The 127,712-nt window shown below is 39.2% G+C and overlaps 6 protein-coding genes and 1 pseudogene across 9 annotated transcripts; 5 read left to right on the top strand and 2 right to left on the bottom strand.

Moving 5' to 3' along the window:
* The first annotated feature begins 3,631 nt into the window (after nt 1–3,631).
* PPTC7 (protein phosphatase targeting COQ7) lies at nt 3,632–42,531 on the top strand. The gene is made up of 6 exons (XM_065903866.1): nt 3,632–4,139; nt 27,283–27,462; nt 32,384–32,582; nt 35,746–35,869; nt 37,304–37,433; nt 38,749–42,531. Exons 1-6 carry the CDS (start codon nt 3,911–3,913, stop codon nt 38,805–38,807), a joined length of 921 nt encoding a protein of 306 aa, XP_065759938.1. The 5' UTR covers nt 3,632–3,910; the 3' UTR covers nt 38,808–42,531.
* Nucleotides 42,532–51,818: 9,287 nt separating this feature from the next.
* Nucleotides 51,819–70,206, bottom strand: RAD9B (RAD9 checkpoint clamp component B). The gene is made up of 10 exons (XM_065905020.1): nt 70,029–70,206; nt 67,936–68,006; nt 66,397–66,546; nt 66,073–66,187; nt 59,917–60,016; nt 57,523–57,629; nt 54,161–54,267; nt 54,008–54,072; nt 53,334–53,456; nt 51,819–52,144 (listed from the first exon to the last, which is right to left on the bottom strand). The coding sequence occupies exons 1-10, from the start codon at nt 70,063–70,065 to the stop codon at nt 51,853–51,855; spliced, it is 1,167 nt and encodes a 388-aa protein (XP_065761092.1). The 5' UTR covers nt 70,066–70,206; the 3' UTR covers nt 51,819–51,852.
* LOC136146222 (U4 spliceosomal RNA) lies at nt 69,460–69,580 on the top strand (annotated as a pseudogene).
* A 42-nt stretch (nt 70,207–70,248) lies between the features above and the next one.
* Nucleotides 70,249–77,829, top strand: VPS29 (VPS29 retromer complex component). Of its 2 annotated transcripts, none has more exons than XM_065905027.1 (4): nt 70,249–70,355; nt 74,931–75,122; nt 76,852–77,087; nt 77,329–77,829. In XM_065905027.1, the coding sequence occupies exons 1-4, from the start codon at nt 70,353–70,355 to the stop codon at nt 77,444–77,446; spliced, it is 549 nt and encodes a 182-aa protein (XP_065761099.1). In that variant the 5' UTR covers nt 70,249–70,352; the 3' UTR covers nt 77,447–77,829. The 2 variants fall into 2 exon arrangements, with proteins under 2 accessions (XP_065761099.1, XP_065761097.1); XM_065905025.1 differs by having other exon boundaries at nt 70,266–70,367.
* Nucleotides 77,830–79,052: 1,223 nt separating this feature from the next.
* Nucleotides 79,053–87,428, bottom strand: FAM216A (family with sequence similarity 216 member A). Of its 2 annotated transcripts, none has more exons than XM_065905024.1 (7): nt 87,030–87,428; nt 85,561–85,595; nt 82,714–82,829; nt 81,948–82,077; nt 81,687–81,867; nt 80,731–80,813; nt 79,053–79,392 (listed from the first exon to the last, which is right to left on the bottom strand). In XM_065905024.1, exons 1-7 carry the CDS (start codon nt 87,119–87,121, stop codon nt 79,274–79,276), a joined length of 756 nt encoding a protein of 251 aa, XP_065761096.1. In that variant the 5' UTR covers nt 87,122–87,428; the 3' UTR covers nt 79,053–79,273. The 2 variants fall into 2 exon arrangements, with proteins under 2 accessions (XP_065761096.1, XP_065761095.1); XM_065905023.1 differs by having other exon boundaries at nt 85,555–85,595; nt 87,030–87,427.
* A 305-nt stretch (nt 87,429–87,733) lies between these two features.
* GPN3 (GPN-loop GTPase 3) lies at nt 87,734–102,132 on the top strand. Of its 2 annotated transcripts, none has more exons than XM_065905021.1 (8): nt 87,734–87,904; nt 91,684–91,792; nt 96,219–96,386; nt 97,399–97,523; nt 98,241–98,356; nt 98,490–98,586; nt 100,413–100,541; nt 101,516–102,132. In XM_065905021.1, exons 1-8 carry the CDS (start codon nt 87,857–87,859, stop codon nt 101,576–101,578), a joined length of 855 nt encoding a protein of 284 aa, XP_065761093.1. In that variant the 5' UTR covers nt 87,734–87,856; the 3' UTR covers nt 101,579–102,132. The 2 variants fall into 2 exon arrangements, with proteins under 2 accessions (XP_065761093.1, XP_065761094.1); XM_065905022.1 differs by having other exon boundaries at nt 87,767–87,864.
* Nucleotides 102,133–105,595: 3,463 nt separating this feature from the next.
* On the top strand, nt 105,596–116,983 carry ARPC3 (actin related protein 2/3 complex subunit 3). Its single transcript, XM_065903864.1, has 7 exons — nt 105,596–105,700; nt 108,328–108,427; nt 111,272–111,348; nt 114,907–114,975; nt 115,771–115,897; nt 116,253–116,347; nt 116,825–116,983. The coding sequence occupies exons 1-7, from the start codon at nt 105,695–105,697 to the stop codon at nt 116,885–116,887; spliced, it is 537 nt and encodes a 178-aa protein (XP_065759936.1). The 5' UTR covers nt 105,596–105,694; the 3' UTR covers nt 116,888–116,983.
* The last annotated feature ends 10,729 nt before the right edge of the window (nt 116,984–127,712 follow it).

Below are 127,712 nucleotides of genomic sequence, written 5' to 3' on the forward strand. Positions count from 1 at the left end.
TCCAAGCAAGAATACTGGAGTGGATTGCCATTTCCTCCTCCAGGGGATCTTCCTGACCCAGGAACTGAACCTGTGTCTCCTGCGTCTCCTGCATTGGCAGGCAGATTCTTTACCACTGAGCCACCAGGGAAGTCCCTGGCCATGCTGGCCTCTCACAAACGTCACTTCTCCATAAAGTGCCCTGACTATTCTTCCATCCCAATAGCTCCTCTTTCTCCTCCTTACATGCCTTTATTTCAACTGATGGTGCTTATTTTCTCTATAATTTACTTAATTTTAACCCTCTTTGTCAATACTATAACTGCTATGAAGGCATCAGTGTTTTTTTTTTTTTTTTTTTTTCATCAGTGTTTTTAAATTCTTAACACAGAGCCTCAGACTTAACAAGTGCTTCCCAAATATTTGTTCACTTGTAAGGCATTGGTATAACTCAGTGGTTCTGAACTAGAGGCAATTTTGCCCCCTAGGGGCATTTGCCAATGTCTGGAGACATTTTTGGTTGCCCCAACTAGGGGTGAGTGCGCTATTAGCATCTAGTAGGTTCAGATCAGGGATGCTGCTAAACACCCTTCATTGTGTAAGACAGCCCCCTCCCACAAAGAATTATGTGGCCTCCAAATGTCAATAGTACCAAGGTTGAGAAACCTTGCCATAAACTAATTAATTCTCTTTTTGAATAGGTTAGCAAAAAGAAATCAGAGATCAGTGTACCAGTCTGGCAAAAAATCTCATTAGGGAATTCATGCCTTTCCCCCCCCCCCCCCACTTTCTATTTTTAGGAGCTGGGGGTGACTCCAGTGTAAAGCTCTTTCCTAATGCCACAGAGGTGCCCTGGGAACACAGATGGTATTTTCACCACTTGCTCGCTTCTGAGAGTGACAACTGACCTCCCAGGAATCCTTGAAGTGCTAGGAATGTAACTCTGTTAAGGAAGAAAACTCTTAGGGCTTTTAAAGTCTAGCAAAATGTCACAAGTAAATTGTGCTCCCAGGGAGAGCAGGGGAAAGTGTGGTGTTTTTTTTTTTTTTTTTTTCTCCCCAAGTACCCTCTCCTGGCTTCCCCACTATAGTGAGACTTTTCAGAACTGGCTCTGAAATAAATGATTCAAGGGAACCTGAGGCCCTGTCTCTTCTTCTTTCCAAAAAGAGCAAAGGAGCTTTGAGAAAGGATTCTGTTCACATTGTGCTCCTTTGCAGGAAACTCAAGGCACTGGTATCATTTAACTGTGAAAACAGGAGCCCCAACAGAGCAGAGGTTACCCGGCATCAGAGTTACATCTTATGCTCTTGCTTATCTCATCCAACTGGTTCCTGTGAATGTCATGGAAATGAGGTAATATATGTCCTGAAAATGAAAAGGTAGTAGTAGCCTGAGGGAGTTTGACAAGGCAAGGAATAAGGGTTGACATGCTATTTTAAAAAGTTTGTCCTTGGGGTAGAATTACCTGACATCCTGGCTGGGATTTGGTGGTGGTATGTGCTTAAAAGAACAACCTTTAGCATGGCTGGCACAGACATAAATGCCAAGCTGAGGATCCACAAGTTTCCACCCCCTTCTTCTGGGCACTCTCTAATTCTTGTGGGCCATAAAAAGATAGCAAGGTGTGACTGCATGTCTAGAATCACTCTATCTTTTATCCGGTAAATGAATCTTTTTTTGTCTACACATTTGACAAAAGACCACTCATTGTGTGAAGTGGTTTGTTCAGTCCAGTTTTGATGAAAACCCTTAAGGACAGAAACATATAGCGTACTTAGCACACCGTGAACCACAGAAGTATTTAATGATGACAGTAATTGGGATAACGGAATGTGCTTTGAGTGGATGGTTGGCAGGTCTTTAGATATACTTAAAAAGGTGTAAAAGAGATTCATTCGTAGAATGAGACAGGAATCCCCAGAGGAACCATAGTTCTGTCAAAAAGCTGGAAAAGGACCAATGCTTCTGGGTGACAGCAAAACTATTTCAGATTAGATCATCTGCATCAAATCTATTTTCTTTTATTTCTGAATCCATTCATTTAATCATTCCCTTATTTGACAAATGCTATATTTTATTATTAATATGTATGGTTCCTATTCAATTATCACTTTTATTCAATATTTATATAAATTGTATCAGTTGTAATAATATAGTGGCAAATGATCCTTGCCTTTAGGGTGCTTAGGATCTAGTGAAATATGCATTCATTCATACATTTAAGTGTTTATCATGTGCCCATATGTTCTGGGGATACACCAAGAAAGAACACAGGACACTCAAGAAATGGAATTAGATTCAAGTGGATGGAAGGGGACTTCCCATGGTGGTCCAGTGGTTAAGACTCCATGCTTCCACTGCAGGGGGGTATGGGTTCAATCCCTGGTGGGGGAGCTAAGGTCCTATTCACTGTGAAGTGCAGTCAAAAAAGTATATATATATATATAATAAAAATAAACACATGGTGGGTGGAAGAAAGAGCAAAAGCAAAGGCCTTGACGCACCTGTGAACATGGCCACAGTCCAGTTAGTGAAGGGGGCACAGCACCAAGGACAGTGGAAAGGTATGCAAGGACTAGATTATGTACAGTCCCACCAATATGGTATGTAATTTGAATATACATTCACATACACATACAAACCTATTACACATATTTGGTGAGCTAATCTTTCCATTAGATTACAAACTCCCCATGAAATTTACTTTTCAACCTAAATTTCAGAAGGTTACTTAGTCAAAATCTGGAGAAGGCTACTGTGATGTTTGTTAGGGATAGGCTGAAAGCTTAAAAAAAAGTAGGGGAGCGGCCTGTCTGGCCAAGGGTTGTCCTTTCCATGAGAAGAGGTGGCAGCTGTGGGAGGAGAGAGGCAGGGCTGTCATTTTTGCAAGTCTTTGGCGCCCAAGTCAGAGGTGGGGAGAAGACCTGCTTAGCCGGGTAGATCTTCAAGAAAATTCAGATTTGAGGCAAAGAAATTTGGGGCCTAGAATTTTTTTGTTCCTCACTTGGCAGGATCATCTGAAAGTCTGAAACACTTCTGTATGACTTCTGTATGTCTGCAGTGGTTGTGCCTGAATCGCCATCATTATTCTCGAATTTTTCTAAACATTATGCAAAACGGTTCTTTCCAAACAGATTACGGTCCCTAAACCCTTCCAATATACAAATGTTGGAGGTGTCACTAGATTTGTGTACTTCCGTTTAATATATGTGTTATAGAAAAATCATACGTGACCCGATTAATTTTTTCCAGGTTTTTTTGTTTGTTTGTTTTAAGGAATAGTGGCGTTTTCTCTTCACTGAAAGCAGGGGAGAAAACTTTCAAACAACCCACTTGTAATTCTCCGTATTTTTTTTTTTTTTTTATGGGACAGTTTATATAATTCTCCGTATTTTAACTTCGGTCTCGCGTCTGGGAACTCCTCCTAGGTCCTTGAAGCTAGGCAGTGAATTAAAAGAAGCGACTACAACCTTCGGACTACAACTCCTAGGAGACATTGTGACCACATCCTCTGCGCAAGCTCGACCTCTGTGACTACAGAGGGCACCGAGCCGAGGAGGCGGGGCTTGGGCCTAAGCCGCGGACCATGGGCGGGGCTAGAGGCGTGGTCATAAGGGGGGCGGTGCTGCCGGCGCGGCCCGGAACACGCTAGTGGAGCGGAAGATGGCGGCGGCAGCGGTGGCTGCAGCCGGGACCCTAGTCGGGCTGAGGCGGAGGAGCCGCCGGTTCTGACCTCGCTCTGGCTCCAGTGCGCGCGGCGGAGCGTGTGCGAGGCCCCGCGCGTCGGGCAAGGGCGGCGGCGGTAACTGCGCGCCGCCTTGAGGAGCGTCCCGGCGGCGGCTCGGCTGCGGCTGAGGAGAGAGCCGGCTCCGGGCCTCCGCGTCCTCCTGTTCCCCGGGCCCCCCGCCTCCTCGGGGGGGCGGCGGCGGCGATGTTCTCGGTCCTCTCATACGGGCGACTGGTGGCCCGCGCCGTGCTCGGCGGCCTCTCGCAGACCGACCCCAGGGCCGGAGGCGGCGGCGGCGGCGGCGGTGACTACGGTCTGGTGACGGCCGGCTGCGGCTTCGGCAAGGACTTCCGTAAGGGCCTCCTCAAGAAGGGCGCTTGCTATGGGGACGACGCGTGCTTCGTAGCCCGGCACCGCTCAGCAGACGTGCTCGGTGAGTGCCCGGCCGGGTCCCCCCTCCCAAAGCCCCGGATCCGCCTCCTGGGGACTCCGCTTCTCGGGGCTTTTCCAGCTCCTCCGGGCGGTAAGAGGAGCCAATGAGCCAGTAGTAGTAGCTCATTTGTACGGAGCGCTTACTAGGTGCCAGGCGCCGTGCCAAGCGCTTGAAGGTGCGTTTTTCCACTTGATCAACCCCCATTTTAGAGTTGAGGAAACTGAGGCGCTGAGCGGTGGAGCCACATGCTCAAGGTCACACACCCTGAGAATGTGACCAGTTTGTCCGAGTCCGGAACCGCACTGTTAGTCACTTGGCAGGGCCAGCCCCAGACGACCTCGTCCCCTCCCCCGGCGACACCTGCAGGCTCCGAACCTCGCTCTCATTCTCTCGCTCCCTTCCTCCTCCCTCTGCGTGCCCTGCGGATCCCTGCTTCTTCGAGCTCCTGACGCCTCGGCCCGGCTATGGGTTGCGGGCTCCCGAGCAGACTGGCTGTCGTAAGCCCCACACAGCTCAGCCTCATTCTTTCGTCGTCTCGATCCAAGACCAGATCTCCATCCTTGTCTGAGTCTCGCAGCAGAGGCCGCTGGCCTGGTAAAAAAAAATCACTCGCAGTGCATTCTTCCAAACTGATCTTGACCACTTGAGGTCACTTAGGGTGGAAGAGAGTCTCCTTGACCCAAAATAGAATGGTCAAACCCTCTTCTTCACTGCGGCCAAGAAAGCCTTGAGAATTGGTTAAAGCCATTTCAGGCCACAGGTGCTTTGGAGGGCCTAGTCCAGTTACATCTTAGGGGTTGGGAGTCTAGAGTTAGAGCTTGCAGAAATGGCTATATAGAATTCAGAAGCAATCAGAAACTTTACCATCATGCATGTCTTTGGAAACAGTGCATACGCCATAGACTCCTATGCCATTTAAATCTCTCTTAATAAGTAGAGCACTTCCTGTGAAATTGAAGGACACGTTGTCATTGAACTCAAATTCAAATGTCTCTCTGTTTTCACTTCTCAGGTGAGATTGAGTATTTTGACTACTTTAAATTGCATATACTGAGCCAAAGCTTGGCATTGGAACACAGGGTCTTGTAATTTTATGATAAGAATTACTTTTTAATTTAGTCTCAGAATAAGTCTATTATCTTTGCTTTTACTTATGTACTATGTATGAGATGCACTAGAAAAGTTGCTTTTAGTTTAATTTATGAAAGACTAAAGTAGGTAGGTTGAAAAAATCGTTTAGTGTTTAGGCAAAGACTCCTTAGAAGGGAACTTGCAAGTTAAAAAAAAAAAATTTTTTATTGGATTATAGTTGATTTATAATGTTGTGTTAGTTTCTGCTGTACAAAAGTGAATCAGATGTACATATACATATATCCACTTGTTTCTAGATTCTTTTCCCATATAGGTCATTACAGAGTACTGAGTAGAGTTCCCTGGGGGAACTTGAAAATTGAAGTTGTACAAATCCACTCTACAGTCAGCTCGACCCTGACTAAAGGTTTATTTATTTATTTTTGATTGTGCTGGGTCTTCCTTGCTGCACGCAGGCTTTCTCTAGTTGCCACAGGCAGGGGCTTCTCTTGTTGAGCATGTACTCTAGGCATACTGGCTTCAGTAGTTGAGGTGCATGGACTCGGTAGTTGTGATGCAGAGGCTTACTTAGTTGCTCGGTGGCATGTGGGATCTTCCTGAACGAAGGATTGAACCCATGTCTTCTGCATTGGCAGGCAGATTCTTAAGCACTGGACCATCAGGGAAGCCCCTGATATCTTTTTTTTTTTAAAGGTCTGTCAGTGGTTCTTTTTTCATTACAATCGAGGCACTTCACAGTTAAAATCTTGTGACCTGTACTGCTTTTTCAAGTTGCTATTATAGTGCAATAGGATAGAGGATATTGAGCCACTAAGGTTCCCCCTTAAAAATCTGCTATGTGCTGGCTTATGTGAAAGATCTGTGATTTGATTAATTATTCAGGGGATAGTTTAATATGTCAGATGCCTGTGCTGAAATTTGAAGTTTTTTGAAGGCTACCTTCTTAATGGAGTGGGGTATTTATAAGGTTATGTGAAACTTTGGTCAAACCCATTTTGAAAAATGTGTAAACATACCATCCTGACCGAAACCCAGCCTGGTTAGGTGCTCAGCTTTACCACTCTGTGATCTGCGGTTTTGGGCAAGAACCTCTCAGGTCATTTTCCTCCTCTAGACTAGAGGATGAGGGAAGTGGACTACCTGATCCTCAAAAACTTCTGAGAAGCATATATTTTTGTTTTGAAAAGATAGCACTCTTTGTTATTTTTCATCTCAAATAGTGGACATTACTTCCCTTTCTTTTCGCATGGGCACCTTCAGTAGATATGCTGTTTTATATCTGGCGCTGAAACCAGTGGTTCTTAACTTTGCTTGATTCACAGCCTCTTGGTTCACTGTCCACAGGCTGTCTCCCTCCAGAAATGTGCATAGAGACAAAATTTTGCATAGGCCTTTGGAGACTTCGGGCTTCCCTTGTAGCTCAGTTGGTAAAATCTGCCTGCAGTGCAGGAGACTCGGGTTTGATCCCTGGGTTGGGAAGATCCCCTGGAGAAGGAAATGGCAACCCACTCCAGTATTCTTGCCTGGAAAATCTCATGGACAGAGGAGCCTGGTGGACTGCTGTCCATGGGGTCGCAAAGAGTCGGACCTGAATGAGCGAATAACACTAACACTTGGAGACTTCAGAGACCCCATGAAGTAGATGGAATCCACTTATGGGCCGCCTAGAGGTCCACCTAGAGGTCCTTGGGTGGTACCAGATTAAGAACTACAGCTCTGTACCCCTCTTGAAAGGAATGTTCCTAGACATACCAGACAGATAGATGTATGGCTTATGTGAACTAGGAATGGTCTTTGGCCATATTTGACAAAGAGCTGTTTTGTGTCCGACTTGTATTGTATGCAATACAAGAGAATTGTATGCAAATCCGGGAATACAGGTTCTCTAGGACTGTCTTCTGTTGGAGTTCTTCCAGAGAGCCATCTTGAGAGCCAGCTACTACTACTTGCGAGTTGGCCTCATTTGATCTTTGGTTTCCACAAACCAATTCATATGATGGTGACTTCTTTTAGTGACATCATCCCATTATAGGCAGATCTGGTTATCTCTTGCTGTGGAAGAGGTAATGTGTCTCAGTGAGTTTTTAATACTGCTTTTTACTCTGTAAGTTGGAGTTGTAAACTGAATTGCATTAAAGGCTATGTTGAGGGAGTTCCCTGGTGGCCTCGTGGTTCGGACTCGGTGCTTTCACTGCTGAGGCCCAGGTTTGATGGCGGCTCAGTCAATAAAGAATCTGCCTGCAGTGTGGGAGACATGGGTTTGATCCCTGGATTGGGAAGATCCCCTGGAGAGGAAGATGGCAACCCACTTCAGTGTTCTTGCCTGGAGAATTCCATGGACAGAGGAGCCTGGAGGGCTACAGTCCGTGGGGTCCCAAAGAGTCGGACACAACTGAGTGACCAAGCACAGCACACCACAAGGGAACTGAGATCCCACACGCTGCATGGAGCAGCCAAAAAAAAGAGGCTGTGTTGAATAATGTCATGTTGAACCTCGGTGCTTTGAACTTTCTAGTTCTATAGATAATTAGTTTTCTTTGGGTTGACGCTATTTATTGCTAAGTTATCTGCAACTCACTGTGGTCATCTAGGACTCTTTGGAATGAAAGCTGTTTATTTCTTTTTGTATTAGAAAGAGAAAGCTGCTTTATTTCTTTAATTTAGAATTGATCTGTCCTGTTAGTCATGCAGTGACTAAAAGTAATTGCTGCTTTACAACATTTTTGTAGAGTCCCACTGGATTTCTTTTAGGAAAAACCAACTATGGTGGGTGTGGTGAGACATAGGAACCACTCCTATCCCCTGGAAAATTGGCAAAGGTGCTTTCTCTTTATTAGATTCAACAGGAGTAAACCAGTACCAGCAGGAGCTATGTGCACTTTTCTTTTTCCTTCTTCCCTGTGACTAATACTGGGTTCTCTTGTTACTCTATATGGCGTGGTTGTCTAAGTACATAAAAATATGGGAGCTGCCTAGTGTGTAATTGCTGGGCCTCTTACAGCCCTAAGCTACTTAACAATAGAATCAAAGACTGTTGAGGGTTGTAAGATTTAGAAACCTTGGAATCCAGTTCTTTCATTTTACTGAAGAGAAGACAAGTCTGCAGAGGGTCAAATGACTTTGCCAAGGTTACTCCACTAGGAGTAACCCCACAAAGTTCTTTGCCAATGTTAATGGTAGAATTAGGACTAGCACCAAGATTCCCTGTTCCATCCAGTCCTCTTTTACACCACTGGTTAAGCGTTCTTGACAAGATAAGTGAGTTCAGAACTGGTCTGTCTTCTGGTACCGTTAAATCATTCTGGTAATGCTTTTTCACTTAAGGGTGTGTATGTGTGTATGTACTTATTTACTCATTCTATGACTCATAATTAAAATGCAGCAAAAACTCCTCTGCATACTAAACCACAGTTTATTGAAAAAAAGATAGCATGGTGTATGCCATCTAAGTTCTGGCTTTGAGTTGAGTTGTAAAGTAATTCTTGTAAAACTGGACGATGTTTATTTAAGCTTGATTAACTTGAAACCTTAAACAGAAATAAAAGTCTAGCCTCTAGATAAAATTTTGATTGTGGCCAGGAATTTGAAATATTTCTGTGAGTTATGCCAGTCTTAAAAGTAGTTTGTCTTGGAACTTCCTGGCAGTCACACTTCCATTGCACAGGGCACAGAGTTTGATACCTACCTAGTCAGGGAACTAGGATCCCGTAAAATTACTCAGCATGACCAAAAAAAAAATATTTTTTTATATAAAAAGTAGTTATCTTAAAGTATGAGGATTACATGAACAATATAAAGATCAATATTTTATTTAGGAAGTGAATTGGTTAGGTACAATTTGATGTTTTCCAACAGTCATAGTAATTTTTATATACTTGATCAAAAAGCTCTATATCTGAAAGTGAGTTGCCCTTTTAACAAAGTACTAGTCACTTTGGAGGAGTGTGTATGTGTGCTAATTTCAGCCTTCCAAGAAGCCCTCTTTTGAATTTCCCTTATCTAGATTTCAAGCTGTGTCAGGAAACCTGTCTCATCATTTATATAGTCGTAATTTTCTGAAAGTCAGAATTCAACCTGATCTACCTGTCAACATTCAGCCGACATGACCCTGACTGAAATTTTTTTTTTTTTTAATATACAATTCACCTGCCGTGACATTCACCATTTAAAGTGAAAAGTTCAGTAACACAACATTCATAAGGTTGTGCAACCACTGCCACTAACTAGTTCCAGAACATATTCATCACTCTGTAAGAAAACCCCTAACGATTAGTCACTTCCCAACTCCCCTCCCTCAGCCCCTGGCAGCCGAAAGTAGATTCTGACACTACAGATGTGTCTATTTTGGGCATTTCAGGTAAATGAAATCATGTAGTACGTGGTCTTTGGTGTCTGACTTTTTTCACTCATAAGATTTTTAAGATTTACCCATATTAGAACTTCCTGGCAGTCCAGTGGTTAGGACTTCGCCTTCCAATGCAGAAGATGCCAGTTTAGGCCCTGGTCAGGGAGCCAAGGTCCCACATGCCTTACGGCCCAAAAGAACCAAAATATAAAACAGAAGCGGTACTATGAGATTTATTTACACTGTAGTGTATATTCCTTTTTATGGCTGAATGCTATTCTGATATGGGTATGCCACATTTAAAAAATCTGTTAATGGACATTGTGTTGTTTCCACTTTTGGGCTGTTGTGAATAGAGCTGCTATGACACATTCATGTATAGGTTTTTTTGTAAACATATTTTCTATTCTCTTGGGTGTATACCAAGAAATGAAATTGCTAGTCATATTATAACTCTGTAACTGTGAGCAACATAGTTGTCTTTATATATCTATTTTATATCATTCTAATATAATTATTACTAGAGGGGGAATATTTTTTAAATGTCAGCAATCAGATATATAAGTTCTGAGATCAGTCAGTACTTTATATATGCTGGATTTCATAGTAATCTATTTGCTTTCGAGAGAAAATTGTGGAATGTTTAAGGAAGTATGAGAGTTGTTGGCTCAGTAAAGGAGCCTTCCAGTACTCGTAGAAACAGCAGGGTTTAAGAAGCTGCTGACAAAAAAATAGCCACTGACTAGTTGCTCTTCAACTCTTCATGGTATTCTCTCATTCTGTAATAGATAGATTATAGTGTTAAGGGATAGAGGAATTTTACTGTTTGTTTCTTAAATCCTATTCACTGATATTTTTCTCATTTTGCTACATAGGTGTATTGTACTTTTCATAAGGTATAAGGCATATTATTTTTAAAGTCATTTTCTCATTTGTTATACTGTCAGAGAGAGCTACTTTTCTTTTAGTCAGTCTTTAATCTAGGAATTCTCGAGCTTAGGTTTTAAATTTTCCTAACTTCCAGCTTCTCTCTCTGTTTGTTAATAATCTCCTTAAAGGAATCTGGATGAATTTTTTTTTTAATAGAGCAAGTAATTGCATTTTAAATGCATGACTGTTAATACTTTTTAGAAAATCTACTTTTGTTAAAAGGTTTTAAATTGTAGCAGAAGGTAAGAGGTGGATATTAGCTGGTTGTGCTGTGGGTGTTTTCTGGGGGGAGAGGAGTTGAGGGAACCTGGATTAGAGGAGGCCTTTCCTGAACTTTAGCTCTGCTTTCTGAAACTGACCAATACATGACCTGAATGGTTGCAACAGTGTCCAAACGGAGTTTGTACTCCTGTGACTCAAGAACCACTGCACCAGGTCAGAGTATTTGACCTACAACCATGTCCTTTGAATAAACGCTTATGTCAAGTTCAAACTAAATGTCAAATTCATTTTATAAAGGTCCCTGTGCCTTTTAGAGAGGCCTTAACTGGGACTTTAAGTCAGAATTTTCAGGAAAATGCTTTGGAAAAGTAAGTTGACAGTTTGTTCTGTCTAAAGAAGTTTTACTTTTCTTTCAGTTGAAGAATGGTGTGCTTTCTAAGTTTGCCTTTCAAAGCTAGTGTTAACTTTTGGTCTCATTTTAAGAACTGGTTACCTATATCCTAATTTTTTGTCATTTGTATTAAATTCAGTGATCTGTCTTGTTTGAGGGTTGTCAAATATTTTAAAAATCTGGTAGTTTTCTATCTCTCTGAGATCTAAAAGCATTTGTTTCCTGTTATTAAACAGTTCACACAGTTCACAGAATTGCATCATAAATCAAAACATTTTTTGCAAAAACTGACACACTGCAGAAGGCATTGGGCTGATAACACACACTTACTGATTTAAATTTGAGTTGACAAGTGGCACCGATCTTCTAGTTTAAAATTTTAAAGAAGATGCTAAATACTTTTGAATGGGATCCCAAACTGGATTTTAGGGGAATGCTGGGGGGGGGGGGCATTGGAGGAGCAGAAACTTTTCTTTAAAGAGTGAAGATACTCATTCTGTTTTCTCCTAAGCCTTTGTTCAATATATCTGACACAAAATATGGTTCAACTTACCAGTGGTTTATTCAGTGCTTTAGATTTTACAGTGTATTTTTATGTTTTACCTTATTTAATCTTTTTACTATGAGATATTTGCTCTTAGCTCTGCTTAATCTGTATCTGTTTCCTCATCTATAAAGTTGACTCATCAGTAAGGTTAGCACAGCTAGTATCAGAGCTGGGACTTGAACCTAAGTTTTCTCTTTCGAACCTAGTGCTTTTAAATAAATGATTTTGTTTTGTGCTTATAAAAAGTAACACATGTTTACAAAAGCACAGTATGAAATACTTGTAACTTATAACTCAGTTACAGGCAGTGTGGTTTCCTCTAACTTTTGTATATATACAATTGTATGTATACAAATTAACAAGTAAGACCAGGTTACTATATATTCTGCTCTGTAATGTTATTAATAAGTAATGTAACTTGAGCATATTTCCATGCTAATAATCGTAGGTATCATATTTTACTGCATATATAGCCCATGAAGTCCTCTATTTTTAGTTATTTAGATTATTTCCAATTTTCTGTTACAAGTAACACTAGAGTAAATATCTCTACATTTGAATATTTCCTTAGGATAAATTCTTTGAAGAGGAGTTCCTGAGTCTAAGGCTGTGAACTTTTGAAAGGCTTCTGATTTAAATAGTAGTGTAGGTCACTCCAAAAAAGTTATACAAATTCATACCTTTCCATTTGTTGTGAAATAACTCTCATCAGTAAGCTTATTGTTGGAACCTCCCTGGTGGTACAGTGGATGGGAATTTGTCTGCCAATACAAGTGACACAGGTTCGATCCCTGGTCTGGGAAGATACCACGTGCTGCGGAGCATCTAAGTGCCTGTGCCACAGCCACTGAGCTCGAGCTCTAGAGCCCTCAAACTACAATTACTGAGCCCCTGTGTCAAAACTACTGAAGCCCGAGTGCCTAGAGCTGGTGCTCTGCAACATGAGAAGTCTGCACACTGCAACTAGAGTAGCCCCCGCTCACAGCAACTAGAGAAAATCTGTTTTGCAAAGCAACAAAGACCCAGAGCAACACAAATAAATAAGTAAAAATTTAAAAAAAAAAAAAAAATATATATATATATATATATAAGCTTATTGTTGATCTTGAGTCTGTCACATTTAACAATTTATGAATTTACTAGATTCTTAAACAGTTGTTTTTGAGGTGAATAAGTTTGTAGCTGGTGAATAGTTCTAGAATTGATTGAATTGTTGGTATGAATCCCACGGACTACAAAATGACTGCAAAAACTTTGCCAGAGACTCCAAAAGTGACTTACTACAAAGAGTGCTTTCTGTTTAGGGACTGAGTACTATTTTGACTCAAACCAGTTCCAACACATTTTTGCACTGATTTTTCTTTTACTCATTTCTTTTTGCTCATTCCCTCATGATGAGGTAACTTCTTTCTTTTTGTACGACTGTGACTGTACATTTTGATCTTTCAAGGATGCTGTCTCCAGTAGGTTTTTGACTTATCAAAGTAGTCTGTGCTGTCATTTGAGGTAGATGCAAAAGGTTAGCTATGCTGAATGAAGCAAACAAAGAGTGCTTCTGTTTTTACATCAGTGTTTGGGCAGCAGTTTTGGATTAGAAAATAGATTTGAGCTATTTACACAAGAAAACTGTTCATGGCCTCTAGGTTGAATGCTAATTGGCAATATGGTCATCAGTGTTGCTATGAACTGAGAAAGTATAAACAGATATTTTATGAATATTGTTTTTAAAAATCCACTTAATTCTTGAGAAGCCACATTCATCTTAGTTTTCTTGTTCATGTACACTGAATTCACTGAACAATTAATGGTCTTTGGTGTGTTTCGTGAATAAATTCTACACTTATATATTAAATCATTTACAGATCATCTGAATTCAGTGAAGCCAGTTAATCTGTAGCTATCTTTTATCAGAATTTCAAATTGAAAAATGGTTGGCCTTCCTTTTTGTCAGTGGCTTAAAGGAGAAAAAACTTCCCCAAGATTCTAGTCAGGTGGTTAAAACTGAAGTAAAAGGACATGGGACATAGTTTTTACTCTCTAAATCATTATTGAAATTCTTTGAAAACATACATGAGTTGGTATACTAATGGGAAAGGATAAATTGAAAAGCATGCAATGGAATGTTTGCTTCTAAACTAGTTCATACAGTAAATGTAATATTCTTTCCAGATGGCACTAGTGGTAAAGAACCTACCTGCCATTTCAGGAGACATAAGAGATATGAGTTCCATCCCTGGGTTGGGAAGATCCCCTGGAGGACATGGCAACCCACTCTGGTATTCTTGCCTGGAGAATCAATCCTATGGACAGAGGAGCCTGGAGGGCTACCATCCATAGGGTTGCAAAGAGTTGGACATGGCTCAAGTGACTTTGTACATGCCTGTTAACTTTTATAGAGTTTCTAAAACAGGCTCCCTTGTCTTGCATTGTGACTTAGAATCTTAGAAAAAGGAACTCTGCAGAGAATTTGTTCTCCTGCTCTTTATTTCACGGATGAGAAAACTAAAGTTTAGAGAAGTTGTTTGGTCAGTGTCCTACAGCCAGTTAGTGGCAAAGAATGCTGGGAGCTGTGTCATCTCCAAGACTCCTTTTCAAGTGTCTTTCCATTCAGGCTTAGTTTAACATTCGGTGAGAGGAGGGCCCAACACCTTGTGCAACTCTAGGATGAGGTAATGGGCTCATTTCCTCTCTCTCTTTTTTTGTAATTTTCCTTGGAATAAAGTTGATTTACAGTGTCATTTTAGGTGTACAGCAAAGTGTATCAGTTATATCTATATCCATTCTTTCTTTAGATTCTTTTCTCATGTAGGCCATTACAGAGTTTTGAGTAGAGTTCCCTGTGCTTTACAGTAAGTTCTTATTAAGTTCTTACTAGTTCTCTATTTTAGTAGTGTATATGTCAATCCCAGTCTCCCAATTTATCCCTCTCCCCCACCCCCAAAGCATTAATTCTCTTTTTGAAGTGCTCAGGTGAAAGTTGGTATATTAGAATGTTGGTATTCTAACTTACCAGTACAGTCAACTGAATTCATTGTTTACTGGTTGTTTCCTGTTAGTCCCTGGCAGATGCTGTGGAGAAGACCCAAGAACAAAACAGATTTCGGCTCTGAAGTTTCATAGTCCCATGGAGAAGTTCACATATGCACAGGAACAGTATAAAAGAATGCATACATGTTAGGAGATGTGGAAACATGGAGTTGGACTTCCAGAGATCAGTTTTTCAATAAACTGAGCGAAGTGAGGGAATTGGTAAGGCTCTCCAGATTGAATGATCAGCAGAGGCACAGAAGACTTCCCAAATACAGCTGTTCTGAGGCTACAGAGTAGTCTGGGCTGGCAAGGTGGAGATGGAAGGATGACTGAGAATTGATGTTAAGCAGATTAAGACCAAGTTGTCAAAGGTCACAGTTGCCATGCTGGGTGTTTTGTTTTTCGGTTTTGGTAGAAAGCGATAGAAGATGTTTTTGCTTTTGTTGTTTTGGGTTTAGTTTGATTGTTTTTGAAGAAACAGCACATTTGGATGGTACAAAATGCAGAAGGTATTGAAAATTCAAAAGTATGCAATACAGTAAAGTTTCCCTCTCACCTTTCCTTGTCTCCTAGCTGCAGGAGTTCCTCTCCCAGAAGAAACCAGTGATATCAGTTTCTTATATATTCTTCTAGAGAATGTTCTTAGAAATACAAGTAAATAAGTGTATATACATGGAAGGTATTTGACATGAAATATAATATGGACATAGCAATCTTGTTTTTAAAAAAAAGGTATAGAGGATATAATGAGAGATCAGAAGGCAAAAGACCAATTAGGAAGCTCCTGAAACGGTCTGAGCTAGAATGGGGTTTAACTAGGGACACTGGGAAATAGCTGGGCTTCAGGCACAATGCAGACATAGAATCAACAGGACTTAATGATAATTGGACAAAGAGGGTGAAGGAGAAAGAGAAATTAGAGTTGATTTTGAGGTTTTACTTTTAGAAGCTTCTTTAGGGTTTCAAGCCTGGAAGTGTGACTGGGTTTGGCTGCCTGTAATTGGGTTAGGAAATGCAAGAGAGGAGTCAGCTTTGGAAATTGAAAACGGAATTGATTGGTAGAAGAGGCATTTCAGAGGCACAGTCATTTGGCTTGGGCATGCATGTGTCCGTCTGGTCTTTATGGAGTCCTTAGTGTGCGGAAGAAGCTGAGTCTTGTTAGAATCTTCTGTGTAGTTTGGATTTTTATACTTTGTTACAAGGCCCAGGCTTACCCTGGGCCTACTGGCTCCATAGGTGGGGTTTGGGTTCCACAGATCATCTCAGGGTGCAGCAGGAATTCAGAACTGTTGTGCCAGGAACCCCGCTAGCACTCGGGGGTTGAAGATGTTATCAGTATGAGAAAGTCTCAGCCCTGAAGGGGGTCACAATAAGGACAGGAAAGTTATGATAGAGATGTTGCTTACCATAGTAAGCTCAGGGGATCATTAGGTCCACTAACATCTATGTGTTAGTAGTTGTTATTAGATTCCCCATTTAAAACAATAAATTTCGAAGTGTGAACCTCGGCACATTGTAGGCAGCAGGCGCTTAAGAGATATTTGTTAAATAAGGTTACTTCAGAGTCATTTCTGGAAAAAGAAAGCTAGTTTATTTCCTCAAGATGCAGGTGAATCTTTTTTTCTTTGTGTATTTTTTGGAGACAAATATAGATTTGTTCCTTGGTGCTTGAAAATGTTGCTGTTAAATGTTTAATGTAATATTGAATGGTGGTGGATGTGTGAGTGGGAAAGCTGAATGGACCACTCATCTTTTAGATATTATTCATGAATGGGAATTGTCTTTTGATTGAAACCATAGTCCAGTGTTTGTCAAGCTTGCAGCCAACACTGATCAAAGAACTCTTTTTTTTCTGATCGTTGCAGAGTCTATATACACAGTCTCTAACTTGGCCTTTTTAAAGAGAGGCATAACACTTATTTACTGCGTGTTGACCATGAGCTGAGCATTGTAATGAGGCAGTCTTTACACCATTATCCCTGTTCCCTCACACCAGGACTTGATGTTCATGAGTTGATTCCCATTTACTGGTGAAGATAATGAGGCTCAAAGTGCTACCCAGGGTGCCCTTAGTACACCTCATCCGAGTCCTAGAGCTGGAATTTGAACCGAGATCTGACTCCAAAGCCTGTGCCCTTGCCCAGTATGTTTATAATGACTTTGAAGCCAAAAATGATCACTTAAAACTTTGTTTAAGGGATTCCCTGGTGGCTCAGGTGGTAAAGCATCTGCCTGCAATGTGGGAGACCCAGGTTCAATCCCTGGATCGGGAAGATCCTCTGTAGAAGGAAATGGCAACCCACTCGAGCTCTTGCCTGGAAAATTCCATGGACAGAGGAGCCTGGTAGGCTACAGTCCATGGGGTTGCAGAGTCGGACCCGTGTTTTACTGAGATAATCTTAGCTGGTTCTAAGTACCTTTTTTTTTTTTAAATCGCTCAGTCGTGTCTGACTCTCTGCGATCCCATGAACTGTACAGTCCATGGAATTCTCCAGGCCAGAATACTGGAGTGGGTAGCCTTTCCTTTCTGCAGGGGTTCTTCCCAACCCAGGGATCAAACCCAGGTCTCCCACATTGCAGGCAGATTCTTTACCAGCTGAGCCACAAGGGAAGCCCTTTATTGTTAAGTTGCTCAGTCATGTCCAACTCTCTGTGACCCCATGGACTGCAGCACTCCAGGCTTCCCTGACTTTCACCGTCTCCCAGAGTTTGCTTAAACTCAAATCCATTGAGTGGATGATGCCATCCATCCATCTCATCCCCTGTCGCTCCCTTCTCCTGCTCTCAATCTTTCCCAGCATCTGAGTCTTTTCCAATGAGTTGGCTCTTCGTATCAGGTGACCAAAGTATTGGAGCTTCAGCTTCAGTCTCCAGTGAATGTTCAAGGTTGATTTCCTTTAAGATTGACTTGTTTGATCTTCTTGCTATCCAAGGGACTCTCAAAAGTCTTCTCCAGCACCACAGTTTGAAATCATCAGTTAGTTATAACTATTCCTAGGCTAATAATTGAGCAAAGCCCCCTGATTAAAACAGAAAAAGACCTCAGTGAGCCTTGATAAACTGTCTGTAAGCCTCTGCAAATTTGGTGGCCTCTGGCCAAGCCCTTTGCTTCTGAGGGACCTCCCAGATGCCTTAACTCCTACAGTGCATTGTTTGGCTAATTGCTGGGTAGAGTTTCGTGGTAGGGGGATGATAGGTGTTTACCTGAAGGTGAGACTTCTCTGCTCTTAGAGCTGTAACCTCACCTTTATTACTTGTACTTTATCCATATTAGTAAAAATCACAGGGAACTGTCTGAAATGCCTCTCTCCTCAGCCTCCTCTTGCACAACTTGTATTTTCATCTTTCTAGGCTCAAATCAGACACCTCTCCATGAATGCTTTGCTGATTTCTTCAGCTGGATGTAATCTAATCTTTCTTAGTTTTGGTTTTAGTGGTGCATATTTTGTTTTATTATAGCCGTTTATCTTAAGCCTCTCAACCCTACTCCCCCCATCACAGCACTTGATTTTAAGTTCCTCTGGGCAGGAAATCTTTTACTGTATGTAAATCCCTTTGGCTCCCTTTCACCACAATGTTTTACATATAGGAAATACTCAATAAAATGTTGAATAGCTTTAATATTTAATGTAAGTGTAAAATGCAGTTCTCACTGAATTTGTATAGTTTATCATTTCTCCCTTAAAGGTAACGTGTACTCAATTACTGAAAAAAATGGGAAAGTATGGAAAATAAAAAGAAGAAAAAAAATTACTTGTTTTGCCACCTGAAGGTCATTACTTAATTGAACAATATATTGTTTTCAACAATATATTGAAAACATAACTAGTATTCAGAAATTAAGGGTCAGTTCCTCATTTGGCAGCCTTAATCTAAAGAATTGTTTTCACTTGTTAATTAAAAGAAAAGCATTTGTTGCCAGGGTTGCATCTGACTTGTCCTCTCCCAGAGGGTGGTATTTTGGTAAAAAACAGCTGTTATAGAGGGGTCAAGAAAGTAGGGGGTAAAATAGTATCCTCTTTGGGTGTTGTTGTTTAGTTCCTAAGTCATTCTGATTTTTTGCAACCCCGTGGACTGTAGCCCACAGGCTTCTCTGTCCTTGGGATTTCCCAGGCAAAAGCAGTGGAGTGGGTTGCCACTTCCTTCTCCAGGGAATCTTCCTAACCCAGGGATTGAACCCCGTCTCCTGCATTGGCAGACACGTTCTTTACCACTGAGCCACCAGAGAAGCCCTATGGCTTAATTGTTATGAATATTAGGTTAACCTTTAAGACCAAAATTCTAGATCTAATCTTATAAATAGAAGGAAAGTTTTTCTGTTAACTTAAAGGGCCAGTACAGGCACACATCAGATGGCTGGACTTTCATCGCTGTTACTTTCTTATTTAAACGTTAAATTATTAGGCATTGTGTAACATTTCCTAATATCTAGAAATGGAAAATCCTCAGTTTTAATAGAAGCCATTAATTCTGTGACACAGTAAGGGCCCTTTGTCTCCTGTTCATAACTTAAGATCAGTGTGACACCCCACACCCAGATGATTGTCTCTGGCTTCCTCCTGCCCAAAAAGCATTGCCAACAGCATTTAGCATTTGATTAAGATACTACTGCGGCTCAGAAAAGAGTTGAAGTGACCTTTATCTGTGACTTCACCCTCAACTTTTAAGATACCCAAGGTCCTCAGCCACAGTTAAGTCCAAACACATCATTCCACGTTAAATATTTGGTATTTAAACAGAAGAGGTAAAGGAAGTTAGAGGAAGGAACATTTTTTCTTTTAAAAAGGTTGACTTTGAGTTTCTTTGCCTTCACCCTGTCATTTCCTAATCATCTTCTGGAGATTACAATCTCTAATGAATTATTCTGGACAACAGGTGTAAATGTATATATGTATGTGTGTGCATTTTAATTTGATTAATTATTGAGTAATTTCGTGTTTACTGAGCTAGAAAGGAATAGCTATTTTCTTTAGAATTCTAAAACATAAAATAGATCATTTATTCCTACTTTGAGTCCATTTTTGAACTTTGTTAACTGTTCTAGACTGTACTATTTCTTTAGGACAGTTTGAGTTTTGCTGACAGGTTCCCTTTTCACACATTTTATCACAGGGTTTGAACCATTCTTTCTTCCATCCTTTCAGTTTTATTGCCTCAGCTTTGAGTTAGCTGTTTTACTTAGAGATCTTGAGTTCTTGACGTAGACTTGGTATCTGGAGAATTCAAAGATGCATGTTTCATCGTGACTAATGCATAGTGGTTACTTTGGGAAAACCTTGCAAAGGGAATATATCACTTGCTTGTTAAAGCAGGAAGGACATCATAATCTATATAATTTCACCTCTAGGGAACTGAAAGGAGTTCTAGTCAAAGCAAATTGTACTTTTCTGAATAAATCAACTCTTAAATACATTTTCCCAGTAATCCTTCTTTTTGTTCCCTTCGGGATAATTATTTGTAGATACATTTCACAGTCCTGAATCACAAGGGAGTGTTTTTAATGCCCAAATAGTTGAGGCTTCAGGATTGTTGATACAAGTGTGATCTGTTCCTTTTGCTAGAAAGTGAGTTTATACTCTGTTTTCATTTTTCTCTAGTTACACTGCTTCAGGTTGTGATGTCTTTCCACAAATAATGTTGGCTCTGAGAACACTAGATTTCGTATTTGAAGAAGACACTCAGCATCTGAAAAGAAGCCAGCTGTAGCACTGCAATAGATACTGCCTAACCAGTTCCTCATTAGATGAGCACTCACTGCAGAAAGAGTAAAAGCAGATATCCTTATCTGTTGGGTACAGAGGGGTCTCCTGCTGCTTTTATTATTCAACTCTTGTGATCCAGCCAGATGCTTACTCAAGTTTCTCCTCTTGAGTTTCAGTTCACTGTCAAGTACCCATTCTAGTAGATAGGAGGTGTGTTTCACTGATGGAGAAACAATCCCTGTAGAAGGAAACAATCCCTGTAGAACTGTCTTGCTTCACTAGAGAGTATGAGGTTCAATGTAAAAGGCCTCGAGATCATCAAAGATGCAAGGAATAAAACTCTTATTACCTTTGGGTACTACCTAGTATTTGAAATTCTGTCAGAGCTATTGTTGGATAAAAACAAATGACCAATTTTTCTTCACTGATTTTTATATTAAAATTGAAACTTAGTATTTATTTTGGAGGCATCACTTTCTTCTAGAAAGTGTCTTATAACTAATCGCATGTCGATCTGAAGATGAGTATAGTAGGAAGAGTTTAAGAAGAATGGCAGCCTCGTGCTGATTGCTGATAATGGATAATGATGGAGAAACTTGGGCTGGTGGTGGTCACTTAGTTCAAAATCTTTTTCAAGGTGAGCCTTTTACAACTACAGTTAGGTGGCTGTATGCAGTTGGAAAGAGGATTTTTAAGCTTCCACCGTTTTAGCTTACTTACCAAATATTTTTTTCCCTTGAACTTGTGGCTTAGAATAAAGGTAAAATTTTGAGTTAATAAAAAGCTAAGTGATTTTTTTTTTCAAGTACAGCAGAGTTTTGTTTTTATGTGGTTATAACCATAGGCAAAGACAAAAATTTGTTCAGTTTAAAAAGTGAAAATTGTCTGTTACTTTAAGAGTTTTCTTCCTGTAAAAAGATGCATTTAAACAGTGGGAGGTATACCAGAGAGGTATATCTCCTTTCTTTTAAGCCTACTGTAGAAAAGCAGTCTATGGAAAACTTAGCAAAATATTTTATAAAAATCATAAATATAAATATTATCTAGTTGCCTATTTCCCACTTTATAAAACTCAACATTTCCCATTGTAAGTGGTGTAACTAAAGGAATGTTCTGTGCCCTATCATTGTTTCCTCTCAGCCTTTTGCTCAGCTCTTTCAGATACGTAACCATTATCTTAATCTAATTATGGTTTTAATTGGCTCTTAGGTTAAAGCAAACACTTCAACTAGACATGGGCTGACAGAATGTTATTAATGGAGACATAAGATGATTACAGTGAGTTAAAGGAAATAACTTCTGTATTCTGTTCACATTCTTTATCTTGGCATTCAAAGCCTTTCCGTCCACCTTTTCAGCTTCACTAAAGAAATTATTGGTATATCATTCTGACAAATTGGGTTTCTTAGCTGTTCCTTAAACTTAATCAGTTATATCTGATTTTGTAATTTGATGCCTAGAATAAGAATGCAATTCACAAATAAGCTATTTGGCGAGGAATTCTTATTCCTAGGGCTTCCCTGGAGGCTCAGATGGGAAAAAAAAAAATCTGCTTGCAATGTGGGAGACCTGGATTCGATCCCTGGGTTTGGGAAGATGCCCTGGAGAAGGGAATGGCTATCCACTCCAGTATTCTTGCCTGGAGAATTCCATGACAGTGGGCAAAGAGTCTGACATGACTGAGTGACTAACATTTCATTTCATTTCTTATTCCTAAGATAAAATTCCCCTTAACTCCTTAAACTTTTTGCTCTATTCTCCCTGAGCATCCATGGGGTCAGTCCTAGACCTTTGTCAAAGATCTGGCCCTGATTGCCTTCCTAGCTGCAGAATCTAAGGTCCCAACTTCATACAGAACATGTCCACAAAAATACTCCACTGGTGCCTGAAAAATCAGCCTTCTTGAGACAGAAGTCAGTATCTTCTAAAGGCATTTTTACCCCCTGCTAACTGGGGAATCATCTAATCAATACTCATCCCTGAAATCCAGAAATCAGCACTCATACCAATTGATACAAAACATACAGTTTATACAAAAATTGATGCAGAGCCCTGTTGTCTTTATGTTCTTTGTATTTCCAGTGATTGTCTGTTCTACTTTTCCCATTACCTTTAACCTAAAATCTCACAGCTGATGCCTGACTTCTTACCTCTCTTAACCTGTTCTCTCCACTGCTCTCAAGATTACTTTTCTAAAATATAGGTTGGATTTTACACTTCTGCCCCAAAACTTTTGATATTTTCTATTGTCGAGAGCAGCGTTCTTCAGTAGAAATACACTGTAAACTATATATGTAATCTTAAATTTTCTAGTAGCCACATTTAAAAAAGTAAAATGAAATGGATGATGTTAATTTCAATTACTATGTTTTATTTAACCCAGTATGTCTGAAATATATGTTCAGCATGAAACTAAGACATTTTACAGTTTTGGGGGTACTAGGTTTTTGGAATCCAGAGTGTATTTTACATTTAACAGCTCGTCTCAATCCAAACTAGCTACATTTCAAACTAAATGACCACATATGGATGGTGGCGCCCATATTGGACAGCACAGATCTATAGCATAAAACTTAAAGTTCTTGGACTGCAATTTTGGGCCCACTACAACTTTAGCTCCTGTCCTGCATACTTCAACTTCTCTGCCACTCACCCAGGCCCCAGCAGCACCTCATTTGCTGTTGTTTTCCTTTAGTTACCCTTCCCTGCCTGTGGGAATCTGACTTACCTTCCAGGGCCAGATCTGAATGCTACTTCCTAGTAAAAGCTTGCTCCACTGTCATTGCCCCATAAGCATCAACCACTTGCTTTTGACTCTTCAGTAGCAGCATTTGTGGGAGCCGTTTGTCTAGTTCTGTGAGTGAGTGGTCTAGCTGCCCACTAGAAGGTGAGCTTCCCAGAGGCAGGGTGCACCTCCCTCAACCTTTGTTTCCTACCGTTCACTGTAGCTGTTTGCTCCTAGGGATATTCTTATCCTTTGTTGCTTGGTATCTTCGAGATTAAAGCAGTCTCTCTTTTAACAGTTGTTTGCTTCAATGAAATTTCCTTTTATAGATGGATCAGTTCCACTATTTAGTTGGAAGTGTTCTCTCTTTGTGGATTGAAGCTTTTGCTTATGCAAGAGAGGAAATACTCATTTTCTTGTAGAAATAACTGCCTAATATGAATAAACTAGGTTTCAAATGTAGGTTACTCTGGTTTTATCCTGGTTCTAAATCCCAAATGCAACTCTTTCTGTTATATAACTTGTTCTGCATAAGTAAACTTTGTATGTGTACTAAGACTTTTCCCCCAAAGATTTATTGAAAAGTTTACATGCTTTTTGAATCCCCTTTTCCCCTAACAAGATTTGCAAATGGAGTTTTGCCTGGGTTCTTTTTCCCATATAAAAGCAAACAGGTGCCTGAAAGGTTATGCTCTATTCTGGGAGAAATCTGATTAATGTTGAGGGGCTGTGCCAGGTCAGACTCTGTAACCTGTTGACAGATTGTTTAGTGAGTGCCAGGATCAACTCTCAACATTATCTCAGGTTTTAATGGTTTTCTTCTGAAGGGCATTTGTAGATGAAACCAGTTTGTATTTAAAGTTAATTGTGGCTCTCAGATCAGAGACTGGTTAAAAAGAAACTCTTTCCTCGAGCAAACAGTGGTTTGAAAAGAATGAATGATTCATCAGATGGAATTGCAAGGACTATAATTGCATTCTATGTTTTAACACAAATTATTGCATTTAAATCGTGGTAAAAATCTTACCCCCGGTGAAGTAAGAATTCCTCAAAAGAAGCTCCCACTAAACTTTTGTAAGAATTTCTAGATAGCCTTACAACAGCCTGAAAAAAATAGCGATACTTCTCACTGGGAGGGTAGACGTCAGCCATCCCTGAAGCTTCTCTTTCCGCCTTCCGCACCCCATAAGTCTACCTGTGAGTCCTTTTGTTTCACTGGATCCCAAATCCCTGCACTCTGACTGCACTGCCACTGTTTCCTAACTGAACCACTGAGACTGTCTCTGGACTCATCCCGTTACTGCTTTTGCTCTCCACATGGCAGGCAGAAGGATCTTTTTTCTTATCATTATTACTGTTTAAATTTTATATAATGGAAAATTTCAAGTATACATCAGAGTAGAAGGATGAGTGTATCTCTCATTCAACTTCAGTTATCCGTTCATGGTCAGTCTTATTTCATCTACTCTTCTGTCACACACACACACCCCACTAATAATTTGAAACAAATCACAGACATATCTAATCAACTAATTTGTATTTGCCCTAAAGTGAAATTTTGCCTTGTGACTTCCCTGGCAGCTAGTGGTTAAGGCTTCGTGCTTCGCATGAGTTCGATCCCTGGTTGGGATTGAAACTTAGCACAAAGCATGGCCAAAGGGGGAGGAGAAAACTTGAAATTTGCCTGTTGGTTGGTCATAAGAGATGGGAAGGTTTCTGCCGCAAAGTGATGTTATTTGTCAACCTCTTTACTGTCTTCCAGCTCTTCTTCCTCTTATTTTTTCAGGATGTGTTTCACTTATGTTTATTAAGTGCCATTACCAGAGAAACAGTTTAATGTGTTCAATTTATGTTAAGTCAGTTTTTCAGAGATGCATATATAAGCACCTTGCTACTTTTGTACCAGATATGTTCTTTGAAGTGTGTAAGTTGAACATACAAAAAATATACATTTGGCCATTTACACTTCAGAAACAAGCTCATAGAAAAAGAAACGAGGTTTGTGGTTACCAGAGGCAGAAATGGGTGAGGGGTAATTGAATGAGGACAATCAGAAGGTACAAACTTCCAGTTATATTAAATAGTAGGAATATAGTGTACAATTTAAATTATATGATAAATATAATTAACACTGCTGTATGTTATATATGAAAGGTGTTAAAAGAGCAAATCTTAAGAGTTTTCATCACAAGGAAAAAAATTTATTTTTCAATTTTATATATATATATATATATATATATGAGATAATGGGCTTCCCAGATGGCTCAGTGGGTAAGGAATCTGCCTGCAGTGCAGGAGACACAGGAGATGTTGGTTCAGTCCCTGGGTTGGGAAGATCCCCTGGAGAAGGGAATAACTACCCACGCCAGTATTCTTGCCTGGAGAATCCCATGGACCGAGGAGCCTGGCCGGTTACAGTCTGTGGGGTTGCAAAGAGTCGGACACGACTGAGCACAAGGCACCCTGGCACATGAGATGATGGATGCTCACTGAGCTTACTATGAAGTCACTTCATGTGGTATGAAAGTCAGGTCATTATACTGTACACCTTAAACTTTTATAGTACTATAGGACAATAATATCCCAATAAAACTGGAAGAAAAAATTAAATGTGTATATAAGGAGGGTGTTGCATGCTCAGAAAGCCTTAGCAATTATAAATTCCCTAATATTTTTGTTAATAAAATCAATACATGCTCATTATAAAAATAAAATTTAAATAATACAGACTAGTGTGAGGTAAAAAGCTTAACTTTCCCATTTGTTCACAGATCACTTTCAGTCTTTTATTTCAAAAGCAACTATAGATCATTCCAGATATATAATGATCATTATAATGATATATAATGATTATTATAGATCATTCCAGAAAAGTTCATTTATTTATGTTCACTTAAAACCTTAATAATATATATATCTGACTTTCAGTTTGAATTTTAGTTTAGTTTGAATAGCAAACAATTTCAGTTTGTTTGAAATTAGATAGAAATCAATTTTAATGTTGAACAACTAGCTTGATATTGCAAGGGACTGAGTAGGAGATGGTATGTTGACTTTGATATCTGATTTTTCTTGAGCACTAGTTTCCTCATGATAAAGGAGTCTTAGGCAGACTGAAATCATCAAGAGCTATGTGGACCCATGAAAACCTCTATACCAGTGCTGTCCAATAGAAATATAATGTGAGCCACATGTGTCATTTAAAATTTCCTAGTGTTCACATTAATTAAAAATAAACTTTAAATTTGACATTAATTTTCATAATGTATTCTGTTTACATATTATATCCAAAATATTACTTCAACATTAATAATATAAAAATTAATGAGATATTTTACTCCTTTTTTCATGCTAATAAGTTTTCAAAAAGTCCAGTGTGTGTTTTATACTTAGAGCATTTCTCAGTTTGCATCAGTCAATCCCATGTCTAGTGCTTACTAGCCACGCACGGTAGTGGCAGTTATTGCTGGGCAGTGTGGCCACGTACAGGATAGTGGTTGTCTCTGAGGGAGGAGCAAAGAGGGTAGGATATATTCTTAATTTTGTTCTCTCTTTCATAATTATTGACCAATATTTGAAGTTAAAAGTTTGCTGCCTTTGGTATTTTTCATGATGGCCAACTGTGGCTCAGTTGTATTCTCACTAGCATCAGCACTTTTTAAGAAAATCAGTTTTCATTCTTATAAAATACAACGAAGATTAATAACACAACTACTTATGTACAAAGATGAAAATCCTGCTGAAAACAACCTTTTGGCTGGGAGGCAATGCCACCCTGTGGTGGCTCATGTGTTTATTCATCAATGTGTGAAAGATCAGATTCTAAGCAGAGAATGTGGCTTAGGAGTATTAGTGTATAATACGTTAAACCTGACTGCTTTTTATTCTGAATTTCACGGTAAATTTATCTGCTGCTGCTGCTGCTGCTAAGTCGCTTCAGTCGTGTCTGAGACTGTGCGACCCCATAGACGGCAGCCCACCAGGCTCCCCCGTCCCTGGGATTCTCCAGGCAAGAACACTGGAGTGGGTTGCCATTGCCTTCTCCGAAATTTATGTACTAGCATGTAATAAAATTAGTAATAGGAAGATGGGGTAAGAATTCCTGAGACGTTGATTAGGACTATTTTTTGAATGTAAAAAAAATTTTTTTTTTTTTAAGGGGTTGCAGATGGTGTAGGAGGATGGAGAGACTATGGTGTTGATCCTTCTCAGTTCTCAGGGACTTTAATGCGAACATGTGAACGGTTAGTAAAAGAAGGACGGTTTGTCCCGAGTAATCCCATTGGAATCCTCACCACAAGCTACTGTGAGTTGCTGCAAAATAAAGTACCTTTGCTTGGTAAGTACATATCCCATGTGTTTTCCTCTCTAAAGAACCCCCCCCCCCCTGGTGGTTCAGACAGTAAAGAAATCTGCCTGCAATGCTGGAGACCCAGATTTGATCTCTGGGTTGGGAAGATCCTCTGGAGAAGGCAATGGCTGTCCACTCCAGTATTCCTGACAGAGAATCCCATGGACACAGGAGCCTGGTGGGCTTGCAAAGAGTCAGACACAACCGAGCAACTAACATTTAAAGAAGCCCAGGAGATGGTTAACAACAAAACCAAGAAAATCACTTACCGGCCCAGCTGTTTATCTGAGGCTCTTCCTGTTAAACAGTTTGATGGAGAAGCTATAGGCTACACCAGAATACTTAATACTGCTTGAGATAAGTACAGCCACTTTGGAAAACAGTTTAGAATTAAAGAATAAAGTTAAACATGAATAGATGATATGCCCCAAAAGTTCAACTTCTGGGTCTTTACCTCGAACTAGAGAAGCTCTTGCACATCAAGAGATGGGTACAAGAATGTTCATAGTAACCTCATTTATAATAGCAGAAAACTGGGAACAACTTGAAAGTCATTTATCGGAGTAAAATGCATTTTGAAACAGAATGAGTTAAGGTTGCATGCAGTAGTTAGGAACTTGTTGAGAAAGACGACTTTGCAGAATACCACCCACCAGTCTGAGTCCATAAATTTCAAATTCAGAAACATAAAACCGTATCGTTTAGGGGTTCTAAAATATAAAAGAAGAAAGAAAAGCAAGTGATTGTATAATTGGGTTAGTGATTCTCTCCCAGGGAGAAAGAAAGGGGATTGAGGTCCCACATGTAAAGCTCAGCTGATTACTTGTGGGGAGTTCAGGTTGCAGATAGACTGCCCAGTTGCTCACAGTTAGCAGTTAGATTTGTCTGTATAGACCCCTGTTAATCTTGTATTGGAAAATACACAAATACATAGTGTTTGTTTATATGGCATGCCAATGAAGCATCCTTTGGCCAAGTTTCTCCATTTGTTTGTTAAATGGTTTCTTGGGCACTTACCCAGCCTTCTAAGCAGGCTTTCAGAAAGGGTTTTATTAAGTTTCTGCTAATTGCCAGCATCTTTCTGGTTACTAGAAGGCCCCTCCCAGTCACCAGGTACATTTAAAATCGGCCTTCTCTTTTCAGTGTTAATGGAGATCTCCATTTTTGTAGAATTTTACCTTCAATTTGAAACCTTTGTAAGAAGGGGTTGTTTCCATCATGCTTCTGTCTTCTCTGTGCTGTGATTAACCTGCTTGTTCTCCTTCTAACTGAAGAGAAATCTTGTCTTGAGGTTTCAATATACTACTTTATCTTAATCTGCTATTTTGGACTTGCAATCTTGAACTTCCCTGGTATCTCAAAACATCCTAGATTCTATTTCTAGCACCTCTCTGTCAACTTGCCATATGACTTTAGGCAAACCCCCTAACCTCTGACCCCCTTATATCATGTTAACTAGATAAATCTTTTTTTGTGAAAAGCAGTGACTTAAAGCTTCTTACAGTACTCAGAAACGTCTTAAGGGAAAATAAGACACATTGCAGGGTACCACCTAACAGAGTCTGTAGACACGATACCAGGGGCCTGGCTCCTATACACTCCTGTCAGTCTTCTGCCAGCACCACTCCAACCCCAACCCTGCAGTGCATGTACTAAATTATCCTGACTTGGAATAAACTGTTAACAACCTGTAACAACTATCCTCATTTTGTGCTTTGAAAGCTTTGCTTTTTGCTGAGTTTTTTCCTTATAACTGCTTTTCCCCCTATTCACCTTCATGCAACTGGAGATCTTAGTAGAATAAGTTTAAGGACATAAAAGGTGTTTTTACATTGAATGTTATAATTAACCACTTTCTCCTAAAAGACACTTTGAAATATTCCTTTGTTACTATGTTTGACAACATACATACTTCTCTCTTACCTTATCTACATATCTCTAAGCTGTTTGTAACTAAAACCAAAGCATATTTTGGCAAAGGTGGGCTGCTGAGTTTTACTGAACCTCAGCTGTAATTGTAATTAATAACTTTATAAAATTAGGTAATCTTTTAAGAAAAATCTTACAACTTTGAAAAAGCACAATTCCAGTATAAAGGGCGAGCTGATAGCTGTAACCACTTACTTCTTGAGAATTTCTAGCTGCTTTTAGATTTTGATTGGCATCACAGGCTTATTGTTGACATATATTATTTCCTCAGAAACCCTTAAGTGGATTTAGGCCTTATGAAACCAACATATCTTAAGAATTTGAAGGGTTAATCCTTGTAAGGTTATCCCTGTCTTCCTTTGCTGCCCAAAATGCTTAGCTGTAATTTACAGAGTAAGGGCCATTTTATCATGAGGGATATGCTTGGGGACCTGTCTGGATTGCTCATCTGAATATTCAGCATGGTTCTTAGCACTCTTTTCTTAGACTGTCAGGGCCGGAGCCGCTGTACTCATCAGTAATTTGAAGAGGCCCAGATGATTGTGTAAGGCCCGGCTTCCCCTCGTTTGCACTGCTTTGCATGTTAAAGCTCTGTCTATCACTCATTTTGATTCTAACCATTTTGATTCTAACACAGCAGGTGACTGCCACAAGGGTAGCAAAATGATAGCCTAGGTTTGTCAGTGAGTAATAATGAGTCAACATGAGTCCTTCCTGCAACATCATCTTCAGGACTGTGCTTCTCATCTGTTATTTTTTTGTTCTCAGTTGAATTAATCCCATCAGCTTTCAGAAGATCTTTTGTGTGGTGGTTCTGCTAATGATGTAAATGATTGGATTTTTTGTGCATTGGGTTAGGAAGGAAGAGTAATTGGTGACTTTAGCACTAATGTAAGCTATAGAACAGGTTCTCAGACAGCATGACCAGTTAGTTACAATACCTCTGTTTTTCTTTTCTTTGACATTTGTAGGGATTAGATAATTTAGCATGAATGTGTCAGGTTTATACCCATGCATATACTGTAGATAAGAAGGAAACAGAATTTCTGAACATTAGAGTGACACAAATGCTTATATTAAGTATTTCTAAATTGTTACACATTTTCATTAAGGAAACAGTAACAAAAATTTAAATTACTTATAACCCATTAAGAAACTGTTAATTTTTTACTGATTATGCTTTCTGACCTTTTTTCTTTGTGCATAGAACAATAGTAACAGGAACATACTGTGTGCTCACAGTAGCCCCAATGAAGTAGATTTGTAGGTACTTTGATTCCCTGTTTTGTTAGGAAGAAACTGAGGGCTAGAGAGAATAAGTGGTTTGCCCACGGCCACATCACATGGCTAGAAGATGATAGAGCACTGGGATTTAACATAGCTGGTTCCACACAGCTGTGGTTTATTTTCTTCTTTTTGCCCTTTGTAATTTTAGCAGGTTAGCTTTTGCCTACATATTATGCTTTTTAAAAAAAGATTACAGTAAATATCAGTGTTTCTGATGTACAGTTCGTTACATTTGGTATCACTTTTTAAAGGTATCTTTAATACAAGCTTATAATCTACTTGTTTCACTTAACTTAGCTTTCATTTTCAAATATATTTCTCTCACACAGTGTTAGTTGCTGTCAAATAGCCAGCTAAGACTTATTATTTGTTGCAAGTCTTTGACATGATTTAACTCATTTTATCTTACAACTCTCTGAGGTAAGTTACTCTCTGAGGTAGTTACTGTTATCCCTGTTTTTATAGATGAGGAAACTAAGGCACAGACAGGTTACATAATTCGTCCCAAGTCACACAGCTAGTAAGTGGCAGGGCTAGCGTTAAGATGCAGGCAGGCTGTCTCTAGAGGCTATATTCCTACGTATTATGTGATCGTGCATAGCCTTCCATTGTATGGATGAGCTGTAATTTATGTAACCAACCCCTTACTTTTAGATGTTGAGGTTGTTTCCAGTTCTTTGTGATCTTATACAGTGTTTTGTACTTAAGTCTCGTTTGCATCTCTATTTTCTTATCATAAATCTTCACAAATGGAATTGCTAGGTCAAAGGATATGTACATTTTCCAGGGCAGTATTGCCCTTCAGAAAGACTTATTTAAGTTTTACTCTCATCACCACGGAATGAGAGTGACCATGTTCCCTATACTAGTGAAGTGATCATTAAAAATATATATATATTTACAGACCATTTACATGGTTGTTGAACTGCTTATTTTTTCAGTTTTGCCATTTTCTGTAGGTATAGGTTGAAATTTTAGCATTTGAAAGCAACCTCACTAACTGTATTACTAACTTCAGGCTGAGAAAGGTCCTATGAGCTTTGTGCTACAAACGTACACAGAAGCTTTTGCTTGGAATGTTCCCTCTAAATGTTAGTAGTTTCTGTAAAGTGAACAGGTTGATTCCCCACCCATGAAACTTGGTCTTGTTACTCCATAGTGAGTCTGCAATAAAAGTTTTTCATAACCTAAACAGATGGAAATCCCGTTAAAAATTGAAGTTATGTGCCCTGTCTTAAATGTTAGTGAATTTCACAGGGAAGGCTTTCTGCCAGTGACTAATGAAAAATGTCATGGAAACGTGACATTCTCATTTTGGCATTTAAGTATTAAAACTTAATATCTCGACAACATCCTTTTGAAAATTTGGCATAGCTTATATAGCACTATTTAAATGAAATAATGTGGTTAAATACCAGCCATTTTTATTTTTTCTTATCTCCACAAGTGGAAGAATCCAGATCATCCGCGGCCCACTTTGTATGTGTAGTATAAATCCATTTTTCTCTCCCCATCGTGTTGATCATGATCAGGTTACTACTGACATGGGTATGGAGCCGTAACTAAGAAAGGGCCTATTTAGGCAAAGGAGGTGCACGTTATGGTATGTTGCTCCTCGGGATGATATGATAAAAATGTGTATGCAGAGACAGTCTGGGAAGAGAAAATAAATGGACATTGTTTTTGTTTCTAGGTAGCAGTACTGCCTGCATCGTGGTGCTGGACAGAACTAGCCACCGCTTACACACAGCAAACCTGGGTGACTCAGGCTTTCTGGTTGTCAGGGGTGGGGAAGTTGTGCACCGATCAGATGAGCAGCAGCATTACTTCAACACTCCATTCCAGCTATCAATCGCGCCCCCCGAAGCCGAGGGAGTTGTTTTGAGTGACAGGTAATCTCCCCTTTCTCACCAACAGGTTCCCTCCCATTCCCCTTAACTAGGCTGTTGGAGATGGGCATTTTTCATTCTCACATGAGAAGAGAAGACACATTGGAGACCTTTTAGTCTGACATCGAAAGATATTCTGCTTGAACTTGATTTCCAGCCAAGTTGAACTCTGATAAACACCTAGTATTTTGACCTGACTGTGAAAATATATTTCAAGCTTATAGAATATCAGTTTTTCATACCAAGACCACATGGTACATACAGTTGTATTTGTTAAGTAGTGCTGGAGAAATGAGTCATTGTTCATGTGTGCCATCCCATATACAAGATTTTGCATATGTTATTAGGGAAGAATGCAAATAGACATCTGCTTTATTTATCAGAATAACTTCCTGATTCTCAGAGCTGCCTATAATGTGCATCAAATGGAACTTGCAGTGCTTGCGGAACTTGTCAGGCAAAGTTAACTTGCAGGAAATGGACTTAAAGGTGGTCTTGGGAATGTTCTCTGATGGTGCTCTTGAGATGTGTGCTTTTTTTTCTTCCAACACCTTCTCAGTTCATTTTAAACTGTCAAGACCTTTTCAGGACAATCAGTACTTTTTGAATCAACTTTTATAGTTTATCTTTTCTCAGCTCAGAGTACAAAGTAATACTAAGACAGTCTCAGATTTCACTGCCTTTAACAACCTTATAGGGTTTGACACAAACATTGTTGGCAATTCATAAATGTGGTAAAATGGGTAATGAACCTGTTATAAAAGTAGAAGCATCCTAGCAAATACAGATTATCTCTACTTAATAGTTCTTATTAAGCCAAATCTTAGGTCCAAACTAAGGTAAAATGATGATTACTGCCATCTTTTAACTAGAATGAGCATATTATATAAGTGCTCCATATTACCCATCTAAAGTCTATTGCTGACTCCTGCAGAGAGGGAAGCATTTTTTTTTACTTTCAGAGTAAGGCAGATTACCATAATTGGAAGAAAATTTGATTATAGGCCCTTCTTCAGTTGGCTGTAATAGCACATCGATATTAGTCACATTGGAGTGAGGCAAACTTAGAACCCCCAGACCTTGGTAAATGTCAAGTTCAGCTAACAGTTTTTGGAGAAACAGTGTTTTTAATTTTCCTTTATTTGATCCTTGTTGTTTTGGCTTCCAGTGCTAGAGCGGCCCTGAGGTACCTCAGACGCTATCTTTGGGCCAGTTTGGTCAGGGCAGCACTTGGCCTGTCCTGCCAGTGAGGTGGAGGTTGCTTCCCCTGGAGCCCAGAGACAGTTTGCTAGCATGTGATTGCAGCTCGTGTTTCAGTGCAGTCAAAAGTTTCCAGCAGCACAGTATGTTCAATCAAAATGGGCAAAACTGCAGCTGGCGGAACACCAAGCTCATGGGTGGGAGTGTTGGGAGAAGAGGACGAACTGTCCAATGGCAGCGAGTCTCTCACAGGCAGCATAGCAAAAGACACTCCTGGGGAAAGAAAAACCTCAGCATAAAATAGAGCTTCAGTGCCAACCTGGTCATTAATCTAAACTTCTAGAGTCTGATTCGTTTCCAAAGACTGAGCAAATGTGAAATGTCTTGTATTGTTTCTCTTTATTCCATGGAAGAAATCGACCTGGTTTCTACCAATTTACAGTCTGTTTTAGTGTGTCTCTTTTTTTTTTCCTCTTGGCTGCTTGTTATCTCCTTTGTTATCAGTCTCTCATCTATAAAATACTATTTTAACCTTAACTTACAAATTTCCTTTAATAGCTGTTTTGACAACAGCTATTGTTGTTGTCAAAACAGCTATGTTATTGTATAAATGTGTAAGTGAAAGCTAGTTTGTTCCTTGTCAGAAGCCCCTTAAAGAACTTTTAGGTGTGGTGCTGCTTTCCTCAGTCAACATTAGACAAACTAGAAATTTTCTTAGTGTAAATCCCCAGCAGCCATGGGTAGGCTGTTGGTTTTTATGTTTTCCCTTTACAAATTTTATAACACGTCACTTAAACAATTCAGGTTTTTTTTTTCGTTCTGGCCCCTCCATTCTGAGTCAGTGTATGACTTTGTTCCTGGCTCTTGTTCCCTAATTACACCTGAAGGCAGATTATCAGATAGCTCATCTTTCCCTCACCTTGGAGGCCTGGAAGTGGTAGAGCTGGCCTTTCAAAATGGCTGAGAACCAGTCTCTAAGGGGGCCATGAACTCTTTGATTTCATATTATCTTCTCTTTTCCTCCCCACCTGGGCTTCTGTTTTCTTCAGGTAAGTCTCCCCTCTATCTTTTTAAAACAGTTTTACACAGATGTAATGAAAAATCTACCACCTGTCCTCAGAGGCAGCCAGTTATTTCTTTGAATCCTTCCAGATTTATTCTCTGCATGTAGAAGCGCCTATATATATAGATCTTTCTTTCTCACACACACAGTACCTTGTTCTTTTCATTAACAATATTGAGTCTTTACCCAAATTGGAGGGTTAGTTACTGTGATTCTTCATTCATTAACTATTTCTTAAAGATGTATTGTGTGCCAGGAGCCCTTATAAATAAGTAACCTGTGCATGATGAGAACTTTGTAAGCCCTGAGAGACACAGTCTTTACTCTGCCAGAGTAAGGGTGATTTATTAATACTGATTTGGTGTTACTAGTAATATACCAGTAATTACTAGTATTATAGTAAGAAATACCATTGTAGATATTTCACATGAATTAATTCTTATGGGACTTGCATATGCTCCTCCATAGTGCTCAGTTATTCCACTAGAACACAGCCTCCAAATTCAAGCCTGCAGGGAAACTGATGAGTGGAAAGTGAGTAAGAGAGGATGGAATTTGGCACTAATGAATTAGGAAACAAAGACTCATTTCCACTAGGATTCTAGAGGCGTTTTAGTGTCTGACTCAGAAAAGAACCCTTCTGCCTTTTAAAGCACATGTGACTAATCATCAAACTCAGTTTTACTTGATAGTTTTTGTTCAGCTTTTGAAAGATTTTATCAGAGTTTTCAGTTAATTTTTTTCAAGGTTAGGAATTTCAGAATAGTGGTTTTTATTATAGACTGATGCTATAAATTAGTTTTCCTTAAAGCCTCATTATATTGTAGCATCGTCCCCATTGGAAACTTAACAGTATCTCTGAAGGGCTCTGCTAACTTTGCCCCTACCCTGTCCTTGTCACAGCCCCGACGCCGCTGATAGCACATCTTTTGATGTCCAGTTAGGGGACATTATCCTGACAGCGACAGATGGACTCTTTGACAACATGCCTGACTATATGATCCTTCAGGAGCTAAAAAAGTTAAAGGTAATTAACTCAAAGGTGGGCCTTTAGGAAACAGTGACCCTCCCTGGGCAGCCAAGTTTTTTTATTAATACAATTGCATAAGCTCTTTTTGTAGTTTTGGAAAGGACTATTTTGTGAATTTAGGAAAATGAAAATGGTTCTGATCTTATTCTAAACAGTTGTAGACATAAATATTCACAATTGGAAAACCTGAGGAAAAAAGAGGCTTCTCATCCAAGCCTCTCTTTAGTAGGGTGGTAAAGGTAGGGAAAACCCTGATGGGAGATTTCTTGCTTGTGTTTTTAATTGTGTTTTAATGGTATTTAATGGTGTTGGTTGCTGGTTATCTTTTTCATTTTTTAGTCTCATAACAAACCCAGCAGGTGTTGAGGCTGGGAAAGATAGGAAATCATACCAGAGCCAGCCAAGGCAGCAGCAGAGGGTAGCAGGCAGCTAGGGGCCTTGATGTGATCTGAGCTGTTACCAGTAACAAAACAGTTCAGACTTGGCCCATACAGTGAGTGGAAGGAAGTGAAAACCAGTCTGCATATTCTCCTGGCTTTGTAAAGTACTGATTCGGGGCTGGGGGGGCGGGGGGGGGGGTGTTTGATCTTTTCTCGTGTTTTTACTACTAACCAGTATGACCTTAAGTTTGCTAAACTTTCTTAGTAGTGTTTTTCTCACCTGTAAAATAGGGGTGGGATGGTTCAGAGACCCTCTTTTTAGGGCTGTGGTGAGGATGAACCAAGACCATGCACTAGAAATCCTCAACAGCATGCTTTGTCTGTGGAGCTTAGGAAAGGTCGGGTGCGGACACCTGCGGGCACTGTGCCATGTATGTGACAGAGTGAGAGGCAGACATGACCCATTCCCTGACCTGGGGCTTACATTCTAGTGGAGGAAGACAGAATACAGAGAAAGAAAGAATAGAAATAGTGTTGTTGCTAAATAAAAAGAAGAAAAATAAAGCATGGAGAAGAAATAGAGAGGGCTTTTCAGTGGGGCAACTGGCAGCATTTACTTGGAGAGCAAGCACTCTGCGCTTGGCCAGGGGTGTGTTCCCAAGCAGGGAGACTTGAGGTCATCCTAAAATGCTATCAAAATCCGCCCCTTCAGTCCCATCCCATTTTAGCAAGAATGCCTTCAGAATTTAAAATGGCGGAGGTGGTGGAGATACGAAAATTCAAACTTCAGGACCCAAGGCCATCCTCACAAAGAACTTTCTCATTGATGTCCTAGGCAGACAGCACTGGTGATCTCGTTCATTTTAGTCAAGGTATTATGTTCCAGTGTCTTCTCTAACTGGAATAAAAACATAAATGGTGGAAACTATGATTAGATAATTATTACTGTCTTAAAAAGTGATGTTTAAAAAAAAAAAAGTGATGTTTACTTGCGTGTAGAAATCATGTGAGGCATTTTGGTAAAAATATCTCCCTCATATTTTCGTATTAGAATTCAAATTATGAGAGTATACAACAGACAGCAAGAAGCATTGCTGAGCAAGCTCATGAGCTGGCCTATGACCCAAATTATATGTCACCTTTTGCACAGTTTGCATGTGACAACGGATTGAATGTGAGAGGTAAGCATTCTTTGGGAAGTTCATAAGGACTAATAGGGGACATAGGGGATGGGAGCATTGTGGGCTGTGTGTGAGGCCAGCTGCTGCACTGGGGTGAGACTACTGAGGGGTCCTCTCCCAGCTGTGAGCCTGTGGCTTTGAACAAGGTCAGCAGGCACGGACACTGGAGGACAGCAAGTGCATGTTCCCTACAGAGGTGCCCTTCAGAATTGCACTTCATTGGCTGCAGAGGCAGGTGGAACCTGAAGCCCTTTATCGCCGCCAGTGCTCTGCTTGGACCCAAGCCCAGAAAACCTCCGAGCTCTGCCTGGAGGGCCTGGACATTCCTAATGGTTTAAACATTCTGCCCTTCACAAGTCTGACATTTCACTTCTCCCTTCCTCTGGCTTTGTGGGACTCATTCACAGTGTTTGCCTATTAAATTGCTACAGCAAGTTTTTTTTAAATTAATTTTTATTAATTCTAATTAATTGCTTTACAGTGTTATGTTAGTTTCTGTCGTACAGCAGTGAAGCAGCCATATGTCCCCTTTTTGGGATTTCCTTCCTATTTAGGTCACCACAGCGCTGAGTAGAGTTCCCCAGTGCTGTGCGGTAGGTTCTCATTAGTTATCTGTTTTATGCATAGCAGTATGTATACGTCAATCCCAGTCTCCCAGTTCATCCCACCTGCCTCTGTAGGATGTTTTGAAAAGGGAAGACTCTCCTTGCCTAGAGTCTTCCTATCTACTGAGCAATGTGTAACTTTGGGAGCAGGCCAGTAGCTCAGCTTTGAACTTGGATAACATGTTGGTGCTGGCAAATCCGCACTTACAGAGTTGGTCAGTTTCTTGCAGGTATATTATTATGACATGCAAAGCATTTCTTAGCTGTCCGGGAAATACTAAATAGAAAAAAAGCACATGCCATAGCAGTTTGCCAGATTAGACTAAAAGACTATCAGCTAGTTTCAAAACATTGGGTATGTTTGTCCAAATTAGGATTATGGGGGTGGAACATAGAACTTTCTTGTCAGGCAGAATAAATCTTAGCAACGTTTTGTCTTTATTATGATTGCTATACACAGAGGATGTGGTGGTGGCCATTTTAACAAAGCTCCTATTGTAAAGGAGCAGAGAGGATTTTTTTTTTTAAGCTTCAGTTAAATTAGATGTAATTTCTTGATTTTTTAAACTATTTATTGATTTTTTTCCCCCTTTTTTTCTACTAGAGTATATTGACAAACCTGTTTGTCTCCTAGTACTTACTTATTTAGGCTTACATTTTTTTCTTTTTTCCTTTTAAAATGTATGAATACATTTTCATTTTCATTGTAGGTGGAAAACCAGATGACATCACCGTCCTTCTCTCAATAGTGGCTGAGTATACAGACTGACTCGCCTGGGTGTCGACTCCTGCCTCCCCTTTCATCGTCCCAAGTTCTCCCCTGCCGCGTGTGCTGATCCTGCTGGCAGGACCACGTTTCTTTGCCTCTGATCTCAATGGCCAGTGATGTAAACCTTTTGCCTGTCTTTTTGAGATCCTTGTTGAGAACCACTACTGTCATTCTACTGCTCATATCTGCCAGCAACATTTGAAGAAAATCAGATCTGAAGATTGGCCTTCACATTGTCCTTTCCATGATGGGATGGATGTTTTCAAAGCCAAAATGACTATTACTTTTCAAAAACGGTTGAAGTATTGAAAATGAGTAATATTGGTAAAGTGAATTCAAAATTACAGTGTGTAAAAGGGATTTTAAAAGTCTGACACAAATTGTATGTTATGATACATCTACTAGAAACATACTCATCAAATGATGCATTACACGTGTACTATACAGTCTGTGTTATGATCGAGTGTGGCTTTATGTTTTCATTATAAACTCCTGTTTTTCAGGGGGTTATAATTTTGCTCTAAAACATTGCTCTGGATTATAAAATCTTGATCCTGGGAGCTTTTTTTTTTTTTTGCAGGTTGAAAGAAAAATTCAGTTTAGTTCTATGGATGCAAATGTTTCATGGTTTTTAAAAGATGCTTAATTGTGCTCCTGTGATGGAAGTTTCAGCATTTTATTGCATATCACAGGCTGGTGGCTTATTTGCAGGAGGGGTTGGGGAGACTCCTTACCAAAATTTTTTAATGGAATATTATTCAAGGTTATAAAATTCCTCAAGGCTTAGGTATTTAATGTTGCAGCTGAAATTCCTCCCAGCTGTCTGGTATGATGCCCCCATGTGAGAGCTCTAGGCCCACAGGCCTGAAGGGTTGAGAATGGACAGCTCTAACTTTGAATTTTGTTGGCCTATCAGGTCATGCTACCCCTCATGTCTTAGACCTGTCATTAGTAGCCCTGCTTTCTGTAGAGCATGTCCCAGATTCAGGGAGTCCATGTGAAGGAGCACCATGGGCAGTGGCACAGGAGTCCCCGAGGAAGATGTCTAGTGATGATCTGACATTTGCATCTGCCCTCCACAGAAATTTAGGGGTTTCCAAATCAAGCTTAATGTTTACAGTTTCCAAATAGCCATCTTGCAGTGTATAGTTTCCCTATAAAATTACCCCGTATTCAGTTTTTCCATTATCTGCAAGCTCAAAGTTATTTTTAAGGTTTGTGTACAAGTTGACTGCTGTAAAGATATATATTTTGGGGTCAGTTTTTTTCCTTCATTAACTTGGTGGTAGAAAAATATATATACTTAGAAATCCTTAAATTAAAGCCATGTTTTATATATAAGTCAGGTAACATTGGTGTATAGATAAGAATGCAATTAAACCTGATGAGAATCTACTTGAGGAGAACGTAGAAAGTCTCTTTCTCTAAAGGAGATACTTACTCCCTGGTTTATTGCATTAAAACTTATGTTTGAGGTTACCTCAACTTGTTTTAAAAAGATTTTGTTTTGTGAATTTGTACTGTATATTTGAGTAACTGTCAAGCTTGTTTTATTTAAAATTGTTTAACATGTACCATGTACATGTCATTACTATATTCAATGCATCATGCTTGTAACAGGCATTTCATTTATAATAAGAATGAGTTATTCATTTGTAAGCCGTTCAGTAATTTATCTACTATTCCTAAATTGGCATAATGTTTAGATACCTATTTTGAATCACCTTTAATTACTTGTCAGAATGCCTTAACTACCCTAACTTGACAAAACAGAATTCTTTGGTAAAGGAGATCGGGGGGTGGGGTAGGGAGTGGAGAGAGACTGTTCAAATAATGAGAACCCATCATGCTGTGATAATACACAGACAGGTGAGTGGCAAGTGGCAGGGTATTTATTTTGCACAAACTATTTGCAGTCTTTCTGTATTTAAAAAGTAAAGAAAGTTGCATCCAGAAAGGTTTTGTTGGAAGGAATACATTTACACTTGGACTGACAACTTCAGTTCTTTTGTTGGGTTTTTATTTCTGGTCAGAAGCATGGAGCCTTATGATCCAGGTATATGTTGTATTAATTTTCCATTGCATACATTTAATTCCTGGTAAGAGCATTGCTGGTCAAGTCACTGGCTTTTCTCTGCACTCATCTAAACTCATCAAACACCGTCTTCATAAAGGTAGATTGATGGCATTTTACACAACTCATTTAATCAACTTAGTATTTTTTGAGAAATGATCGTTAGAAATTGACGACGTGTTTCAGTGATGTTGAAAACAGTGGGACAAGAATTGAGTTTCACAGGGGAACTGACTTTGGACCTGGCCTGTAGATTAGGGACGCAAAATATTTTCTGTTTTCCCCTCCCTGCCCTTTTTGTGTTATGCACTTAATTTTATGACTTTGGGGGTCTGTTGGAGTGCTGTTTAACAACTCTCCTACTCTCAATGGTCAGAGGCTGTGTAGGTACCCATACTGGAATTGTCCAGGCCACAGGACCCAAGTCTTTGTGGGGTGTGCCTGACATATACCACTTGGTGGGTCTGATTCTAAACTTGATATGTTAATTGTACTTTAAATCAAGCAGTATAAACACACATTTGCCTCGTGTAGTGGACTTTTATAACAAAAGAGAATTTGGATTTCTAATTTACAAATGGCAAATTATTTATCCCTCTCTGGATGCACCAAAGACCAGTAAAGTTTATAGCTTTTCCATCTATATTTATAAAGCAATACTGTATTATAAAAATCAATATTTTTATCACATGCTTGAAATTTTTATTTTGTTCTGTTTTAAAGTGTGCACTCTAAACATATCAGAACCTTGTTTCTTCCTGTGAACTTAGGCTGCCTGCGCACAAAAAAAAAAAAAAAAAAAAACCGAATGGAGAGTCCATAGGCTCTTAAAACTGAAAGAAGAAATGAGGTTGAGAGAACAAGTTCTTTGTCCTGAATTGCTGTACTGGCTTGACATGGTTGATGGGTACTAAATCACAAAAGAATCCATTCCAGTTGTGCATGTCTGGGGGTTGGGCTGTGACTAGATTTAGAAAATAGACTTCAAGCTTTGCATGGTGGGCAGGTATCTTACCCCGTCAGTTGCATTTGTTCTGGGTAGAACAGTAGCCTTCAGTACCACCTTCAGTACCACATCAAGTAACAAGGCAGGAATTGTGGGAATTCACTGAGTCAGTTTTGAGCATTTTGGAGATTATAAACAAGATTGGCTAGAACTGTAAATGTTTGTACTTTTGATTAAGTTCATGGTTCCTTGTCACCTTATACCAGCTATCTTTGGTAGAAGCTACAGCATCCAATGTTCCCGGAAACTATCACATTTGTGCATTTAACAAATTTTGCAATAGCAAAAAAACCAAAATCTGCTTATAAAACATTTGGAACACAAAACATCTGGATTCTACTTGTTTAAAAAAAAAAATTATTTGCAAAATTGGGCTTCTTAGTTAAAAATCAGCAGTTGTCCATGTCAAAATTTTAACTGTAAGCAGGTAGTTTGTGGCAAAGATGGCTAAACAATGAAGCAAGTCTGAATTTGTGTATACTAATGAGCTGCTCTTTTCTGTTGAGACTATCATTATTTGTCTTATTACCCAAGAGGCAATGACCTGAATTGGATGTCTGAAGTATAACTTATGCAGGAATAGTTCTGTAAATACATTTAAATAAACTGTAAAGATATTTAATAAATAATAGTATTTATACTAATTTGTGTACTCCGTTTAATTTGAGTAGTAACAAGACACAGGCCCTTGACATTGAGTTTGTTGGTCTCTATCAGGTCATTTCCAAGCCTCTCAGTGTAGCAGTGACTCCATAACTTTGTGGCTATTGTTTCTGTCTTTCACTAGTTTATCCCTAAGGCTCTTTTTCACCAGCTGATTTACTGCATCACTTTAGCTTCCTCAAAAATGAATCAAAATGGATTTAAATATTGAATGTGACATATAGCTGTTCTCCCAGCTGGGAAAACTTTTCCATCTTTCTTTTAAATGGTATGTGAAGTCACACACAAATCTGGTGTCATTTAAATTTAGCATTCTGTATCCAATTCTAAAATCCAAATTATATACAACTTGACAGTGTAACTATCTTTTACAGATCAGTGCTGAATCTAGGTGATCACTGATGATGGTGCCTTCCCAGGCTAAACCGCCCTGACCCATTTCAGTGAGTCAGAAACTTCATCCTCAGCGAGGAGACCTACACTTACCCTTGGATATAATATCCTCTGGGTAGTCATCCGCATTTGTAAGGAGTATGTGTAATTCATTGTTAATCATCAGTGTAAACAAAAGATACATAAATCTTTAGCCTACAATGTGGAATTATGTGGGCATTGCCAGTTTCCACAAAAAGCTTCATGAAAGCCCATTTTCATTCACTGAGGAACATATCGGGATAAACTTGAGTTTTTAGTAGGTTATTGTGGGTAGTTCTGACTCATCACCAAGCTACATGAGCCAGATTCATTCTGGTTTTAGTTAGAACTCTGTTCACAGTTCTAAAGTTTAGTAATCCACTCAGCCACCTTTGTTTTGTTAATCCTCACAAAATCTAAAGCACAATTGCTTGCCAGTTAATATTTCCTTGTGATTTGATGGTTTCACAGACTTAACAATAAGGTGTTACAGAAGTCTAGTTTGTCAGGTTATAACTGACTATAAACAGGTTTGGGGGGGGAGAGGCATACATCATAAGATGTTACATAACAATGTTATTGTGTCAGATTGTTTAGCTTGTGCCGGTAAGAAGCTAATTCTTAAAGAGGCAAAGAACAGAGACATTAATCTTCCCCCTCATTCCACTCCAGACCCAGGCTTTCTTGGCAGTGGAGGCTGCTGTTCTATGTCAGCTAATACAGAAATAATTTTTTGGCATCCCTTCCATTCTTTTCTGCATCACACTGCAAAATTTTTTAATCACATCATTTAAATTCTTAACAAAATATAAGCAATGGAGAAAAAGTTGGGTTTTTTGCCTTTTTTTTTTTTTTTTGCAATGTTGGGTTGGTTTCTGCCATATGACAATGTGAATCAGCGATAACCATACATCCCCTCCTTCTGGGCCTCCCCTCACCCCATCCCTCCAGGCCATCACAGAGCACGAGACTGGGCTCCCTATGCTATACGGCAGCCTCTCATCAGCTATCCATCTTACACCTGATAGTGCATATATGCTGATGCTGCTTTCTCCATTCATCTCACTCTCTTCTTCCCCTGCTGTGTAAAAGTTATGATCTTACATAAGAAAAGACTGCAGAACGTTCTAATCTGTCAGCATCAAAGCTCAAATACTTGAAATCAAATACAAAAGATACCTGAACTTTACAAGCCATTCTGATGCACTCGAAATGGCTGCTACTGAAAGTTTAAATAACTATAAAACTGGCAAAGAAAATGCTAAAAACTCTTGTAAAGAAACACTACATTGAATTCTTTTTTTTTTTTTTTGGCCACACCATGCAGCTTGTTGAACCTTAGGTCCCAGAGATCAAACCCTTGCCCCCTGAACGGAAACTCAGAGTCCTAACCACCGCACTGCCAGGGAATTCCCTGAACTGAAGAAAATTCTAATGAGCTTTTTCCCAACACAAAAAATTTTTCTGCCTCCCACGTAGCATAATAGATTTAAAGCAAGTTACATTTATTGACAAGTAGTTACTGCTAGATATGGTGGTTGTACAAGATGATGTTTAGATAACCAGTAGCCCATTCTCCAGGAAGCCCAAGACAGTATCTTCATAGATTTAAATGTGAAAATGTGTTTTCAGTACAAGTGAACCAGTAAATGGGCAAGGGGGCGAGCTCAGCCATCATTGTTAGAATGTGGAGAAACTGCCATTATTCATGTCCTCTTCATTGTCACTTGCTGTTGCCAGACTCTGAAAAGGGAGGCTGAAGGGTTCTTGTTGATCAGAAGAAACTGCTGCAAAGAACATGCAAGAGAACTGGAGGAAGGGGGGAGGGAAGTAGCTTGTTTATTCAAAGAAAGTTAGTGCTGATCAAATACCCCTCTTCAGAAACTCAGCCACTGTGGCCTCACATTAGCTGATGGTTCGTGAGACACCCAGAACCTTCACGAGTGGCCCAAAACATCCAAAAGTAAAACCCGTCCCTGGACTCCAGGGGCACACAGTTTGGGATCAGTGATCTGTTTCTGACTACCCTGCCCGAGCCATTGAAACCAACACCAGGGCTGTGGGAGACAGATGAACAGAGACTGCTGGCTATCCTCCTCCACTTGATCCATCCTCTCCCCTTTCCCTCCTGCTGTGACAAAAGCTAGTCCTGACCAGAGTCAGTCCTTCCCTCCCTGTCTCTGACTCCCAGCCCCTTCCATGCCTCTCCTCTACTGGATAGGAACACCAGCATTTAAAAATAATCAGATGTCTCATTAAAATAAATAGCCTCATCCACATCCTCCCTCCATCTTAATCTCTGCTGTAGAACTCTACACTGGCTTTCTCTATTTTCTCATTCTCCTACTCTTAGGTCCTATCTAAAAAAGCTCCTGACCCGCATATAGGAATTGTCCTTATAATGGTCACCAAAAATTGCCAGACGCCCTAAACTAATGGCCATTCTCAGTCCCCAGCCCACTAGATCCTCACTCTGACACTTCCTTCTCAGACTTTCCTCATGCTGTGTTCTTCTGGTTGCTCTTTTCAGTTGGCTTGCCTTCTTTTTATTATTATTAAATTTATTTATGCTAAGTGAAACAAAGATGAATGTTTGCCCTCTTCTACCCACATTTTGAATCAGGGTTTCTCAACCTTAGCACTGCTGATGGAGGATTAAGTTTCCTTGCTGTGGGGGCTGTCCTGCTGCTGGGAGGATGCTGAGCAGCGCCCCTGGCCTCTACCTGCCAGATGCCAGGAGCAGCCCTCTTTCCTGAACTGTGACTCCCAGAAGTGTCTGCAGACACTAATGGCTTTGTCCCCTGGCTGTGGTTAAGAGCCACTCCTCTAAATGGTGACAGTCTTCTCTGCCACACCCTCTCTCGAGGAACTCGCATTCACACTGCTGGCAGAAATTAGTGTGTACATGCCAGGGAGTCTCACAGTTACAATCTGAGCTTCCTATATCCTACTACCTACTTGATTTCTGCAACTTAAATCCAAAATAGAATTCATGATCTTAGCACTGAACCTGTTTCTCCAACCTTGATACCTCCCTTTCCCTTAAGCTCCATGACCGATCCATCACAAAGTCCTGCTGTTTTATTTCCTCAATTAGCTGTTTACTTTGGCCACTTCTCTCCATTTTCTACTGAATCACCATCTCTCAGACACCACAACTGAGTTTCCAGTCTTGCTTCACTGCACTGTGGGCAGCCTTCCCTGTTAAAACCCTTCCAATACTTTCACTGCCACAGTACCTGATGTGGCCAGTTACATCCGACATGAGTTGGAACTCACTCACTGCTCCAGTTTCATTCACCCTGTGCCACTGTTTCCCCTGTCTATCTGCCCTCTGGCCACACTGGTCTTCCTCCAGGTCCTTAAAACGACCACGCTCCCTCCATGACAGGGGCCTTTGCACATGCCACATCCACTCAGCTTCCCCCTACTATCTTATTCTTTCCAGCTCAGCTCCAAACACCAGTTTCAAAGAAGACTTTCTGACCTCCTGGATTAGGTCAGCTCACACTTTAAATCTTCTCAAAGCACCTTGAACTTTTCCTTTATTAAAGTTACCACAGGTTAGTTTTTTTTTTTTAATTATCATACGTTTAGTCATATGATTATTTGTTTAATGTCTACCTCCCCCACCCCCATACCCAGTCTATAATTAAGTGTAGGAACTTTTCTTGTTTACTTTGCACACCATTGTATACCCCACGTCTATGACGCAAGGCCCTCAACAAATACTGGTGGGAGTTGCATGGTAGGTATCAAGCATGAATAAACAAATGATCCCTATTCTTGGTTCATCCTTACAAATCAGAAACTGAAGATGCCCTCTGCATGGGGCACTTCAGACAGCAGTTGTTGAACCTTGGCTCCAGATGAAATACCCCAAATTAGCTGTGATATTGCCTGTGGTAGGCAGAATGATGGTCTACCTTCACCCCCAAAGATGTTCACGTCTTAATCCCAGGACCCTGTGAATATATCACAAAGCAAAAGGGAATTAAAAGAGCAAGTGGAATAAGGTTGCTATCCAGGTAGGCCCAATAGGAAATCACAATGATCCTTAAATGTGGAAATCAGCATCAGAGTGAGGAAATGTGAAATGGACTCCACCAGCCATTGCTGGTTTAAGGCTGAAGGTAACCATGATTAAAGAATGCAGATGATCTCAAGAAGAAAGGAAAAGAAAGAAAGCAGATTCTTCCCTAGTCTCCACAAAGGAACACATCCTTGCCAATGCTTTGCTTTTAGTTCAGTGAGACTCATTTTGGACTTCTGAACTGAAAGATAATTTGTGTTGTCTTAAGCCACTAAGCTTGTGGTAATTTGCTATAGCAGCAATAAGAAACTAATACACTGGTAAGCTGAAAATCTTAGTTTACTATGGCCTTTGAGCGCTGCCCTGAATTTGCCATTCACTTAAGGTCAAATGTCATTTGCTACCCCCTCTTGTCCCCACCTACTCTTCAGTCTCTAAATCATTCATGGCTGGATGATCAAGCCCTTCCCTAGTGTCTAACAGTCTTCTAATGCAGAAAGTCTGAATAGCTATGTAACGTGGAATGAGTCCAAGTTCTATATGAATTGAGTAAGAAGGTGCACTGTTATAAAAAAATTTTTTAACAGTATACATGTTTTCTTAAAAATAGAACTGCCATACAATCCAGCAATTCCACTCCTGCTATTTTTCTGAAAAAAATAAAAATAAGAACATGAATGCAAAAAAGTATCTGCACCCCTATATTCTTTGCAGCATTATTTATAATAGCCAAGATATAGAAGCGACCTGTGTCCATCAATAGATGAATGGGTAAAGAAGATGCAGTGCATATATACAAAGGAATATTACTCAGCCACAAAAAAGAATAAAGCCTTGCCATTTATAACAAAACCAATGAACCTACAAGGTATTTTACTAAGGGAAATAAGTCATAGAAAGACAAACACTATAAGATTTCACTTATGTATGGAATCTAAAAAGCAAAATAAATGAACAAAAATAATGAAACAGAAACAGACTCATAGATACAGAGAACAAACAGGTGGTTGCCAGAGCGGAGAGGTGTGTGGGGGTGAGTGAACTAGGTGAGGGAGATTAAGAGGTACAAATTCCAGTTACAGCATAAATGAGTCATGTGGATGAAATGTACAGCATGAAGAAATAGTCAACAATATTATCATAAATTTTATGGGGCTTTGGTCTTTGAAAACTGCTCTAAATTTCTATCATTGTGATCATTTTGTAATGTGTGGAAATACTGAATCATTATGTTATGCACATAGAACTTACAAAGTGTTGTAGGTCAATCATACTTCAGTAAAAAAAGATAACAATACTAGGTATTTTTCCTCATTTTGGTGTCCCTGAGAGCTGTGTATAACTTCTTGATTAAACTTATTGAACATCCACAACAGAAAAAATGTTGGTCATTATTGAGAATATAGCAGTATTTCTCTGTACTGTGCTTAGTCACTCAGTCATGTTTGACTCTTTGCAACCCTATGGACTGTAGCCTGCCAGGCTCCGCTGTCCATGGAATTCTCCAGGAAAGGATACTGGAATTGGTTGCCATGCCCTCCTCCAGAGGATCTTCCCAACCCAGGGATCAAACCAGGGTCTCCTGCATTGCAGGCAGATTCTTTACCAGCTGAGCTACCAGGGAAGCCCAATACTTCTCTACAGTAGTTTAATTCTGAAAATCCCCTTCCCCAAAGTAGAACACTACCATATATTTATTTTTTTTAATAAAGTGAATTTAAAAAACTGGTTTCATTTTGGAATGTTGTGATACTATTGGAGGGATTTTAAAAATTTTCTCAGGCTATCCCAAACCAGGGCTGAAGGTCTGCCAACTACTGGCTTATGCACTAGGAATACAGAGATGAATAAGACTCAGGTCTGCCCTTGATGAACTCACAATCTACCTAGTGGAATAACAAGCATATCAATCAAGTTATTATGTGACAGTAAAAATGAGTAGAATGAGAAGACTTCAGAAGGAGATGTATCATTTGAGTTGGGCTTTGAAAGTGGGTAGGAGTTTAAACAGTGAAAAGAGGAATACTACTACCCCAAAATGTAGGCTTAATAATATGAGCAAAATTAGAACACAAAAGTATATGCAGAATGTTTCCATTAAGATCAGGAACTAAGCAAGCAGGCCCATTCTCTCCACTCTAAATGTTGTACTAGAGGTTATGTGCTAATGCAACTGAACAAAACAATCAGTTGGAGGCATTAAAGAAAAAATGAAACTATTGGTATATAAAAAAGAGACATATAGTAAGTATGTCTAAAAACCCTGAGAGAATCAGTGATAAAACTAATGGAAATAATAACATAAGTCAGCAGGGTAGTACAATATAAAATTAACACAAAAAAACAATAGCCTTCATATACACAAAAGGCAGTGAGAAAACAGAAAACATAACATCCATTCACAATAGCAATATAAAAGGTTAATTAATTATTTAGGAATAAGCTTAATAATAAATGTGTAAATGTATGAGAAACATTTTAAAACACTCCTGAAAGACACAAAAGAACTGAATAAATGGAAATACATTGCCAGTGTTTATATGACAGAATGACTCAACAACATAAAGATGTCACTTAACATCCTCAAGTTAGCAGAAATTTAAGGAAATCCTAATTTAAAAAAAATAGATTTTTTTTATGGAGTTGGATACATTGATATTAAAGTTCAAATAAAAAATATATACTCAGGAATAACCAGGAAAAAAACTGACAAAAGCTACAAAGGGATACTAAATCTACCAGACATTAAAACATAATCTGAAGGACTAGAACTGGACCTCAGAGGAGGAAATGAGAAGATTATATTAAATACTCTAGGGAAAGTCCCCTAATGCCATTTCAAGGAGTTTAGGTGAAATTCTATGGAAAAAGTGGACGATTCAAGAGATTTAAAAGCAGGAGAGTGATGCTGAGCACTGACCATCTGCCAGCTCCATCTATTAACTCAATTAATTTTCACAATTCAATCTCACAACAATTCATCATTATTATCCTCATTTTACTAACAGAAAGAAAACTGAAGCAAAGATATGTAACTTGCCCAAGTCACACAAGTGGCAAGACAGAGACTCCAACCTAGGAGCCCTATACCTCACTGTAAGGTCCAAACAGAATCTTTTAGTACAGTGTGGAGGAAAACCAGAGTGGAGAAGAATGGGGGTATGGAGGCCAGTCAGAAGGCTCACCGTAGTTCAGATAGATGATAAGGGTCTCAATCATTTACCCATAATGTAATCTCATTTTTGCAGGAGTTAAGGCAAAAACTTCCCTTCCAAAATTGAGTTTTCTTTTTAGAATTTAGGATTTAAGTGACATGATAGAAAAGAAAAGAGTGCTGTACTGAAACTTGTGGAGCTTACAGCTCTAAATGTCACTTTCCCTAGTGAGGAAACTGGCAATCTTAGTGAATTTCAGGGAGATGAAGCAGCAGGGAAATGTGTTCCTGTTGTTGTCTGTAAAAAAAATAAAAGTAAGCACAATATGTGTAACCAAAAAACAGGATGGGGAGAATGCTTCTGCATAATGAAAGGACAGACTTCAGTTTTCTTTTATGACCAAGTTAGTAATTCACAAGAAGAGAAAACTGCTAAGTACTGAGCATATAACAGGTATTCAGTAAACACTTATGGCATCAAACTTAATAAGTGGAGTTTACTGTCCAATTTTACGATCCTAGAAGTCTTTATTACAGCATTGTTATTGTTTAGTTGCTCAGTCGTATTTGACTCTTTGCAACCCCGTGAATTGTAGCTGGCCAGGTTCCTCTGTCCACGGGATTTCCCAGGCAAGAATACTGGTGTAGGTTGCCATTTCCTTCTCCAAGGGATCTTCCCAACCCAGGAATCAAACCTGCATCTCCTGCACTGGCAGGCAGATTCTTTACCACTGAGCCACCAGGAAAGCCCAGTAGCAGTGGATATTGTGACTTAAAAATGAAATAAAGTAAAAAATGTAAACTTCATAGGGGTGTGTAACATGAAGTGTCAGCTCCCTGCTCTTTCTCTTAGTAAAAAACTGACTGCCATCCTAATGATACTTTGGAAATGCAACTTAAATTGGTCCATTTTGCTAATTACTATCAATTCTGAAAAGGACTAGTGAGAAGTAAGTAGTAACTTCTAGCAATATTATTTCTCCTTTCAAATTTCTAACTCTAACAAACTCATATTTCCAAACCAATAATAACAACAGCAAAACAAGCTTGAATAAAACACTAACGTAAACATGTAAAATGTGGACTATTATTTTATGTATATAATATATATATAATATATATATAAATATATATAATTTATATATTATATAAATTATGTTTATCTTCAGTTCAATAGATTTCATAAGGTTTAACATCATAGCATTTTGTAAAGTTGATCATCCATCTATAATAGCAAAATATTGGTATTACAATAATGTTATTAACTGGGACTCTACTACGAAGAAAATTGTGATGTTTCTTGTGATGAAATTTGTATCTGTGCTACCATGAATAAGAGATTTCTTGACCAAACTTGAAAAAGAAAATTAGGACACTTATTTTAGAAAACAAAGTATATGACTTTAACATATTATCAATATTTGTACTCAAAGATAAATATGCTGTAAACAATCATAATTTGCTCTTTAAAACAAGTGACTCAAGTCTCTAAACATACTTTGTTAGAATTACTCAATGAGCAATTTGTTTTGTATTGACATTGTATGAATCAACCTTTTCTCCATCTCAGACTGGCTTCAGCTCTCCCCATCAAAATATAAGGAAATTAATTTCCAGGGGACTGGGGGTGGGCTGCGGCGGGGAGACTGGAAAGGCAGACGGACAACGAGAGTGAGCCCTTGGCCTCGGCTTAGCTGTGTCTCAGTGCTGCTGCTCCTCTACCTTCCTGAAACATGGAGACCCTGGCACTTCTTCCGTGTCGCTGACACTGCTCTCTGGGACTTCACTAACATCTCCACTGCTTTCGGGTACTTCAGTAAGGTCTTTGTTTGCTCTTTTCATTAAAGGGCTGCCACAATTTTCCAATGTAGAGGTGTTCGTGGGAGTCTCATCAGAATACAGCCTTTTCAGTTCTACTTTTCTTGAGATATACTCTGGGACCTGGCTGGTTACATTTTTACCAGCCTTTGAATTTGAATGTATCGGCTCTGACCTGAGGTATTAATAGAGATTAAATGAATGAACTGTTTACTTTGAAATATATATTTGTATATAACTAAAGGAGCAACATGAAATAACAATGATAACACAGTTTAGGGAATATATTGAAAAAACATCAAACTAATTGTTTGAAAGTTAAGATTCAAATATATGATTATTTAGAAATTCTCTTGCAGATTCAAATTTTTCAGTAAAGCAACCCAAGTGGGCACGAGATAATCTTATAACACAGTAGAAGGGCACAGGTAGGAAAAAAACAAAGTCAAATAAATTACAATACATCTGTATGATAAAATTGTATAGAACCATTAAAAAGCATCTTTCCAAGTCATTATCAGCAATATTAGAAAATGTTCACAATATAATATTTTGTGGGAAAAAAACAGGATACAAAACTACATATGCTATATGAGCCAATCTTGTTTTAAAATGCAAATATATGCAAAATTAAAAGTCTGAAAGAAAATACAGTGGGCCAAACATTAACAGTGGCTATGGTTAGGTGGTAAAAGTGTGGGTGTTTTTCACTTTATTCTTTGTACTTTATTGCATTTTCCTAATTTCCCATAGAAATTTGTTATTTTTAGTATGAAGTAGCCTCCACCAAAACAAAAAAAAAAAACAGTTAAGGGGCAAAAGGGGGAGTTCCCTGGATATCCAGTGGTTAGGACATTACAGTTCACTGCTGTGTCCTAGGTTCAATCCCTGGACAGGGAACTGAGATCCTGCAAGCCATGCAGTGCAGCCAAAATTAAAAAAAAAGAAAAGAGAGAGACAAAAGGGAAAAAAGAAAGAAAGAAAAACAATGGCTGCCTGTCCATATGTCTAAGAAAGAGAGCTCTGGGTAATGAATATAAACCTTCATGTGAAACTTCACACTATATCACTCCTAAAAAACAACCACTGAAAACAGAAATGAGTTTTAGGTAATGACAAAGATAAACCAGACAGTTCTGTTAAATTGTGATCATAAGAGAAAAAAGCAAGTATCTGTGAAAGATGGGTGTTATTTCTATGTTACAGTTAGGTCTTCCTGGAGCTCTTCCTGATTCAGTTAAAATTTCAGATCTTCTAATGTTTTCCTTCTCAGTTGTTTCCTAACTGAATGCCATTGAATTATTGCAGAATAAGGTTGCAATGGCTTTATCCCAACCAATAAGACATTAAAAACACAGCCTTACCTTTTTTCTTTTTGTGAAAGACACAGTGTTTGTGGAGAAGATGCTCTACTTGGCTCATCAGCTAAGGTAGCCAAAATAAAGTTGGCTTCCAATAACATATCATTAATACTTAAAGCCATGGGTCTAAAAAAGGCAAAACCAGAGCAAAAACCACACTCATTTTCTGATGGACACTGGGAAAACATTAGAAAATGATACTTAATTTTGGAGTAAAAAGAAACAGTAAAAGTAGAAGTCTTATTTGTTTTTTTCACAAATTGAGATAGTCCTTAGAGCTAAAAGAGCCCTTAAAAATCATCACATCCAATTTTATAAGACACATTTATCCTAACCCAATCTCTTTGACATTTTAGTTCTGAAATATAACATACTATAGTTTCATAGAGATTTAACTTGTTTAAGCCATATACAATTTTCTAATTAGGCAATTTATTCAGTATATCAAGTTTATAAATGTTTTCACTCTGCAGAATAATGTATCTTTCTAAACCAAGTCACCAATCAAAAGAACACCAGGTTATAACATCTTTCAAAGTTTTAGTTTGAGAAGTGTTGCCAGTAAAGTTAAGGAATTCCTGAGGTGTGAATTAATTTCAACGTGACTCAAAGGGTTTTATTTACTAGTATACGACAAAAGAAAAAGAAATAAACTCAAAAATTTTCCAAAGACCTACTTCCCAGGAAAGTCAAAATGAATGGCTATAGGAGCATGTATAGCTTCTGAAAATATCAGCACTCCCTGAAAGGAAAAGAAGGGAAAAAAAATATGAAATCTTTATTAAAAACTGCCACTGATAATTCTAATTGGACACTACTTTTGGTTTTACCTTCAGTTCTTTGAAGCAAAATGTTATTTCAGTGTCAATTCCAACTTGAAAGAAGTCAAACTCATCTGGACCAATAAACATCTCACTGTATACAGAATTGGTCAGGTCTGTTCAAGAGGAAAATAAAGAATAACATCAATTCCGTAGGTATTTGTGAAATTTTAATAAGAAAATATAGTCAGGGACTTCCCTGGTGGTCCAGTGGCTAAGACTCCTTACTCCTAATGCAGGGGGCTGGGGTTCAATACCTGGTCAGGGAACTAGATCCCACATTTCATAACTGAGAGTTCCCCTGCTGCAACTAAAGATCCCACACAGTGCAACAAAAATGGAAGATCCTGCAATTAAGACCCAGTGCAGCCAAATAAATAAATATTTTTTTAAAAAGAAAAGTAAATATAACCATAAATTGTAGGTTAAAAATAGCCACAAGTTCTTTGACATTTCTTCATTGAGTGGTAGGGTCTATATCTGTGTCCCTTCCCCTTGGGGTGAGTGGGCTTTCTGTCTACTCTCACTAATAGTATGTGGTGGAGTGATCTAGTGCTAGTTTCTGGTGTGGGCCCAGGCATTAAGAGACTGCTACCTCACTTCCTCTATCCCACAAGCTGGGAGGGGTGGCCAAAAAATTAAAAAATGGAAAGTAAAAAATCAACTTCACAGAATGGGAGAAAATATTTGAAATCATATATATGATAAGGGGGGCTTCCCAGGTGGTGCTAGTAGTAAAGAACCTGCCTACCAATGCAGGAGACATAAGAGACACGGGTTTGATCCCTAGCTTGGGAAGATCCCCTGGAGGAGGGCGCAGCAATCCACTCTAGTATTCTTGCTGGGAGAAGCCCACGGACAGAGGAGCCTGGCAGGCGCTGGTCCATAGAGTCTCACAGAGTCGACTGAAGCAACTTAGCACAGCACAGCACATATGATAAGGGACTAGTATTCAGAACAATAAAGACAAATAACTCAAGTGAAAAACAAACAAGGGATATGAACAGACATTTCTCCAAAGAAAATATACAAATAAACAATAAGCACACACAAAAAGATACTCAACATCATTAGTTACTAGGGGAATGAAAATCTAAAGCACAATGAGACAACACTTCATACCCACTAGGATGGCTATAATCCAAAAGACAGACAATAACAGGTGAATTTTGTTCTCTAATATTTTATTAAAATGTCATGTGCATTTTTAAAATGAAAATATGATCATACTATGCATACCATTTTATAATCTATTCAATAATATATCCTGGCTATATTTCCACGTCAATAATTGAAAGTTGCTCGGTTGTGTCCCACTCTTTGTGACCCCATAGACTGTACAGTCCATGGAATTCTCCAGGCCAGAATACTGGAGTGGGTAGCCTTTCCTTTCTTCAGGGGATCTTCCCAACCTAGGAATCAAACTAGAGTCTCCTGCATTGCAGGCGGATTCTTTACCAACTGAGCTATGAGGGAAGCTCAGTGCCTTATGTCAATAAGTACATTTTCCAAATTATTTGTGTGTGTTGGTGTTTTGTGTTTTCCTCTACAATATTAACTTCAATAAACATCTTTGATATACATACCCAGAGAGAAAGAAATGTATATATACACACAAACAAGACTATTATTTTTTTTTTTTTTTGCTGTGCAGTGTGGCTTGCAGGATCTTAGTTCCCCAACCAGGGACTGAACCCAGGCCCATGACAGTAAAGGCCTGGAATCCTGCTAGGCCACCAGGGAACTCCCAAGACTACTTTTAATAATAGCTTCACTGTATTTCACCAATTAAACCAATCTCCTGTTCTCAGATCTAAGATATAGAAAAGTGTTTTTATATATTAAGTGCTTTTCTCCAGATAGGGGGATTCCAGGTGACTTCATTAGTGCTTTTTGTGTGTTTTTAATTTTCTTCAATGGACATGAATTATTTAAGTGTAAGAACAAAGGAGAAATAGTATTTATATTTTAAAAGGACCAAACAATACCTTACAAATACCTTCCTCTCAATCAAGAAGGCTCATGTCACGACTTGTGGTTGCTATGCGGGAGGGGGAGGGCAAGGGAGGGTTGGATTGGGAGTTTGGGATTAGCAGATGCAAACTATTAGATGTAAAATGGATAAGCATGTCCTACTGTACAGCACAGGTAACTATATTCAATATCCTACAATAAACCATGATGGAAAAGAATACAAAAAAAGAATACTTAAAAAAATAAGAAAAGAAGGCTCATGTCACTCCCAGTGTGCTGGCATAGAGTAGGTTCAATAATAAAATTAAACTGAGTCCCGAGTCAATCATAACTATAACCACTCATTAGAAAGCTGCTCACAAGGGATAGCGTCTCCTGGTTACTAAATGGCCATCTTTATTCAGAGATGGCATTATGAATATAAAACAGACCTTCTCACTAGCCACGCATATATTTTCCAGATCATGCACTTCTAAGTGCCAAAAAAGAATACTAGATGAGACTTGAGAGAAGCAATAAGAGCATGGTGGTAACAAGCCTAAGCCCTGGAACCTGACAGCCTCTATTCAGATCACAATCCACATATTAACTGTGTGACAGCAGCAAGTCACTTAGTTTCTCTGTGCTTCATATTGTTCATATGGAAAATGAGGATACTAACAGTAGCTACATCATAGAGTTGCTGCAAAGATCAAATGGATTCACATTTAGAACAGCATCTGGCACAAACTAAACACTACAAAGTCATGTGACCCACCTTAAGCCCTAGTTATACTAGTTTTTCACTTTCAAATACTGTTTCTACCTTAATATTCTTTCTTTACTGCTATCACCCCCCAAATTATCCAACATCAAAGAATCTCAAACAGCTTATGCCAAAAATACCTTAGTAAATTTCCTTAATAGCAAAACTCCAGATTTAATCATGCCATAGTGTCTCCATTACATCTGGATAGCTCTTAGAAGAGTGAACTAAAGAAATATTCACATTTTCTGCCCTATCTATTTGCCATCTGGAATATGCTACATTTCTAACTTAAAGTTAATTTTCCTTTTTATGTGGTCAAAGATCATCTCCATTGGATGGCTGGCCTCTTCCCTTCCTTTATGCTAAATACAAAGGATAAGAAAAGGACCTTAAAATTTCAACTGAAAAAATATTTTTCTCAGTAACCATCCTCCTAATTTTAAAACAATTTGAATTTCAAAGCCAGGTATTTTAATTACTGGTTGACAAATTTCTTTGGTCTCTTGAAAATTTTTCTATATTTTACTTTTACTGTCTTTTAGTCAAGAATAAATATTATGTCAGTAATATTTACTGTATAACCATAGAATAATCAGGAAAGCCAGGAAGTAATATTCCATCAAAGCACAGTGACAGATATAATCCTTACCCATTGATTCCTCATTAGAACTCTTAATGCAAACCTTCAGCGGAGTAACAGCAAGAGTAACTTCCTCTTGACTCGATGTAAAAAGAACAATTGCCTCAGCAAGCACCCTACAAAATGCAATGAACAATATTACACTATTTGAAGAAGAAACAGAAAAAAATTATCTTCTGAAACGGAACTCAAATCTTGAATCTGAAAATAAATAGGTGAATCTACCCAAAAGACTATCTCTATTCTTCTACATGACCTGCTATATTTTTTGCATATCTCAAAATTACACCATTGGAAATTCCAAGGTGTTCCAGTGGTTAAGACTCATGCTTTCACTGCCGGGGCCTGGGTTCAATCTCTGGTCCAGGTTGTCCTGACATCCCAAATGCCCTTTCATCTTGGGTTCCCTTTTTAAAAACACCTTCACTGAGATACAATTCATATTCTACACAATTCTCAGATTTAAAGCTATATGGTTTGCACTACCCTAAGGACTAACGATGTTGATCATCTTTTCATATGCTTGTTGGCCATTTGCGTATATTCTTCGGAAAAATATCCATTCAAATCCTTTGCCCACTTTTTTTTAGTTAGGTTATTTATCTTTTTATTATTGAATTAAAATTTCTGGCTTATTTTTTAAATCGAAGTCAGGTTAGATAAAAATGAGATTCTTAGAATTTTTGTAACGTTCGTGTTAACCTGACGCTAGATTTTAGATTAGCAGTGTTTCTCAATGCCAAAATGTCAGGAACACCTACCAAATTAATCTGGGAACTTTTCCAGTGTTAAGGGAGAGGTGTTGTACAAGATATCAAACAAGCTGATACAAAAAATGACAACATGAATGTGCAATTCAAAAATGAAAAATACAAACTTCTAATAAATGTAAAAAGATGCTCAAGGCAGACATAGTAAAGAACTAAAATGCGGACTTCCCTGGTAGCACAGTAGAAAAGAACCTGCCTGCCAACGCAGGGGACACAGGTTCGATTCCTGGTCCGGGAAGATTCCACATGCCTCGGAGCAACTAAGACTTGGTGCCACAACTACTGAGCCCACACTTCAGAGCCTGAGCTCTGCAACAAGAGAAGCCACAACAGTGAGAAGCCTGAGCACCACAACCAGAGAAAGCCCTTGCACAGCAACAAAGATCCAGTGCAACCAGAAATAAATAAAATTATTAAAAAAAAAAAAGAAGAACTAAAATGCCATTTTCTACCCAACAGGTTGGCAAAATTTTTGAAGATTAATCATAATCCTTAACTTGGAAGGATTCTCCTATACTTTTGGTAGGAATGTAAATTGGCACAAACTTTTCAGATAGCAATTGGCTAGTCCATATGTATGCAAATTTAAAATTTATTTAAGCCTTTGACCCAGCAGTTTCACTTCCAGGACTCAATATGTGTTGGGGCTTCCCAGGTGGCTCAGTGGTAAAGAATCTGCTATTAATCCAAGAGATGTGAGTTCAATCCCTAGGTCAACAAGATCCACTGGAGAAGGAAATGATACCCCACTGCAAAATTCTTGCCTGGAAAATCCCATGGACAGAGGAGCCTGGAGGGCTACAGTCCAAGGGATTGCAAAAGAATTGGACACAGCTTAGCAACTAAACAACAAAGTATGTGATACAATTTTGAAAGAGAGAAAGCTATCCATAGATATAGGGAGAGGGAAAGTTATAGACAAACTGACTATAAATAGAAGAGGTAAAAAGATATACACCAAACTGTTAATAGATGTTATGCCTGCCAAGTGCGATATATGGGGTAAATAGAGGAGAAAGACTTTCATTTTTCATCTTTGCACTTCTCTATAAATTTTAGATGCATTACAAGGAGTATTTCTGTTGTAATTTAAAAAACAGTAAGGGTAAAAATAAATAAAGAAAATAAAAAACAGTAAAGGTAAAACATCTTTTGGCTTACAAAATAATAAATGTTTAATGCTATGGTTTAACTGAAAAATTGAGTTCTCCCTCACTGACAAATACATCTCACTCATTCTCTAGGAAAAAACAAACAGGGATAAAATCAATCACATAAAAGCTGTTAAGATCTCCTCGTGCTGTGTGTTTTAAGACACACAGTGTCTTATAAAAGCACCATACGAATGCAAAGTGTTATCAGATAATATATTTTTCTCTTAATATCACTTGACGTAGAAAGCCACTGATGGGATATTTCTAGAACTTTCTTGGCCAATAAATTATTATTTCTACCATTAGGCAGTTATTATCTACTATTATCTTTCTTCAGGTTTCCTCTTGATCCTGTAGGTGATTTCTTCAAGTCTAATGTTAGCTTTAAAAAATGTAATTGATTTAAAAGTTCTAGGGCATTAATTCTTTACTCTGTGACCATACTATATTAAGGAAAAAAACAACAGAGAGCTCATTACCTTGGTTGAATCACTAGTGTATTAGCACACATACTCTCTTGAAAAATAACTTGCAAAGGCTGACTTTCTTGAAAACACACATTATGAATCTTTTTAATACCTTAAAAATAGTAAAACAATCCGTTAATAATTTTAAGCGTAAAATTAAAAAAATTTAAAGACTTACACTTTAAGTTCAGATTAAAATAATAAAATTAAAGTAATATTTAATATCTAGCAGGTGCACATAAGTTACAAGAAACACTAACCCTAAATGAATGTGTTTATCGCCCCCTAGTGGACACTATGTAACATGTCACACCCTCCAAACAATTAGGCAGTAGAGTTCCCACGTTCTTTTGAAATATGGGTAATTTCTTAAATTGTGTGTAAAATAGTAATTGCCCACTACCAATCAGGTATCTATGACCTCTTTCAGAATTTTTCAACCAAGGTTGATATTTCTGGATGGGACCTTTGAAAATAAAACCAGAGCACTGAATCGGTGTGTTCTTTCCCTCTGAGAGGATGAAAGGAGTGGGGAGCAGTAATGGCTATGGTCCAGTGTACCCACAACTACAGTATACATTGCACAGACATTATCTCTGATCCTCTCTATATCTCTATGGGGTAGGTACTTAATCTCAGAAGAGGAAACTATAGCTTGAGCTTGGTTAAATTAGTTCAAAGTTAAGCTGTTTTAGTAAGTATAGTCAGAATTTGAATTTAAGTTTATCTTTTTTTTTTTTTCCTGAATCTAAGTTTGAACATAGAGCCCATGTAATAAAATCCAGGTAGGCTACAACTTTCTACAGCATAATAATGTTACAACGAGATTCAAAAGGATTCATTCTAAATAGCATTTTTCAACTCATTTTTTAAACCGAATTAATAACAGCAATATTTATTATTTTCACAAATATTTACTGAGCAGTTACTGTCTGTCAGGCTTATCAATTAGTTTTTAATGATCATCAAAAATACAGTGACTCAAAATAACAAGCATTTGTTATTTTTCACAATTCAGTTAAGTGGCTCCTCTGGTTTGGGCTGGCTTCACAGTGGCTGGATCGTTTTGAATGGCCTCACTTTCATATCCGAGGCCTCACAGTTGGGACACTGGGACAGTCTGGGTGGCTGGGGCCTCACACCGCGTGGTCTCCAATCTTTCAGGTGTCTACACAGGCTATGCTTATTCTCATGTTGATGGAAATGTTCTTAGTTAAACAACGGAAGCTGACGGGCCTCTTGAGGCCTAGGCTTGGAACTCACACAACATCAATTCTAGTGCATTCTACTGATATCAAAGCAAGTCCAAGGCCAGCTGAGATTTGAAGTGGGGAAACAGACTTCAGCTTTTGAAGGGAAGGCCTGCAGATAATTTATGAGTTTGTTTTTTTTTCTGTAATCTACCACACTAGAGACGATTTGGGAGCTATGGACCAGTGAAGAACAACTTGGACAAAAATCACAAACCTTACGTTCTAGTAAAGAGAGGCACACAATAAGAAAATAAGTATTAATGAAACAATTGGTATATCACATAATGGGCTTCCCAGGTGGCGCTAGCAGTAAAGAACCTGCCTGCCAATGCAGGAGAGAGACACGGGTTCGATCCCTGGGTTGGGAAGATCCCTTGGAGGAGAAGTCATGGCAACCCACTCCAATATTCTTCCCTGGAGAATTCCATGCACAGAGGAGCCTGGCGGGCTACAATCCACAGGGTCGCACAGAGTCAGACACGACTGAAGCGACTTAGCATGCATGCACACATGTCACAAAGTGGTAAGTACACAGGAATTTTTTTTTTTAAATAGCAGAAAGGGAGCTGGGAGTGCCAGTGGTGGGGGTAGTAATTTTAAATAGGGAGTTCAAGGAAGACCTCATGGAAAAGATGCCATTTGAGCAAAGACTGAAGGAGGTCTTCAAAAGATCAAACTATGCGCTGTCTGGAGAGGGAGCTTGCTAGGCAGAGGGGACAGCCCAGCCCTTGAGGAGAAAGCATGCCTGGGACTCCTAGATCATGTTGGACCTCACAGGCCACTGTATGATCTTCAGCTTCTATCTTGGGTACAACAGTGACCTTTTTGCTGGAGTGACATAATCTGACCTGTTTTAAAGGTATTATTGTGGCTGCTATTTTGGAAAGACATGAAGCTCAAAAGTTGGTATATCTTACTTATTTTAAAAAATATTTTTAAGTTACTTTTAGATGGATATATAATAGAAGACAATAGATGTGTAAGGCATACATTTAACAACTATCAAAAATAGACAATGAAAATTAGTCACCCTCCACCTCTGACTCCTGCCACCCCAGTATCTTTTTCAGAGGTAACTACTGTCACCAGTTTCTTAGGTATTCTCCAGAAACAGTCCATGTATATACAAGCACAATCATACCTCTGTAACAAATATCTGACTCAGGTGAATATTGTATTGGTATTACCAAGGATGTCCAAGTTGAGAGATGCCTTATTTCTTTGTCACCCCTGAGGCTCTTTTTCTTGCTGCTTGCTTCCTTCCCCTTTTTCGTTAACACAAACAAGACACTCTCAGTTTAGACCTTTGATCACACTGCTTCCTCATAGTAGAATGCCCTCCCATTTCTGACCATTGGAAATGTACCCAGATGTGAAGCCAGCACCTACAAAACCTTTCCTCTTCACCTTTTCTCTCTCAAGTACATTCACTGTACCCTTTTAAAAGCAACTTGGTGGAGAAGGAAATGGCAACCCACTCCAGTATTCTTGCCTGGAGAAGCCCATGGATGGAGGAGCCTGGTAGGCTACAGTCCACGGGGTTGCAAAGAGTCGGGCACGACTAAGCGACTTCACTTTCACTTTAATGAAAGTACATTTAAAAATAAATAAATAAAAATAAGAGCAACTTGGCTGGGGGCTTCCCTGGTGGTCCAGTGGCTAAGGACCACTGCCAATGCAGGGGACACAGGTTCAACCCCTGGTCAGGAAGATCCCACAGGCCGTGGGATAGCTGAGCCCGTGCTCCACAGCTGCTGAGCCTGCGCTCTATCCAGAGCCCTTGAGCTGCAACTGAGCCCTCGTGCTGTGACTACTGAAGCCCACACACCTAGAGCCTGTGCTCTGCAACAAGAGAAGCCATCACGAGAAGCCCGTGACCCACAACCAGAGAGTAGCTCCTGCTTGCTGCACTTAGAGAAAACCCATGCAGCAATGAAGACCCAGCGTGGCCAAAAATAAATAAATAAATCTTAAAAAAAATAAAGTAACTTGGCTTGATGTACTTCTTCATTGCAATTTTTTCTAACCTTCTAGTTTAATAATTTTCTGTGATAGAATGCAAATGGGATAAAAATTTAAAGTCCTGTTTACTCTGTGTCATTTATTGACTTTTTCTAGTGCTGCACAAAGTACTGGACTATAATGAGACAAGGAATTTTCACCAGAATTTCTTCCTTCATTAAGAAAGTCTTATTATTGAAACCACAATGAAAACAAAACAGCTGAACTAAATAGAATGCTTAGTAGTGTTGACTTAAATTCTGGCCTAAATTTCTTATCTTCTCACAGACCAGTAACAAACAGTCTGAGGTCTAGCCGCCAGTCCGTGGACCACTTGATAGCACTGGTCTGTACCATCTGCTCCCAGCAATGGGATACCTGATGCTATGATAGAATTCTGCTTGCTATTTCGTAGCTCAATCTGCAACTTCTTTCAGTGGCTCCAGAGAACTCTCTCAGACCTGAAGAGGCACAGCTAAGGAGTAAGCTTTATTTTGGAGATGTTCCATTTGTGGAGTTTGGAATTTCAGAGGTTAGTGATAGTTCAAAAATCTTACAAGGGATACTCCTAATCCCTTTACATTCACTGTTACCGAAGTTTAGTCATGAGTACATCTGTAAATGACCTTTCAAAAAATCTTAAAACCCTGAAGTGGGGATCCTGCCCTCTTGACACACGTCATTAATATACATGTACAAATCAGGGTTTTATTTTCACTCAAATAGCCAGTGCCCCCCTCTCAGGGAGTCCCCTCTCCGTTGAAGACCTGTTTTCTTGATCAGAACAGAACTTAGCACCAGGTGCTTTGGATCAGCAGGGCATGTTCTTCAGGGACAACTCACCAACTCATTTTTAGCTACTCTGGGACTTGCGCAAATGAAAATACAGAGAGTTCATAGAATTATTATTAGGCAGGTGAATATTTCATATGAATCTTGGCTCTTGATGACATAAATCATCTTTTTTCTATTAATAGATGCTAAATACTCTAAGAAATCACCATTCTGGGAACTACTTGTGGTTAGATTCAGAGAAATTAGTCTTTTTTAGTGGTTCATATTTTCACAGCTGTTTTCTATCAATGAAGACAGCCAAATTTACTTCACTGTCCTTAATTTCTTCCCAAATTCCAAATATGTATTTCTAACAATTTATTGGATATCTCTGCCTAGGTGATTTTTCTCAACTAAAAACTAAATTTGCACACTGTTTCCCCGCCAGATTATAGAAATAAAATTGCAAGCATAATTTCCTGAGTACAGACAGTTTTGGAAAATATAAGTATTAATATTTACCCAAATTACTATATTAGCATCTATTGCCTTTGTTCCCCTCCCTTCCTGAGCCATCCTTCCCTGTTGTGTAGCCGCCATGAGGTTTGGGAGGCACCAGCTTCACTTCAAGCCTCACTTGTGGGCCCTCATTGGTATAAATCAATTGATGTAATCTTATCTCCCTTGTGATTGAATTTGGTCCAGATATGGCAATAAGCCAAGGCAATTAGAGAATGGAATTCCCGTGGCCCCCCAGGATTAGTTTAGGTTGGTCCAATCAGAGCCAAGCCAAACTTTTGTTCAATGCATGTATGAGGTATGACTCTCACTCCTCTTGGATATAAAAGAGCAAGTATGTGGCCCCAACAGCTGCTGCTAGAAGTCACCTTATTATTAAAAGTTTATAAGAGAAGTTGGACTTAGTATAAATCACATGGAAAAATGTAGAGCTGAGAGAATTTTAAAAGGAAGGAGAAGGAGAAGCAGCTGCTGCAGCCTGGATCAAACCACTCCTCTGATCTAATTTCGAACTTTTAGCTTATATGAACCAACATTCCTCTTTACCGTTTAAGTCAGTTTGAGTTGGATTTTCTGGGTGTTTTTCCTTTCTTTCTGTTACTTGTAACTTAGAGCATCCTAACTCGTACAATTTCCCAACAAAAGCTATTAAAAATCTACCAATCACAAATATGTATTGGACACTAATCAAGTCACTTGAGACATACTTAAGAAACTGAAAACTTAGTACTAGTGATACCTCTTAGAAACTATGCCAGGTATTTCTTTAAACATTGCAGAGCTATAACTTCCTATAACTCACTGAATCTTCACAAAAACCCTAGAAGGCTTGTATTACTATTGTCCCCATTTTACATAAGGTAAACTGAGGCACAAAGTAAAATAATTTGTCCAGTGTCTCAGCAAGGAAGCAGCAGTGCAGGGTTCCACCCCGGGCCTTGGGGCCTCCAGACGCCATGCTCCTTATTATCATACTATATATATTTAACTCCGTAAAATCCTATATGACTACAACATTTGAATATCTACCTTGCAAGGCTGGGAGGCAGGAAATCTCTTTGGTGTATCAGAGAGAATGAATGAAGGTCTTGGCTCCTACAGTTGAGGGGCTGGACTCAGAGCACTTCTAATACAAGTAGGCATTATTCTTTTTCTGCTCTTTGCAAGGAACACTGTTACCAAAGCACGCTTACAGAATATCATCCAGCAGTTAGTTAATTTTAGAATAATCAATTGTGAGAGTTCAAATGAACATTTAAATATTGGTCTGGGGACTTCAGTGGTAATCCAGTGGTTAAGACTCCATGCTCCCAATGTAGGGAGCATGGGCTTGATCCTTGGTTGGGGAAATAAGATCCTATATGGCAAAAAAAAAAAAAGAAAAAAACCAACTGGTCTGTATGTAAGTGTATGCATAGCCTGTGCCACTGACAAGCCAAAAAAAGAAAGAATTAATACCAGTCATCTCACAATACTTCTACAGAGAAAAGTACAATAATATTTACAACCTCCCTACCATAGACTACACAAATTCAAAGCAATGTTGCAGTGTGAATATTCTAACCGTGAACAATAGTAACAAAAAATGCACATACTTTAAACTAGATTTAACTATACCTACCATGTCGGCAGAAGAACTGAATAACTACTTTGCACTTATCAGATCTGGTAAATATTTTGCACTTCTCCACATTTTTCTCTAGGGAATTCAGACATCTAAAGATGGGCAGAATTGACTGTAACGCAAACACATTAGAGAACAGCACATACTTAACATGGTTGCTTGGTTACTTTTAAAAAATCTAACGAGAGTATTTATATTCTTAAATGAACTGACCTGTCTTGTACGCAATTTAAACCAAGTATTAAGATCAGGATAGGTGTTATACCCTATATATCGAGCATTTCTACAACACAAGAGGAAATCAGGCCCTCTTATACTTACCTTCATTCCCAATCTGCAATTTAAATTCAATATTATGTCAGTATCATTCATTTTCACTGAGGTTGACCATTGATAATGTTGAAAAAACACAGGAGAGAAGAGGACACATCCATATGCTGACCGACAAGAATTCACAGATCTTAAAGCAAGCTAGAAAAACAAAATAACAGTCATACAGGAAAACAAATCAGGTTTCTTTAATGATTAATTAAAAAAAATCTAATATGTTTATCATGTCATTGAAATGCATTCAAGTAAGCTATGGGATGTTAACTGCATTATATGGACCACATTATACATATGAATTATAATACTGATATAATATGAACTGCATTATACAGTGTGTTCTTAAAAAATTATTTATCTTTTTTTGGCTGTGCTGGGTCTTCATTGCTGCATGGGCTTTTCTCTAGTTGCGGCAAGCGGGGGCTACTCTCTAGTTGTGGTGCATGGACTTCTTAACGTGGTGGCTTCTCTTGTTGCGAACCATGGGCTCTAGGGAGCATGGGCTTCAGCAGTTGTAGCACTTGGACTCAGTAGTTGTGGCTTCCGGGCCTCAAGGCACAGGCTCAATAGTTATGACACAGGGGCTTAGCTGCTCCACAGCATTTGGAATCTTCTCAGGTCAGGGATCAAAACGGTGTCTCCTGCATTGGCAGGTGGATTGTTTACCACTGAGCCTCCAGAGAAGCCCCTTTAGAGTGTGTTTGTAATTTGCATATGTATACACATATGTGTCCATATCTATACTAGACTTATAGGTTTTAAGACTAAAATCCTGCATGTTGAATTTGTATTTTTTGTTTTGCTAACAAGAACATATTTTTAATTGCACAAATGTAATTGCTCACAGGCACCTTATTACAAAGTGATCAAAGGCAATAATACGAAAGGAAGTAAAAAGACTGCAGCAAAATGGCAGTCTTACCTTGTCTAAGGTAAGAAATTGTTAGTCAGTCAACCATTAATACTTCCACTTGGGAATGCAGGCCCCAAACTAGCAGATCTTCTGAGTTTTCAAGAGAAGCAAGAAATTCAGATTTTTATGTGGACTCTCTCAACTACTGTTAGAAAATTATTTCAATTTTTTAAAATTGGAGGATAACTGCATTACAATATTGTATTAGTTTCTGCTGTATAACAATGTGAACCAGCTATAAGTATACATATTGCCTTCCTTCTTGAGCCTCCCTCCCACTCCCCCATCTCACTCCTCTAGGTCATCACAGAGCACCAAATCACACTCCCTGTGTTATATTTCAATTTTTAAAAAAACAGTATAGGCCCCACAAAACATTTCTGCAAGTCATATCTAGCCTCTTGACCACCAGGTTGTGATTCTGGCTTAAATCAATTGTGTATGATTTTTTTTAAGTTTACCATGCTCTAAATGTATTCAGATATGTAAAATACAAATCAACAGTGGAAGGGATAATTACAGTTTCTGGATTTCCAAGTTAACATTCAATCTGGACTGGGATCTTTAAACATCATCTTTTGCCCTTACTTGATAGTCTATGAGCTAAATTTCTTACTTACACCTTTTTCAGAGGGGTCTAGCCACAGCTCATCACTAATTCGTGAGAGAGCTTGGATTGCTTTCCCAAATACTATGGAGAAAAAGAAAGATGCTGTTTACATTCTTTCAAACAATAAAAATAAACCATGGAACTACTTCAGCATTCACAGGACTCAGGATAAATTCACAAAGAACAGTGTTTTATAGACTAATGCTACAAACTGCTTTAAGAAATACAGTATAATGGCCTTGGCAAAATTCCAGACACATAATAAGTGCTCAATAAATTCACAGATTGGGTGTGTGAAATAATAAAATGCAACAAAATCCTTTCTTTCTAGATGTTAAAAATGTTGCACGGAACTATTGTGGTAGCTAATGTCCATACTAAAGCATTTTTAAACTTGGTTTAAATGTATATCCCTTACTCCAAAAAAAAAACCAAACTGTGAAAACAGAGCATATAGAAAATGGTTCAAAGGGTTTTCATAACTGCACAGGTGGCAAAGTCAAAACAAGTTATGAGAGAGAAATTAGAGGCATTCAAGATATATCTCTGATACTTGAGCATGCATCATGCCAGATCTCGCCAGAAAACACAGTTAGATGCCCTGTCATAAAGAGTAGCTAGGCCTGGATGAAATACTGGTCTGATTTGGTATGACACCATTAGTGTTCTTAAAAATTACGAATAAGTAAAAAAAAAAAAATATGGCAAACAGATATGGGATACTATGCTTCAATAAAAAAGGATGGCCATATCAATTCATGGAAAAGTAGAAAAAAAGGAAAAATAATTCTAGAATGTAAAATCATATTATGCTTAAGAATCAGAGTTGGGAGCATCATACTATGATTGATCCAGTGGTTAGGACTCTGCACTAAGATCCCACAAGCCACATGGCATGCTAAGAAAGAGAGGGGGGAGAAAAGAATCAGAACTGGAGGTGCGGGCCTCAAACTCAGAACATAGGATGACTAGGGGAAAAAAAAAAAGTGGCCCTTTTTTAATACTTCACATTTACCACTCTTTCCCGGAGCTAGCTAATGAAGACTTTTTGTTCATTCAGTTAATATTCACTGAGCCCCTAGCAGGTTCCAAGAGTATAAGCCAAGGCAATGGGGGTATAGCAATGAACAAGACAGGTTTACAGTTCCCACCCTCACAGTGCTTAGGTTCTGGAGAAAAAACAAAATTAAACAATCATACAAATTATCACTTACTGAGAACAAGGTACACACTGCAAAAGAGAACTTTCTAGAACTCTGAAAACATGCAACAATGCGGATCTCTTTATTTCCTTTCCTGCTCATTAATATTTTTCCATAGATGCCCTCAACATAGCGGGAGCCAGCTGAGACACAAATGCCTTTCAATGATCATTTTCAGATTATGATCTGTAGAAAACCATTACTTTTCTAAACAGAGACTTTCTGGAGTAACTTACATGTTTAAAGGACCATTTATAATAAGGATTAGTTCTTGTACATTACAATTTGTTACTGAGCTCTTTACCCGCATTTCATTCCTACAACAAATACTAAGCTTTGGGCAGTGGCAGTATCGTAGCCAATGAGGTTTATCCGAGGCGCGATTATCGCTAATTGAAACTACAACAAATACTGTAATGAAGATGCTGTTATTATTCTCGTTTCACAGATGAGGAAACTGAGCCCTGAAGGGATTCAATGGCTTGTCCCAGGTCATACATTTAAAAATGTTAGAATTTGGAATAAAAACGAGGTTTATGTTTTTCTTATCGCGCTAAAATACTTTTAACTGTCCAAGGGTTATTTTTCCCAATTTCCCACACATTCCTTATCACCCCGAGTTTGAAGCCTACCCTTCCACTACCTGTCCCGGTGGTTCAACTTCATTTCATGGACATCTACGAATATAAATAATACGCATAAATAAAAGTCAATGAGCCTTCATTTGCTCCTCAGAAGTTAACAAGACCCTGGGTGAGTGGATGCTGGCTATGGCCAGGTCTTATGTCCCTTAGGCATAAAGACAAAGGTCAAGAAATGAGACGCCGGTGGAAACGTCCCCACGCCCACAAATCCTAAGCTTTCCCATTTTTACACAGGAAGGCAGAAAAGGCCTCTGCACCTTTCACCTGACTGCCGCTCATCACACATTTCAGCATGGCTGCAATTCCTAAAAAGTCAAGTCACACAGGACGCCTCACACCGAGGGCCCCAGATGTTGCCCGGATGTTGCCCGCGCTTCGAAACTTCGCGATTTTGCCCCCACCCCATTTGCCAAAGAACAGCTTCGCTTTACGGCGGATAAGGGCCCGCGCGGGCCCCCGTAGAATGGTCTCTTGCTGACCTCTCTTTTCATTGGTTTTGAGCGAGGTGGGCGGGTCGCCGAGAAGTGTGAGGAAGAGAAGGCGGCGGCGATTGTGGTGACTGAGCGGAGCCCAGTGACAGGATGGTGAGTACCGCAGTTGCGACCACCGAGGCCTGCCTCTCGGCTGAGGTTCTGCGTCGTTGGGAGCCGCTGGGAGTCACTGGGCGAGGGCTTGGGTGATCCTGGAGGCCGTGACGGGCGCGACCGCGGCCTGGGCTGGTGCCTGGGGAAAGGCAAAGGAGGAAAGAGAGCGGCCACCTCTGGGTGCGGCCAGCCCGAGCCTTGCATCCCAGCCCCAGGGGCCAGAGGACGTCCGAAGGCGGAAAGGGCCACTCTCAGCTGCTTCTTCTGTCACGAGACCCGCACGCCCGAGCCGGGAAAGGCTTTGGGCCTGTGTCTTGGGAGTCCCCGAGAAACGAGCCACGGGATCTCCTCTGTTTCCAGACGTTTCCTAGTTCCTTTCCCGCAAAAAGCACCTCTCGCTGGTTGGTAACCCACTGGTTACCACCCCCATGTGGCGAAAACTGGCTTCTCGGATGCAAAACGGGAAGAAGCGAGTAGAATTCCCTACCTATTTTAATTTGCTATCTGGGGAAAGGGGATAAGAAGTCTCCTTTCTTCCTGAAATAACGTGCAGATGCTATTGAAATGTGGCGGTGTACCCTCAAAGGACTGGATTTGGCTTTTTTTTTTGGGGGGGGGTTAGAATTGCTGGTACTACTTGCTTCTTCAGGATACTACGACCCTTTACAGTAGAATTCCTTAATGGTTTTCGAGCTGATTTTGTGAGTACGTATGTTCTTCTAGTTAAAGGGCCATTATTGGCGGCCAAGAGGAGTTTGGGAAGCTTTACCTCATTGTCCATCGGATTGCCCCGGACCGGCCCATCAACCCCTCACCCCCAATAAGTCGGTACCCCAAAGACCTTCCTACGTGAAAATTTGGGAGCTGCTGCTGGAGATGCCTAATAGTTGTAATCAGATTTTCAAAGTGCCCTTGATTCTCTGAAAAGTTAAGAACGGTTTGAAAAGGGGCTCTGATGATCTTGGTGTTTGTTGATAAAAAGGGACTTCTCTCTGTGATGAGCATCCAGTGCATTTTTAAGATAATCGTAATTCTATAACGAACAACCTTTAAGGTGCCTTATAACCGTGACATTCGTGGTCTGTGGTTCTTTAGTTCTTTGTATAAATTAGAGACTCTAATTTCACTTAATGATTTTTGCTTCTAAACAGACTCCAGATTAGAGCAGTCCAGTTAACAGTAATTTTGAGACATCTTATCGCGGGGAGAAGATGAAATTACCTGACATGATTTAAGTATTCATGTTCCTGAGGTTTTTTTGAGAGGTACTTTTTCAGGATAGTTGTACTGAAGTATCACTTTTCATGTGAAATAGAACTGGGCAAGGTTTAGCATTGATGGATTCTTTTACAATTAAAAGCATTTTATTTGGTAAAGAAACTAAAAATGTTTAATATTCAGCAGTATCCAGATTCTGTGGGCGACAAATTTAGATGTGGGGAAAAGTCCAGTTTTAGCTGGAGGAGGGTGTCTGCTTCTATCATCCAGTATCTGGTGACTTGATGATGTATTCATAGTGCTGTGTTAGATCTTCTGTACAAAATAATGACCTAGCTGCAGCATAATTTTCCAACTACTAGAATTTTAAACATAATAGAATTAAAATCAATGTATTTAAAGAATAATTAACCTAAAGAATCCAGAAAATGTTAGCTTTCATTTAAGCTATCGGTGGTGAATTTTCCAAATTGTTTTGTAAAATTCTAAACAGAACAACAAACAAAAGGGATAGGTGTCAAAGTGGAGAGTGAGATTAAGAAAATTAGAAAAGATTGTAAATGTGTGTGTGTGTGTGTGTGTGTGTGTGTGTGTGTGTGATATTTAATAGTACAGCAAATGGTTCTTTTGGTATTGTTTTGAGCAAAGCTGATTTTTAACATTTTCTTTCATAACACTCAGAAATCATTAACAATTGTTTGCTTATTCATTTGATGAGTTTTTTGTTCTTTTTTTGGTTTGTTTCTTTTCGTTGCTTTCTTTTAACATTGGTCATGTTTCACCCTTTTTTTTTTTTTTTCATTCCCTTGTCTGCAATCAACTTCTTCATTCCACTAAGGCTGGGCACAGAGTAAGTTTCTTCTCTTAGCTCCTACTAACAGTGGTGGTGGGGTGGCTGATTACTGGGATTTCACCCTTTTACAGTCTATCAAATAGCAAGTAACCAAATTTTCTGTGCTTTGATTAGATTGGGTCTTTATTTGAATTTAACAAGACTGCCACTTCCAGAATCTTTTGCCACCTTAAAAGAGTCTATGTAATCTATGTCTAACCTGTACTGTCAAAGTGTGGAATTTGGGCAAAGATGCTGCTCAAGTATGACATTTGTTATGTGACACTGTTCCCCATATAATTTCATTAGCTGCAAGAAACCAGAGTCCTAGTAAGGATCCTTATTAATTTAAAATAATTTCTTTGTAGCCTTTCATTGTTACATCTTTAAACTGCTAACAGTGTAGGTACACTTGGGCATAATCCACAGTACGTTATAGAATTCAGGTTATTGATCATTATAAAGTATCACATTTTATGAATGTTTGTTCAGCCACACTTAGATTGAACAGCTCATTCATGATTAGTCCCAAACATTTTCAACCTGTTACAGTTATATACCCTTAATTTATGAGTTTGAGGTTCTTTTTTTTTTTAATATAGAAATATGTTTTTTTTACCTTTTTCTTAAATGCCAGCTTCCCACATTAACTATGCACTTCAATCCATATCTGAAGGGATCCCCCTCTAAAGATGAAGATTGTTCTATCTGCAGGTACTTTTGTATTGATTACCACTGAGGGTGGAAACTATGTGGTAGTTTTTAATTTTATAGATGTTTTGTCCACTGAGATCTGGATTGAAACAATATAAGTCATAGAGCAAATACCAGCTGAAACTACTCTTTGTAAAGAGGCTTATTTAATAATTTCTTTTAAAGTGCACGGGTTTTGTTACATTGTGTTACTTTGGTTACTGTATGTTCTGTTGACATTTCCTTTTGTTTGTGATCATTTTGATATTTGTTGCAAGATGAATCAAGTTTATTGTGGTAATAATTTTAATTTTACACCTTTTGATTAATTTTAATTTACAAAGTCTGTGGTGGCCAAACTTTTCTGTTTATCTTGTTTAAGACAGTTAATATTTTCTTTGGTAATATTAAAGAATAGTCATACCTTCTTTGAAACCAGTTAAAGGTCTTATGGATGGGACGTCTGTGGGAAGACATCCTGTTGTAGAAAGAAGGTGCCTATACTGTCTATCGGAGAAGGCAATGGCACCCTACTCCAGTACTCTTGGCCTGGAAAATCCCATGGACAGAGGAGTCTGGTAGGCTGCAGTCCATGGGGTCGCTAAGAGTCGGGCACGACTGAGCGGCTTCACTTTCACTTTTTACTTTCATGCATTGGAGAAGGAAATGGCAACCCACTCCAGTATTCCTGCCTGGAGAATCCCAGGGACAGAGGAGCCAGTGGGCTGCCGTCTATGGGGTCCGACAGAGTCGGACAAGACTGAAGTGACTTAGCAGCAGCAGCAGCATACTGTATGGCCATACCACCCTGATCTCATCTGAAGGTGCTTATACTAATCCACATGGAGAAATTGATTCTGTTGTCCTTTGGAGGGCAGACAACTATTTTTACATTACCATTTTGACAATATTCTGTTAAATGATGTATACATGTCAAATCTTGAAATTTTAAAATTAAAAATTCACAGAATTGAGGTTTTTTAATTCTTTTGTATTTATGTGCAGAATTTGTTTTTATCATCTGAGATTATGTTCCAACTCTAAACCACCTCCTGCTGAATTTATCACTTATTTGGTTGATCTTCCTTTCTTTTTTTAATGCTCTAATGTACATGAAAATTGTGATTTGTTATTTTAAGTTTGGGAACTAAACTGAGGATATTTAAGCCAGACAAAAATATGACAGGACTTCTAATGATGAAAGAAAGAGAGGATAACAAAGATTATAATTCAAAAGCACGTTTGTCCTACTGAAACTCTTTGAGGTATAGGCTGTTTTTATTTTTCTGTAATGGTATAGTTAATATTTTAAGTAACAAATATTGTAAATTTTGGCTACTTTTCCTCCAAATAGTTGTCAACATAGTAAATTATAGAATTAACTTTTTTCTCTATCATTATAATTTTAACCATTCTTTTTATTAATATCCCTGGAATCAATGTTTTACATTTAAAACTGCAGAAATATGAATTACCATATCAAATTCCATAGGACTCAGAATATTTTTCAGGTTTTTTATGGAGTTTAATTTTATAGGTCTCTAAATGAATTACTTTAGAAAGCTTGGTTTTATTCTCAATGAGTAGAATGGTTATTTGTATTGTATGCACACCTATTTATGACCAAAATAAACTAAGATTGATTTAGAATTACATGTATTGTTAAAATGTTCATGATAGGAACTGTGTGAATAAGTTCTGCTCTTTGGGGTTCTAGAGTCTCTGATTAATTTAAAAGAGTTATGGGAAAAAAAATAAAAGAGTTATGGGAGAATATCTTATTTTGAAATCATGTTTAACATTACACCTTTTCTTACCTTGACACTTTAAAGTTGGTGTTGGTATTAGGAGACCTGCACATCCCACATCGGTGCAACAGTTTGCCAGCTAAGTTCAAAAAACTGCTGGTGCCAGGGAAGATTCAGCACATTCTCTGCACTGGAAACCTTTGCACCAAAGAGAGTTATGACTATCTCAAGACTCTGGCTGGCGATGTCCATATTGTGCGAGGAGACTTCGATGAGGTGATGTACTTCCCTTTGCCTTCCCAAATACTTCCTTTTTCTTTTTTTTTTTTCTGTTGCGTTGACTATATATTCATGAAATATTTCCTTTTCTTCTTATATTTGTATAAGCTTTATTTTTTAGGCCAGAGTTTCTCAACTGTTAAGGTCTTTTTTTTTTTCTTAGTGTTCCAGTGAAAAATTACTATATGTACAGTTTGAAAATCCCTGATTTTAGACTGCTTCTTAAATGTTACATACTTGTTCTAACTGAATTGATACGGTTTTGTTACTATTTTTTGTAGTGTTATCATTTAGAATGCAAAGTTTTTGTTAGGAATTTAACTGCCACCACCTCTGCTATCCCGTTCTAAGCCACCATATCACTTTACTATGTCCAACTTCCTGATTCTACCCTTGCTTCCTCCATAGTTTGTTCTCCAAGTAGTAGCCCGAGTGACCTTTTATAGGTGAAGTAAGATCACATCACTTCTCTGCTAAAAATCCTGCCGTGGCTCCGTATCTCAAGGGTTAACTATAAACAGGCATGAAGAAGTTTTGAGGAGGGAGTAGACTTTTGTATCTTGATTGTGATAGCATGACTATATGTATTTGTCAAAACTTCTTGAATTGTATATCAAAAAGAGTAATTTTCCTGTATGGAAGTTATATCTCAACAAATTTTGCCTTAGAGAAAAAATAAGGAGTCCTAAAGTTCAAACTTTGCCTATTAATTAATACTGAGATTTTAGGCAAACTGTATCTTCTTAGTTCCCTACTATGTAAATAAGATTGGAATAAATGATTTTTAAGACCCCTGCCAGTGTTAACACCGTATGATCAAGCTTAGTAAACCTGACTCTAATGTGAAATTTTTATTTTGTATTTCTGGAAATAGAAGATTTTTCATAAATTATTTAACCTCACTGGTGCTCCTTTTTTTTTGCAGTTAAGTTTGAATAAACTAGAGTTGTTGGCATGAAGGTGGGATGAGGGTTGGGGGTGATGAAATGGGAAAGGGCAGACATCTTGTCAACAGAGTATAGGTTTGGATTATTAAAAATATATTAGGAGTTCTGTTTGTGATATGCTAGTTTCAGTAGCAAGAATTAAATTTTTTTTGCTTCTAATTTGCTAATAAATTCACCAACCCTGGAGCCATACTTCCAGGGTTTAGATCTTGGCTTAAACAGTTAATAAACTGTGACCTTAGGCAAGCTATTTTAACCTCTTTGTGCCTTATTTTCCTCATCCATAAAATGGGGGTCAAAATGAAACCTACCTCTTAGGGTTGTTTGTAAGTATTACATGGGTTGACATTTATAACCTCTTAGAAGAGTGCCTGGTTCATACTAAGTGCTACATAGGTGTTAACTATCATTATTATTCTAAGCCATCTGTGTAACTATTAAAGCCTGGGATGTAATTTCAACACATCCTAGCTTACAGGTCATATTCCTTGGATTCTTAGAGGAAACACAAATTTGGGGGAATTACTCTGTAAAGAACTCATAGTCTATGAAAATAAACTTAGTAAGGAGATTGCATGATAAATTCCAGTTCTCCTGAAGGAAGTTATGTTTTGAGCAGTTATAGCCTTAGAGATTGAGAAGAAATCAGATATTTAACAGATTTGTTGGTTGTGGAACACTGTTTCAAAACACCCATATGAGACTGAATATTTAAAAGAAAGTTATTTATAAACATCAATATCTCTGAACTATTTTTTTATGTCTATTTCATATTTTAGAATCTGAATTATCCAGAGCAGAAAGTTGTGACTGTTGGGCAGTTCAAAATTGGTTTGATCCATGGACATCAAGTTATTCCATGGGGAGATATGGCCAGCCTAGCCCTATTGCAGAGGCAGTTTGATGTGGACATTCTTATTTCAGGACATACACATAAATTTGAAGCATTTGAGCATGAAAATAAATTCTACATTAATCCAGGTTCTGCCACTGGAGCGTATAATGCCTTGGAAACGTGAGTAGTATGCAATTTGGGGGTTTTATAAAGTTAATAATTGCACATGTGACATTTCGTAAAAGATAAATGTGATTATTTAAATAATTACAGCCTTTTTGGCAGTATTCTATTGGTGATTATGTTTAATATGTCTAACAACCAGATTTCTCCTTGAAACCCAATTGTCATCCTAAGTTGAAATTTATAATGCTATGACTTTTTAATACAAAACAATGACATTATTTATATTTTCTTCCAGAAACATTATTCCTTCATTTGTGTTGATGGATATCCAGGCTTCTACAGTTGTCACTTATGTGTATCAGCTAATTGGAGATGATGTGAAAGTAGAACGAATTGAATACAAAAAATCTTAAAGCCAGGCCTGTCCTGTCGATTTTTCTGCTGGGCTTTTTTTTTTTTTCATTCCCCTGTTCAACTCAAGTAATTAAACATTTAAGAGCCACAAAATTGTATCACTTTTATAATATTTTGCAGTAAAATATATTGTCTTCTGTTAATACAATGTTGGAGCTTCCTGTAAACTATAAGATTATATTTAGTTTAACTATATGATTTCTATGAAAAAATGTTCACCACACAGTAAATGATCACACGTTAAGAAAAATTTATCCTTGTAAATATCTTCATAGTTGATATTTGGAACTTTATTACCCGTAGTGCATGAAGAGGAAGAATCTAGACTTTCTTGTATACATTTTTCTCTTCTCCAGTAATAAACAGTTACCTTTCATTTATACTTTCTTGATTAAACTGTGTTTTAATTTTTAAAAATCATGAAAATAAGAGGCCAAATGAAACTGCAGACAAGTGTTCCAGTGATAAGGTAGATAAGATACAAGGTGAGTTTTCAGAGCTCATTCCTTAACAACTGTTCTAGATCATAATGTTGGACTCAGGTTTTATTTTCTAAAGAGTATTGATATAGTAAATCCAGAGATTTTTTCAGACTGTTGCTTTTAAATGCCCTGTTCTTTTTAAGTTTTAACAAGATTTTGCAAATATTAATGTTTAATTCAGGAAGATACATGCACCCCAGTGTTAACAGCAGTATTATTTACAATTGCCAAGATATGGAAAGAACCTAAGGATTCATCAACAGATGAATGGATAAAGAAGATGTGGTGAATATTACTCGCCATTAAAAAGAGTGAAATTTTGCCATTTGCAGCAACATGGATAGACTTGGAGGGTATTATGCTAGAAAAAGTCAGGGAAAGAGATTACTATAGATATCACTTGTTTGTGGAATCTAAAAAATAAACTAGTGAATATAACAAAAAGGAAACATGGATATAGAGAACAAACTAGTGGTTACCAGGGGGTGAGGCAAGATAGGAATAAAGGGATCAAGAGGTACAAACTTAAAATATAAACAAATAAGCTACAAGGATATATTGTATAACACAGGGAATATAGCTAATATTTTATAACTATAAATGGAGTATAACCTTTAAAAATTGTGAATCAGTATGTTGTATACCTGAAACTTACCTAATATTGTATATCAACTATACCTCAAAAAATTAAAAAAAAAATTTTTTTTAAACACTGATGTTTAGAAGGCAAGGACACTAGAGTGAAAATGTGACTAGTTCTTTTGTTAGTACAACTATTGTACTAATTATAGTATGCTGTATTATTATTTTTTTAGTACTGTTGTATTAAAACTTAAATCTTTAGTTTGAGAGTCCAAGTGTTTGGCAGTTTTCATAAAATAGGGCAAATTGATATTTCTATCTTTAAGTTCAAGTAGATAATACTTATTGAGCACCTTCTCTACAAGGCAGGGTATTATCTCTATCAAAGGCTGTTCTATATCAGGATATTCAGAGTTTTTCTCAGCCTGAGGAAAATACTTCCAGGATATTCTAATGTTGCTATTTTAGGACCTGTAAACAGAAAGAATTATACAATACATTTGTCAGCTTTAAAGAAAAATAATTCAGATTTTAGGTGACAATAAATTTTAATTGTATCTAGGAATACAAGCATGTATTACACATAAATTTTATTACATAAATATCAGTAGTACATGAAACTACATCAAACTTTTTATATTGTCGTAAAAGTTTCTGAACAAACTAAAATTACTTGAATAACAATACTGCCCTAAATGTAGAGAGAGGACACAATTCACAATCCCTTCCCCCACCTTTGGCACATCATCCTTACTCAAGTTGTCAAGTTAACATCAGATGTTCTCCCTGTTCTTCAATTGACATTGATTGCATACACTTATTTAGTAAATCTTCTTCCTTTTTTTCTTCATTCATGTATGATTCAGAATCATTTGTAGAAACTAAAGGGAAAATAAGAGTCTATAATGTCTGTTTTGGAAATAAAGTATTTCATCCTGAAAATTGAGATTTGTATTTAAGAACAAGCTTCAAAATGACCTACCTTATTAATAAGCATTTGCCATAAACTTCCTATAATTTTCAAAATTTCATGACTTCCCCCTCCCCTTAAATATCTCTTTTTAAAAGTAAGTTGCCTAATACTGTATTCTAATCAGGTTATATTATAGCAAATTCTTTGCTATTAAGTCCTGTTTTTCCATTGCTTTGCAAAAATCTTTTGACTGGGGGAAGTTATAGCTGTAGTATTCTCCATTCCTTAAGTTTCTTCTTGTTTCTTTTCTCTTGGGGACCACAGGGACTTTTCCTCTGTCTGTGGTTTCCTTCAGGTGTTCTTTTTGGAACAATACTTATGTTCTACCCTGCCATTTCCCTCATTTCTTGGGTAGGCATAGTATGGTATTTACAGCAGAGCAGAGCAGTGCTGTCACACAGCCGTGGGACAGGGGTTCAGAAGGCCTAACTTCCCTACTTCCTACCCACTTCCCTCTTACTGTGAGTAACTAGGTAATTGTTTAACTTCCACTTAATCCTTTCCACTTTATCAATTCTGAGAAATATCTCTGAGCATTCAGTGTTCCTTCCTCTTGCCTTTTTTATTTTGTCACACTTGGGGTAGAAGGATCCTTTAAGCCAATCCTTCCTAAATGTGGATTTATCTGAGTAGCTCTGCAAAATTTTGCTAATAATAATTGGTTGGTTTGCTTCCTCTGGTTTGTTGAATATTAAAATGGTATAGGTGATATAGCCCTTTGCTAACTATTTGATTCATACAAAATTTGCTATTAGGGTATTTCCCTGGTGGTTCAGTGGTTTAAGACTCGGCTTCCACTGCAGGGGGCACGGGTTCAATCCCTGGTCAGGGAACTAAGATCTCTCATGCTGCACAAGTAGTCAAAAAAATGTTTTCAATGCTGTCTGTCAAAAAATTACACTACCTCATAAAAGAAGTGCTATGGCATGAAAAGGTCATGTTTATGGCTCTGAGTTCTGACAAATTTCATTCTCTGTTAAGTCTCTGGCCTTGATTATAATATCTTTACTTAGAAATACATTGAATCTTAACTTCCCTGACCACAGTTCTTTTATGTGGAAACAGAAATCGACTTCATGTTTAGTTTTGTTTGGAGTAATGTAAGCAAATCACACTTCAAAATTTTTAATGTCTTCTCTAATAGAAATGGAGCTATATTGGGTTTAATATTTTTAAAGCATAATATCTTTAAAAATAATATCTTCAAATAATATATTTAAAAATATATTAAAAATTCCACATTTACCTGGTTGCATGAACAGTCTGCCTGGTTTTCTAGGAATCTTCAATGACTTACATCTTGTTTTAGATGTATATCCAGTTTTTAAACTGTAAGAAAGAGAAGCATCTTAATTGGAACTAGCAAAGTGCACAGTTGTCTAATATATGTGGAAGACCATACAAATTTTTATTAAGCTGCCAGCATCACCAAAGAGACCCTTTTAGCCCCTGAATTCTCACATGACTTTGCATCCTGAAGCATCCTGAGATGCAAAACTATCAGTTGTAGCATAGGTTGAATAATCAGGCATCTTAATCTCATGTTTCCTTTTTGGTTTGTAGTATTCTCCTGTGCAGAAGCCACCATATACTTCTTTTGGAAGAGTTTGTATTATTTTGAATTTAAGTGGGAATCATTTAAAAGGGCTCTAGCTGATTGAAATTTTTACAATTCCACAAAATTCTAAAAGCAGTAGCAGGACTTGTGGCAGAGTGGATAAGAATCTGCCTGCCAATGCAGGGGACATGGATCTGATCCCTGGTCCAGGAAGATTCCACAAGCCACAACTACTGAGCCCACCCTCTTCAGCCCCTGAGCCACAACTACTGGAGCCTTCGTGCTGCATCTGCTGAAGCCTGTGCACCAAGGGCCTGTCCTCAACAAGAGAAACCACCTCAATGAGAAGCCAGTGCACTTTAATGAAGAGTTGCTCGCTGCAACTGGAGAAAAGTCCATGCAAAGCAACAAAGACCCAGTGCAGCCAAAAATAAATAAATAAAATTACATATAAAAAAATAAAAGCAGCAGCATATCCCAGTCAGCTCAATAAAGAGGCCATAAGATAGCATTCTTTTGTGTCTTTGTCCAACCTATTCTGAACTTAAAGTGAACTTACAGGGAGCATGAGATATAACATCATTTAGCTACCCTTCCAGTAAAGTTGGGGGTACATTTTTTCTCTGAAACAAAAGGAAACAGACCCTTCTTTGTTTCTCACTGGTCGCCAAAGCGAATGTTGTATCATCTCAGGTGCAGATGCAGCTGCAATGTTAGAAGGCCCCAAGTCCTCTCTCTCCAGCTGGTGTCGCCATGTAGTACAGGGGTAATGCTGCTTCTGTGAGTAACGAGAACTGAGGTGGCCCCTGTGATGAGTGAGGACACCTGTACACAAATCACCTCTGTTAGAATGCTCTCTTATTTCTTGTGAGAACTATTGAAAAACTACCTGAAGGTACACCTGCCTGGCTTTTGGGAGCTGCGCTGGATCACATGCATGTAGTGCCTCTTCATTAAAGTCCTCAGATAGTTTGCATTATAGATCTTAGCAATGCTACATAGGTAGCGCTTCTGGACTAAGGTGAGGTCTGGATGCTAAAAGACAAAACAAGATTTGCAGGCTGCATTGTAGAACAGAGGTTGGCAATATTCCATATCTGAAAGGATGAAATGTTCAGGAGTGTTGTACCATCTGTACATTTTACTTATGCAAATTCAACTGTATTACTCTGGCTCAAGAATTACCAATTTGCACACCTCTTTAATAACCCTAATTTACATTGCTCTAGAGAGGTTAATTCTGACAGCTATGATCTTTAATGGGTAATACAAATCAACAGTCATGAAATGCTTGTTGCCATTTTCTTGCTTGCTTTTAATTTTAGAGTCCTTGAGCAAAATCTACAGGGTTGGGTTTCTATCTCTAGAGTGGAACTTTCCTCAGGCATCTTTGTGCTTGGGGCACTAAGCTTCTAGAGTGAAGAAATATACATTAAAGCCAAAGTATCATAAAGCATGAAAATATTCATATGAAAGGGAATCTATAATGATAAAATTCTTGCATTGATTCATGAGTTTACCCAGCAGATATTTATGGACTCCTAGACAATGTGCTAGGTATACTTGTGTTCTACAGTGCTTTACCCTCTTAACTAGATTCAATAAAAAGTTCAACTCTGAATACAAAGACTATTAGCATTTAAATAAAATATTGGTATTTAGCTAGCATACCTTTAGAGAGAAAGGCTCTGTCATTGACTTAGGGGTGTGAATTGTTTGAGGCATTTTCCATAACTCTTGCAGCTTGGCTCTAGGTGAGTTCACTTTGTGTCCATCTTTGATTCTGTCTGTAGGCAAGGTCATTATAATGTGAATCTCATGAGCAAAGACTGGTTTAACAATTATTAAGATCTATCTGTTTACATGTGTAAATGATTATTCTGGAGTACTAATTTTAGTCAAACTTAAATTTGAAGAGACTTTATGATTGCCATTTGGTTTTAGAGCACACAAAAAATCGAAGATATTTATAAATATTTACTATATATAATCATTACATCTGGACAAAATTATTTTGAACTCAGCTGAGATGCAAACTGCTGATAGTATACTGCTTTAGTTCATTGTATGTCAGACCACACTAAACAAGGAATATACATGCAGGACTTGTGCTTTTAAAAGATTTTCAAAAATATTTTCTCATTCATTTGGCTTCGGTATGTAGTTTCAAAATTTTATATTGGACACAACATAGAATAACACACATTTTGTCCCTTTAATAAGGCAGTGTTAAAATGAAGAGCTTTGCAGAAATTAATTAAAACTTAAAATATTTTGACATAATTTCAAGTTATTTCATTGTTTTAAATACGGATGTGGATGTGGGTAGATTAAAGTAATTGCTTTTAATAAAAATAAAAGTTGAAAAAAAATAAAAGTTGAGATGTTTTCCCAGAAGAATGGAAAGTAATTTTTAGCTTCACATATGTTAAGATACTCAGGATTACTAGCAGTTTGGGGAAAAACAGTGCCTGGCAAAGTTTAATCAGAAAATAACTCTTTTTTTACATTCCTGTCCTCCCCATACACTTCCTCTCTCCAAGCAACCACTGATGTGTTTTCTATCACTATAGCTTAGTTTCTTGAGTTTGCTATAAATGGAAACATACAGTATATATTCTGGTTTTGTCTGATTTCTTTCGCTCAACATAATTATTTTGAAATCCATTTATGTAATGTGTAACAATAGATAGTGCCTTTTAATTCTTGGGTTTTATTCCATTGCATGTATATACCACAATTTGATTATCCATCCACTTCTTGATGCAAATCTGGGTTGTTTCCAGTTTGGGGCTATTACAAACAAAGCTGGCAGAACAAATTCCAAGTTAAAAATCTGTACTAGGTAAACTAAGCACAGTTTTGTTTCAATTATTATTGATAACAAAGCCACTGTAATTTTACATATTAAACCTTAAATTTAGTTACTTCTTCAAGATTTTAGGAAATTGGATGGTTAGTGCAGATAACTAAGAATTACATTTGCATACTAAAGGACTAGCTGATTTACCAACAAATACAAAATCATCCAGAAATTATGTTATTATGATCCTTAAAACATAATTTGAAATCAGTAATAATAAAATGAACACCAATTAATTCAACATACTAAAAGTTTATTTTTTAAGCTTTTCAAGTCATAAGTGTGGAGTAATTATCTAAGAATATATTTTGTGTGTCCTTGTTAATAGTTCTGAGATACATATTAGGACTGGGACTAAAATTTAATTCCTCAGAAGCTTAGCAGCATTTCTTTACAGAAAATGAAATCTTTAAAAACAACAGTTAAACACAACAAACAACCCAGCTGAAAATGGGCTATGGACTTGAATAGACTTTAGATGTCTTCAAAGAAGATATACAAGTGGTTAATGAACACATGAAAAGGTGTTCACTCTCAGTAATCATTAGGGAAATGCAATCAAAATCACAATGGGATATCACTTCATATCCATAAGTATGAAAGTAAGAGAAAGTGAGAGTGAAATCACTCAGTCGTGTCCAACTCTTTTTGACTCCATGGACTGTAGCCTGCCAGGCTCCTCCATCCATGGGATTCTCAGTTGAGAATACTAGAGTGGGTTGCCATTTTCTTCTCATCAAAAAATGAAAACAAGTGTTAGCTAGGATGTGGAGAAACTGGACCTCTGTGTGTTGCTGCTGGAAATACAACATGGTGCAGCTGCTGAGGAAACAGTATGGCAGTTCCTCAAAAAATTAAATAGAATTGCCAAGTGATTCAGCAGTTCCATTTTAAAACACCCACATGTATATAAAATAATGTGGATATATACATACACACACAAATATGTGTGAGTGTTTTTCCTAGGTAACTGTAAGGACTATAAATTTTCCAAGAAAAAGCAAAGTGAATTCAAGTTTTATGTATCATTTGAATTGAAATTGCTAACCCACAAAAAGTTAGTGAGAGGTCTTTGGGGGCCTGTCTTAACCTCTTACCTCTAGCAGCTATATCCTTAATTTCAAGTGAGAGGAAAACAACAGCACTGAATAATATTTTATGTTCTTTGAAGTTGTACAGTTGAGAATTTTTTCCTTCAATCTTTGTATTAGTATTAATATAAACCCCAGGTTATGTTCTGTCCTTTCAACCAACATCAGTTATAAACAGTTCTTTTCAGATTCACTGCAATTTTTAAGTACTCTTTTGATGTGTATTATTTTATTTGGCTGCTCCAGGTCTTAGTTGCAGCATATGTGATCTAGTTCTTTGCCCAGAGATCAAACTTGGGCCCCCTGAACTGAGAGCACAGAGTCCTAGCCACTGAACCACCAGGGAAGTCCCTGATGTGAGATATATTAGCAGGAGACAAAGAACCTGCTAGATTGTTCTTTGAAAATCTTAAAAACTGAGTTTACCAAAGATGCTAATAAAGACTTTTAAAAACTCCACTGTGAAAAAAAAAAAAACTCCACTGTGTTAGTAGTTATAGCAAAATTTACTTCTCTTAGCCATATTATTGATACATATTATCTGCTTTATATACTCACCAGTACCTTTGGAATTCTGGTAATAAGAATGTCCAGCTGATCTGTTTTAAGAAAAAAAGGATGTATATAATATGTAACAATTGACAGTTGTATAAGCATTAAATAAAGTATTTTAAATGAAAAATAAGGACAGTATTACATATGTTTTTTACTTTCCATTTCCATCAGATATGTCTTGCAAAACCTTCTCCTATAATTCTGGTTATATCCTAATGACTCCAGGCTTTTTCAAAGTGAGTTATCAGAGATTTTTACCATACTATATATATAAAGGATTTACTTTAAGCCAGGTTTGGCCTTACTTTTACAGCCTCGGAATCTAATTCCTACACTGAGCTCAATGAAGTAATTTGGCTTCTGTGCTATCCATGGTATTTTCTTCCTTTATTCTTTTTTTCCCCTTTATTCTTAATAAAATTATTATATGTAATTTAAGGTGTACTGGAACTAAGTTGGTCTAGAATGTTTGTACAGTTCATTTTTTCCGTTCTCAAATTAAGACAAAACACTCCCCTTTTCCTCTTCCTGCAATTTTTTCAATGACCATTCACTGATGCTCTGATATACTAGGATCCAGAACTTTGCTAAACACCCTGAGGAGCAGAAAAGAGGAACATGGCACCATTCCATCTTTAGAAGTCATCAATGCACCAAACACACATATATATTTTTAAAGATGGCCATGGGTGCAGAAGGAGCCATGACTGTGGGCTTGAGAGGAACATCCAGCAGTTCTCACTTTTAGGGAATAACTGATGCAAGGGATGAGGTACTGCCTCCAACAGTAATTTCACCAACTAACTATCTTCAGCGTCCAGGAAATAATAGTAAAAACCCATGGCAGAAAACATTACAATATTGTAAAGTAATTATTCTTCAATTAAAAATTAAAATACAAAAAAGTCCCCACTAAGCAGTTAAAAAAAAAGTAAAAACCTGCTCAAAATGGATTTATGAAAAAGGAACTATTGACTGAAGAAAATGCCAAAATCAAGATGCCTCTAAAACTTGTCTCATTACAGATTTTGAATCCCAATCTGACATAAAGGTGACTAATGTCACACAGGGAAATGATTTGTTGATTTGGAAGCGCTCCTTTGAGCCTCTATTCCCTTGGTGCCTCCCTAACCCCCCACCACCAGTCTGCCAACCCCTTTTTGTAGAAATACAGTGGCCAGACGGCAAACGTTCAAGCAGATTTCGCAGCGCCCCCTGAGGCACAAGAAGCGCCCAGACGGCTGTCGCAGTCACTGCGTTTAGTCAGTCATTGCACCAACCCTTGTCCTCAGCTTTCCTCAGAAGCCCGTCCCCTAAACTGTGAGTCGGCCATAACAAAGGTTCCCCCTTCCTCTCACTTCAGTACACTAGGGACCAGTCCACAGGAGCAGCCAGCTCCCACCCCCTCCTCTACCCGGGGATCACGACCCAGGGCTGACGGCCATCCTCCCAAATCCCTCAGGGCCCCGCAGCCTCACCCGCCGCCGCCACCCTCGGCCCTGGCCACTGCGGGCGGCTCTGCGGAGGAACTGCACTCCGTCCAGTCGGACACTGGACCCTGGTTGGGCATCTCCTCTCGGGTACCCTGACCGCGAGCTCTGTGCGAGAGATTTCCCCTCTCCCCTCCCGTGTCAGCACGCGTGCGTCAGGCCGGGAGATATTGGGGGTGAAGAGGCGACGCCGGATTCTAGCCCCCTCCGATGAAGTCCGGACACTGCCCGAATAGCTTCGGGAAAGCGGGGAGGGCAGATCCAAGATCCTGGAATTAAGTTGGGGGAGGGGCGGGAGTTCATTAGTTGATTGCGCGTTTGTTCACTTGCATCTTTTTGTGGAAGGGATGCGTCGCAGAAAGGAAGTATACTTTCCCTCTAAAACGAAAGGTGCCTTTCACCTCAGTATCCAGACCCTCTGCAATTTCCAAATCACCATATAGGTCAAACAGCAGTACGCAAACCAAGGACCAAAGCACCTCACTGAGGGATGCGGACCGTTGTCGGTTGTCCGTTATCACCAAGGTAACCAGACCTTGCCAGAATCCCAACGGTTTATTTCCGCCAACTACTTCTGCGCACGCGCAAAATATCCCGGGACTTTTGGCAAAACGCGTTTCTCCTGGGATTTGATCTTCGGGACGTTCCGTAGTCGGAGGCGTGGCAGAACAGAAGACGCCAAGGACTTTGGATTGCGATTGGTTTCTACGTCGTGTTCCCGGAACTTAGTGGGCGTCGCGCGAAGGCTGAAGGGAGCGTGGTGGTCAGATTCTAAGTCTGTGTGACTGGAGGCGTGAGGAACCGGGGGAGCTACCATGCCTCGGTACGCTCAGCTGGTTATGGGCCCCGCCGGCAGCGGGAAGGTGAGGATTTGGCGGGCGAAGGAGGGAAATGTCGGAGTTTGTGGGAGGTAGGGAGGTTCGGGTCCTGAGGGAAGGGCTGGCGGTTGTATTGGGGACCCTGAGACCTGGGCAGCTTGGTTCTTCAGCCTGGGCTTCACTGTCCTTTTTGTTGTTATTTTGAAAGGAAATTAGTGAGAGTTGCTAGTTTTTATTGCATAATTAAGCCTCAGATACTGCGCTTAAACTTATTGCACAACAACCCCGTGAGTTAAGTCCTGTTACTCCTACTTAGCCGGTAAGGAAAATGAGGCTTAAGTTTTTGCTCAAGATCGCACAGTTAGTAAGTGACGGCTGGAATTTGAATCCAGTTTTGTGTAACTCCAGAATCTGCCCGTGTCTTTAACCCAGGAGGCTAATTTAAGGTGGGTTCTCGTTAATCACTGTTTCTCAAAGCTTGAGACGTGGACTTGCGGTGTACTTAGGAAATACATGGGCCTGACATTAATGAACATTGAATCATATATTGAGAAAGTCGCTCCCTTTTCAGTTTTTTTTCAGTTTGCATTGAGATGAAATCATCAGTTTGGTACTAGTGTGTCTTTAGTTCTGTTCAGTTCAGTCGCTCAGTCGTGTCCGACTCTTTGCGACTCCATTAACCGCAGCACGCCAGGCCTCCCTGTCCATCACCAACTCCTGGAGTCCACCCAAACCCATGTCCATTGTGTCGGTGATGTCATCCAACCATCTCATCCTCTGTCGTCCCCTTCTCCTCTGGCCCTCAATCTTTCCCAGCATCAGGGTCTTTTCAAATGAGTAAGCTCTCCGCATCAGGTGGCTGAAGTATTGGAGATTCAGCTTCAACATCAGTCCTTCCAGTGAACACTCAGGACTGATCTCCTTTAGGATGGACTGATTGGATCTCCTTGCAGCCCAAGGGACTCTCAAGAGTCCTCTCCAACACCACAGTTCAAAAGCATCAATTCTTCGGCACTCAGCTTTCTTTACAGTCCAACTCTCACATCCATACATGACTACTGGAAAAACCATAGCCTTGACTAGATGGACCTTTGTTGGCAAAGTAATGTCTCTGCTTTTTAATATGCTGTCTAGGTTGGTCATAACTTTCCTTCCAAGGAGCAAGCGTCTTTTAGTTTCCTGACTGCAATCGCCATCCACAGTGATTTTGGGGCCCAGAAAAATAAAATCAGCCACTGTTTCCACTGTTTCCCCACCTATTTGCCATGAACTGATGGGACTGGATGCCATGATCTTAGTTTTCTGAATGTTGAATTTTAAGCCAACTTTTTCACTCTCCTCTTTCACTTTCATCAAGAGGTTCTTTAGTTCTTCTTCACTTTCTGCCATAAGGGTGGTGTCATCTGCATATCTGAGGTTATTGATATTTCTCCCGGCAATCTTGATTCCAGCTTGTGCTTCCTCCAGCCCAACGTTTCTCATGATGTACTCTGCATATAAGTTAAATAAGCAGGATGACAATAAATAAGCAGCTTTGATGTACTTCTTTTCCTATTTGGAACCAATCTGTTGTTCCATGTCCAGTTCTAACTGTTGCTTCCTGACCTGTATACAGGCTTCTCAAGAGGCAGGTCAGGTGGTCTGGTATTCCCATCTCTTGAAGAATTTTCCACAGTTTATTGTGATCCACACAGTCAAAGGCTTTGGCATACTCAATAAAGCAGAAATGGATGTTTTTCTGGAACTCTTTTGCTTTTTCGATGATCGAGTGGATGTTGGCAATTTGATCTGTGGTTCCTCTGCCTTTTCTAAAACTAGCTTGAACATCTGGAATTTCATGGTTCACGTATTGCTGAAGCCTGGCTTGGAGAATTTTGAACATTACTAGCGTGTGAGATGAGTGCAGTTGTGCGGTAGTTTGAGCATTCTTTGGCATTACCTTTCTTTGTGTCTTCAACACTTCTTTAATTCTACTTTTTGGAGAGCAGATCTTAGAGCTTTTGACAGGCAATTATATTTACCTAGAACTAAAAGAGTTTTAAAGTTGTGTTATTTTATATGGTTATCTTCACGTTATGATAAGCATAGCTGCTTTTCTGGTTAGAGATATAATTTTTTCTTATAAGCAGCTATTAAGGAAATCCTATTAGAGGCTCTTAAATATGGTAGAAATTGTGACGATATTGATCAAATAATAGGAGTGTGGGAAACACTGGAGTCTGTGAAAGTGTTGTGTGATTTCAGTTTTTAAGTTGACAAACTGGTTCCTCTGATTCTTGGCCTATTCTGGATGCAGGAGATACACATGTGACTATGGTATGACCCTTGCTTTTCTGGAGCCAGTAGTCTTATTTGAGATGTGTGCGTGTGTGTTAGTTGCTCAGTCGTGTCCAACTCTTTGCGACCCCATGGATGATAGCTCACCAGGCTTCTCTGTCCGTGGAATTCTCCAGGCAAGAATACTGGAGTGAATAGTAGACTACTATCACACTTATAGGTGACTAGTCAATTAAAATGCAATGTGATATATAGAGACGGCTTCCTAGGCAGAGAGAACAGTGTGTGTCAAGTCACTGAGGAGAAAGATAAAAGTGTGATAGAGGTTATTTTTATATTCTAGATTAACTTTCACACTGTGTTAAATAAGTATCTTTCTATAAACTTTTGCTGCCTACTATCAGAAATACTCTGGGGGATTGTGTAATGACTAAAATACACGCACAAAAATCCTCTGTCCTGATGGAGTTTATTCAAACATTAATCAATTAGAAATAATTATCAAGTGCTTATTATGTACCAGGTACTGTTATATCTCCTGCGTGCATCTCAGTTGCTCAGTCATGTCCAGTTCTTTGAAACTCCATGGATCGTAGCCCCCCAGGCTCCTCTCTCCCTGGAATTTTTCAGGCAAGAATACTGGAGCGGGTTGCCATTTCCTTCTCCAGGGGATCTTCCAGACACCTTGATTGAACCCACATCTCCTGCATTGGCAGGCAGATTCTTTACCACTGAGCCACCTGGGAAGTATGTTATGGCCCCTATGCTTATAAAACTGAATAAGACATATCCCTGCCTTTGTTTATTTATTGGGCATGTCAGGCAGCTTGCAGGATCTTAGTTCCCAGACCAGGGATCAAACCCTGCCCCAGTGGTGAAAGCACCGAGTCCTAACCACTAGATTGCCAGGGAATTCCTGACACATCCCTGCCTTTTAATAGAGGGTGGGAGAGACAGACAAGTAGCCTTAATGTAGTATATGAGGGATGAAGAATTCTGTAAACCAGAAGGTGTAAACTGATAGCGAATTGCCAGGCTGTTTATTGGCCTAATGTTCTCTCATCTTGGGTTGTTATTCCACTGGCCTGGAATGCATATTGCTGTCACTCAGCTCAGATACTCTCTTCTCAGAGACGTCATCCCTAACCAGCCTACCTAAAGCTTTGTTTGGACTGTACCAATCCTAGTGGAGACATCATGTGTTAGATGCTGCACAGTGTAATTAGAAATCTTCCCTTTAAATTCTGCTTGTTGCAGATTAGAGCAGTAAGGAGCCTTAGTGATCATGGAAGCCATCACATTTAGAGACAAGAAAATTTAGGGAGAGAATGCAAAAGCGACTTCCCCATGAGTCCAAGCCAGGTCTGGATCCACAGCCCAGTCAGGTGTCCTGACTCCCAGCCTAACGCCTTTTAGCTTCTTGGTCAATGAAGGAAGAGTTTTGGCCTTAGTAGTCACTGCCCAGGGTGGGTGGAGAGTCCTTCTGGAGGTGTGGGGTAAGCAGTATACCAGTGTTGCTCTAACCCCTGTGCCTTGTGACCGTACAGAGCACTTACTGTGCCACCATGGTGCAGCACTGCGAAGCCCTCAATCGGTCTGTCCAAGTTGTGAACCTAGATCCTGCAGCAGAACATTTCAACTACTCCGTGATGGCTGGTAAGTCCTGAGCAGAGCCTTCCCCCTCCTTCAGGAAAAATAGGAGAGTGGGGAGGCAGTGAGTGCTGGCTGCTGCGCACAAAAGCTGAAAATTAATACAGTGTGGTTCCCTGGTTTCATGGTGAACAACATGAGGCTGAATGTCATGTGGTGACATCAGCTCATGTTGATGTGTGTGACAGTATCCTTTCTTAGTCTCTGATGTAGGAATGAAAAGCGAGTAGACTCCTCCCTTACCACCCTTCCCTTCTGTTTCTTTCATGTTTGCTCCTGTTTGGTAAATCTGTTTTACTGCTGATCATACTATACTATAAGTGAGCAACTTTAAGTATGTTGTTTTGTTTTTAATCTTTTAATTTATTCAGATGTCTACTGAGCACTTGCTTTATGCTGGACACCAGGGTCATAGCAGAGAACAACACAGATACTATCCCTGCCTTTGTGGGTCTTTTAGCAAGGGAAATAAGCAAAATGATAAAATCGGTTGCAGATTGTGATAAGTGCTGCCATAAGTAAAGAAATAACTAGGGAAGAGTGCTTTAGGTAGCATAGTCAGGGACGACACCTCTGAGGAGGGGCTATTAGGGCCTAGACCTGAAGATGGTAACATGCTCACCAAGCTGGCGAAAGGCTTTCCAAGATGAAGGAACATCAAGGTCATTATATAGCCAAGAGATGGGAAAGGGTTTGGTGTGTTCCAGAAAAAGCAAAGGTGTTGATGAGCTGGGGCATAAGAAGTGAAAGGAAGAGATGGGTAGCAGCTAGAAGGACAGAAGGAGTATGGTTTTTATCCTGTTTTTTCACCCTGTTAGTCTGTTTGGGCTGCTGTAACAAAATACTACAGACTGGGTGCCTTCTAAACAACAGAAATGGATTTCTCACAGTTCTGGAGGCTGGAAGCCCGAGATTAGGGTGCTGCCAGCATGGTCAGGTTCTGGTGAAGGCCCTCTTCCTACTTGTAGACTGACGACTTCTCACTGTGTCCTTATATGATGGAAGTGGGTGAGGGCTCTCTTGGGACCTCTTTTATGAGAGCATTGATCCCATTCACCTTCCCGAAACCCCACCAATTAATATTGTCACCCTGGGCATTAGGTTTTTAGCATGAGTTTTAGAGGGACACAAATACTCATAAGGGAATTTCCTGACAGTCCAGTGGGTAGGACTCCATATTGCCATTGCAAGGGGCATGGATTAGACCCCCTGCAGGCTGCGTGCAGAGCAAAAAAAAAGGCAAACCAAAAAAACCCCCTCAACTCATAGCACCTTTCAACTGTGAAATGCCATTAGAAGGTTTCCAGCAGGGGAGAGGACTGACATCTGATTTATGTTTTTAAAAATATCTCTGGCTCTCAGATGAAAAATGGACTCTAGAGAGTCAAGAGTAGAAGGGGGACTGGGGTGGTCATTTTGGAGATACAAAGGTGCAGACAGGTATATGTTTTGCAAATAGAATTAGCAGTATTTTGTGGGAGATTGAACTAAAACGGTTGGAGGAAGGGAGGGTTCAAGAGTCATTGTTAGGTTTCTGACTTGAGCTGTTGAGTGCATGATCCTGTTTACTGGGAGGAAGACAAGTCAGTGTAGGATCATCTTATATATATATATTTAATGATGTTTATTTTGGTTGCGTTGGATCTTTGTTGCTTTGTGAGAGGTTTCTCTAGTTGCAGCGAGTTAGGGCTACTCTTCATTGTGGTGCTTGGGCTTCTCATTGTGGTGGTTTCTTTGTTGTGGAGCACAGGCTTTGGCTGTCTGGACTCAGTAGTTGCTCCATGTGGGATCTTCCTGGAGCAGGGAATCAAACTCGTGTCCACTACATTGGCAGGTGGATTCTTAGCTATTGCTTCACCAGGAAAACCCCAGGCCATCAAATTAAGAAATGGAATTGGTTTTCTTGGTTTGATTTTGTTTTACTTGTTTATCAGTTCAATTCAGTTCTGTCGCTCAGTCATGTCCGACTCTTTGCAACCTCATGGACTGCAGCACGCCAGGCCTCCCTGTCCATCACCAACTCCCGGAGCTTGCTCAAATTCATGTCCATTGAGTCAGTGATGCCATCCAACCATCTCATCCTGTCATCCCCTTCTCCTCCTGCCTTCAAACTTTCCCAGCATCAGGATCTTTTCCAGTGAGTCAGTTCTTCCCCTGAGGTGGCCAAACAATTGGAGTTTCTGCTTCAGCATCAGTCCTTCCAATGAATATTCAGGACTGATTTCCTTTAGGATTGACTGGTTTGATCTCCTTGCAGCCCAAGGGACTCTCTCAAGAGTCTTCTCCAACACCAGAGTTCAAAAGCATCAATTGTTCGGTGCTCAGCTTACTTTATGGTTCAGCTTTCACATCCATACATGACTACTGGAAAAACCATAGCCTTGACTAGACGGATTTTTGTTAGCAAAGTAATGTCTCTGCTGTTTAATATGCTGTCTAGGTTGGTCATAGCCTTTCTTCCAAAGAGCAAGTGTTTTTTAATTTCATGGCTGCAGTCACCATCTTCAGTGATTTTGGAGCCTGAGAAAATAAAGTCTGTCACTGTTTCCATTGTTTCCCCGTCTATTTGACAAATGATGGGACCAGATGCCATGATCTTAGTTTTCTGAATGTTGAATTTTAAGCCACCTTTTTCACTCTCCTCTTTCACTTTCATCAAGAGGCTCTTCAGTTCCTCTTCACTTTCTGCCATAAGGGTGGGGTCATCTGCATATCTGAGGTTACTGATATTTCTCCTGGCACTCTTGATTCCAGCTTTTGCTTCATCCAGCCTGACATTTTGCATGATGTACCCTGCATATACATTAAATAAGCAGGGTGACAGTATACAGCCTTGATGTACTTCTTTCCCAATTTGGAACCAGTCTCTTATTCCATATACGGTTCTAAGTGTTGCTTCTTGACCTGCATACAGATTTCTCAGGAGGCAAGTAAGGTGGTCTGGTGTTCCCATCTTTTTAAGAATTTTCCACAGTTTGTTGTGATTCACACAAAGGTTTTGGCATAGTCAATAAAGCAAAAGTAGATGTTTTTCTGGAACTCTCTTACTTTTTCAATGATCCAGTGGATGTTGGCAATTTGATCTCTGGTTCCTCTGCCTTTTCTAAAACCAGCTTGAATATCTGGATGTTCACGGTTCACGTACTGTTGAAGCCTGGCTTGGAGAATTTTGAGCATTACTTTACTAGCATGTGAGATGAGTGCAATTGTGCAGTAGTTTGAGCATTTTTTGGCATTGCCTTTCTTTTTTTTTTTTTTATCCTTTTTTTTTTTTGTTTTGTTTTGTTTTTGGCATTGCCTTTCTTTGGTATTGGAATGAAAACTCACCTTTTCCAGTCCTGTGGCCACTGCTGATTTTCCAAATTTGCTGGCATATTGAGTGCAGCACTTTCACAGCATAATCTTTTAGGACTTCTTTTAGCTGGAATTCCATTACCTCTACTAGCTTTGTTCATAGTGATGCTTCCTAAGGCCCACTTGACTTTGCACTCTAGGATATCTGACTCTGGATGAGTGATCACACCATTGTGGTTATCTGGGTCATTAATATCTTTTTTGTATAGTTCTTCTGTGTATTCTTGCCATTTTTCTTAATATCTTCTGCTTCTGTTAGGTCCATACCATTACTGTCCTTTATTGTGCCCATCTTTGCATGAAATGTTTCCTTGGTGTCTCTAATTTTCTTGAAGAGATCTCTAGTCTTTCCTATTCTGTTGTTTTCCTCTATTTCTTTGTGTTGATCTCCTTGCTATTCTTTGCAACTTTACATTCAGATGGGTATATCTTTCCTTTTCTTCATTGCCTTTTGCTTCTCTTCTTTTCTCAACTGTTTGTAAGGCCTCCTCAGACAACCATTTTGCCTTTTTGCATTTTTTTGGGGGGGGGATGGTCTTGATCACTGCCTTCTATTCAATGTCACGAACCTCTGTCCATAAGTTTAAGAATAGGTAGTGTATATTCACATTGTTCAAACTGCACAAGGTACAAGGAGTAAGTATGCAGGAAAATGTCTTCCTACTAGCTCTGGGTCCTGGAAGGTGGCTTCCCTCCCTTGAGGCAGCCAGTGTTGCTAATTTCTGGGGTATCTTTCCATAGTCTATGCATGTAAAATAAAATGTATATATATGTGTATGTAGTAAATTTTTGTCTTTTTTTTTTTTTAACACAAATGATGGCATTCTAACACAAAGTTTTGCACTTTTCACTTAACAGTGTACCTGGGAGATTATATCACATCAGTACTTAAAGAACTTCCTTTTGTGGCTGCACAGGATTCTATTGGCTATACAAAAATGTATTTAATGTTTCCATGGACACTACAGTGAATAGCCATGGACAAAAATCATTTCATACATGTGAGTTGTTATATAATTGTTAATTATCACCAATGAGGATGATGCTCTTGTGTTCTGGGCCTGTCTGTTGTTTTCAGACATCCGGGAACTGATTGAGGTGGATGACGTGATGGAGGACAATACTCTGCATTTTGGTCCCAATGGAGGATTGGTATTTTGCATGGAGTACTTTGCCAATAATTTTGACTGGCTAGAGAACTGTCTTGGCCATGTAGAGGATGACTACATCCTTTTTGATTGTCCAGGTAAGTCAGCAATTTGAATGTGTCATTTTCCTTGAGATCATGCTCTTTCAGTCCTCAGTGGAGACAGTGGAGTTAGCATTTGTAGCTCTAAACCCTGCTGCTGTAAGGTACCATTTTCTCATTGATCGTCTCTTGTTCATTCACCAAGTTTGCTGAGTGCTAATTTTGTTCACTGTAAATACCTAAAGAGCAAAGTAGCCATGGTCTCTGCCCTCATGGAGCTCATAGGAAAGTGGGAATGCTAGGCAGTATGAATCAGAAATCACCCAAATGATAATTTAATATTTGTGACAGGCTCCTCACAGGAGTAGCACCGACCATCATGCAGCAGGGAGGTGGGAGGTTTCTGACCAAGTAGCATGTGAGCCAGGCCATAGGGTGAGGTGAGGGAGACTGTGCTCCAGGCAGAAAGCATGGGCTGAAGGCCTTGAGGCAGAAAGGAGCCAGGTGGGTCTGAGGCGCCCAGTAAACAAAGGGAAGTGTCCTGAGGTGAGACTGGTAGGGGACAAATGATCACACCAACTTTTCAAGCCAAATGAATTTTAGACTTGAGCCTAACCTAGTTTTGATCATTTGTGACTCTCGTATTTTTCCCTTTTTTTTTTTTTTTAGTTTATCTTTAATTGGGAAATTGCTTTACAGTATTGTATTGGTTTCCCCTTTGTTTTTAATTGAACACACACACCCACAGAAAAGTGCAGATGTCATAAGTGTACAACTTGATGAATATTCCCAGACATAACACACCTTCATAGTACTTGCTTTTGATTAGCTAAAGCAGAAGTGTGAAGAACCTCACTTTCTACATAAAACTGAATAGTTTCCTTGGGATTCTCTCGGTACTGTGATTGCTTTAAGAGTCTGTAAGACTCCTTAAAAGTTGAACAAATTACCACCAGAGGTTGACTTCCTTTTTTTTCCCCTCAGTTGTCTTGTGGCAAAATTTTTTTCTGTAATTTGATAATTTATCTTGTGTCTTGATTGTAACAGACTCATAATGTTCTCCATGTAGGTCAGATCGAGTTGTATACTCACCTGCCTGTGATGAAACAGCTGGTCCAGCAGCTGGAACAGTGGGAGTTTCGAGTCTGTGGAGTTTTTCTTGTTGATTCTCAGTTCATGGTGGAGTCGTTCAAGGTTTGAGAATATATCTGTTGTCAATTCTTTAGTCATGGGTACAGGCAGATGGTAATCTCCTTTAATTGTTTTTTGATTCTGGATATTTCCCAAACTATATTCCAGAGTTCTTTAATATCCCTTACTACTAAATCATTATAATAAGTTATTATTTTTTTGGCCATGCTTTGTGGCATGTAGGATGTTAGTTCCCTGACTGGGGATTGAACTGTGCCTCCTGAAGTGGAAGCACTGAGTCTTAACCATTGGACCACCAAGGAGGTTGCTATAATCATGTATTTTTTAAATTTATATGGTAAATTATACTATACAGATTTGGGAGTACTACTTATGAAGAAAAATTAGGCAGGTATGTGCATATATACATCTGTTCTTCTGATAATGGTTTGTCTAGTTTATGAACTATCTAAAGCAAACTTTACTTCTCATTAGTAGCCCCTAAGGAATATTTGATGGGAATGCTTAAAGATATCATCTAAATTGAGATTTGTGATCAGTGTTGTTTATATCTACATTTTCCCATCTCATCCTCACCCTGGGAAACCAGGAGTCAACCATCTGTTTAGTGAACTGTCCTTTCTTTAGAATTAGCCCTGCTTTTACTTAGGCCAGTTTTGCTCAGAGAGGAGCAGGAACCTCTGCTTTGTGCAGAGACCAGGGAGGGAACTTTGTTCATACAAAGTTAATTCATCTTCCCTTTTCTGTTTCCACCTTCAGTTTATTTCTGGCATTTTGGCAGCCCTGAGTGCTATGATCTCTCTAGAAATTCCTCAAGTTAACATCATGACGAAAATGGATCTGCTGAGTAAGAAAGCTAAAAAGGAAATTGAGAAGTGAGTTCATTTCCGTTATCATCATATCTCCATTGCTGAGATGAACCCTCTAAGCTTCATTTAGATGTGAAACTATAAAACTCGTTTCCTAATTTATTCTTACTTTTATTTATCTTCTTTTTCACTTTTAAAGGTTTCTAGATCCAGACATGTATTCTTTATTAGATGACTCTACAAGTGACTTAAGAAGCAAAAAATTCAAAAAATTGACTAACGCTATATGTGGACTGGTAAGCTTTTGAAGTTGTTGAGTTTTGTTTTTAATGGCCTTGTCAGGTGTTTATCAGCATCGTTTCAGTGGCCACCATTTTGGAAAGCACAGTTCAACCCTGTTTCCTTGCAAAGGGGTGAGGGTGGGAGTCTGTGGACTGGCTGGTCAGCAGTTGAATTTAGAAGCAATCATTGGCAATAGCCAATAAATTAAAAGGTGAGTTTTCATTCCAATCCCAAAGAAAGGCAATGCCCAAGAATGCTCAAACTCCTGCACAATTGCACTCATCTCACATGCTAGTAAAGTAATGCTTAAAATTCTCCAAGCCAGGCTTCAGCAATACATGAACTATGAAATTCCAGATGTTCAAGCTGGTTTTAGAAAAGGCAGAGGAACCAGAGATCAAATTGCCAACATCCGCTGGATCATCAAGAAAGCAAGAGAGTTCCAGAAAAACATCTATTTCTGTTTCATTGACTATGCCAAAGCCTTTGACTGTGTGAATCACAACAAACTGTGGAAAATTCTTCAAGAGATGGGAATATCAGACCACCTGACCTGCCTCTTGAGAAGCCTGTATACAGGTCAGGAAGCAACAGAACTGGACATGGAACAACAGACTGGTTCCAAATAGGAAAAGGAGTACATCAAGCTGCTTATTTATTGTCACCCTGCTTATTTAACTTATATGCAGAGTACATCATGAGAAACGTTGGGCTGGAGGAAGCACAAGCTGGAATCAAGATTGCCGGGAGAAATATCAATAACCTCAGATATGCAGATGACACCATCCTTATGGCAGAAAGTGAAGAACTCAAGAACCTCTTGATGAAAGTGAAAGAGGAGAGTGAAAAAGTTGGCTTAAAATTCAACATTCAGAAAACTAAGATCATGGCATCCAGTCCCATCAGTTCATGGCAAATAGGTGGGGAAACAGTGGCTGACTTTATTTTTCTGGGCCCCAAAATCACTGTGGATGGCGATTGCAGCCAGGAAATTAAAAGACGCTTACTCCTTGGAAGGAAAGTTATGACCAACCTAGATAGCATATTAAAAAGCAGAGACATTACTTTGCCAACAAAGGTCCATCTAGTCAAGGCTATGGTTTTTCCAGTTGTCGTGTATGGATGTGAGAGTTGGACTATAAAGAAAGCTGAGTGCCGAAGAATTGATGCTTTTGAACTGTGGTGTTGGAGAAGACTCTTGAGAGTCCCTTGGGCTACAAGGAGATCCAACCAGTCCATCCTAAAGGAGATCAGTCCTGAGTGTTCACTGGAAGGACTGATGTTGAAGCTGAAACTCCAATACTTCAGCCACCTGATGCGGAGAGCTGACTCATCTGAAAAGACCCTGATGCTGGGAAAGATTGAGGACCAGAGGAGAAGGGGACGACAGAGGATGAGATGGTTGGATGGCATCACCGACACAATGGGCATGAGTTTGGGTGAACTCCGGGAGTTGGTGATGGACAGGGAGGCCTCGCGTGCTGCAGTTCATGGGGTTGCAAAGAGTCGGACACAACTGAACTGAACTAACTGACATACCTATTACTTCAAGCTGTTTTGGGAGTTCAGAACTGTCTTTGCTCTTAGGAAATTTCCAGTGGTTTTTTAATTCAGGTAAATGCCTATGAAACAATGTCTAGTTAAGTGTTGTAGTTGGTCAGAGGTCAGAAAAATCAGTATTAATTTGTTGTTACTTTGTCTCTGTCTGTCCCGCCTCCCCACAGCACACACACAGCTGATTTTAATCAGAAGTTGTAAATGGTTATAAAACTCAAATATAATTTGAAAATTAAGTATTTTATACCTCAGAATGACCTTTTCTGAAATCCTCAACTTGTAGATTGATGACTACAGCATGGTTCGATTTTTGCCTTATGATCAGTCAGATGAAGAAAGCATGAACATTGTATTACAGCATATTGATTTTGCCATCCAGTATGGAGAAGACTTGGAATTTAAAGAACCAAAGGTAATTTCTGGTTTGGGGTGTTACTGCCTATTTGTAAAAGTGTTTACCAGCACTCTGGCCTCCTGCATAATCCCAGCAACTCTAAATGTTGTCTTCATGGTGGCAGTAAGCTAGACTGTTCCAGGTAATCTTTGAAATTGACACCTGTGCTAAACAAGCAATACCAGTTTTACTTTGCCTTTCATTGAGTTAGTACATATTACTGAGTTAAATTCTTTGTACTCAGAGCTTGGGCATATATGCAAAGAGGAGGTGAAATTCAACTGACCTTGGGCTGCCTTCACAAATGTCAGTGGGGCCCTCTCCCAACGCATTAGCTGAGAATTGACGTGAATGTAAATTCAAGTAAGAGTTTACTTCTAATGGGACAGAAACCTTTTGCTATGCTATGCTTAATTGCTCAGTCGGGTCCAACATTCTGTGACCCTGCCAGGTTCCTCTGTCCATGGGAGTCTCCAGGCAAGAATACTGAAATGGGTTGCCATGCCCTCCTCCAAGGAATCTTCCCATCCCAAGGATTGAACCCAGGTCTCCTGCATTCCAGGAGGATTCTTTACCGTCTGAGCCACGAGGGACTCCCCAATAAGCCTTTTAATTTATCACATATCTGGAAACATTCTATCCATATTCCTTTTGTTATTATTGATTACTGTGAACCACACCTGGAGCTGGTGCTGGACCTTAGATCTTTATAGAGCATTGCCTAAAAATAGTAAGCACATATTAGGTATAACTGAGGGGACATGAGTGTATTTTCTTCTTTTTTTCTTACATTTTATTTATTTGGCTGTGCTGCATGTGGGATTGTTTTTAGTTGTGGCATATGAACTCTTAGTTGCAGCATGTGGTATCTAGTTCCCTGACCAAGGATCGAACCTGGGCCCCTGCATTTGGAGTGCAGATTCTTAGCCACCGGACCATCAGGGAAGTTCTGAAATAAATATATTTTCTATCTTGTGTTTCCTTGGTGTCAGGAACATGAAGATGAGTCGTCTTCTATGTTTGACGAATATTTTCAAGAACATCAGAATGAATGAAGAGTTTATTAAAAAATAACTATATATGTGAGGAGCTTGTGGCTGAACTGGCAGAACCTTCTTCTCTTGAAAGATGGAATGCTAGAGAAAGCTACTTACTTAATGAAAAAAAAAAATACTTGACTCTTTATCAGCAATCATCAACGTGCCTGAATCAAGTTCTTAGGTATTCTGAAAGTGCTTCTGTTTAAAGTGGCATTGTTTGGTATTATTTTAACAGCATCAATTTAGATTTTAAAAGTCGAAGTTGAATGTACATAGATTTGTATATATAATATAAATTAGGACCTGGGGTACAGTTAAGACCAGTCTACTTTTAGTTTCACTGTTGATCTTTGTTATTTTTGAAGCTTTTTTTGTAGGGACAGGAATTATTGTAACAAAATATACATTATGTGTCCAAAGAAATAAAATCTGGAAGGATAGAGATAAGACCATTGCTTATCAGTAGCTTCTAGTTTTCATACACTGAAAATGTATTATTTGTGTAATTAAAAAATGAAAAAAGTAACTGTGTCTTCAGATATATATAAATAAAAGAAAAATAGCACTAACTTTTCATCACACTCTTGTTTTCCAATCAGAATTTGAAATACTCAACTAAGGCAAATTTTTGAATGAGTAAATTTCCCCAAGTGTCAAAATGCAGGCAAAATGTAGGCAGTGACTTTGTTTTTTAAAATGTAGTTTATAGTCTCTGAGCACTTTAAAAATGTATACTTTCCTTTAATAACAAATGCACACAAAAATGCAAAAAACCATAATTTTTTCTTTTTACCTTCTTGCCACATTGAGTTGTTTATTTTCAGTATTTCTAAGTTCATTTGTGATAGGTACTGGGGAATGGCTAATCAGTCAACAGATACTTCTCCAGCACCCACTAATAACCCAGAACCTGCTACGGAAAGCAGAATCTCTTTCATTTAATCCTCACAGCAGGTCCAGGTTCCATTGGTGTTGGATCTTCCTGTTGATGCAGATTAAGTCCTTGTAGAAAACCTGCAACTCAGGTTAAATTTTTAATCATTCTTGGGCCTAGATAGCAGAAGTACACCTACAGTGTCAAATTTGATCCATTTTCATTAAAGATGTAAAGTGTGAGGAGCCGTAGCTATCAGGGGTAACTGATAGCAATATGCCTAGGGACCCAGGCTGGGGGCAAGAGTTGGGTATTTGCACCAGGATCTAATTCTCACAGGGGCACTTAGGAGAACATGAGTAGTAGACAACATGAGGACAGACTGGGCTTCTCAGGGGCTTTTTCTGTTGCCCAGTTCAGTTCATTCACTCAGTTGTATCCAACTCTTTGCAACCCCATGAACTGCAGCATGCCAGGCCTCCCAGAGTTTACTCCAACTCATATCCCCTGAGTCGGTGATGCCATCCAACCATCTCATCCTCTGTCGTCCCCTTCTCCTCCTGCCTTCAGTCTTTCCCACCATCAGGGTCTTTTCCAGCTCTTTGCATCAGGGTGACTAAAGTATTGGAGTTTCAGCTTCAACATCAGTCCTTCCAGTGAACACTCAGGACTGATCTCCTTTAGGATGGACTGGTTGGATCTCCTTGCAGTCCAAGGGACTCTCAAGAGTCTTCTCCAACACCACAGTTCAAAAGCATCAGTTCTTCGGCGCTCAGCTTTCTTTATAGTCCAACTCTCACATCCATACATGACTACTGGAAAAACCATAGCCTTGACTAGACAGACCTTTGTTGGCAAAGTAATGTCTCTGCTTTTTAATATGCTATCTAGGTTGATCATAACTTTTCTTCCAAGGAGCAAGCGTCTTTTAATTTCATGGCTACAGTCACCATCTACAATGATTTTGGAATCCAAAAAAATTAAGTTGTCACTGTTTCCACTGTTTTCCCATCTATTTGCCATGAAGTGATAGGACCAGATGCCATGATCATAATTTTCTGAATGTTGAGCTTTAAGCCAACTTTTTCACTCTCCTCTTTCACTTTCATCAAGAGGTTCTTTAGTTCTTCACTTTCTGCCGTAAGGGTGGTGTCATCTGCATATCTGAGGTTATTGATATTTCTCCCGGCAATCTTGATTCCAGCTTGTGCTTCCTCCAGCCCAACGTTTCTCATGATGTACTCTGCATATAAGTTAAATAAGCAGGGTGACAATAAATAAGCAGCTTTGACGTACTCCTTTTCCTATTTGGAACCAGTCTGTGGTTTCATGTCCAGTTCTAACTTGCTTCCTGACCTGCATACAGGTTTCTCAGGAGGCAGGTCAGGTGGTCTGGTGTTCCCATCTCTTGAAGAATTTTCCACAGTTTGTTGTGATTCACACAGTCAAAGGCTTTGGCATAGTCAATAAAGCAGAAGTAGATGTTTTTCTGGAACTCGCTTTTTCTTTTTTCTGTGGCCCTTGAGTATGCAAAGGGCAAAAACACCCTGATCTCTCAGTGTTGCTAGATTTTAGAAATGTCACTGTCGTGTGAGAGGAGGAAAGATAAGACAGCTTTTCATTTGCCCTCATCCTGCTTGTGCGATACCTCCCTCATTTAGCCTATGGGGAGTTTGGCGTGTCCTGTGGGGAAAAGTGAACAGCCAGATTCCATTTCCTTCCCCTCTGGACACGGGGGTTTAAAAGATGAATATGACAATTCCAGTCCTGAAAGATTTCACTGCCTTGTAGGAGAGCCTGACATGGTTCTTCAGACAAATTTATGAGTAGGTGCCAGGTATGGGAGAGAATAGGAATGTGGAGGCCAAAAAGGACCTTAGTCTCATTGAGCTGATCTGCTGGGCCCTTGAGACTAATTATAAACAAGGAAATCTCTGATAAGGAATGTGAAGAAGAAAAAAAATGAAAAGGAGAGTGATTGTGGGGCTACTTTGCTCCCATCAAAGAAGCCTTCTCTTGTGTGTTAGTCACTCAGTCATGTCCAGCTCTTTGCGACTCCATAAATTGTAGCCCACCAGGCTCTGCTGTCCATGGAATTCTCCAGTCAAGAATACTGGAGTGGGTTCCCATGCCCAGGGGTTCTTCCCTGGAGAACCTTGAACCCAGGTCTCCTGCATTGCAGGCAGATTCTTTACCATCTGAGTCACCAGGGAAGACTATGTTTACCATCTTAGACCACCAAGGAAGTCTCTTCCTAAAAGGTGCAATTTGGCCAGAAATATAAATGAGAGATCAGTTGTGGGAACATGGGACAAAGTAATTCATTCTGTGGGACTGGCAAAAGAAATGGCCAGAAGCAGCAGTGAACTTGGCTTTTAACTTGAGGTGCTTTCCAGTAAAGGTTAAGAATTCCTTAGCTTTTAGTATGTTCCAGGCCTAAGTTCTAAGCACTTTCCATGCAATTCATTTCATCCTCACAAAACTGAGGTAATCACTGTTATCTCCATTTTCAGATGAGGAATCTGAGGTATGGAGGTTAACTTGCCCAAAGTGACACAGCCAATAAAAAAAATGTTGGAGCTGGATTCAAACCCAGAGTCTTTTCTCAACCGTTAGACAAAGAATCGCAGTACGTGATCACACAACAGTAATGCACAAATACACAAATCTCTTCTGTGATCGTTTTTTCCTTTTTAAAATCAGTGGATTGAGTTCATTCTTTCACTCAACACATATTATTGATGCTTACCATGTACCATCCTGTTACAGGCATAGGGATATAAGCAGTGAACAAAATAGACAATCCTTGCGTTTTTGACGTTCATACGAATGTAGGGAGACAAAACCCAAAAGTAAAACATAAAAGAATCATAAGAATTGAGGGAAAGGGGAGTGAAGTTGGACTGAATTTAGGATGACCCAGGGAATGCTACACTGAAAAGGTGATCTTTGAGAAAAAACAAAAGAGGTGATTTATCTACGATTCTGTAACCCCGAAATCAATCTCATTCTCGCCCACACTTGACGCAGGCGCGATACTCAGAGCCCCTGCCTAGGGCTCGAGCGCTCCCTGGTGCCCTGTCAGATCCGCGCAGCTGCAGCGGCTACCCACATACTGCTAGGCCGGAAGCGCGGCGTCCTGCCCTCGCCCCTCCCCTTCCGGCTCACTTCCGCCTACCCCGCCCGGGCTGCCAGACCGGAACCGCCGAGCGCTGACCGATTCTCTTCGTTGGGGTGGAGACCCGGGCGCCTCAGAGATGCCGGTAAAGGGGCCAAGCTGGGGGTGTCGGGAAACGGCGGGGATTTGAGAGAGTCACGAGAAGTCTTGCGTGCGCTGAGAAAAGCGGGCCGAGGAGGGCAGAGAGAAAGCAGGGGCCTGAGAAGAGGAAAGGCAAGAGGAGAGAGGCCGGCCTCTGTGGGATTAGGGCGGCCCGGGGGTGTCGGCCGGCCATGGAGGAACAGCGCATGGCAGAGTGGGCTAGAGACCCGGGGCCTGCTGAGGAGACCACCTCAAGTCTTCTGCTCTCTCCTCTCCAAGCTTGATCCTTTTTATCGTTTTTTGTGCCTCTCCCCTTCCCCCCGATTCCAGCGGGGTTCCCAAAGCCTCACTAGAGCCGCGAAGGCAAGGGCTGCCCTTTTAATTTCTCATATCTCAGCTAGGGCCCGGCTTCTTCTTTTTTTTTCCCCTCTATAGGCCCACTTCCTCCTTCGCCTTTGGAGGCGGGCCCCTTATGCTGCCTGTCGCCTGTCCGACCCGCTTCCCAGACTCCTCCCTTGTCGCCCCGGCAGTGGCTGCCACACCTGAGCCGCTGGGTTTAGGGCTCTCCAGAGCAGGTGCAAGGTCTGCGCCTAGTTTCCAAATGTTTGTTTTCATGTGCATCAGCGTAGGAGTTAAAATTGATGATGGTTTGGTTGTTCTTAATTTCTGACAGCCACAGGGGGTAGATTTATCACCATCATGGTCTCCATTTTGCAGATGAGGAAAAAGCTTGTTCAGTAACATGTGATGTTTAGCATCTGCTGCATGCCAAAGCACTATTATAGCAGTGAATAAGGCCAACAAATCTCTATTCTTAAGGAGTTTACATTCTAATGAGGAGACATAATAAATCTGTAAATGTAAATAAAATAAGGGGGATTGTTTCAGATAGTGACAAATGTCATGAAGGTAGTAAGTGGGTAACAAGACAATATAGCTAGTGCAGGGGAGGATAGGGGCTGTGTTAGATGAAGCATATCTGTAATAAAAAGGAGCAAACCATGGTTATATATTTCGTAAATCCCACAGCTACCATTTGACTTCTGATGCATGTCAGGCCAGCTCTGAGCTACAGTTTGTATAAATTATTCCCTAATTAATCCTCAGAGTGATTATGAAGTAGATATGTTAGTGGTTTTTCATTTTGCTGTGGAGGAAGTTGAGGCTCAGAGAAGTTAAGTAACTTGCCCAAAGTAGCACACTAATGTGTGCAACACATTAGTGTGTGCGTGTGTTGTGTGTTTGTATTGGGGTGTAGTAAATTAACAATGTTGTGATAGTTTAAGGTGATCAGCAAAGGGACTCAGCCATACATATACATGTATCTGTTCTTCCCCACACTCCCCTCCCATCCAGGCTGCCACATACAATGGGTAGAGTTCCATGTGCTGTACAGTAGGTCCTTGTTGGTTATCCATTTTAAATCCATTTTCACACAAAGTGAAAGTTAGTCATTCAGTCGAGTTCGACTCTTTAGGATCCCATGGGTCCTACTAAGCTCCTCTGTCCTAGGCAAGAATCCTGGGCTCCTCTAGCCAAGAATACTGAAGTGGGTTGCCATTTCCTCCTCCAGGGGATCTTCCTGACCCAGGGATTGAACCCAGCTCTCCTGCTTTGCAGGCAGATTCTTTACCATTTGAACCGCTAGGGAAGCCCTTAAATACATAAGCACACTAGTAAATCTTGATAAAGCCAGATTTTAAGCCAGAACCCTGACGCCTTGTGCTCATCATGCCAAGTGCTCAAAGAGCACCCTTGACTTCCCCTGTGATCACTTACTTATTATCTGTCTCCTCTATTCACCTGACAGAGCCAGGGCTGGTCATGCATGCCAGTATATCCACATGCCTTGCACACAGAAGGTACTTAGTAATCTTTTGATGAATGAATGAATAAATGACTGGGGCCCATGTTGTCTTATAAAAAGCCAGACATCTTGTAAAATGCCGAACTAGAAATTGGCTTATAAGTTGTTCTCATAAATGTGATTTTTTTTCTCCCTCCTCTAACTCTTATCCACCCACTGAAAACAAGTATATATGTTTTTATTTTACAAATGTGGAAATAGGCTAAGAGAAGAAAAGTGATGGCTTGGTCAAAAGGCATAGAACCAGGAAGTGGCAGAGCTGAAGAGCCAGTGCTTGGATTGTGGTTTTAACAACAGCTGGGTTGCTGGGTACCTCTGATTTATAGTGTTTGCCTATTTCTATAGTGTGAATACCCCACCAGTTACCAATGTGCTGTCACCAAATGTGAAATTGGAAGGGAAGCACAGTAGCACGTTATATAGTATTTCCACTGTAGGTACAAAAGACATAACTAACCTTAAGATCACAGACATTGGTAAAATAATTTTAAAAAAGGAAATAAAGTGTCAAATATTTATTACCTTTGTTTTTAATATAATTTATTTAATTGAAAATTTATATAATTTTATTTTTAATAATGGCTGTGTTCAACAATCAGCTTGCCTCAAATTTTCTCAGAATTCCTCAAACTTTGATAGTTTTCATGAGCCAGTTTATCTTGGATTAGTTATTCTTTTTTTTCCTTTAGGAAAAAGGACTTGTTTGCCCCAGTGACATTTGCTCTCTTTCTGCTTCTGTGTTCTTACCTGGCTTGTCCCTACAGGCTTACCACTCTTCCCTCATGGACCCTGACACCAAACTCATTGGAAACATGGCACTATTGCCTATCAGAAGCCAGTTCAAAGGACCTGCCCCTAGAGAGAGTAAGTCAAAACCCCTTTCCATTCTTTTCACATTTTGGTATGAAACCCTCTGATGTTAGCACATCAGGGAAATACTTTCTCAGATTGCTCTTGTATTTTTTATTTGCTTGATGGATATTGTGCTTTCCACCTTCTCAAATCTTGGGTAGATGTTGCATTTAATAAGAAACTGTAAAAAAAAGAACCTGTATTATTGCTGCCATTTTCTCTGGGATATTTTGTTGAGAGGGAGGAGGAAATGTACTTAATTCTCAACACTCTCCCTATCATCACTATCAGTTCTTAAAAATCTAATGCTGCTTCTTCTGTAGAACACTGTGTCCCTATCCTTTCTCTGTCATCAAGCTGGAAAAAACAAAGTGTGTTTTAACCTCTTTCTTTTTTTTTCATTTATTTTTATTAGTTGGAGGCTAACTACTTTACAATATTGTAGTGGTTTTTGCCATACATTGACATGAATCAGCCATGGATTTACATGTGTTCCCCATCCCGATCCCCCCTCCCACCACCCTCCCCATCCCATCCCTCTGGGTCTTCCCAGTGCACCAGCCCTGAGCACTTGTCTCATGCATCCAACCTGGGCTGGTGGTCTGTTTCACCCTTGATAGTATACGTGTTTCAATGCTGTTCTCTCAGATCATCCCACCCTTGCCTTCTCCCACAGAGTCCCAAAGTCTGTTCTGTACATCTGTGTCTCTTTTTCTGTTTTGCATATTGGTTAACCTCTTTCTTTATCTAAATCTACTTCCTTTATCCATTCTTCAGGATCCCATTTTTTACCAATACCTCAGTGTTAAGTGTCCTGTATAACATTATTCATTTCTTCTCTTTTCTGAATTTTATATCTTTTGCTTTCTTTCTTGGCACTCACCTTTTTTTTTTTTTTTGGAGCTTTTTTTTAATCTGTTCAGAATGCCTCATTCTTTTCAGATACTATCTGAGACTCTTCTGACGACATTCTGAGATGTTCTGCCAACAGTGCAATTTGTATTATATTAGATGTGGTTTCCCTGCACCCAGGAAGAGTCTGCACTGAGTTCTATTTGTGGTTTCCAAGACCATAGTTTAGATTACTAATTTTGTACTGACCCTGTCTCCATTCTTCTGGCCAGTTTATTTGACTTGACTTCCTCTTAATTTAGTTTTGTTTTCAATACCAGTTTAAAGCTCAGTAAACTTAATAAATTTGGTGAGTCACCACACTCTTGTTCTGAGATGGAAAAAAAAAGCCACCAAAACAGGAAAAATAATGTAAAAGAATGACATTATTCTTTTGCAGAGGAAGAATAAGGATCAGTGTTTGATCAGATTACTTCCCAGATTGTGACAAAGTACCATATAGTATATCAGAAGACATAATTGACCAAGGATGAAGTAAATTTAATTACCACCTTTGCAATTCTTGGGCCCTTGAGAGAGATTGGGACTGCAGGAAACTGGAACTTCATGATTTCTATAGTTAAGAGTGACTTGTTGCTCTTCCCTAGGGGGCTGAAATAGGACTGAATTGGAATTATGGAGAAATCTAAGCCTGTGCTATGGACTAAGTAACTGTTAGCATTAATCTAGTTATTTACATTCAACAGATATCTTTTGAACATCTTATATATGCCAAATGCTCTTCTATGTTCTGAATCCTATCAGCTCGCCTGAATCCTATCAGCTAGCCTCTTTTCCCTTCCTCTGCAACATGACACTAGAGTAGCCGGCTTTTGTAAACACTGTGGGATCATAGAAGGAAGTTTCTTTTTAGCAAATAAGAGAACTGATCATAGGGAACATAAGTCTAGAGTTAGAATTCTGTTTGGGACTTCCGTGGTGGTCCAGTGGTTAAGACTGCACGCTTTCACTACAGGGGGTGTGGGTTCGACCCTTGGATGGGGAACTAAGATCCCACATGTCCAAAAATATTTTTCTTAAAGGAGGGGAAAAAAAAGTTCTGTTAAAATTCTCCAGCAAGGGAATGGGCAAAGATAAAGACAACTGGATTAGAGTATGAAACCTTCTGCGTTTCTGCTGTGTGAGAGGGATAGCAGTCAGGGTTGCGAAATAAAAATAACTGTTTCTGCATTGTTAAAACCAGCTGCCGGATATCAAGACCCTGGGACTGTGACCTTTTTAAAATAAAAAAAGGAAAAGCCAAAGAAATTTTGTAATGAGATCTGTCTTTGTTACAACAGTACTTCTGGTTTTTCTCAGTCTCTAGCCACCTTGAACAGATTGTACATATTTGAAGTCACAGTTTTTGTAAAAAGAAAGAGGTATGTGTGAATCCCAGTACATTCCTAAATGAACAGCTGAGAGTTTTTTCCCTTAAAGTATAGTATGTAAGTTCAAATAAAATTGTATGGAATTCTTTGTATTGGGTTGACCAAAAAGTTCGTTGGGGTTTTCTGTAACATCTTTTGGAAAAACCCGAATGAACTTTTTCGCCATCCAAATATTTTTAAGAAAGCAATTTATTAAATTTAGTCTGTGACTCAGTCTGTTTTTGTAAATGCATTGAGAAATGTCTGGAGTGATGTTCACCAAATGCTGAGACTAGTTATTTCTGGGTAGTGAGATTAGGGTGACAGTTACTTTTTTTTCCTGTATTGATTCATTTGTTTCTATAATAAGCATGTATAATTTTTATAAAGACAATAAAGCTGTCTGAATAAACCATGTGCTTATTTTTCTAGAAATTTTTTCTAAAGACTTTGTTTTAGTAGTCTGATTCTATGTTATTCAATTCCAAAGCCCTTGACTGTTGAGCTTTGATTTTTTTTTCTTTAGTGCTTTTTAAATGTTATGTTTTACACTTGGCTAACATCCTCTGCCTTTCTCCCATCCTGCCCTGCTTAGCAAAAGATACAGATATTGTGGATGAAGCTATCTATTACTTTAAGGCCAATGTCTTCTTCAAAAACTATGAAATTAAGGTAAAGTACAAAACTTTTGCTCTTTAGTTTTCTGATGGGGATAGTATCTACTTGGCAGTCAGAGTTAATGTGAGGAATAAGTAAAATGAAATTAGATTGTATGATTTTAAAAATCCAGAACAGTGCCTAATTCTATATTAATCTTAGTTCACCATGGTTTTGCAGACTACTGTCTAAGGGCCAAATCTTGCCTACCACATCTTTTTGTAAATAATTTTACTGGAACATAGCCATTTGCATTTGTTTACACATCACCTGTGGGTGCTTTCATGCCACAGTAGCTGAGTTGAGTAGTTGTGACAGACTGTGGCTCACAAAGCTTAAAATATTGTTTGGTCCTATACTGAGGAGCTTGACCCTTGTCTAGACACTTCTTTATATTTATTTACTCAGCAGTATTAAGCACCTACTTTGTACGAGTCCAAAACCAAAAAATTTTGCATGCTGATGTTTATATACTTCTGTGTCCTGGACCCTTCCCTCCACCTCCTAGTTCTTGTGATCTCAGGGGGAAGGGAGAAGTGGAAGTGGGGAGAAAAAGAGAGGGAGAAATGGAAAGAAGTTCTCTGAGATGCTGCTATGAACAAGTTACAAGGAATGTCACTAAATCTTTTTGATAATGTTCTAGATTATGGAATTTCAGTTCAGTTCAGTCACTCAGTTGTGTCCAACTTTTCATGACCCCATGGACTGCAGCATGCCAGACCTCCCCCTTCACCACCATCTCCCGGAGTTTACCCAGTCTCTTGTCCGTTGAGTTGGTGATGCCAACTCCACCATCTCATTCTCTGTCTTCACCTTCTTCTGCCTTCAGTCTTTCCCAGCATCAGGGTCTTTTCAAATGAGTCTGTTCTTCGCATCAGGTGACCAAAGTATTGGAGTTTCAGCTTCAACATCAGTCCTTCCAATGAACACCCAGGACTGATCTCCTTTAGGATGGACTGGTTGGATCTCCTTGCAGTCCAAGGGACTCTCAAGAGTCTTCTCCAACACCACAGTTCAAAGCATCAATTCTTTGTCACTCAGCTTTCTTCATAGTCCCAACTCTCACATCCATACATGACTACTGGGAAAATCCATAGCCTTGACTAGACAGACCTTTGTTGGTAAAGTAATATCTCTGCTTTTTAACATGCTGTCTAGGGACTTCCCTGATGGTCCAGTGGTTAGGAATCAGCCTTGCAATGCAGAGGACATGGGTTCGATCCCTGGTCAGGGAACTAAGATCCCACATGCCACAGAGCAACTCAGCCTGTGTGCTACAACTACTGAGCCCTTGCACCGCAAATAGAGAATCCGTGTGCCGTAATGAAAGATCCCCCATGACACAAGGAAGATCCCACATGCCACAGCTCAGACCCAACACAGCCACATAATAAATAAAAATTAAAAATATAGATATATATGCTGTCTAGGTTGGTCATAACTTTACTTTCAAGGAGTAAGCATTTTTTAATTTCATAGCTTCAGTCACCATCTGCAGTGATTTTGGAGCCCAAGAAAATAAAGTCTGCCACTGTTTCCACTGTTTCCCCATCTATTTGCCCTGAAGTGATGGGACTGGATGCCATGATCTTAGTTTTCTGAATGTTGAGCTTTATTTATTTTTGAATGTTGAGTTTTAAGCCAACTTTTTCACTCTCCTCTTTCATTTTCATCAAGAGGTTCTTTAGTTCTTCTTCACTTTCTGCCATAAGGGTGGTGTCATCTGCATATCTGAGGTTATTGATATTTCCCCCGGCAATCTTGATTCCAGCTGTGCTTCACCCAGCCCAGTGTTTCTCATGATGTACTCTGCATATAAGTTAAATAAACAGGGTGACAATATACAGCCTTGATGTACTCTTTTTCCTATTTGGAACCAGTCTGTTGCTCCATGTCCAGTTCTAACTGTTGCTCCCTGACCTGTATACAGGCTTCTCAAGAGACAGGTCAGGTGGTCTGTTATTCCCACCTCTTTGAGAATTTTCCACAGTTTATTGTGATCCTCACAGTCAAAGACTTTGGCATACTCAATAAAGCAGAAATAGATGTTTTTCTGGAACTCTCTTGCTTTCTCGATGATCCGGCGAATGTTGGCGATTTGATCTCTGGCTCCTCTGTCTCTTCTAAAACCACCTTGAGCATCTGGAAGTTCTCAGTTCACATATTGCTGAAGCCTGACTTGGAGAATTTTAAGCATTACTTCACTAGCGTGTGAGATGAGTGCAATTGTGCAGTAGTTTGAGCATTCTTTGGCATTGCCTTTCTTTGGGATTGGAATGAAAACTGACCTTTTCCAGTCCTGTGGCCACTGCTGAGTTTTCCAAATTTGCTGGCATATTGGGTGTAGCACTTTCACAGCATCATCTTTTAAGACTTCTTTTAGCTGGAATTCCATCACCTCCACTAGCTTTGTTCATAGTGATACTTCCTAAGGCCCTCTTGACTTCACATTCCAGGATATCTGACTCTAGGTGAGTTACCACACCATCGTGGTTATCTGGGTTGTGAAGATCTTTTTTGTATAGTTCTTCTGTGTATTCCTGCCACCTCTTCTTAATATCTTCTGCCTCTGTTAGGTCCATACCATTACTGTCCTTTATTGAGCGCATCTTTCCTTGAAATATTCCCTTGGTATCTCTAATTTTCTTGAAAAGCTCTCTAGTCTTTCTCATTCTATTGTTTTCCTCTATTTCTTTGCACTGATTACTGAGGAAGGCTTTCTTATCTCTCCTTGCTGTTCTTTGGAAATCTGTATTCAAATGGATATATCTTTCCTTTTCTCCTTTACTTTTTGCTTCTTTCAACTCCTTGCCAAACTTTAATCTCTTGGAATCCAACAGGGTGTGAAATCTTTATTTGTAGACTCTTGGACAATAAACTGTGATCTATGATGTTATGGACGTTTCTAATCTAATGCATGGTCTTAAGTATGGTGTTTGTAATTAAAATTCCACCACATTTCATTCTCTCTTGAATATCATAGACTCTTAAAAATAGGGAAAAGTGTAGTTTGTTTATTTAAAATTATAAATCTATATAAAATGTGACCTGAAGTACGTGCCACATTTGATTAGCGTCCGTTTGTCTTCTCCACATTTCCTTTGGGTCAGGTCAAGAGTTGGACTTTTGGAACTCTTCAAGAATAGGTCAGTTGAAATAATTGCTTCCTCCTTTAGAGTCATACATGTTTCTAATCTGGGCAGAGATCCTGAAGTGAAAAAGCTTTTAAAGATTAACCAGCCATATGGTTCACCTCAGGTTTTCCAGACGGCTTTGTTAGCTCTCCTTCCAAGAAGAAGTTATTGGTGCAACTGCCCAGGAACCCAGGGCAAGGGGAGCTGAGGAAAACAGAGGCAGCCTCACAGCTCAGGGAGGAAGCCCGTGGCTGCCCCCCCAGGAGCAGACAGAGGGCTTGAGAAGATTGCATCTGGAGAATGGGAATTTTTGATGCTGTCGTGACTGTGTGCTCAGTTTTCAGTTAATAAATAAAAAGACAAAGATTGAATTCTTTTATTGCAAATAATTATTGCATTTTGATCAGTACTGTTTTTAAGTTTTGTTTTCTTCCCATAGAATGAAGCTGATCGGACCTTGATATATATAACTCTCTACATTTCTGAGTGTCTAAAGAAACTCCAAAAGGTAATTAAGCCTGGATGATCATTTGTCAGGAACACAATAGGTATTTAGACTTGTTCAGACTTTAAGGAGAAGTAGAAAATATTTCCCCTGACTTAGAGCATGAACTTGAGAGGAAAATCTGAATGTAGATGTCTAAACTTACAGTAGTTGACTAATGAGAAGATAAGGATGATGGTGTTTTAAGGCTTTGCATATATTTTTCCAAGACTGAAATCTTGACCAAAATATTCTTTTTTAAGCCCGTGGCTCAAGGGTTCTTAACCTGGGGTCCAGGGATAGAATTCAGGGGTACATGAACTTGAGTGGAGAAAAGATTACATCTCTTCACTAACTTCCAACTGAAATCTAGCATTTACTTTAATTATTAATGTAGGCAGCAACCCACAATAGCATTAGCAATACCTGTGACTTTCTGCAGCGTGTTCATACTACATTTAGAATTGAAGATATTTTGAAATTTTATTTACATTCATTACTGCTTCAAAATTCAGTTGTTAGGTCCACTGCTGAGTTTTGTTATTTAGTGCATTAAAGAGCACATGTGTGGCTATGTCATAAGTTTGATTTTTTTAAATATTGTAATTATTGTATGTCATTACAATTGGATTCTTGTGTAGTCCTGTTTTGTTTTATTCATTTAAAAGGTTAGTCTGAGGAGGAGCCTGTAGGCTTCACCAGACTACAAAAGGGCACAAAATCACAACCCCAGACCTAGCCACTTAGACTAAAAAAACTGCCAATTGAAATGTTATATCCCTTTTCCCATTTGTGTATATAATTTTTTTTTTTTTTAAGTGCAATTCTAAAAGCCAAGGCGAGAAAGAAATGTATACACTGGGAATCACTAATTTTCCCATTCCTGGAGAGCCTGGTTTTCCACTTAATGCCATTTACGCCAAACCTGCAAACAAACAGGAAGATGGTAAGAACATCTCGTCCCCCTTCCTATGTGGCACACAGTTTTCTCCACTGGACTTTTTACCCCCCTCCTTTTCTTAACTTGATTGTTGTACAGGTTGAGAGTGGAATCATTAGCTCATGCACTATCCTACTTTGTGAGAGTCACTCTCACAAAAGATCCTTGGCAACTATGACACGTAGAGAACCTTTTGGACCAAAATAAGTATAATCTTAAAACCATTTGAACTGCTCTTTCTATTTCTTATGCTGTTCAGATGTTGAAGAATATTGCGAAGGTCGGTGTCTAAATCAACAGCTAGCATATTTGGGATGCTTTCTGAAATATAATTTTTTGTTTTACCTGCTCTTGATTTTAGAAGTGATGAGGGCCTACTTACAACAGTTGAGGCAAGAAACTGGACTGAGACTTTGTGAAAAAGTTTTTGACCCTCAAAATGATAAACCCAGCAAGGTAAAAACTCTTTTCATTGCCTATTTAGTTGATAAATCACCTTTTACCCTGTAGCCACTGTTAAACACACTAAGGTGTTTAGTTTTCACATTGCAGTATTGCTTAACTTTGGTACCTTATACATAGTAGGAGTTCCCTGAGTCACAGAGAATAATGAATTGCATGTAATAAGAAATTTTGGTTGTATGTTCTTAGGTTGGGGCATTGTAAACCAATAGAACGGGTATTGTGTGAGACAACTTTAATGTAGTTATTTTGTTGTCGTAATTTTGAGTGACCTGTGAGTCACTGCGGGGAAAAAAAAGGAAGAAAGAGAAAAAAGAAAATTTTACATGTACCTTCAAAGAGCTTATATAATGTAAGGGCTGCTAGACCACTGTTAAGTTTTCTTGTTAAGTAAATTCATACTCTGACCTTTCCTTGAACCTGCACTGTGGTTTGACCACCACTGTTCCTTGTTTTGTGCCCCCTTGTTAGTGGTGGACTTGCTTTGTGAAGAGACAGTTCATGAACAAGAGTCTTTCAGGACCTGGACAGTAAAGCCGACCTCGGGTGGACCCTGGCTCCACAGCCGTGGGCAGCATTCACAGCAAGATGTACACAGTTCTTTGCCTTTATTTCATAAAGTTTTATACAGAGGAGAGAAGAGCGTGTGTCTTTACTTGAAGAGCTCTTTATCAAGAATTTGGGGTGGGATGGGTGGGGAAGAATGAGTTGTTGCCTGGTGATTTGAAATGTCTGCAGTATTAAGCTGGTGCTTAATAAATAATAATAAAGAAATTTCTAACATTTCATGTCAAAAGAAATCCATTGCTTATCTTTGACATTTACATAAAAATTTAGGGGACCGTATTCACCTTTTTCAAGTGTACAATTAATAATACATTGTTGTTGCTGTTCAGTCGCTAAGTTATGTCCATCTCTTTGCAGCCCCATGGACTGCAGCACGCCAGGCTTCCCTGTCCTTCACTATCTCCCAGAGTTTGCTCAAATTCATGTCCATTGAGTCAGTGATGCCAGCCAACTTTCTCATCCTCTGTTGCCCCCTTCTCTTCCTGTCCTCAATCTTTCCCAGCATCAGGGTCTTTTCCAATGAGTCGGCTCTTCGAATCAGGTGGCCAGAGTATTGGAGCTTCAGCTTCAGCATCAGTCCTTCCAATGAATATTCATGGTTTATTTACTTTTGTACACTAACTTTTTCTCATCACCACTAATTCCAGAAAATTTTCGCCACCCTAAAAAGATGTACTCTTTAGCAAGCATTCCCAACCCCTTCCTCCCACTGTCTCTATTGATTTGCCTTTTCTGGACATTTCACATAAATGGAATTGTAAAACAGGGGTCTTTCCTGTCTTGTTTCTTTGACCCAGGACAATGTTTTCAAGGTTTGTCCATGTTATAATGTATATCAGTACCTCATTCCTTTTTTTAAAAAAAATTATGGTAAAACACTGCAGAAAGGTGACCAGCCATGAAATTAAAAGATGCTTGTTCCTTGGAAGAAAAGCTACGACCAAACTAGACAGTATATTAAAAAGCCAGAGACATTACTTTGCCAACAAAGGTTCGTCTAGTCAAAGCTATGGTTTTTCCAGTAGTCATGTATGGATGTGAGAATTGGACTATAAAGAAAGCTGCAGAATTGATGCTTTTGAACTTGGTGTGACTCTTGAGAATCCCTTGAACTGGCAGTCAATCCTAAAGAAGATCAGTCCTAAATATTCATTGGAAGGACTGATGCTGAAACTTCAATCCTTTGGCCACCTGATGTGAAGAACTGACTCGTTGGAAAAGACCCTGATGCTGGGAAAGATAGAGGATGATGAGTGGCATCACTGACTCAATGGACATGAGTTTGAGTAAGCTCTGGGAGTTGGTGATGGACAGGGAAGCCTGGCGTGCTGCAGTCCATGGGGCTGCAAAGAGTCGAACACAATTGAGTGACTGAACTGAACTGAACTGAATGTATAACATTTACTATGTTTTAACCACTTTTAAGTGTATAATTCACTGGTATTAATTACATACAGTGTTGTGCCACCATCACCGCTATCTGCTTCCAAAACTTTTTTGTTACCCCAAACAGAAACACTAACCATTCAACCCCAGGTACCTGTAACTCCCAATTCCTGGTCGCCTCTAATCTGCTTTCAGTGTCAGTGTCAGAATTTACCTTTTCCTAGCACCTCATAGATATGAAATCAAATAATGCGTATGCTTTTGTGTCTGGCCTCTTTTACTTAGCATAGGTGTTAAGGTTCATGCATGTTGTAGCCTGTGTCAGAACTTCATTCCCTTTAATGGCTCTGTAATATTCCATTATTTGACTAGACCCCCTTTTTATTTGTCCATTCATCAGCGTATGGACATCTGAGTTGCTTCTTTTTTCTTTTTCTTTTTGGCTATTATAAGCAGTGCTGTCGAGAACATTCATGTACAAATATTTGTGTGGACATGTTTCCATTTCTCTCAGTTATATACCTAGAAGTGGAATTACTGAGTCCTATGATAGCTATATTTAGCTTCCTGAAGAACTTAGGGACTTTTTTCCACAGAGGCTGCACCAACTGTACTGTCTTACATTCCTACCAGCAAAGCATGAAGGTTCTGATTTCCCCACATCCTCACCAACACTTGTTATTTGTTTATAGACACCCTAGTGGATGTGAAGTATCTCATTTTGTGATACTCATGTGAAGTATCTCATTTTGATTTGTATTTCCCTTATGTTAATGATACTGAACATCTTTTCATGTGGATATTGACCATTTGTCTATCTTTTTTTGAAAAATGTTCAAATCCTGTGCTCGTTTTTTGTTTGATTTGTCTTTTTGTTGTTGAGTTGTAGGGTTTTTTAAATATATATACTAAATACTAGACCCTTATCAGATACGTGATGTGCAGATAATTTCTCCCATTCCATAGGGTTTTTTTTTCTTTTTTTTATATACCTTGAAGGAAATGTTTATTTGCTATGAAGAACTGTTCCTTTTTAATTGAAGTATAGTTAATAGCTCAGTTGGTAAAGAATCTGCCTGCAAGGCATGAGATCCCGGTTCAATTCCTGGGTCAGGAAGATCGGCTGAAGAAGGGATAGGCTACCCACTCTAGTATTCTTGGGCTTCCCTTGTAGCTCAGCTGGTAGAGAATTCACCTGCAATGTGGAAGGCCTGGGTTTGATCCCTGGGTTGGGAAGATCCCCTGGAGAAGGGAAAGGCTACCCTTTCCAGTATTCTGGCCTGGAGAATTCCATGGACAGTCCATGGGGTCACAAAGAGTCAGACGTGACTTTCACTTTCATAGTTAATTTACAGTGTTCTGTTATATTCTTTTTCATATTCTTTTCCATTATAAGTTTTTACAAGATACAGAGTTAAGTTCACTGTGCTATATAGTAGGTCTTTGTTTTTTTTTTACTTTCTTGGTTTTGTCTTTTGTAGCACAGATATATTTAATTTTAGTTAAAACTCATTTGTCTATTTTTCCTTTGGTCACTTATGCTTTTTGTTCATACTTAAAAGACAGTTACCTGTCCCAAAGTATCAGTTTTCACCTATGTTTCCTAAGCATTTTATACTTTTAGTTCTTATATTTAGGTCTTTTTTTCCCCACATTGTAACAAATTTAGAGTAACAAGAAATTTTAGGTCTTTGATCCATTTTTTTAATCAACTTTTGTATATGAAGTGAGGTAGGGGTCTAACTTTTTTTCTTTTGCATGTGACTATCCATTGGTACCAGTGCCATTTATTGAAAAAGACTATCCTTTCTTCTTTGAATTGTATTGGCTCCCTCATCATAGATCAGCAGAACATAAATGTGTAGATTTATTTTTACATGCTATTTTCTGTCCTTATGTGGCATTCATTTTTACATTTGGCTAGTTTTTAACATTTAAGAGGTTTTCATTGTTAGGCTGACAGTAAACATGATTTCTTCTAAAAACTTATGGGACCATGTATTTTCCAGGTATGTTAAGGTTATAAATTAGGTATTTTAGAAAGTGCCTCAAGACTTCTGGCCATAAAGTTACTGCACTGCCACTGGGTTAGGAAGATCCCCTGGAGAAGGGAAAGGCTACCCATTCCAGTATTCTGGCCTAGAGAATTCCATGGACTGTATAGTTCATGGGGTCACAAAGAGTTTTACACGACCGAGTGACTTTCACTCACCTTTGTTGTACCTTTAGGTGTTTGATTTTTACTTTAAGAGGCAGTTGTTTTTGTATCTATGTTGGAATTGTATTTGGCCACAAGCTCAGAAAACCCAATTTACAGTGCCTTGGGGGTTTTGTTGGTTTTGTTTTTAAATAGTTATTCATTTGGCAGCACAGGGTCTTAGTTGCATGTGGGATAGTTGCAACATGTGGAATCTCTTGGTTGTGGAATGTGAACTCTTAGTTGCAGCATGTGGGATCTAGTTCCTTGACCAGGGATCGAACCCAGGGCCCCTGCATTGGGAGCTCGGAGTCTTAGCTACTAAAACACCTGGAAGCCCCTGTTTTTTAAATCTGGAAGTAGCCCCAGATGGGGTGGCCATTGTTGTGGAGGGCCCAAGCTCTTCCTGTCTTCCCACTCCACTCTCCTTTGCGTGTAGCTGTCATCCTCATCGTCTCTTGATGCTCCTGCATCTCAGCTCCGCTGAGGAAGAGAGGAGAGCATGAGGGCTGAAGGAGCATAGCAGCTGAGTGCCACCTTACTTACCTTCCCAGAAATCCTGTCCAGACTTGCACTTGTGTCTTGGTCTCCAGCTACAAGGGAACCTGCAAAGAGGGAAAGGTTGTTTTGTTTTTTTAACTTAGTTTTGCCTGCACTGGGTCTTCGTAGCTGCATGGGCTTTCCCTAGTTGCAGCGAGTGGGGGCCACTCTCTCGTGCTGAATGGGCTTCTCATTGCAGTGGCTTTTCTTGTTACAGGAGCACAGGTTTAGTTGCCCTGTGGTATGTGGCATCTTTCTGGACCAGGAATCACACTGTTGTCCCCTGCATTGACAACCAGATTCTTAACCACTGGACCACCAGGAAAGCCCAAGAGGCAAGTTTTAACTGAGTATCTTACCTCCCAGGTTGTTTGTATTGTGCTGCTAAGGGCAAAGGGAATGCATATAAGAGCATTTCAAATGGTATTAAAACTGGAGCTTCACAGTGAAACTTGATTGACTAGAGAATTTTCATTTTGGCTTTTATGGGTTAAAATGTAATTAAAATGTTCGAGTTAAATTATAAGTCTTGAGCATCTGTTCACTGGAGATCTAAATTATGGACAAAGTTAAGTACCATATTTCACATACCCAAGGAAATGTACTCCATAGATAGATAAAAGAATAGTCCTGAAGCCAAAAGACTGTTTCTGGGTTGTTTTTGTTTTTTAATTAAAACTTTTATCTCAAATCAGATTCTAGGTGTTTGGGTTGGAACTTCTGTTATAGACTCAGAGATGTGTCAAAAATAAAGTAAGCCACGGTGATTGATGTCAAGATCAAAGGTTTGTTTCTAACAAATATGTTCTATTTTTTTTTTTTAATTGTGGAAACATTGTGATAGAAACCAATTCACTGTGGTGCCTATTTCATTAATACCAGCAGGGGGAGCACAGACAATAAGTTAAAAACCTGGCTTCTAAATTATTTCCCATTAGTGCTGTATGATGGTTACGTGTTCTGTTTTTTAACATACCAGAGAGAACACTTTCCAAAGGATTTAGAAGTAAATTATACATGAAGTGTAGCATAATGGGTTCAAAAAATACAGCTTTAATCAAAATGCAATGTTGACATTAAAAGAAGATGATTACAAGGTACAACTTTTTAGAGAAGACAGTTTAGTAGTTATTGAGGTTGTTTTGTCTTTTTAAAATTGTATTATGTTGTTAAGTGTTCATTCTTTTTGATTCAGCAGTTCAGCCTGAAGTATTGTTGAATATTGGAACACACACACACAAACCTGGAAATAATTCAGACATTTTCAATAGAGTATTGGATACAGAAGTAATCATGATGCATCTATAAAATGAAATATGCAGCCATTAAAAATGATAAGGGGCTCTATCTGTTCTGTCATGTAAAGATGCCTTAGGATATACATCATTGAGTTTTTTTTTTTTCATTGTGTTTTAAAAAAAGGTTGAGGGTAGCATTATAGTATGATTCCATCCTTGTTTATTTGATTGTACGTACTCCCAAAAAAACTACAGAGATACATAACACCAAACTGTTAAGAGTGATTATTTTGCATCAAAGGCAGTTACAAAGACTTGTACATTTTAAGTCATATAAGCTGTAATTCAGTAAGATGTGTACTACTTAATAACTGAGGGTGCGGGAATCTAGTCTTTAAAAAAATATTGATAGAAAATCAAATATCAGAAGAACTACATTAGCTATAAACAAGGTGAGGACAACAGTCACCTGGTACTTTTCTTAAGCATGCTGTTTACATTTACTATTTTAATATGCCACTGATTACTGTCATATGCGTAGTAATGGCACATGGAAATGCTTGAATAAGATTTATGAGAATTATTTTCTTCTACGTTTTCCTTTCCTCCAAAATTATTAGCACTGGAGACCTTAATAAAAAAAAAGTCTGGAGCTGTGTCCAGAAAGGGATGTAATACCAAAAGCCATTTGGTTCATTTCTCCCTTCATTTTGTTTATAGCAGTTTGGAAGACCATTCCATTAGGAGAGTGTAATTTTAGGGCCACATCTGTTCTGTGTTGATTTTGAGATAAATCACCAATCACAATTTCCCACTTTGCCTTAACACTGCAGCTCCAATTTACAGGTGATCTGGCAGCTTGCTAAACACTTTGCATGTTTAAATCCTATTTAGCCCTTTCAAGGGTCTTTGCGGCAGATACAAGTACTATCAAGAAGCTGATGCCTACAGGAATTAAATAACTTGCCCAAACTCAAACACTTGGAAATTGGCAGAAATGGCAATGAAACCTAAGTCTTTCCAAACCTAGGGCTGGCCTTCGCAGCCATTATAAGATGGTCAGTTGGCTACATTGCAACTTCTAGTAAAACTTTGAGGCAATAAAATCAGGAGATTGCAGATGTTCAAGAAATGTAAACAGCAGCTATGCTTCCCAGGCTCTTAGCCTTCTGATGAGAAATATGTATAACAAGATAAAAGCCAAGAATCATTGAAAGATTGACATGACTGTTCAGTGATGTAGAAGCCCAGAGAAAGGGCAGGCTGGTATTACTGAGGTCAGTTGGGGAAGACTTAGTGAAGATGGCAGTTAAATTAACTGAGGTCAGAACAGGTGAGCCAAATCAGGTAGGCTAAATGAGAGAGAAGTATATTTTGACATAAGCAAGCCTGGCATGAAGGCAACGTTAGCGCAAAGAATATGGGGACAAAGCTGTCCTAGGAGGTAATAATGAAGGACCCATGTTTCTGAGAGCCAGGGTCAGGGTTAGAACTTTAAACTGTATTCTGTTAGTGGGACAAAGGGCATGACAGTACCTCCACACAAAGGCACCATTCTGCTTTCACTGACCATTATGGCACGGTGGCAAAGAATCTGCCTGCCAGTGTAGGAGATGCAGGTTCAATCCCTGGGTCGGGAAGATACCCTGGAGTAGGGAATGGCAACCCACTCCATTAGTCTTGGCTGGAAAATTCCGTGGACAGAGGAGCCTGGCAGACTACAGCCCATGGAGTCGCAAAGAGTCAGACACAACTGAGCAGCTGAGCATGCACACGTGAGAACAATTTGCCTGATTTTTAAAAAAGATTTATTTGACTTTACCAGGTCTTAGTTGAGACACCAGGGATCTTCAGTTGCAGCTTACTCAGTTGTGGCATGTGGGATCTAGTTCCCTGATCAGGGATCAAACCTGGACCATCTGTAGTGGGAGCACGGAGTCTTAGTCACTGGCACCAGCGAAGTCCCCTGTTTGCCTGATTCATCATCACTTTTCCTGGCCCACTTTCCCCCCAAACCATTCCATAGTTCTGTGCACTACTTTCAAGTGCTTTTTAAAAAAAACAACAACAAAAAAACAATGGCCTTCTTGAGATAAAATTCACATATCATATAATTCACCAATTTACAGTATGCAATTCAATGGCTTGTAGCATATTATATTAATTTTCCATTGTAACCATTTTAAGTGTACAATTCAGTGACATTATATTCTGACATTTCTTAAAAGTTAACATGTACATAATAGGAAACCAAAAAACACAAGAAACAAAAAGCAGTCATCCATAATCACAAGAAGTTTACCATTTGATGTGTCCTTCTAGGTTTCATTTGTGTGTTTACACAAGAAATCATCCATTTTTATGTAATTAACATAGTTATGTATCATGCTTTTTCACACATCATGAATATTTATTATTTCACAATCCAAACGCTATGAGTATTTTGATAACCAAGAATACACTACATCAACTCAGTCTAGAAGGAGAAAAATATAATCCTGTATTTCTGAAACTTTTTTATCATCCCAAACCCACTAAAAAGTAACTCCCCATTCCTCTTACCCCCAGACCATGTTAACCTCTAATCTACTTTCTGTCTCTGGATTTGCTTCCTTATATGTCACATATAAGGGGAAATCGCACAGTATTTGTCCTTTTGTAACTGGCTTCTTTTACTTAGCATCATGTTTTGAGGGTTCATTTGTAGCATTCCCTTGTGTGACTGAATAATATCCCATTATCCATTCACCTGCTGATGGATTGTTTCTATATTTTGGTCATTGTGAATAATGCTGTAATGAACATCAGTGTACAAGTGTCCGTTCAAATTCTTTTTTCTCAACAGTGCTGTAAAATAAAGATCACTCATTTGCCACTTTGTCACAAGTCCCCCCTGAAGACTTTTCCCTGAACTAGTCATTATCTGTCATATTGCTATTTAAGTTTTTCGTAGCCCCAGTGCCTAGAACAATGAGGTGCATACAAGAGGCACTTGAGAGACAGGAGGTCCTAGCAGAATTAGGAGACTGAGTTTGATCCCAGAGACAAGTCAACAGCTAGAAATCAGGAAGAATGAAGGACTCAGCAAAGAATCAGCCTAAGATTCTTAATTAATTGGATTAATTAGAGTAAACCAGAGTAAACGGTGGATTAATAAAGTGTGGGAATCCTAGAGAGGAATTCCTTGGAAGGGGTTGTTGATAGTGTTAAAATCTCCAAAAACCTTTATGGCAGTTGAACTCACTTGGCAAACCTTGATTTTGCATTTGTGTATGAATGAGTTAGTTGCTGTATCCTTACTTGTCTGACCATCTCATAAATAAAATGTCAATATGGACAATTTGGAACCCTAGAATATATTGCCTTGCCAGCCACTATTACTGAGAAGAGGGAAAATCATTTGGAAAGATGACTGTATTTATTCCCTCCAGTTGTCCAGGGAAATTCTTCATCCTGAAGTTACTTTTCCAATGAAAGGAAGGCTATCACTGCCAGGAGACACTTAAGGGATATTAAGTAATGTTTCCCTTAGAACAATTTACAAGTGTTATGTTTTCCTCTTGTACAAAAGACAGATCTAAGAAAAATGTCTAATGCAGCTGGGAAAGATTTTCATTCTTAGGTGGCTGTTGGACATTTAGAAATGAACTTAAGTGGAACAGAACATTTACATTTATAAATTGTTTCTCTATTCAGTACTCCACAGAATCCATGTCATTCTGCATCTGTTAAGGGGCTTAGCTAAAGGTTCATAGCCAGCTGTGTGTCTAAAAACACCCCTCCAGTTACAAAATTATTTTAGAAAATTCCATGAGAAAGAGGAGGCCTTGTCCCCTTATGTGTCCTGTGTTAGTTTAAAATGTGTCATTTGTATGTTATGAAAATCACTATGATTTGACCTGCATGAGTTTAATGGAACTTAACCTTGGATGAATGGTTAACCATGGGTGAGTGATTAACTATGGATGAATCCATCCTATTTTGTAGTAATTTATTTTAAAGAGGATTATAAAAAAATTTCCAGAGGAGGTGGACTCTCCTTTGCCTCTTTATTTTTTTTTCTATAAATATTTTGCTTCGTGCATTCTTCTTGTGGTTTATCAACTACACAGATGTATTTTACCACTATTTCTTTATTGAAATTATCAACATTTCTCCTGCCATTTAGCTAGTGATACATTCTCCTTCATTCCCATCAGGATATAAACATGTTATTTCTTCCATCTTAAAAAAAAAAAACAAACCCTCTCTTTATTCTGCTTTCCCTGCCTGCTATCACTCATTCCCCCTGCTCCTTCTCCTTATCACAGGACTTCTCAACTTTGACACTTAGACATTTTGGATTTGATTTCCTCCTTCAATCTATTTAATGCATCAGAGAGAACAACCATCAAAAAGCAAGTCAGATCACTTTACTTTTCTGCTCAGGACTCTTGACATCCATGAGCCTGTTTCCAACTCCTCTCCCACCTCTCTCAGCTCCAGCCCACTTACCTCCTTACTCTTCTAACTTGGTAAGATTACTCCTGCCTCAGACCTCCAAGTTTGTTGTTTCTTTTGCTTGGGATCCTTTCCCCCCCCCTCCCTCTAGATTTCTACATGGCTCCCACTTCCCTTCCCTCAGGTCTTTACTCATATGTCACCCAATCAGTGTAGCCTTCTCTGGTTAAAAATGGCATTCCCTGCCCCAAATGCTCCCTTTCTTTCTTCTCTACCTTTTAAGCACCTTTAAAAAAAACAGGGAAATTTTATTTATTTTTTAAATTTTATTCATTTATTTATTTTTGGCCGTGCTGGGTCTTTGCTTTATGAGGGCTTTTCTCTAGTTGTGGCAAGTGGCTTCTCCCTAGTTGCAGTACGTGAGCTTCTCGTTGCGGTGACTTCTCTTGTTGCTGAGTATGGGCTCTAATGCATGCAGGCTTCAGTAGCGCTTGGGCTCAGTAGTTATGGCGCACAGGCTTAGCTGCCCCGCAACATGTGGAATCTTCCTGGACCAGGGATTGAACCCCTGTCCCCTGCATTGGCAGGCAGATTTTTAACCACTGGCCCACCAAGGAAGTCTGGAAATTTTATTTTAAAAAAAAATGTTTTTTAAAGATTTTTTTTTTATGTGGACCATTTTTAAAGTCTTTATTGAATTTGTTACAATATTGCTTCTGTTTTATGTTTTGGTATTTTCCCCCTGAGGCGTGTGGGATCTTAACTCCCCAACCTGGGATCAAAACCACGCTGCTGGCCTTGGACGGTGAAGTCTTAACCACTGGACCCCTAGGGAAGTCCTGGAAATTTTAAATATATATACAAGTTGAAAGAATAGCATAATGAACTCCCATGTACCTGCCACTTAATTTCAGTTGATACCAGCATTTTGCTAATTTTGTTTCATCTATCTCCCTCCACTCCCAGGAATATTTAAAAATAAATCCTAGAC

The sequence above is a fragment of the Muntiacus reevesi genome, chromosome 13, assembly GCF_963930625.1.
Source record: "Muntiacus reevesi chromosome 13, mMunRee1.1, whole genome shotgun sequence".
Taxonomy (NCBI): Eukaryota; Metazoa; Chordata; class Mammalia; order Artiodactyla; family Cervidae; genus Muntiacus; species Muntiacus reevesi.

Excerpts from the sequence above, each read along its gene's own strand:
- ARPC3 (XM_065903864.1), top strand. Across the intron at positions 111,349-114,906 it reads TCAAAAACTATGAAATTAAG|AATGAAGCTGATCGGACCTT; the intron begins GTAAAGTACAAA and ends TTCTTCCCATAG. Across the intron at positions 116,348-116,824 it reads AAAATGATAAACCCAGCAAG|TGGTGGACTTGCTTTGTGAA; the intron begins GTAAAAACTCTT and ends CCCCCTTGTTAG.
- GPN3 (XM_065905021.1), top strand. The coding sequence starts at position 87,857 with ATGCCTCGGTACGCTCAGCTGGTTATGGGCCCCGCCGGCAGCGGGAAG. Across the intron at positions 98,357-98,489 it reads GCTAAAAAGGAAATTGAGAA|GTTTCTAGATCCAGACATGT; the intron begins GTGAGTTCATTT and ends TCACTTTTAAAG. Across the intron at positions 98,587-100,412 it reads CTAACGCTATATGTGGACTG|ATTGATGACTACAGCATGGT; the intron begins GTAAGCTTTTGA and ends CTCAACTTGTAG.
- RAD9B (XM_065905020.1), bottom strand. The coding sequence starts at position 70,065 with ATGCTGAAATGTGTGATGAGCGGCAGTCAGGTGAAAG. Across the intron at positions 66,547-67,935 it reads TAGACCCCTCTGAAAAAGGT|CTTGCTTTAAGATCTGTGAA; the intron begins GTAAGTAAGAAA and ends TTGTTTTTCTAG. Across the intron at positions 54,268-57,522 it reads TTCTAATGAGGAATCAATGG|ACCTGACCAATTCTGTATAC; the intron begins GTAAGGATTATA and ends CCTCTTGAACAG.
- VPS29 (XM_065905025.1), top strand. Across the intron at positions 75,123-76,851 it reads TGCGAGGAGACTTCGATGAG|AATCTGAATTATCCAGAGCA; the intron begins GTGATGTACTTC and ends TTCATATTTTAG. Across the intron at positions 77,088-77,328 it reads GCGTATAATGCCTTGGAAAC|AAACATTATTCCTTCATTTG; the intron begins GTGAGTAGTATG and ends ATTTTCTTCCAG.
- FAM216A (XM_065905023.1), bottom strand. The coding sequence starts at position 87,121 with ATGCCCAACCAGGGTCCAGTGTCCGACTGGACGGAGTGCAGTTCCTCC. Across the intron at positions 82,078-82,713 it reads CAGAGCCTTTCTCTCTAAAG|CATCCAGACCTCACCTTAGT; the intron begins GTATGCTAGCTA and ends TTTGTCTTTTAG. Across the intron at positions 81,868-81,947 it reads GCGCAGCTCCCAAAAGCCAG|GTGTCCTCACTCATCACAGG; the intron begins GCAGGTGTACCT and ends ATTTGTGTACAG.
- PPTC7 (XM_065903866.1), top strand. The coding sequence starts at position 3,911 with ATGTTCTCGGTCCTCTCATACGGGCGACTGGTGGCCCGCGCCGTGCTC. Across the intron at positions 27,463-32,383 it reads AAATAAAGTACCTTTGCTTG|GTAGCAGTACTGCCTGCATC; the intron begins GTAAGTACATAT and ends TTTTGTTTCTAG. Across the intron at positions 35,870-37,303 it reads AGGAGCTAAAAAAGTTAAAG|AATTCAAATTATGAGAGTAT; the intron begins GTAATTAACTCA and ends TTTTCGTATTAG.